The sequence below is a fragment of the Urocitellus parryii genome, chromosome 2 (assembly GCF_045843805.1).
Source record: "Urocitellus parryii isolate mUroPar1 chromosome 2, mUroPar1.hap1, whole genome shotgun sequence".
Taxonomy (NCBI): Eukaryota; Metazoa; Chordata; class Mammalia; order Rodentia; family Sciuridae; genus Urocitellus; species Urocitellus parryii.
In genome coordinates, this window is record NC_135532.1 from 225,061,772 (window position 1) to 225,183,667 (window position 121,896).

The window sequence follows — 121,896 nt, forward strand, 5'->3', positions numbered from 1 at the left end:
CCGGGCAGGTATAAAAGCCAGAGCCCAGAGCTCCCCACACACACCCACACTCACCCACAACCCACCCACACCTCCTCCAGCACACCCACCATGGCCGCCTCCACCATGTCCGTCTGCTCCAGCTCTTGCCCAGAGTCCTCCTGGCAGGTGGACGACTGCCCAGAGAGCTGCTGCGAGCCCCCCTGCTGCGCCCCCAGCTGCTGCCAGCCCAGCTGCTGCGCCCCAGCCCCCTGCCTGACCCTCCTCTGCACCCCAGTGAGCTGTGTGTCCAGACCCTGCTGCCAATCAGTCTGCACCAGCTCCTGCAGCCCCTCCTGCTGCCAGCAGTCTAGCTGCCAGTCTGATTGCTGCAGCTGCTCCCCCTGCCAGCCATCCTGCTGTGTGTCCCTCTGCTGCAAGCCCGTGTGCTGCAAGCCTGTGTGCTGTGTGCCAGTCTGCTCTGAGGCTTCCTCCTCCTGCTGCCAGCAGTCTAGCTGTGAGCCCTCTTGCTGCTCCTCTTCCCCCTGCCAGCAGTCCTGCTGTGAGCCCTCTTGCTTCTCATCCTCCCCCTGCCAGCAGTCCTGCTGTGTGTCCCTCTGCTGCAAGCCTGTCTGCTGCAAGCCCGTCTGCTGTGTGCCTGTCTGCTCTGAGGCTTCCTCCTCCTGCTGCCAGCAGTCTAGCTGCCAGTCTGACTGCTGCAGCTCCTCCCCCTGCCAGCCGTCCTGCTGCGTGCCCGTCTGCTGCAAGCCCGTCTGCTGCTACAGACCCTCGTCCTGTGTGTCCCTGCTCTGCCGCCCCGTGTGCAGGCCCGCCTGCTGCGTGCCCGTCTCCTCCTGCTGTGCTTCCTCCTGCCAGCCCAGCTGCTGCCGCCCGGCCTCCTGCGTGTCCCTGCTCTGCCGCCCCACCTGCTCCCGCCCGGCCTGCTGTGGTGTCTCCTTGGGCCAGAAGTCCTGCTGCTGACCGGCTCAACATCCTGCTTCTGCAGGCCCCTTCTGTTGTCCTAAGCAGGATTCTTCACTCAGGAATCCCTGATATGGGAGCCACCAAGGCCGCCCCTCTCCTGCTTGGTGGCCGTGCAGCTGCTGCCTGAAGGAGCTGCTCCCTCCCTCCCTGGGGAGAGAGGACCCTCAAGTCCCTCTACCCATAGATGGCACCCTGGAGCCTCTTGTCAGCATGGCTCTCTTGCATCCATGGTGACCAAGGTCAAAAGCGGGAAGCAATAAAGCCTTTCTCTAGGAAACACAGCCTCTGTGCCTTTCTGTCTCTCCTGAGCCCGGGGCCTGCTCCACGTCTGGGCTGTGGGTCCACTGTCCTCTATGAGCTGAGCAGCTCTCAAATTCAGACTCACAGCACTTTAGAGACAAAGATCTGGAAGCAGAAGTACCGTCCCCACTACCTTCCTCTGCCCTGGCGGCCACTAACAGGGTCACAGAGGAGCTGCGAGAAGCAGGAGGTCGGCAGGTGGGGACCTGGGAGCGTTGTGCAGTGCCCAGGGGCCTCCAGAGGTGACCAGGACAGCAGCCAGGGAGGGAGGCACCTGCCTAGGGAGAGCCTGCAGACTGCCCCCCTCAGGAGTGTGAAGACATTCCTGCTGGGAAACTTCCAGAGGGGCACAGGGGCCACCTGGACTCCAGTCTCCACTGGAGGTTCCAGGCCTGGCTGAGGAGGCATGAACCCTCCTGAAGGCAACAGGTGGGGTAGGAGGGATGGGGGCGGGCCGTGGTCTCAGTGGACCTCTAGCCTGGACAGCCAGGGGGGCAACAGTCAGACCAGCCAGGTCCGCAGGGGGACCCCGTTTGGCCCCTGTGACGCAGATGGGAAGAGTCCTGGGAACCGGGGAAGAGTGGAGTGGGGTGGATGGGACCAGGAACAGAGGCCCCCGGGACAGGGTTCTGCAAGGTGCTCCCCAGCCGAGCTCACCCCCAGGAAGAGGGGCAGCAAACCCTAAGAGGTCCTCCACAACGTGGCTGAATTGGAGCTGCTCGGCTGCTTTCCAGGGCCCACTGCTATGTGAACTCACACTGGGTCCTGCACACCTGAGTTAATGTATTTTTCTCATCAATCTTATTTAGTCTAACTATAGAGGTTTTACACTCTGTTCAGAGGCCAAGTTTTCAAGGGTTAGCTCTCAAATACATTGGAAAATCTCCTTTTACAAAATCCTAAAAAGGACATAGTCGTGGTGATGCTGGGAATAAATCTGATGGCCATCGAGGGCAAGTGGCCAGCCAAACCTCGGATTTCAGCGCCCACCACGATCGTCAGACCTACACCTGACATTTCCAGGGGTACAGCCTCGGTGTTCAAGTCACAAAGCAAAAGTCTGGGGGACTCTACTTCAGACTCACAGGTTAGAGCCATAGAGGCTTCATAACCATCTGTAGTGTCGCCTCCCACCTGGGGAGGTCACCTGCCAACAGCCACAGAGCCTGTGGCTCTGTGGACCCCTGGGGGTGGCGCTGAGTCTGCGTGTGCTGCACCCACAGGTCAGCTGCATGGCGTCAAAACTGCAGGTAGATAAAGGAACTCTCATAAATCAAAGTTTAAATGAAAAATGTATCCAAATACCTTTTAGTTCATGTGACTTTAAAAAAAAGTTCAATTTAAGTTAGGTTTTCAGATGAGAGTAAAGTTGTCTTTAAAATTACTAACTCACAAGGTTTTCTAGGGGTTAGACAATTAACAGAGTGTTGCTTTCTATAAAACGTCTAGAAGGTAATCCCCAGAGTTTCTAGGATTTTTCTTCAACAGGAACGAGATGCTAGTACTGTTAATTACACTTGTCTGAGATCCTGGTTTGTTTGGTTGGGGTTTTTTTATATTTATTTTTTTAGTTGTAGTTGGATGCAATACTTTTATTTTATTTATTTATTTATTTTTATGTGAAGCTGAGGATCGAACCCTGAGCCTCACACATGCCAGGTGAGTGTTCTACCACTGAGCCACAGCCCAGCCCAACATCCTGGTTTTTACAGTTTAAAAAAATTATTAAATTAGATTTGATATGAATGGTATCAAACAGATTTTAAATGTTGTAGTCAATCAATCACAGTTCTATAGCTGTGTTAACAAGCAAACCTCAGAATGTTTTTTTAAGATAGATAGATAGAGAGAGAGAGAGAGAGAGAGAGAGAGAGAGAATTTTATTTATTTATTTATTAGTTATCAGCAGGCACAACATCTTTGTTTGTATGTGGTGCTGAGGATCGAACCCAGGCTGCATGCATGCCAGGCGAATGCGCTACCGCTTGAGCCACATCCCCAGCCCCAGATGTAATTCTATATACAAAGAATACAAAAAATTTCAGTTGAGTTTCCATTAAAGTACTACTAAAACAAAATATTTTATCTTATGAAAGTAGAGTAATTTGTCTAAATTCAACATTTCATGAGGATTTTTTCAGAATATAAATTTGAATAGGAGTGAAAGGCTAGGAAAGAGATATAAGAAGGTTCAAGGTATGAAAATATATTTAAATATGGAAAGTAAAAGAAAAAAGTTTTCTGGATTAAAAAGAAAAAGTCTTTTGTGTAGTAAGGTAAAGATTTGTAGAATTAGTAACTTGAAGAAGGTTTGTAGCAGGGAAATCCCAAAAGCCTTTATGTGCAACTCTATTGGCTACCTGTAATTAGCACAATCAGTTAAAGTCACTTAAGGCCTTTTCCTAAGGTCAAATATACACATACTGATATGAACCAAAGTTTAATCCTCTATGGGTTGAAGTAACAAGAATTTCTTAAAACATGAATCTGCTCTTATCTATAAAGATAATTTCTTATGTCTGTTATGTTTTATTATGTAGAGGAACTAGTCTGAAAGGAATCAGGGTTTCTACAACTCTGGTTAAATAACAACTGTAATTTTAAAGTATTATGCTACATTCCAGATTCCAAAGTTTTCTTTAAAGGCTAAACTTGATTAATATAAAAACATCAGTATCATTGTGGTGCTGTTACCGGCTTCTTTGTACACTAGATGTATTCATATCTTCCAAGCAGAGAAGTCTTTAAAATATAAGGTTTAGAAGAACATTTTACCAACCTGGTGTTCTTCAAACTAAAATTTAAAGTCAAAATTGGGGATCATAAACATTATGTTTCTTGGTTCATACCTATTATAAAAAAACTCAATATGTTTTTACTCTTGTTAATTTCATTTTATATTTTTCTTGTAAACTTTATAACTATTGTCAGATCATGCCTTACAAAAGTACAACTTTCAGTAGAAGAGCCTGAGTTAATTAGAGATAACAGGCATCAGCTACAGGACAGATAGGATGTAAGGCTAACTTCCAGTACTAATGCTGACCCCAATTAAATAGAAGGGGTAAATGACTTAAAATTACAGACATTAAGACTGGTGAAACTGCTTGCTGGATGTTTAAGACCAAAACTTGGAGACTAAATTTAAGGAAGTAAAAGGTCCAAGAAAGAAAATAGCCAATACTTGGCTCTTGCCCCCTGAGGTCAGCTCAGACCCAGGAATAAGGGGACTTCTCCAAGGGCTTTGCGACTCTGGGCCACATGACCTCCCAAACAGGGGGATCAATGAGACCCTGGAGGACAGAAAGTTGACCAGTGCCCATGCTGCAAAAGAAGGAGCATTGGGGAAGGAGATGTCCCTGCTACTTCCAAGGAAATCCACGTGGTCAACGAGACCCAGACCCATCCTGGAAGCTGGCATTAAAGGAACAAAGAGGCTTCTCTCAAGTTCCCAAGAGTGACCCCTGAGGAAACTCAGCTGACTCATAATAGATGGGAACAATGTCAATTTGAGCAACTTGATCTTAAACACCTAGCAAAGCAGTTATAACCAAAACAGAGCCATGCCTGAGCATTTAAAAGAAAACACAACAGTTCTCTTAATGAAACTTAAGATGTACACTTGTGTCAGCCACAGCAAGAGTAAGTAAGATGGAGGCTATAAAAGAGGGCGTCTTAGGACTGCCCCTACTGGCAATGTAAAAGATTTACATTCCCAAATAGAGGCCATGTCCTCACTGGCCCTATTATGGGACCAACTTCTCTGGTGAAAGATTAGTGGTTTCCATCGTCTTCCTGATATTCACTGTCCAGATGCTGCAACATTTATTTTGTATTAATCTTGTTCCAGTACTCATGTATTTTTGTTTCTCTCATAGAAGCACCCACCCCCAGATCACTTTACAACCTATTCTTTCCAAACCACAGACCCCTCAACTAACCCAAAACATTCCTAAAGGGAAACCCAAACTGCTTGGCCACATTGCTCCCTCTCAGTCTGAAGCAGCCAGAGCGGTCTTTGCCCATTTCCCCTAGGAGCAGCAAAGGTTCCCTTAATTAGAGGGGAGAATGAGACAGGGCAAAGGACCAGTAGCTGGTTATCAAAAGAAAAGGAAATGGGCAATAGCACTCCCCATCACCAACGCTGTGGCTCAAAATACTTTAAGAGCCCTCTGAGATCAGGAGGCTATTAATAATAAACTTGAAGCTAAGCTGAATGCCTTAGAGGCTATTGTAGTGGGCCTAGGTGATCAGATGCAAAGTTTTAAGGTCAGGCAACACTTACTATGCCATGTCACTCTCGTTTGTTTGTGTAACACCTGTTCCACACAATAGCTGCCAATGGGATTGGGGGAAGAGGCATCTATTAGGAATTCGGAATTATAACAATGTGAGTTGAGATCTCTGCCACTGCATCATCCCATCCAAGCCAAGCAGGAAAGCCAGACCCATGTTATCTCCTTCCAGTTTTGCAGAAAAGCTCTGGGATGACCTAAATGGTTTTAGTCCTTGGAAAATGTTAAAGAATACTGTATAGTATCTCTTAAGACTTATTTCCTTGCTCTCAGTTCCATGCTTTTTTCTCACATTGAACTGCCAGCTTGTCCAATTCCAGTTCCAACACCTCCAAGTAGACATACATCGTTACAATAATAATTAAAAGTGGGGTGATGTGGGGAGTGGATGAGCTGCAGTCATCAGCTGATCTGTGGTGTTCGCAAAGCCACCCCTGGGAAACCCTCCTTGCCAAAGGCAGGATGTGTGAAAAGCCTCGACCCTCGGCTCTGAAGCCAACAGTTATCAGATGCTCCAGTTCAATGGGTTTCTGGGTACAGCAGAACTGCCACAGACGTCCCAACACCACAACTTCTTAGTGCGCAAAGACACCTCTGGATAACTCACAGGCTCTGAACCCTTAGCAGATCATCTGTAGTTTTACCTCCTGATAATGTGACCCCATATAATAAACTTGTGAAGCTAGTTCTGGGTCCCTGTTCCTCTGTCAGAGTGCAGTGTCCCTCCTGTCCTCAGCTTCACTTAAAAACATCTCGTGTTTTTCTTCATCAGTGTCTTTCCTCACTTCCTGTCACCCTCCCTGAGACCTTCTGTTGCTGCTGCACAGGTCGCAACAAGACTCCAGTGACACGAAACTTGCAGGGAGTTGGAGACACAGTCCAGCTGATGGACAGAGTGCCACTGCTGTGACCTCCCATCCCAGGGGCACCTGATGGGACACCAGTGACAGCTATGGGTGGGTACAGCCCCTCAACAATGGCACGTGTCCAGCAGCCCTGTGCTGACCACCAGCTGACCGTGCTTGCATGTCCTCAGGACCACACCAGCCCACTTGGAAGGGGAGGTGAGGGTTGGAGAGGATGGCAGGCTTTCTTGCACTCCACCATGCAAGGCAGTGTGTTCAGAGGCCACAGTTCTCAGTGCTGGGACCCCCAGACCCAGTGATGGAGATGCATGTCCCCACCACCCTCGTCACAGAACAGGGACAGTCTCCACCTTCAAAGTCTTCCTCCAAACAGGAGGCAATGACAGAGCCACACATTGCTGCCTGGGGGCCAGAGCCAAGGGCCCTGGGTTGTCTGGGGGACAGCCAGGATGTGACAGGAGGTCTCCCCACTGGGGCACACCTGGCAGAAGCTGTCACACATCCCCTACCTGGAGGCTGCCCAGGTACACACAGGTGAGCTGTTCTGATGGGTAAGAAGTCACATGAGCAGGGTGCCCTAGGGATCCCTCCTGCACGTCACATCCTCGTCACACGGGGCATCACAACAGTAGAACTGGCCAGTGGGAGTCTGCAGAGGGACGCGCTGGCGGCCACCCTCCTGCGGACTCCTTGGTTCCCAAGCAACTCCCTGGGGGACCGTGTCTTGGGTGTGTGACCACATGGGCCTCAAAATGTCACTGCTGGACCAGTGGCCTCCCACAGCCCGGAGGGGAGCCCAGGAGGAGCAGGCCTGGAGGGGCTGTGCCAGACCCCCTCACATCCCAAGGTGCCCTCATCCTCACCCTTCAGTGGAAGCCGGGGCAGAGCCAAGAGCTGACATGGCTCTGGGCACTGTCCCTGTGGCCACAGGAGCCACGGCGGTGGGCTCCCTGCCTCACGGCCCCAGGACTCCTCCTCCACATGCTCCAGCCACAGCTGTGTCCTGTGCTGTTCTCCTGCTGGGCTGCACCAGGGAGCCTTCTGTCCTTGTGGGCAGCTGGTAGTGGACATGGGGGACTTTGACCAGCCAGACCCCACAGTCATGAAAACCCATGGGGCTGGAGACCACCCTGTCTCTGGAAGGCCAAAGCTGTGGCCAGGACTCAAAGCCAGTGCACCAGAGCCAGTCTGTGTCCACGGGGAGGGAATGACCCTGGAAGCCGGAGGAGAAGCCACAGTGGCCACGGGTCCTGCCCTTCCACAGGCTCTTCTGTGGAACCCAGTGTGGCCACGGAGACCGACTCGTACTGAGCATGAGAAGGTCCCTCAGTGGGCCACCTGTAGAGGACGGGAACCGTGTCTGTGCCACCTGAGCCACCAGAGCCACTGCCTTGGCACCTTCCTCCCTCCGGCTCCTGCGTCCCCCTCTCGTCGGTCTGGAGCGCAACCCCCTGCATGTCCCCCTGCAGCTCTGTGTAGAGGGTCACCTGCTTCTGTTGTTGGAGCCATGCTCCTGGGTCTCGGGTGCTGGGTTTCAGACTCCCACGGCCCTTCCCGTCCCCTGCATTGAAGATGCCGGCCTGCGCCCTCCTCTCTGCAGGGGCCAGTGGTCTTCGCGTCCTGCTGCCCCCGGCCTTCACCTTCTCTGAATCCGCGCTCCAGGGCGCGCTTTGCTGGGGCTTTCTCTGCCTGCTGGGGTCCCTTGAGACTCTGGAGCTGGCTTTGTCCACTTGGGAATCTTGTGTCATCTCCACACCTGTTTACGGCTGGTCGGTCCCCCCTCCCCTCTGCCTGGTGGGACAGTGTGAGTCATCGCCAGGGGCTTCCCACAGCTCCTACCTCTTCCTCCCTCTTCTCAGGGTCGATGACCTGCCCAAGGACCTCGGCCTTGCTGACGCTGTCCCACCAGGCGTCTCCCGGCTCCCACCCAGTCCCCAGCGTGGGGCTGTCCTGCCTGGTCCTAGGTCTACACAGGTGAACCCTCCACCTGCCCCACACTCGCCACCCGGGAGCCCCACCTCCCTGCAGCTTGGCCCCAGGCCACCTCCACCTGCTCTTTAGAACAACCTCCCTGCCCCAGAGCTCCAGGAAGGGGCCATTAGTCACCGGGCCAAGCAGAGCAGCCACAGCGACAGCAGCCATGTGAGCGTGGCCCAGGCCGAGGAAGCAAGCCAGGAAGACCCAGCTGAGCTTCCGTGTTGCCCGGACACCCGGCCAGCATATAAGGGCTGCCAGGGGAGGAGGCGCCAGACCTCACCACCTCCTCCCCAGCACCAGCCAGCCTCAGCCACCATGTGCCACACCAGCTGCTCCTCAGGCTGCCAGCCGGCCTGTTGCCTGCCCAGCCCCTGCCAGGCGACCTGCTGCGTGCCCGTGAGCTGCAGGCCCACTGTGTGTGTGCCCGTGAGGTGCCAGGTGGCCTGCTGTGCGCCCGTGAGCTGCAGGCCCATCGTGTGTGTGGCCCCCTCCTGCCAGTCCTCCGTGTGCCTTCCCGTGAGCTGCCGTCCTTCCGTGTGTGTGGCCCCCTGCTGCCAGTCCTCGGGGTGCTGCCAGCCCCCCTGCCCCCCGCTCCTCTGCAGACCCGTCTCCTGTAGCACCCCCGCCTGCTGCTGACCACACGGCCACAGACCAGCTGCTCCCAGGGCAGGCGGCCACCCCTGCACCCTGCCAGCACTGGGGACGGTGGAAAGCACGGCCAGGGGCCCCTCTGCACTGGGGGCGAGAGCGGGAGGACGGTGCTGATGCCCCTGCCCTGCGTGTCCCCCGGGCAGTCCTGGCCCCAGGGGCCTGCTCCCACGTGAGCTAATAAACCAGCCTCCCTGCTGCTCCCTGTCTCCGTGTATTTCCAAGTCCTTTCCTCAAAGAGCAAGGGTAAGGGCAGTGGCCACTCCTCAGAGCCTTGGTCCCATTGGCTGAGCTGTCGAGGAGGGTCCCTGGTGGGGGAGAGACCTGAATCTGTGTCCCGCCCCTTCCTGAGGCTCCCTGAGGGTGGGGGACGGTGGAAAAACACCCTCTCCCCTGAGGGGTGGGTGGGAACAGGCCTAAAGGGCCCTCCAACAGAGGGCAAGCCGCCTCCTCTGCCCACCAACGCCCAGCAGGGCTGCTCTCTGGAGGGGGTCAGGAAGTCTGAGGAGGCTCCTCCCTGGGGATCCGGCCACCCTGCCGTCCCCAGTTGGTTTGTGAAATCAATCATTCAAAGTTGCCCTGGGCCTGCCCAGACCCAAGGCAGTGGGCGTTGGGCAACCCAGCAGTTAGGCGAGTGGGGTGGCCCCTCCTCGGGGAGACAGATGGTCCTGGCCGGACGCTGGCACAAAGTCTGTAAAAACAAGCTCCAGGTAGAACCTGCCGCAGAGCCAGGACCACCCCCAAAAGCTGCCTTTGGGTCCTTCCCAGGGTCTCACTGGCACTGTGACCTGTCACCCCACAGTCCGGGTCAGGAACCTAAGAATGAAACATGACATACTAGGGAGTTTGCAGACCGCTGCGATACAAGCGCCAACAAGAACTTGGATGTGGAGCTCAGGGCGAGACCCTCTGGGAAATTCCCCTAAAATTCCCAATAAAAGCTGGGACATGGGACAGGGGCTGTCGCTCTCTTCTGAGACCAGCCACACCCTCCCTGAGGGTGCCCACATCTCACGTCTTGCCTGAAATCTTCTCTTGTGAGAACACAACGGCCCAGGGACACGCGCACCCCAGGAACAGTGCTGGGGTCTGACACCCACAAATCATAAGACAGAGGTCAGCAAGGGGAAGACCCTCCGAGGTCTAAGACAGAGCAACCAGCAGACGCGGATCACAAACAGCCAGGAAGGCGGCCACCCACAGGCACCGGACACTGCGACTGGAGCACTAAGGGGTGTCCAGCAGCGAGGGGGATTAGAGAGTCAGATGGACACAGCACACGGAGAATCCCTTCAACGGCCCCCACACTCGATGCAGCCAAATGCGGCTTCGTTGGATTGAAGACAGGTAAATATAGACTAAAACACAGAAAGACGGAGGAGGGAGGAAACAAGGACAAGAGTCAAGGACCTCGGGGACAACGGTGAGCCACACCGCCCTGTGCATCATGGCCCCAGAAAGAGGACAGACCTGGGCAGAAGCAGCAGGTGAGGAGCTGACAGCTAGGAACATTCTAGAAACAATGGAGCACAAAACCCCACGTCCCAAAGCCCACAGAGCCCGGGTGACGCCCTCCCAGAGGAGGAGCAGACGCTGTCCAGCCCCAACTGCCAAACCCAGAGAGGAGACAGAGGCGGGAGTCACACGGCTTCTGAGAACACTGCCGCCCTGTGGAGCTGAGGGTGGGGAGACGCAGAGGGCAGGCAGCCTGGCCAGGGCGAGGGAGGGGTCGGGCAGGGCAGGACCAGGGAGCCGGGAGGGAGGTTGCTTCTGCTTGACAGAAGAGCTCCAGGACACGGGCCCAATCAGCAGGCACCGCGCACCCATGCCCTACGCCGCCTTCCAACAGAGACTAACGCAGACGCGGGGACACAGGGAGCACCCTCAGTAAGAGTGAGGGGCGCGTGGACAGGGAGGAGAGAAGGGGGGAGGAAAGTCCAGGGACCAAAAAGCCCGGGCCAACCCCACGCCTGCTGCTCCAGGCCCTTCTCCTAGGAGACGGCTATGGCTGCGAGTCGGAAGGAGCTTGCTGCCGCGTGCGGTCTCTGCGACCCATGGTAGTTTTTGCTGAGAAGAGACAATGAACCTAACACCCTGGGCAGGCACCAAACCGCATTTCCAAAGTGAAAGTGGAAACCTGAGACTCCGCTCACAGGAGGCATGTGCGGGGTGTTCGAGAGCCCCTCCAGGCCAAGGGCCGGACAGCAAAGAAAAAGACAGCCCCCGAGAGCGCCTTAAAGGGAAGATGGAGCGCTGGCCTGGCCCGCGGGAGGCCTGGGTGCATCCTCAGCCCCACAGAAAAACAAAGACATCATGTCACCTACAACTAAAAAGCCAATATTAAAAAAGAGAAAGTGGATGTACAAGGTGACAAGACAACCCGCCACCCAGAGCAAAAACAGTGACGTGTGGCGGGATTTTATCACGTTTAGACCACAATGGTCACCCTCCGACAGCAGGAGGCAAGAGGAGGTGACCTCGTGAGGTCCCCAAGCTCAGTGCTGTTGAAGTGTGTTGTAGACTCGAGGCCAAAGGCCAACCAGCCCCACAGAGACGGAACTGGGCACTGGAGAAACGGAGCCCCAAAGAGGCACGGAGGGAAAGAGAGAAAGGGGGCGTGTGGAGTGTCACCCCTGAAGTACCCAAGCGGCCTGTCCGTGTAAACCCACAACAAGCACCTCCAAAGCCAAAGGTCTGAGACCAAAATCAAGAGACAGTTCTCCTATGGGATAAAAACCAGAGTCCAACACTATGCTGTCCACCTCCCAGAAACCCAGCTCAAATGGACTCAGAGGAGAGGACACAGTGGAAAGTACACCCACAGAACACGGAGGAGGTATCACAGGGCTAGAGGGGAGACTGCAAGACAATACAGGGTCCACTCAAGAACTGGACCCTGAACACATCAGCACCTCACAGCCAGCTCCACACCGACAGTCCCAACTGATGGACAGAGAGGAGAAACAGAAATCGCGTTGACCACTGGACTTCAGCTGCAGCAGGACAGACAGACAGCTCAGTACAGCTGGGAAGGCCTGAGCTCTACCCAGACAGACAGACAGACAGCTCAGTACAGCCGGGAAGGCCTGAGCTCTACCCAGACAGACAGACAGACAGCTCAGTACAGCCGGGAAGGCCTGAGCTCTACCCAGACAGACAGACAGACAGCTCAGTACAGCCGGGAAGGCCTGAGCTCTACCCAGACAGCTAGCTCAGTACAGCAGGGAAGGCCTGTGCTCTACCCAGACAGACAGACAGACAGCTCAGTACAGCAGGGAAGGCCTGTGCTCTACCCAGACAGACAGACAGACAGCTCAGTACAGCCAGGAAGGCCTGAGCTCTTCCCAGACAGACAGCTCAGTACAGCCGGGAAGGCCTGTGCTCTACCCAGACAGACAGACAGACAGCTCAGTACAGCCGGGAAGGCCTCAGCTCTACCCAGACAGACAGACAGACAGCTCAGTACAGCCGGGAAGGCCTGAGCTCTACCCAGACAGACAGACAGACAGCTCAGTACAGCCGGGAAGGCCTCAGCTCTACCCAGACAGACAGACAGACAGCTCAGTACAGCCGGGAAGGCCTGTGCTCAACCCAGACAGACAGACAGCTCAGTACAGCCAGGAAGGCCTGAGCTCTACCCAGACAGACAGACAGACAGCTCAGTACAGCCGGGAAGGCCTGAGCTCTACCCAGACAGACAGACAGACAGCTCAGTACAGCCAGGAAGACCTGTGCTCTACCCAGACAGACAGACAGCTCAGTACAGCAGGGAAGGCCTGTGCTCTACCCAGACAGACAGACAGACAGCTCAGTACAGCTGGGAAGGCCTGAGCTCCGCCCAGACAGACAGACAGCTCGGTACAGCTGGGAAGGCCTGAGCTCTTCCCAGACAGACAGACAGACAGCTCAGTACAGCCGGGAAGGCCTGAGCTCTTCCCAGACAGACAGACAGACAGCTCAGTACAGCCGGGAAGGCCTGAGCTCTACCCAGACAGACAGACAGCTCAGTACAGCCGGGAAGGCCTGAGCTCTTCCCAGACAGACAGACAGCTCAGTACAGTAGGGAAGGCCTGAGCTCTTCCCAGACAGACAGACAGACAGCTCAGTACAGCCGGGAAGGCCTGAGCTCTTCCCAGACAGACGACAGCTCAGTACAGCCGGGAAGGCCTGAGCTCTTCCCAGACAGACAGACAGCTCAGTACAGCCGGGAAGGCCTGAGCTCTACCCAGACAGACAGACAGACAGCTCAGTACAGCTGGGAAGGCCTGAGCTCTTCCCAGACAGACAGACAGACAGGTCAGTACAGCCGGGAAGGCCTGAGCTCTTCCCAGACAGACAGATAGACAGCTCAGTACAGCCAGGAAGGCCTGAGCTCTTCCCAGACAGACAGACAGACAGCTCAGTACAGCCGGGAAGGCCTGAGTTCCGCCCAGACAGACAGACAGCTCAATACAGCCAGGAAGGCCTGAGCTCTACCCAGACAGACAGACAGACAGCTCAGTACAGCCGGGAAGGCCTGTGCTCTACCCAGACAGACAGACAGACAGCTCAGTACAGTAGGGAAGGCCTGAGCTCTACCCAGACAGACAGACAGCTCAGTACAGCCGGGAAGGCCTGTGCTCTACCCAGACAGACAGACAGACAGCTCAGTACAGCCGGGAAGGCCTCAGCTCTACCCAGACAGACAGACAGACAGCTCAGTACAGCTGGGAAGGCCTCAGCTCTACCCAGACAGACAGACAGACAGCTCAATACAGCCAGGAAGGCCTGAGCTCTACCCAGACAGACAGACAGACAGCTCAGTACAGCCGGGAAGGCCTGTGCTCTACCCAGACAGACAGACAGACAGCTCAGTACAGTAGGGAAGGCCTGAGCTCTACCCAGACAAACAGACAGCTCAGTACAGCCGGGAAGGCCTCAGCTCTACCCAGACAGACAGACAGCTCAGTACAGCCGGGAAGGCCTGAGCTCTACCCAGACAGACAGACAGCTCAGTACAGCCGGAAAGGCCTGAGCTCTACCCAGACAGACAGACAGACAGCTCAGTACAGCCGGGAAGGCCTGACCTCTACCCAGACAGACAGACAGACAGACAGCTCAGTACAGCCGGGAAGGCCTGAGCTCTGCCCAGACAGACAGACAGACAGGTCAGTACAGCCGGGAAGGCCTGAGCTCTACCCAGACAGACAGACAGCTCAGTACAGCCGGGAAGGCCTGTGCTCTACCATCCGTGCACAGACCCCACAGTGATGGATGGCGGGCACCTGCCCCAGAAAGCCGTGACCTGCACCTGTGCTAAAGCTCCCTTTCTGAGAGTCCTCCCTACGCTCCCTGGGGACCGTGGAGCCATTGACACTGACAGCAGGAAGACTGCACACTGCTGCCGACACACATGCGTCCCTGTGACCCAGGGTCCTGGCCGCTTCCTCTCAGCTGTGGCAAGGCCCGACAGAGCAACTGCAGAGCAGGAAAGTCCACTTGGAGGCTTCGGATTCAGAGGTCTCAGCCCGTGGAAGGCCAGGTCCATACCCGGCTCAAGGTGACGTGAGCATCGTGGAGGCAGAGTGTGGCAGAGGGAAGGAGCTCACCTGGTGACCAGGAAGCAGAGACACAAACAGAGACCCCTAAGCCACACCTGCCTCCAGCCGCCACTCAGTAGCCCCTACCAGGGGACGATTCCCGGGCTGGGTTAAGGCGCTCCAACCCAGTTCTCTGTCCTCTGAACTTCTCGCATTATCTCACACCTGAGCTTCTGGGGGACCCCACATCCAAACCATGATATTCCCCGAGTCACTGTCATCTGCATTTTATGTGACGCTACAAGCCACACCAGCGCAGGAAGGTGTGCAATCCAAGTGAGAGAGACGCCCGCAGCAGTGTTCAGGACTTCACTAAGACGTGGCATGCACATGGAGAAGCCCACGGTGCCAGCTAGTCAGCTGGAGGGGACAGGGTGACAGAGTGTCGTCCAGCTCAAGGCCACGGGCTCCCGGCCAGCCCACCCACGCTGCAGGAGCTCCCGGGGTCTAGCTGGGAAGCGGGCTTGCCAGCCTCGGTCAAGTCTGTCCTCTGACGTTGGGGGCAGGCCTCCCGTGCCCTCGGAGCGCAGCCCACCGCCCGCTCGGGGATCCAGCGAGCCACTGTGCACCTGCCGCACCACCCCGCCCCTGGGCTGGGCTCCGCGGCCTCCTCACCGGCCTCCTCGCCAGCCTTCTCCCACAGCCGCTGTGCTGTGCAGCCCGGAGGGAGCTACAGTCGCGGGAGAGGCCCCTGCTCTGCGTGGCCAGACCTGGTGAGCATGTCCCCACAGAGGCTGCGGCCACGCTGCGCCAGGCCAGGCCTTCTCAGAAGCTCTCCGCCTCTCCCGCCCCTCCCCTGGTCCTGCCCGCTCCCCAACCTGGAGCCCGAGTGCCGCCCGTCTGCACACGCACACCCATGACGTGAAGGTTCCCGGCAGGTGTGGGCACAGGACAGTGACACCAAGCCCTGCTGCACCTCACTGTCCCCAGAGCCTAGAAGGGGACAGTGAGCATGTCCAGTAGGCGCTGTCCTGAAGACGGGCAGGTTGGTGCCCTCCTCGGACAGCTGCTCTCGGCCACGCTGCATGCCTGGCAGCTGGGCCAGCGACGTCTGCCTCGGCAGCCTGACCTGCAGGACCCCTCCCTGGTGCCCAGTGTGAGAGCACTGGCCGGGCTAGTCCTCGTCCAGCCGCCCACCACCAGACAGAGCGCTGGGGGAGGTCTTCTGGTGAGAAACCGCGTGGTCCAGCCATGCCCCTGGAGGGACGGTGGGCATTCCCTCTGAGCGGCTGCTGGGTCACCCGGCAACCTGGCCCACTGCACCACAGCCCTGGGCTGTGGACGCCGGGGTGCAGGACAGTGGGAAGCAGGTGTGTGCCAGGGTGGTGCATGACACTGCGTGTCACGCGTGCTCACACAGAGTGTTCTGTGCGTGTGCGATGCAGCCGTGTGGGCCCTCAGGCTGACCGTCGCCTCTGACTCAGGCTCATCCAAAGCCCCCATTTAGACCACACGACAGGACCCCGGCCACCGGGCAACCTCACCACAGGCCTCTAGGGCATAAATGAAAAGGTGGAGCCCAGGGCAGCCAGCGTGCAGGTCCCAGGCTGACCCCGGAGCAGCAGAACTTGGAACCAGCTCCTGAGGAAGCTGCCCATCTCCCGGGAAATGTAACCTAATGGTCACCTCAGAACCACGGGGGTGGGAAGCTCACCCACAAAGCAGAGGACTCTCTCCAACACCCTGCGGAGAAGAGCTTACTCCAGAGACCCACGTCCTCAAAGGCCACTCGACTCAAAAGCACACTCCAGGCCAACAGAGAAGCGTGAGACCACTGTAGGTTTTTGTTTGTTTTTTTAGTTTTAGGTGGACACGACATCTTTATTTTTACGTGGTGCTGAGGATCTAACCCAGCGCCCCGCACACACCAGGCGAGCACACCACCACTCGAGCCACCTCCCCAGCCCCCAACTGTAGTTTTAGGGGACAAATAACGAGTAAGAACTGCCGACCCCAGCGGCCCCGAGACGTTGCTGGTGAGCTGTTGGCGCGTCTGGTTTCTGCACTGGGACCTGGCGCACTCCTGCTTAGGCCGTGACAGTTGTTCGTCAATCAACCAAAACCGGATGTCTGTGGACAGCGGTGGGAGGATATATGGGGCTGGTCCAGCCCTGAGAGCCTGAGGCGCAGACAGACCGGGGCCGACCTGGGGAACCAGGACGTCCCTGAGGGGAGGCGCCAGGCCTCAGGCCTCCAGGCAGCGCCCAGCGGCGGGAAGGAACTCTGCTGGGAAGCAGGCCACAGGCCAGAGGCTCGTCCCCAACCCACGCCACCTGGACACTGGGCCTCAGGCCGTTTCCCCACCAGGGCTCCCCATCAACCATGTGAAGAAAGGTCACCAGGATAGATGGCCAGGCCAGCTCAGAGGAAGGACAGAGCTACAGCTGCGAATGGGAGGCTGGTTTATTAGCTCACGTGGGAGCAGGCCCCTGGGGCCAGGACTGCCCGGGGACACGCAGGGCAGGGGCATCAGCACCGTCCTCCCGCTCTCGCCCCCAGTGCAGAGGGGCCCCTGGCCGTGCTTTCCACCGTCCCCAGTGCTGGCAGGGTGCAGGGGTGGCCGCCTGCCCTGGGAGCAGCTGGTCTGTGGCCGTGTGGTCAGCAGCAGGCGGGGGTGCTACAGGAGACGGGTCTGCAGAGGAGCGGGGGGCAGGGGGGCTGGCAGCACCCCGAGGACTGGCAGCAGGGGGCCACACACACAGAAGGTCGGCAGCTCACGGGAAGGCACACGGAGGACTGGCAGGAGGGGGCCACACACACGATGGGCCTGCAGCTCACGGGCGCACAGCAGGCCACCTGGCACCTCACGGGCACACACACAGTGGGCCTGCAGCTCACGGGCACGCAGCAGGTCGCCTGGCAGGGGCTGGGCAGGCAACAGGCCGGCTGGCAGCCTGAGGAGCAGCTGGTGTGGCACATGGTGGCTGAGGCTGGCTGGTGCTGGGGAGGAGGTGGTGAGGTCTGGCGCCTCCTCCCCTGGCAGCCCTTATATGCTGGCCGGGTGTCCGGGCAACACGGAAGCTCAGCTGGGTCTTCCTGGCTTGCTTCCTCGGCCTGGGCCACGCTGCTCACATGGCTGCTGTCGCTGTGGCTGCTCTGCTTGGCCTCGTGACTAATGGCCCCTTCCTGGAGCTCTGCACACTGGGAACTGCCCGGGGCCTTCCCAGAGCGGGGGGGGGGGGGGGGGGGGGGGGGGCAGAGAGCAGCGGACAGGAAGAGAGGCTCGGAGACCATCCTGGGCCAGGAGGGGAAGGGTAGGTGGTGGACGTGGTGGTGCCCCTGTGCCCATCAGGGGGACGGGCCTCCCATCGGGTCACCTCCCCTGTCCTCCCGATGGCTCTGTCCTTGTAGAGCCGAGGGAAGGAGGGACACAGCAGGTGGACAGCTGTGCCCTGCCCAGGTCTCCCCCGGGCCATGCACACTGCACAGGCCGCCTCCTGCGTCCTCCTCCCTCCACTCCAGTCCCTGGGTCACCTTCTCCTCCCCCAACAGCGAGCAGGCCCTGGAACCTGGCGCAGAGCTGGCGCCTCCGAAGGGCTTGGGGGAGACCCTCGGGGGGATGCAGGGCGGCTCGCAGTGGCCCCCTGAGGCCGTTGTCCAGGCCTACAGGGCGCGGGGCCCGCAGCCCACACACAAGCAGACACGCGTGGGCCCGACAGGCGTGTGAGCAGGCTCACTCCCATCCCTGCGTGGTCCTCTGGCAGCTCTGCAGGCCCACTCTGCCCGCTCTGCCCGCTCTGCCCGCTCCTCCCGCAGCACCGGGAGCCCAGCACGAAGACCCTGCCCCATGGTGGAAGGCGTTCCAGGACAGCCGCCATGGCCAGGGGTCGCCTCAGCGGCTCTGAAGCCTCAGCCCTGGCCGACCGCGACCCCCGTCAGCGGGGAGCAGGGGCTCAGCCCCGGTGCCTGTCAGCCCCTCTCCACTGGGTCCACACCGAAGCCGAGTGAGGGTCTCCCAGCGCCTCCTCAGCATCTGCTGCCTGGACCAGGACCCGCTGGGACAGACAGGAGCTACTCTGGAAGGCCACTGGGCACCTAGATGGCCGGCGGCCAGCAGAGCGCTCCACTAACTGTGCCCCAGTGACCAGGCGGGAGACGGCCACCGCGGTGAGCAGCCACAGCAGCGCAGGCCGTGCTCCCAAGGCTGCAGCTACTGTCCCAGCTGCCGTGCCATCAGCAGCGAGCAAAACATGAAAGCCCTGGCCCTCTGCACAGGGCAGGCAGCAGGGGGACAGCAGAAGCCCAGGACCTGAGCAGCGGGGTCCAGCAGTAGAGCAGGCACACAGGGGCCCAGGAGACGCCTGGAACCTGTGGAGGGGTGGGCTGCAACTGCTGGGGAAGGCCACCAGGAGGAGGTCAGCAGGGTGGACAGTGGACGCCCACAGCATCCAGCTGTGGCCACACCCCGGCCCAGGGTCTGGGGAGATCAACCACCAGCCGAGCGAAGCCCAAGCCAACCCACATCAGGACTTCCTTGGAAGCAGGTGGACGTGGAGACCCTCGGGTCAGAGGGCTGAAGACCCCCTCCCACACGGCCCACCGCACGCTGTCTCCAAGGCCAGGACCAGCAGTCAGAACCCGGAGGCTGGAGTGCAGCTTGGGACCCCCACGATTCAGTCCCAATGACCAGACGGGAAAGGCGACCAGGAACGTAGTCCCCAGAGCACTCAGACGGGCAGGGAGCAGCAGCTGCCGCAGGGGAGCGGCCAGCGGAGAGCTGCTGCCGCGTGAGCAGGGACTCCAGGGAGAGTGACGCTTATGAAGTAGGAATCCCAGGAAAGTTCAGCAGCCGACGTGTAACTCCACCCGGACGGGCCTCACAGTAGCCACATCGTGGAGGGACCCTGAGCTCGAGGATGGCAGCAGCGGTCACCCAGCCAGAAGAACAGGGGACAAGAATTCAAACGAGCAGACAGACTGTGGGTCACTGTCCATCACAGGCCAGGATGACATGTCTGTGACATGGAGGATCTGAGCGGGGCCTGGGGCGAGGAGCGTGCTGTGCTGTGGGGACACCAGACAGGGCCTCTGCAGGGGGGGACCTTGGGAACCTATGAGGTGGCATCCCTTGGCCTCCACAGTCGGCCTCCAGATAACCAGCCTCCGAGTTCAGAAAGCACACAGCCAGCTGCGTCTCGGGTGCCTGCAGCTGAGAAAGGGCTTCCTGGACTGAGGGAGCAGAGGGAGGTCAGCAGAGTGGGCAGAGCAGGAAGCCATCCAGGGACAGGGCGTCGGCCTCATTCGGCCACACCAGCTGCTCCTTGGGCTGCCCCCAGCCTGTCCTGCCTCCCGGTGCTGGGCTCTGTCCTCCTGCTGGCCAGCCCCTGTGTGTGTGCCCAGCCCCTGCCAGGGGGCCTGCTGCGTGCCCTGAGCTGCCCACCCTCTGTGTGCTGCCAGCCCTCCTGCCCACCCTGGTCTGCAGGCCCGTCCCCTGCAGCACCCCCTCCTGCTGCTGATTATGTGAGGACCACCTCTGCCCTGTGACCACCGAAGACTTTCTCTTTGTCCTGACACCAGATTCCTCCACTTAGTCCCACATCTGTGACGGACTCACGTCCCCTGTGGCTATGGTGTCCTGGTCCCGATCCCTGAATCTTAGTAACCCATGAGCAGTGAGGCCATCTGCTCCTCAGCTCAGGTTGGTCTTCCTTCCCCTAGCACTTCCTCGTGGTCCTGTGCCGTCCTGTCCTGTGCCGTCCTGCCCTGTGCCGTCCTGCCCTGTGCCGTCCTGCCCTGTGCCGTCCTGCCCTGTGCCGGCCGCAGGTCCTACCCGCAGGTCTCTCCGACAGCCACTGCCAGGGCGAGGGGCTTGGGCTCAGGGCCCCTCTGGAGGGAGTGGGTGCAGGTTGTTGAGTCCAAGGGTACCTCCGTCCCCTGGGGTCACCCTGGGGCCTCTGTCCAGGGCTCTTGTGGAGCCTGGAAGCCAGGGGAGGCGGAGGAGGAGGAGCCTGGGAGGCTCGGTGGCCACTGTCCGTTGTGGGAAGAGCTTTCACACCAAAAAGAGGCCCCTGGCCCGTGGCCCCAGAGACTGGATTGGGGCCAGCAGGACGGGCAGGGGCCTCCTGCCCAGCGGAAGGGCATGTCCTAAGTCGGCCACAGCCAGCCCACAGCAGGCACCAGGTGTGGCTGCAGCCCTGGCCAGCAGGCTGTGAGGCCAGGAAACTGCCGGGTCAGGAGGGTCTGCAGAGAGGGTCGGGCCAGGTGTCCAGCGCGTCCACTGATCTCACACACAGAAACAGGAGGACTGGGCCCTGGCTCGCGCCCTGGCTGAAGGCCCGGGGAAGCTGCTGTGTTTGCACTGACCCTGAAATGCATCGATGTGCACTGGCCGAGGTGGCTGCTGGGGTCAGCTGGTGGAGAGCCCAGTGTGCAGTATGAAACCAGCGTTCCCGGGGCGGTACTCACCAGTTAAGTCTCCCAACTTTGCTGTGTTTAAAATATTTTATAACTAAACAAAAACAAAAATACAGGAAAATAAAAGTAGCTAAGTAGAAAAACAGTAAAATGCTTTACTGAAACTAGAAGGCACATGGAATGCTGCTCTTGACAGGTCACAACAGTGAGCCGGGCTGAGGCAGCCCACTGTTCAGAGAGAACTGGGCTGCGGTCAGGGGCTGGGGACATTCGGAGAGCCAGGTGTCCAGCCTGCAGGCAGACAAGGTGAGTCCACTGAACACCCAAAAGCAGCATTGGCCATGAGAAGCTACCGCTGAGACAGTCCGACGTCCCCCGCAGCCCGGGGGCTGAGCCCACTGTCCCTGCCACAGGCCCCAAGACCCGCTCCCAGGAGGGCACGTGGCCAGAAAAGAGGCCTGCGGCAGGAAGCAGTGGGGAGCACAAGAGCTGGGCGCTGCCCCGGCCAGAGCTCCAGCCGCCCTGCCCCCTCAGCAGGCCCAGCAACATGAGGGGGGGGCCATGTGGGAGGGGAACCGGCTCTGCACCTGGCACCACGTGGCCGGCCCCCACGACAGGGTGCCCGATAGCCCACGCCCACCAGGAGGCACAGCGCTCATCTCCAGGATGGAGCGGGCACCTCACCTGGGCCGCGGGCATCCTGGACACAGTGCCCAGTTCTGTTGTCCACCTCCTCTCACCTATTCCACAGGAAGCCCAACAGTGGACAAGCCACAGACCTCACAGAGCTCATGTCACCTGCCCCACCTGCCTGAGCCTATCAGAAAATGGATCACCACACACAGGGACCAGAGAGCCCAGGGCCACCGCACCCTCGCCCAGCGAGGGAAAGTCCACGGCATGAAAAGGCAAAGGTCAGGAGCCACACAACCCCCCGGGCCGGGAAGAGCGTCTGGGGAACAGAGGAACCATCTAGACCCAAACACGCTCGAGATTCAGGGAAAGAATTCTGCCATTCAAAAAAGACAAGACAAGATGCTTTAAAGGTGAGTGATTAGAAAGATCATCCCGGACGGAGGCGAGCGGGAGGCGGGACGGGGCAGGGAGAGCCGCGGGGCGGCCAGGCGGATGGACGCCGCAGGTCCCCTGCGCACCGCGATCCCCGCGCCCCAGCCGCCCGCGCCCGTGGCCGCCCCCCGCCGCCCGCTGCCCCGGCTCACCGCGCCATGCCCGCGCGTCCTTAGCGGGGCCACCAAGCGGTGCCCTCTGGGCGCCCGCGAAAGTTTGTCGGCTCCGCTGAAGGGCAGCGGCCGCGCCCCCGTGCCCCGCTCCGGCCAGGAGCCTTCACGTAAATGGGTCCAGTCATGCCTGCCAGTAAGAAGCCAGAAAGCTCAGGAATCAGTGTGTCCAGTGGACTGAGCCAGTGTTACCGGGCAGTGGTTTCTCCAAGGCCCTTCAGGAAGACGATGACCTCGACTTTTCCCTGCCTGACATCAGATGAGAAGAGGGGACCATGGAAGATGAAGAGCTGAACTGGCTGCATGAGAGCAAGAACTTGCTGAAGAGCTTTGGGGAGTCGGTCCTCAGGAGTGTCAGCCCCGTCCAGGACCTGGACGACGACACCCCTCCCTCCCCAGCCCACTCTGACATGCTCTCTGATGCCAGGCAGAACCCCAACTGCAAGCCCCCCTACTCCTTTAGCTGCCTCATATTCATGGCCATCGTGGACTCTCCAACGAAGCGCCTGCCAGTGAAGGATATCTACAACTGGATCTTGGAACATTTTCCGTATTTTGCGAATGCACCTACTGGGTGGAAAATCTCAGTGAGACATAATTTGTCATTGAATAAGTGTTTTAAGAAAGTGGACAAAGAGAGGAGTCAGAGTATTGGGAAAGGGTCGTTATGGTGCATAGACCGAGTATAGACAAAATCTAATTCAGGCTTTGAAAAAGACACCTTACCACCCACCTCCCACCTCTCCTCAGGCATATCAAAGCCCATCAGGTCCACCCATCTGGCCGGGCAGTACCTTCTTCAAGAGAAACGGAGCCCTGCTGCAAGATCCTGACATTGATGCTGCCAGGGCCATGATGCTTTTGAATACTCCCCCTGAGATACAAGCGGTTTCTCCAGGAGTGATACAAAATGGAGCGCGGGTTCTGAGCCGAGGGCTGTTTCCTGGCGTCCGGCCATTGCCAATCACTACCATTGGAATGACGGCAGCCATGAGGAATGGCATCACCAGTTGCCGGATGCGGACTGAGAGTGAGCCATCGTGCGGCTCCCCTGTGGTCAGCGGAGACCCCAAGGAGGATCACAACTATAGCAGTGCCAAGTCCTCCAACGCCCGGAGCACCTCGCCCACCAGCGACTCCGTCTCCTCCTCCTCCTCCTCCTCGGCCGACGACCACTACGAGTTTGCCACCAAGGGGAGCCAGGAGGGCAGCGAGGGCAGCTTCCAGAGCCACGAGAGCCACAGCGAAACGGAGGAGGATGACAGGAAGCCCAGCCAGAAGGAGGCCAAGGATGCCCTGGGGGACAGCGGGTACGCATCCCAGCACAAGAAGCGCCAGCACTTCGCCATATTGACATATTGACACTCAGCTGTTTTACAAAAGCTTTTCATTATCCGACAACAAAACCGAGAAAAAGCCAAAATTACCATTGCTTCCTGCAGCTTGTCAGAAACACGTGGCTTGAACCCACAGGATGTCAACGTTAACGCCACATTTGGAGTACACATTTGGCACCTAGAAGGCACGTGTGCAAAGTAATCGTCATTCAGGCCCAACCCTTAGGTTTAAAAAGAATGTCCTTCCATTCGGGTTCACTGAGTGGAGAGGCACATACAGTAATGGGGGAAAAGGAAGAACCCCGCGTCCCCTTAGGCACAGACCCAGGCCTGTGCACCCAGCTTCCCACTGGGCAAGGAATGCCCTGGGCATTGCCATACAGCAAGCACGGGCTCTGCCACCAGTCCTCTGTGCTCCGAACCTTGAGGCCTGGTGATGTCTTACAAGCTGAGCACCAGACTGTTGAGACACGTCAGGTGTCAGTGACCAAGAAGTGGGGTAAACGGTAGTCACATTGGTGATCACTCTGTTCTGTAGCTAAGAATATGTCCCAAAAGCCATAAGCCTGAAGGTTGGTCCTGCATGTGCATACACACACACACACACACACACACACACACACACCACACATATGATCGGGACTAAGAGAAAACTCATGAAAAAAAAAAAAACAAAAAACAGGCCGTATCTTCTAAACTGCCCAAGTGAAAAGCAATCAAGTCTGAAAATTGACATTAGCTGTTAAGGAAGGAAATAATGGTACAGATTCTTTTTCTATCAAAACTATTTGATCCAAGTGAAATTGTTTTTAAAAAGCTACCAAAAAAAAAAAAAAAAGAAAAGAAAGATCATCCCATGGACATTGAGCATCTTTGGATTCTTTAGGTTTTCTGGAGAGGGATGACCTGGGTGCTCTAGCACTGAGCTACATCCCGGCCCTTCTTTTCATTTTGTATTTTAAGACGGTCTCACTAAATGACCGAGGGCCTTGCTAGGTCCTCCTGCCTCAGCCTCCTGAGTCGCTGGGTCACAGGCGGGCAGGGCCACACCTGGGGTTCTTAGCACGAGTCCACGGGCGCATCACAGTCACTCACAACAGGCTCCCTGTGCCACGTCTGCACACCACACAGCTCAGCCCACCTCGTCCCCGGGACGCCCTCGCTGTCCTCGAGCTCTGTCGAGTGGCCTCTCTTCTCTTTTCCTCACCTCAGTGCATTATAAGGGCACACGAAAGCGGGGTTTGTTGCGTGGAGTCACATGTGGACTCTCAAAATAGAGACCTGGAGGATGAGGTGGAGAGATCCTTCCAAGTTCGAGCTAAGCATCAAGAAAATGCCGCCTAGAGTGGCCCACGCCTTGATCCCATCGGCTGGGGAGGCCGAGGCAGGGGGATCGCGAGGTCAAAGCCAGTCTCAGCAACTAGCAAGGCCCTGAGCAACTCGGTGAGACCCTGTCTCTAAATAAAATATAAAAAAGGACTGGGGATGTGGGCCAGTGGTTAAGGGACCCTGGGTTCAATCCAAAAAAAAAAAAAATACAGCATATGAGAGAACAGAAAATAGCATCAATGGTCAGTCCGAAGGCCGTACCTCTGAACTGCAGGGTCCCTAAGAGAGAGGTGCAGCAGATAAGGGGGATCCATGGGTGGTGGCAGCAGAAGAGCTGAAGGCACCGGGCGGGAAGGGCTCCCGAGCTGGGAAAGCCGAGGAAGGGCCTAGCTACGCCTTGTGCTGACCGCAGACGCCCAGGACGCAGGGCGCCAGACACCCCCAGAGAACAAACAAGTCACCTGCAGAGAACAAGTCCCAGGCCGCCCAGACTCGGCCGCACTGAAGGCCACACACTGCGGTAACTCCCAAGCCGAAGCCAACGGCTGAGCAGGACACGCAGGAGCAGCTGACGGGCAGCAGGCCGGGCAGCACTTCCTCAGTAGGGCAGGTGACCAGGACGTCCAGCTGACCCTGTCCTGGGTCGAGTACGAAGTGCACAGGCCTCTTCATCCACCTCCTCTCCTGGTGGCACCCAACAGACACAGTTCTAAAACCTGGTCTCTCTGAGCCCCTCTCCCTGAGCATCGAGACCCTGTGGACGCTGCTTGGACACCACTGGGACTGGGGGGGGACCTGGGGGGACCTGGGGGGGACCTGGGGGGCACCCCGGCCCAGCTGCTCCCTAAGCTGATGTGCTCTGAGGTAGACTCGCTTTTCAGAAAGCAAGACACACACCAAACCAAAGGACACACACCAAGGTCGTGCTCGCCCCGTTGGTGAGCTACACACACACACACACACACACACACACACACACACCAGAGGACGGTGCATGCAGAAGACTGGACCCTTGGGTGGAAGAGTCCTAAGCACACGAGCTCCGTTCAGCAAGCCCCAGGACAGACGGACCCAGCCCAGAATGGAGACAGCGCCCCAGGGCTGAGGGTCTGACTCTCCATCTTCAACGACCGTCAGAACTTGGGACAGAAGGCCAAGAAGCAAACAGGAACGTGCTCGCTCTCAGCCAAGGACTCAGAGGGGCTCGTGTCGGTCACTCCACCCACAGCGACCAAGCCGCATCCTGCTCAGTGTGCAAGGGACACGGGACAGAGCACACACAGGCCACCACCCAAGCCTGGGAGGATCACATCTGGCAGAGGAGCTTGTCAACCGCTGGGCACGGGCCCCAGGAGGGCTGGAAAGGCAGCGCCGAGAGCGCTCGGGGGGACAGCGCTTGGGGGACAGGACTGGAAACGCCGTCTCAGATCTGAGCCCAGCTTCACCTCCAGGAAGCAGGAGAGGAGCAGGGCGGACCCAGAGGCAGATAAAGGAAGCACTTTCTAGAAAGTGAACGAGACAAGGCGCAAAGAGAGCAGCATCAAGAGGGTTGTGAAGCCGCAGTCGGATCTCAAGAGACCAGCACACAGCTGGGTCAGAACCAATGTAGGACTTGCTCAGAGAAATAACAAGGTACAAGAGAACGGCAAGAACAAGTCACACCAACAGACTAGAGGACCCACATGAAATGGAAGTCCACAAACACACAGATCCTCAAACTGACCAAAAAGAAGCAGAGTCTCAGCAGAGCTACGACAAGTAAGATGAAAATAGCCACCAAAACCCAGATGCATTGCGGGGAATCGACCAGAGTTTAAAGAACCACAGGAAAGCCTCTCAGACTCTCCCTAACTCGCCCCGGCAGGACAGCAGTCCCCTGATACCGAAGCCAAACCAGACAGAGAGAATCACGGCCATGTGCCTTATGAACACAGATGCTCAGGTCCCAGCCAATACCAGCAGGCCGAAGCCAACCCGCCTTCAGAATATCCTACGCCATGATTAAGTGGGGTTTGTCCGAGGAGGCCGACGGTCAGCCCAAAAAGATCAGCCCAGGCCACGCACCAAGTCACCAGACTGAAGGGGAAAACAGGTGGCCCTCTCAGCCCACGTGGAAAGGCTTTGAGGAAACCTAACACATGGCGGAAAAGAAAAAGAAAACACTGAGAAGATCAGGGAGACGGAGGAGCTTCCTGAATGTATGGAGGGCATTTAGGAACTGCCACTAGCCTCACACCGACTGGGAAGAACTGGACCCCCCAGACCAGGAGCACACAGGAAGTAGAACAAGCCAGAATCAGAGGAAGAAAGCCCTCTACTGCAGAGACACGGGCAGCACCGAGAGACTCCCAGAGACGCCCCAGAGAGCCACTGACCCTTTACTAAAGAATGGAGCAACGTCTCAGGACGTAACATGGACGTGTTTCTGTACACGAGCACTGAACGACCCAAAAAGGAAATTAAGCAAAAAACGCTCCATTTGCAATGGCGTTGAAAAGGAGAGAGCACCCAGGGACCCACCTGACCAACAGACAAGATCTGCACGTGGATAGCTACAGAATGATGCCAAAGAATCAAAGAACAGGCTGGGGCTGGGCCTTGGTGGCAGAGCGCTGGCCTCACGTGGGTGAGGCCCTGGGTCGGGTCCTCAGCACCTCATAAAATCGATTGATTAATGGTATTGCATCCTTCTAAAGAAATATCCATCTAAACAACCAGAACAAATATCTTTAAAAGAATTAAAGAAGACCTGATAAATGGAAAGACATCCCACGTTCCTGGATTAAAAGACCCTCTCAGCCCACGTAGAAAGCTCTGGTAAATCTAACACATGACCGAATCTAACACTGGACTAAAGCAGGCAGAGCACAAGTGGACGTCTCCCCCACAGACACACAAATGTCCACAAGCACACAAGCACACTCCTTGCTGGTGGTCCCTGGGGAAGGCAAACCAAAACCTCTGTGAGAGGCTGCCACACCCCAGCTACAGCTGCCTTTTTAAGAAAACCAGCCAGGCCCAGTGGGTGCCTGTGCACACCTGCAATCCTAGCAGCTCAGGAGGCTGAGGCAGGAGGACGGAAAGTGCAAGCCCAGCAATGCATTGGGGCCCTAAGTAACTTAGTGAGAGCCCCCGTCTCAAAATAAAAAAATAGAAAGGGTTGGGGATGTGGCTCAGAGGTTGAGCACCCCTTAGTTCAATCCCCAGCACCCCAAAAAAGTGTAACCACAGCATTGCCAAACAAGCCAGCAGCTGTGCCCCCAGGAAGTGGGGGGTACCTTAAAGAAACTCTCTACAGAGTTTCAATCAGATCATTGGATGCCAGTGTCTTTTGCAGCACCATTCACCATCGCCAAAGGGTAGAAATGAGTGACAGCGTCGGCAGATGAATGGGTTGACACCCGAGGTACAGTGCGCGTTGGAAGACTATTCAGCCATGAACATGAAAGAAGCCCTGGCCCCTGCTGTGGCAGGCAGGGCCACCAAAGGACAGAGGTGGGAGTCCACCTGCATGAAAGAGCTGCGATGGCACCTGCAGAGGGGCAGGGCGCAGGCTGGGGGCCGGGCAGGCAGGGGACAGTGAGGAGGCAGGGTTTATGGGGGAGAAGGCCACATCACATCGCTGAACTACACCCTGAGACACGGATGCAGAGGTCACTCTGTTCACTGTGCCGCACCACGGTGTTTGCCAGGTGCTGGGGTCGAGGGGGACCCGCGCTCTGCGGCTGCGCGGTGTCACCAGCCCGCCCACAGTTCTCAGGGTATAAATGGTCCCACTGGCCATCGTCACAGAGAGTCAGTACAACAAAGACGCCAGACAGTGAGGACAAAGCAGTGACCTGTGACCTGCTCAAACAGCGGTCACCACGTGCGCACGGCTCCTGAGACCCTGCAGCCACGGCCCCCACCAGGAGGTGGCTTTGCCTACAGGCGAGGGGAGTGGTCTCGCTGGCTGGGCACCTCCCGTGCGCCGTGTCGAGGGGCACCGGGGAACGAGGGGCTCGGAGGCCACATCACGATCCTCACCCCACAGGGGAGACGAGGCCTGTCTCTGTGGGCTCCTCCGCGGACAGGCCACCCAGCTGCCCGCCTTCCCACTCGGTGACCCCTGAGCACCACCCGTGTCCCTGCTGTCGCACACGGAGAGACCAGAGCTGACCCCGTGGCCCCCGACAGCCAGGCTGTGTCCCAGGACCGGCCTCCTCCAGGACCTGGCCGTGCCCTTTGGGTGCCACCATCAGGAGGGTGGGGCCTGGCGTGGCCTCCGTGGGAGGCTGGGGCCTCACCTCACGAGGGCAGGAGGCGAGCCCCGGCAGCTCCTCGCCTGACCATGCCCTCGCCTCCTCTGCTGTCTGCTTCCCTGACCTCCTGGGCCCCAGGTCCTCCTCCTCCACCCGGAGCCGGCCGGGCCCTGCCTGTCCAGCCCGCTGCAGGCCGAGTGAGTCTCGCCACGCCCACGTCCAGCTTTGTCCTCCATACAGTGGCCTGCATGGTGGCTTCCCCACCCGGAGGACCGTGGGTCCTTTGGAGAGGCTGAGTCTGCCTCTGTCCTCTCAGCACAGGACAGTGGCCTCTCGGGGACCAGCACACCCTGTCCTCAGTGCTGGAACTGGCCGGCGGTCAGTTTGAATGCATCCTTTCCAAAGTGCACATGGAGGCCTGCCCCTCCGCCGGGTGTGACAGGGGAGTCTGACGGGGATGAAGTCCCCAGTTCTCTGCCTTTCATGTAGGAGCTGGGGGGCTTCTGCCTCCCACCCTCATCTTGTGGGGACACAGCAAGGGGCACCACTTTAGGACAGAACAGTCCCCAGACCCAAACCACCCGGGGCCAGTGCTCCCCAGACCCCAGAACGGTGGACATAAAGAGCCGTTCCTGGTGTCTTGTCACAGCAGCACAAATGGACCAGGTGGTCAACACTGCCCCCACACATGCACCCTGGCCCTGCCACCTGGCTAGCTGGGAGGCCCCCACCGTCCCCAGACGCCATCACCAAACACAAGGGCCCAGGCTGTCCTCACCCTCTCACCCTCTCCCTGCGCCTCTGCCTGATCCCCTGCGTGCTGACCCCGTCACGCTGCCACACTCCCTTCTCTCCCGCCCCCGAGTGCTGGTCCAAGTTCCAGGGCTGGGCCTCCCACTGACCCCTCCTGCCCGCCCTTGAGGAGTGTCTGACCTCATGGAACCCTCTGGCTGCCTCCCTAGGTGTCCCAAGTCCTCTGGCCTCTGCAGTCACCAGTACCCAAATAAAAGGGTGACAGGCCCCTCCATCCACCCACCAAGCCCCCGGGCACTCACACGCTTCTCCTGCCTGCACCCCTTCCTGCTGGACTGGACAGTGCTGCCCCTGGGGCAGCGCCCTGCAGACTGCCCCCCACCACGGCCTGCACAGCCTCTCTTCTGTTTCTCCCCGAGGGTGGAGGTAGGGCGGCACTGGGGTCCAGCAGGGCCTGTCCTCACCCCGGACCTGCCTCTGCTGTGCCCACCTGCCAGGCTCCCCAGGTGTCCAGCGGCCTGCGTCCTACAGCCCTGGCCCTGGAGCTGTGCCCGTGTGTGCAGCAGAGTCACTCTTCATGCAGACATCCAAACCCAAGTCAGGCTTTTCATCTGGAGAGCCGCTCACAGCCCGCCACTGACCGGACCTCTCACACCTCTGCCTGTGGACACGGGCTCCCCCAGTGCCACGCCCCCAGCTCCTCTCCACACCTCGAAGTTGGCTTCCAGGAAGTCCCGCAGCCTCCCGGGTGACTCCCTGGCTCTGAGCTCGGCCTGTCCAGCAAGGCCCTCCCCTGCCTACGGTCACTCAACCCCAGTTCTCTTGTGCAGAAGGAAGCAGCTCTGCCTTCCAAGCAGGCCTCCGCACCCAGGGACTGTCCACCCCAAGTCCTCTGCGTCCGGCCCAGCTGGCTGCTCCGGCAGAAGCTGCACTTCTCAGGCTGACCTCCTGTGTTCCTTCCCCCCACCTCACCCCAGGGACAGCGGAGCCTGACAGTTAAGGACAAGGCCCACAGGACTCCCCTGAGGCCCCTCTGCTGGCTCGTGTGGGCTTTGGGGCTCCCCATCTGGGATCAGGACAGCACCATCTCAAGCTCACAAGGTTGAGGATACTTATCAACCTGCCCAGAACAGCCCCCTCCCACAGCGAGACCTGTCAGCACCGGGTGTTGGCTGTGTGATCCGCTGCGTCCGGCAAACACCAGCCCTTCAAATTTCACCCCGACAAAATTAAAACAAGCGTAAAACACGCGCTGTCCCTGAGGCCGCCAACCTCCAGGGCACGGGTGCCCAGTCCCCGGCCCCCAGCTCCCGGGTGCAGCTGGCTTCCTGCCTTCCAGGACCTGGGATCTCCACCACCCACCTGTGCCCCTTCCCAGGCCCACGGAGCCTCCCTGACCGCCCAAGGTGGCCAGCTCTGCCCAGCCCAGGCCCAGGCAGCCTGACACAGCGACGTGAGTGCTCTCAGACCTGAAAGGGAGTCTCCCCAGCCGTAGCCAAACCTGAGGGCCAGAGCCTGCCCGCCCGCTGCCCAGGCCACCACCCCACACAGAGAAGCCCTCTTCACAGCGTCTCCCACAACGGCCCGTCCAGCCTGCACAGAGGGCACCTGGTCGCAGGGCCGGCAGCCAGGATCACCAAAGCTCCTCGCTGAGCCCTCTGAAGCCCCCACCCTGGCCCCCCTAAGCACACGGTCCACGGCAGTCGCTGCACTTGATCAGGAATGTCCCCAAAGGCTCCCGAGTGGAGGCCTGTCCCCCAACCCGGAGCCGCATTCAGAGAGCCACTGGAGCACGAGGGCCCTGGCAGCCGGGTGGACGACTGGGAGATCACCTTACAGGCTGGGGGCACGGGTGGAAGAGGCCCACCCACTCACTTCTTCCCTGTCCCTCCTCGCCCCTGCTTCCTGGTGCCCAGAGCGACCGGCCCCCCGCCCCACACCCCCTGGATGCTCTGCCTCACGGCAGGCCCACAGCAGCGGGGCCATGACCTCTGGACCCAGCCGTTGCTCATTTGGACAACACCTGCCCATCTCTCCAGCCCGAGGCGTCCTCCTGGAGAGTGGACACACTGACTCATTTAGCCACTGTTTCCTGGACCCCCACCCAGGCGTCCGCAGGCATGTGGACATGGCTCTTGGGCTCAGCCCCAGGACACAGGCAGTGGTCAGGAGGACAGAAGACGCAGGAGGGTCCCAAGGCTACCAGGAGCGGGGCCCCACCGCGACCTGCCCAGGCAGAGCCTCGTTGCGGCCACCAAAGCCAGAGCCCAGGTGCAACAAGAGCAGGGACTCACGGCACAGTGGCCACCGTCCAGCCAGACATGGCTCCCGCGTCCCTGCCACAAACGCAACTCGCCACCAAGGCCAAGATGTCCAGTTGCCCAAGGAAGAGTGCACAGGCCACCGGTCTCCCGGGCGGCGCGCTTCCGCCAGAGCCACAGTGGGGCAGGACAGCTCTGGAGCGCCACCCTCCGTCCCTGCAGGCCTGGGGGGGGGGGCAAAGAAAGGGGCACATGCCCAGGGAGGGGCTCTCACACAGTGCCCAGCCAGTCATCGGCCCAAGGCCAGCAGAGAGCCCACCCACTCGTCATGCCACGCTCCTGCCTGGTGCCCCTCCCCCCAGGGGCTCTGACCAGGGCCAGCCAGCCAGGTCCGTGTGCAGCCCTCACTTTTACGAGCTGGGTGGCATCTCCCAGGAAAGTAAGCCAGCCCTAATGAGGGCTGTCCCCAACCAGCCCCAACACCAACACGGAAACAGCAACACTGAGGAGCCTCCTTTGGGACAACACGCCATGCAGACGGGTATAAAAGCCCAGTAGTCCAGCTCCTCACTCACACACACTCACCCACACACCCACCCTCCTCCAGCACACCCACCCACACACCCACCCTCCTCCAGCACACCCACCATGGCCGCCTCCACCATGTCCGTCTGCTCCAGCGACCTGAGCTATGGCAGCCGCGTCTGCCAGCCCGGCTCCTTCGATTCCTGCCCCGACTCCTCCTGGCAGGTGGACGACTGCCCAGAGAGCTGCTGCGAGCCCCCCTGCTGCGCCCCCAGCTGCTGCCAGCCCAGCTGCTGCGCCCCAGCCCCCTGCCTGACCCTCCTCTGCACCCCAGTGAGCTGTGTGTCCAGACCCTGCTGCCAATCAGTCTGCACCAGCTCCTGCACCCCCTCCTGCTGCCAGCAGTCTAGCTGCCAGTCTGATTGCTGCAGCTGCTCCCCCTGCCAGCCGTCCTGCTGTGTGTCCCTCTGCTGCAAGCCCGTGTGCTGCAAGCCTGTCTGCTGCAAGCCCCGGTGCTGTGTGCCCGTCTGCTCTGAGGCTTCCTCCTCCTGCTGCCAGCAGTCTAGCTGTGAGCCCTCTTGCTGCTCCTCTTCCCCCTGCCAGCAGTCCTGCTGTGAGCCCTCTTGCTGCTCATCCTCCCCCTGCCAGCAGTCCTGCTGTGTGTCCCTCTGCTGCAAGCCCGTCTGCTGCAAGCCCGTGTGCTGTGTGCCCGTCTGCTCTGGAGCTACCTCCTCCTCCTGCCAGCAGTCTAGCTGCCAGTCTGACTGCTGCAGCTCCTCCCCCTGCCAGCCGTCCTGCTGCGTGCCCGTCTGCTGCAAGCCCGTCTGCTGCTACAGACCCTCGTCCTGTGTGTCCCTGCTCTGCCGCCCCGTGTGCAGGCCCGCCTGCTGCGTGCCCGTCTCCTCCTGCTGTGCCTCCTCCTGCCAGCCCAGCTGCTGCCGCCCGGCCTCCTGCGTGTCCCTGCTCTGCCGCCCCACCTGCTCCCGCCCGGCCTGCTGTGGTGTCTCCTTGGGCCAGAAGTCCTGCTGCTGACCAGCCATGTCCCCAGGCCAGTGGGCTCAGGCCCCACCCTGGCCTCTCCTCGGCCTTTGAGATTCAACCCAGGACCACCCTGGTGCCCACCTCAGCGTGACAGTCCCATGACTTCAGGTCAGCCTTGGCTGTCGGGCTGCTGCCTCATGTCAGGTCCAGATGAGGGTGAGACGGCCGCCCGCTAAGTGGGAGGGGTTCAGGGAGCCCTGCGGCTGTGGGAGTCCCTCCTGGGCACGCAGCCCCCCTCCCCTCCTAGCAGCTCGTCCTCCCTCCTCCTGAGCATCTTGCTCTGAAATTAATAAAGGACCTTGGCAGCCTCCACGTGTCCCTCTCCCTGTGTGACGGTCCACTCTTTCTCCGGCTAACACCACCTTGGCTCTAGCATCCTCCAGGGGAGCCAGGCCTGGACGCCAGGTGCCAGGTCCCAGGGCCCAGCCGACCCTCCGCTCCCAGGGCTGAGCTCAGGGTATGCGCAGCCATTTCTCTGGTAGCCGTCCAGCCAGTGGCCGCCTCCGGTCTGCATAACCATGGTCAGTTCAAGGACACTGAAGGGCAGGGGGAGGCTGAGCAGGGTTTCCTGGGGTACGGCTGAAGCCCACACACTGCCTTCAGCCACTTGCAAGGAGGCCCTCCGTCCCTCTTCACCCAGCATCTCTCATGGTCACCATCTGTGCCCATAAAGAGCAAGGGATCCCACCCTGCAGGGTCCAGGTCCAGCCCAGGGTGTCAGAGGGCAGGAGGCCTCTGGGGTCTGAAGCAGGCTTGCTTCCCTTGGAGAGTCCCCTCGGGGCCAGTGTAGTGGGGCCTGCCCGGGTCCAGAGTCCTAAGGCCCATGCCTGCCCCTCCCCCAATCCTCAGGAGCTCCTGGGGCTCCACTCCTGCTCCCACCCACAGGGCACCCTCTAGCTCTTACCCCCACCCTGCGGTGGTGGGAGGGAGTGGGCTGGCCTGGGTTAACACCTAGGAGGTCCAGAAGTCCAGACAGATGTCCCCCAAGTCCCTGTGAGCAGGTTTAAGAGATCACCTGACCCTGAACAGTTTGACCCGAGGGGGAGGCGGAGGGGGGGACACGAGGCAGCTTTTCCAATGGCACCCGATCAAAACCTGGGGTCCCCAGGAAGCCGCTCTGAAAGGGAGGACCCCCAAAGACTAGACTTGTGCAGACAAACCAGGACCCTCCTCCCACACTCTGAGCTGTGGCCTCAGAACGCTGCTGCCCTGGGGACCTCGTCCTCCCTACCACTCTCCTGGAGGACCCCACATATCAGACTGGTCTGGACAGGGGCCTTAGCACCTCCACTCAGGCCCCCACTGGCCTGGTGACCCTGAGCCTGCCGCCTGGGACACGCAGGGACCTTCTCAGAAACACGTTCCTGAAACGCAGGGAACCGGGTGGCTGTGATGCAAGCAGTTCCCCAAAGCTTCTCCATCCAGGTGCTGACCACCCGAGGGGCGCAGGCTCAAGCTGAGTCAGGTCTGCGGAGTGAGCAGCAGCCTGCCAGCTTTGGTACAGTCGCCTCTTGTCCGACCCTAGAGCTGTTAGGACCACAAAGACACAGGGTTCCCATCCAAGATCTGGGCCCCCGAGTTCCACTTCCGTCCTGGACCGAGCCCAGCGAGGGCGCGGAGGCCCCAGTACGGACACCCCGGGTGGACCACAGGCCAGCCCGCAGCTGCGTCCTGTTCTTCTAGGTACAAGCGCAGGTTGTCCCCCGTCTCTGGGACCCTTCCCTGGCTTGTCCCCAGGAGCAGAGGGAGGCCTCGGGAGGTGGGGAGGGGCACAGGGACGCCCCCGCACACACAGCTCCGAAAGAACGCAGCCCCAGAGGAGAGCCCAGGACTCCCGCTGCGCGCCTGGCTGCGCTGGGCTTTCCTGGGCGTGCGCGCGCGCGGGCGCATCCACACGCACTGGCACGACGCGGGCTGGCACAGACCGCTCTGCTGCGCCCGGCAGCGCACACCCCGCGCCTGGCGGCTCCGCACGCGGTCCTCCAGCGGACTCCACCCGCTGCACAGAGAAGGAGCCCGCGGTCAGGCGGGACCAGGGGCCTTGGACTGCAGACCCACGCGGAGGTGGGGCTGGCCGTTCTCCTCCTCCTCCTCGTCCACCTCCAGGGGCAGAACCCCAGACACAGCTGAGACGCCCCGAGACCAGATTCACCAGAGCCCTGACCAAGTCCCGCCTGGGGCCAAAGCGAGGAGTGGGACGCAAGGCGAGTGGTGAGCATAGGCCCCCGCCCGCCCCTCAAAGGACTGGACGCACGACTCCGGAAAGGAGCAGGGAGAGGACCCGTGGGGTACGGGCTGGGGCGCCCGCTGCGGGCCCGGACAGGAGTCCTCAGGCGGAGTGCGAGGCGCGGGCGGGAGGGTCACAGCGGAAGGCCACGTCCCCAGTCGTCCCCAGACTCCGCAGGCCGAGCTCCTCGCAGCAGAGGAAGGGCGGGTTCAGCCGCGCTGTGACGGTCGGGGCCTTTTCCGTGCTTGGAGCAGCGGTGAGGGCCAGCCCGGCTCCTGGGGCCCAGGGCCGAGTCTCTGAGCCGGCAGAAGTGCCGGGTAGATTGGACAGCCTGCCTCAGATCGCCAAGGACTCTCGGGAGCTCTAAGTGACCGCGACTGAGGGCCAGCCCTCCACCGGCTGGGGGAAACCTGGAGAGGACCCCAGGTCCCTCCTGCACTGCCTAGCCTCCCCCTGTGGGCACTGAGTGTCCCTCTGTGTGTGTCCTTCCAGGGCCAACCCAAAGCCACAGGGCGCGGTGGGGCTGGTCCCAAACCCCACCTCACTGGCTCCCAGCAGAGGGAACTGTGTGGACAGGCCACCAGCTGGTGAGGACTCACAGGCTGCCCAACCGCAAATCCTTTGAAGTACTCCAATGGCCTAAGGTATGCTTGGCCGAAAGAGGGCGTCCTTGGCTCGGGGTCTTCCTGGCACCTCCCTGGTGACCTGCCCAGGGACCAGGACTCTCAGGACTTACTCCTCCAGCACCCACCTTCCTGCCGGGCAGCCCCAAGGACTGGTCAGTGGAAGAATGGCGGGGAGGAGCTACAGAGGTGGGCCCTGGCAGAGGAGGCTGGAGCAGCGCCTGGGGAATGCAGGCCCAGTCTGACCGCCACCGCCTGCCCCTGCACTCAGCCGCCGAGGCCCCACACAAGCCCTTGCCCCGCTCTACCCTGCCTGCATGTGGCTCCTCAAGGCCCCCAGAGCCACCGCCTGCAGGATACGGGGTCTCAGAGCTGCAGCTTCACTGTGACACGGCCTCCCTGCAGGCAGGCCAGCGTCTCCTTGAGTGGACACCACTAGAATGACAAAGGAAGGGACATGAAGAGAGGGATGCCCCAGAGACCAGGTGCTGGCCGCCCCACGGCCGGGCCCTAGTGAGGGCATCTCTGACTGTCCCTGTGGTAACACTCATTTACTGCAGGACACCACAGGGAGATGCAGGGGAAAGGCCTCCTGCAACCTGTACGGGCTGAGCCTCCACCCTCTCACAGTCCCACGCCCCCTCATTGTCCCCACAGCTGGACAATGACCCCTGGATGGTCCTCTCAGAATTCCCTCACCTCCACATGGGCAGGAGGCCACATCACACTAAGCTCTAACACTGCTGTCAGGGCTCTGTCAGCCCCTCCCAGACCCTGGCCCCTGTGGCTCATCAGCTCACTCACATGGAACCACTCTCCAACCTAAGGTTGGTCCAACAGCCACAGGATGAACCCATCCTTCCCCCTTCATCTGACTGCCCACCTGGGCCATCTCTCCCTGAGATGAGACTACACGCGTCTCCCCATGCACCTGAGCAGAAGGGACCCAGGGCCCACCCCTTGGAGAGCCAGGCACCAGACACTCAGCCTCGGAGCCCCCATTGCAAATGGCCACACCCCTGCTGCATGGGGCCCTGGAGTGCTGAGCTGGCTAGCATCGACATGCTGGCCGTGGTGGCCTGCAAGGTCCTGATTAGACCTTGTCCCAAGCCCCTGCCTGTGGCTCCCTTTCCAGGCCCCTGGCCCAAAACTGGGCAGAGGAGGCTGCCCATGTCCAGCAAGGGGCCTTTCAGTGCCAGGCCTCCTGGATAACTGGCACACCCTCTTTCCACCCCAACACTCAAAGGGAACTCCTGGAGCCGCGGGCTTCAGTCCCTCCCATCTGGGGCCTCTGAGGCCCCCCAACAGCACCAATCTGACCATTGAGGCTCCCTGAGGTGCAGGAGTGGACGCATCTTCCCTCTGCTGCCCACTGGGTTGGGGACACCTGGAAACCCCAGCCTGCAGGTTCCCACAGCCTGACAGTCACCTTATTTGCAAACCAAACACTAAGAAGCTCGGCCATCAAGAGGAAAGAGAGAGGAGGGAAGGGGTGGCAGCTGCAGCCCCTTCCCCAGCTCCAGAGAGGGGCGTGGGCACCAGAGGACGCACACCCCGGAGCTCCATGGCGACCGGCGACCTGCACATCTGCCACCGGCTCCACAGCACACATGGTCACAGACTTGGGCCACCACCTTGGAACCCGGGCCGCAGAGCACACGCAGGGTCCCGGCATAAGCTCAGTGCTTTTCAAGATTGAACGTGGCAAAGTGACCTTTAAAATCTATTTGAAACCCTCACAGGCCATGATGACGGTCTCCTGGGAGCGTTCCCAAGTAGCTCCATGTCATTGGCTTGGCGTTTGTCTTTTCTCCCTGGTCCACAGTACTTATAACTGGGTCATCTTTTAACTCTCTGAAGCAAACCTCCCGGGGAGCGGGGGCGGGCTTTATAAATAACCTTTATTATTATTATGCAGTTGATTCTGTTCCCAGCACAGAGGGAACGTGAAAAGACAAGTTTGTGACTCATCCCCACCAGGGAGACGGCCGTGCACCATGGCTACAGCTGGGCACTGCACAGGGTCCCTCCGAGGCTGGGCCTGGACGCGTTGGTCCCTGCATGGGGCAGGGAGAGAGGCTGGCGCTCGGCCTTCGATGACTGGCAGCCCGGGGACTCTGCGTGATGGAGAGCCGATGGGACCCAGGGGCCCTGTTTGAGGCAGCCACTGTGGGCAGGTGCAGATACTTGAAGCCTGGAATGGGGGCTTCTGTCTGTCCCTGACACCACAGTGACACTCTGTCAGTGCCCCTGGGCCTGTTCATGCCCGGTCCACAACCTAGCAGCTGGCATGGTCACTTCCAGCTATTCCTGAGAGCTGGGGCCCTTTCTGGACCCTGTGCCCACTACCCATGCAGGTCAGTGTTCCAGACTTGGGTCACAGGGGTCAAACCCTGGTCCTGCCACAGGGAAGCAAGTGCCCTTAGAGCAGAGGCCACAACCTGCGTGAGGAGGAGATGAGACTCTTCCAGGCCACCAAGGGTGAACGACTCACAGGCACACACGGCCACCCTGGCCTAGCCCCTGGCCTCCCTGGGCTCCACCACAGCCTGCTTGTGTCACCAATGCACTGCCCCTAGCAGGATTCGCACACCAGGCCCTGTCCCCTGTCCTACACCTCTGGCCTGACAGCACTCCCTTGGTGAGGATCCTGGAATGGCCCCTGGATGCTGTGGTCATCAGAGAGCCCAGACAGCTGTCCACGGGGATGGAGCTGTCCTCAGGCCTGGCAGGGCCGCCCGGGTGCTCTTGGCTCTGCACACAGGGAAGCTGAACCCCCAGGAGGGAGCTCTTGGCTCAGGCGTGGGTGTTTGGGACGGTGCCTGCATTTCACGTTTCTTTTTCAGGTGGGGACAGAACCAGGCCCAGTGGCAGCGCTGGGCTCTGCCAAGTGCAGGCTGCGGTGTCCCCGTCCCGAGGCCTGCCAGGGCTGCTGCCACTTCATTCCTAAAGCAGGTGTACGGCCTTCCCCAGGAGGCCAAGCAGGCAGGCACATGCGAGAGGCTGGTGCTGCTGCTGCCTCTTTGAAATGCGTCCTGCCCTGCAGCAGTGAGGAGCTCCCTCCTCCCGCTGCCTTTCATCTTCCCTGGGCTCCTCCCGCCAGCCCTGTCTCCAGGGTGTCAGCGTCCTCGGACATCCGGTGACCTTGTCTCGGGTTAGAAGGTGAGGTACTACCAGACATCCCTCCAGCTCCACGGAGGTGCCCACCCCACATCCACTCCTGTCTTACCTGTGCAGGGCTCCCGACGCTGGGCGCCACGGCCGGGGGTGGCCAGGGGCAGGAGCACCACACACAGTGTCAGCAAGGCAGACATGAGGGGCTCAGGTCCCGTGCTCCATCCAGGGCTCCAGCCAGCCTGCAGGGAGGCAGCTCCGCAGACGCCCCAGTGGGCTTCCAGGCAGCCGTGGGCTCTTGGGGTGGTCACTGCAATGGCCACATGCCAGCAAGCTGCAGGGAGCCAGAGGTGGCCCTGGAAGCGGTGGAGAAACTTAGTTGCTCTGCAGCAGGCAGGCGGCCCGGCAGGTCGGGGCTGCAGCCAGGTTTATCTCTTCATTTCCCTGATGGGTTTGGGTCGTGCTGTGCAGGTGACAGCTGATAACATCTCAGCAGGGTTGTGATTAGTCATTGGCAAATCTGCATTTCCCCAAAGGAAAGACAGAAATAGATCCTTCAGCAGGGAGCTGAGCACAAACCAGAAAAACGTAGAAAACCAGTTTTCCCCGGCTGCAGTCTCCCAGCCTTCAGGACTTGCGTGCGTGCCGGCGACCTGGGCAGGCTCCTGCTCTGCGGAATCCCAGCAGGTCCCTGAACTCTGCCAGCAACTCAGACCAGGTCCCAGGCTCTGCTGGGGATCTCCAAGACAGGTCCCCACTCTGCTGGGCTCCGGGATGCTGTGGCTGGTCCTGGCGCTCTGCTGGGTCCCGCACAGTCCCCAGGAGGGGCTGGGCTCCGCAGAGGGCTTTTATCTGGTGCCCAGCCCTCCGGAGGGTGTGTGGGTTTGTCAACTGTCGGTTTCAGGAATTTCCCTGTGGAGGGAAGTCGGTCCTTAAAGGGAACTGCTCCTGAGGAAAGGGGGCAAGAGGCCCTCGGAGCAGGCACAGCGCGGTCGTGGCCTCAAAGTCAGTCTGCCCTCTCAGAGCTGCCCTGACCTCTCAGCTCACTGCCCTGCTGCTCTGGGTGGGCAGCTACTAAATAGGATATGCTTTAAAAGGAAACTGGCCCCTGCCCGGTCCACACCACAGTACCTGAGAGCACGCACCTCTAACACGCAGGATGGCCTGGGAGGCCCCCAGCCAGTCCATGTGGATGGTGACAGCTTCCCCTGGTTCAGCAGGGACCTCGCTCAGCCCCTAAAACCACACTCTCCTCCCAGGGTAGCAGAAGGAAAGCCCCGGGCCACAGGCTTTGGCAGACTTCGTCCTTAGGTGTTTATAAAGAGCAGGACCCTGTGATTAGGGCTTTCAGAGAGAGCCAGAGACAGAGAGGGAGGGAGGGACAGAGTGAGGGCATCACAGAGGAGGGAGGGCGACTGAGGAACAGACACTGAGAGTCCTGAGGCTCCCTCCCAGGGCACAGGACAGCCCTGGGCTTGGAGTCCGTCAGCCTCCTGCCTCCCCTTTCTCGCCTGCTCCACTGATACTCACCCACGTGCACACCCTTGGTCTAAGGGCCACTGGGTTCAGTAACTCAGACAAAAGCTGAAAGGCTCCCACCACACAAGGCTCCCCTCCCTGGGCCCAGGTGAGCCTTGGGCGGCCTCTCCCACCCTGGGCCCCAGCCGGTGAGGTACAGGGCACCTGCACAGGTGCGACTGCACACAGATGCCTTCCTCTGGCCCTCATTCACTGAGGATGGCCTGCCCTGTGGCCGAGAGGCTCTCACATAGAACCAGCCATTCTCTTCTGAAGTCGAGAGCACTTTGTTCTGGGCCAGGGCCCCTCCCAGGCCTCTGACCTCGCCCAGGTGGGGTGGGGAGGTGACTCCTCCTGCCAGACCAGCAGGCGGCACCTGTGCTGGCCAGAGACCCAGGCCACCCCTGACCTCTGAACCCCTGAACTGTTGATAAAATAAAATTGTGTTCCTTTTAAACATCCTGATTGAAGAGTTGAGGATCTTCCGGTTCCTCAGGGAGATTTTCCTTCTATCACATTGATCTGGCAACACCAGCAACACTGTTAACAGACTGGCAGGAGCTGCCTGGTGGGACCAGGGCTCATGGCAAAACTGCAGAACGATGCCCGCACACGGGGCAGCTGCCTGTGCACACGTCACTGAGCCCTCTGCACCAGCCTCTCCCTGCCATTGGAGTCTCCAGGGACCTACACGGAGTCCATCCCCATCGTCAGGTGACAGGTGGGAGGCACACGCAGCAGCGTTTCTTCAAGCAGGTCCCAGGGCATGCCAGCTCCGAATGTGCAGCCAGAGTAAAGACTCCACCTCCCTCCCTGGGACACCAGGCTCAGCTCACGAGTGTGGGGCGCAGAGCATGGGCAACAAGGAGAGCCCCTCTATGCTTCGTGACCCCAATTTTCTCCCTCTTGGTTGGCCACGGAAGCCGTTTCCCCACACAGTACACACGAAAGACTTGCAGAGGTGTCCCAAGAGGCTACCAAGAGCAACGTGGCACAGAGAACTGGCTGTCCCTGCTGGGTGTCTGTGCCAGAGCTGTTTGTGAGGTGCTGAGCTTCACCCACAGTGGCTGCAGGCGCTCCAAGACGGGACTCCCAGGTCTCACAGGAGGGACTGGCAACCCATCCCAGTTCTGCCACTCCGCCTCCAATGGACCAACAGGACCTCCCGAGTATCCCCAGACACACCCTGCTGACCAGCCGCCCCTGCGGGCCTCCCTGCCTGGTCTGCTTCAAGGAAACCAGATGAGTGAAGGAAGGAGGGTGTCTGACACTGGGAACAGGCATTACTCAGGAATGGTCCCTAAGACAGCTCTGAAGGTCACTCGACCCCACAGGGAATGGCGCTTTCTCCAAGAACCAGGAAGAGATGGGGGAGGAGAATTTGGAAATGGTAGTTCTAGGTTACAGAACAAGACCCTGGTATCCAATTAGCTATTCAACTAACACATCACTCAGTGGGCCACGGCCTGTGGTTTCAGTGACTTAAACACAAATGCTCCTCCTGCCTAGACCACAATCTGACATTTACAGTCACCCCCCCACTATCCTGTGGGGTGCATTCCAAGAACCCCAACAGGTGCCTGAAACCACAGATAATGGTGAGCCCTGCAGTTCACATGATTTTTCCTACCTATTCACACGTACAGTAACATTTAATTTGTAAATTAGGCACAGTAAGAGATCAATGACTAATATAATAAAACAGAACAATCATAGCAATATACTGAAAGAAAAGTTACGTGAACGAGCTCTTTCTCTCTTTTGAATCAAGATAGATATCAATATCTTTGCCAAGGTTGACTGAGGACAGCTGGATCATGTCGTGGGTCTGGTTAGAGGTGTCCTGAAAGCTCACGGCCAGGTGCTGGGAGCTGTGACCTAGTCAGTGGATCCATCCATTTGGTGGGTGTGGCGGGGGGGGGGGGATCTCACGCTGGGGGGGGGGCCCGGGAATCTCGCCGGGGCGTGGTCTCACCCAGACATGGTCTCATCGGGGGCGTGGTCTCATCAGGGGTGGGGCCTCGCTGGGGCGGGGCCTCGCTGGGGGCGTGCCTGCGGCCTGTGTGCTCGCCAAGGTGCTCCAGCTCACCTTGCGCCCAGAGCGATGGAGTCCGCTGACCGTGGACTGCTCCTCTGACCCAGGAGCCACATAACCCTTTCCTCCCCTCAGCTGTTCTTGTCGGGTATTTTTGTCACCATGATGAGAAGCTGACACCCAGTGGAAAATAGAACTGCCAATAAGCGGCCTCCCCTGGCGGCCACTGAGGCAGAGGGACACCTGACAGTCATGGCCAATTGAGAGCAGCCCAGGAGGGCCTGGCCAGCCTGAGGTGTGGCCGGCCAGGCCGCAGTGGGACTCTCTGCTCAGGAGCAGTGGGCGAGTTCACGGGCACCAGGACTCAGGCGGGGGCGGGCGTCCAGGGACGCAGGTGGAGCTGCACTTTGAAAGTGACTGGAGGAGAGAACCCACGGGGCTGCTCACAGCAGGGACCAGGCTCCCCCTCACCCCTCGCGTCCTCCGGAAGGCCGCTGCAGGCCCTGCAGACCTCTCCCCGCGCTCGGCCAGTGCTCTGGCTTAGCTGGCCGTCTGGCCAGGTGCCTCACGGTTTTACCTGGTCAGGAACACTTCCTTCAAGACTCGCAGGTCTGGCATCTGCTTACGGGCCTCAGGCTTTCAGATTCCTTCACCGCTGCGGGGCAGGGTGTGTTCAGGACGACTGGGGCCCTGCCACCTACGCTCCTCCCTCCACGGGAAGCCAGATGGGGGACGGTCCCGCTGCCTGGATCCACACCCGCTGGGTCAGCGTTTCACCAAGTGCACCTGATAGACAAAGGGCTCGCACACGGCCGTCCAGCTCAGGTGTATCGGCGCTCCTCACCTGAGAATCCGCCACGTGAACTTCAAAACGGCTGATCGCAGGTACAGGCGCGGGTATAGCTCAGTGGTAGAGCACTTGCCTAGCACGTGGGAGTCCAGGGTTTGGTCCCCCATTGAGGAAGGAAGGAAGGAAGGAAGGAAGGAAGGAAGGAGGGAAGGAGGGAAGGAGGGAAGGAGGGAAGGAGGGAAGGAGGGAAGGAGGGAAGGAGGGAAGGAGGGAAGGAGGGAAGGAAGGGGTTCCTATCTGCATCTTCCAAGCCAAGGTCAAACAACAAGCAAAACCGTGGCAGGAATACCTAGTGGAGTGGCCACAGCTTTACAGACTAAGGAGGGTGGGCCTTTTATGGTATGAAGTGTTCCCACTCAGGGTCATGGTATTTCTCTTTGCTTATTCAAGTCTTAAATTAGGTTCATCAAAAAAATTTATAGTTTTGGCTATGATTTTTTTTATATTGTAATAGTTTTTCTGTAAAGTAGGTCCTGTGAGTATCCCATAAATTCACTTATAATCTTATCATTATTGGGAAAAAAATTCCCCCATTTCCACTTGTAACTGATGATTGCGAAGAAAATTGGCTCATTTTATGTAGTTATCTTGTATTTAGCAACCTTAAAGTTAGTGTAGAATCTTGTTTTTCTAGTTAAACATAATCTGCAAATAAAAACAAGCTTGACTCCTCTGTTTTAATATGTGTACCCATTTATTTGTTTTCTGATCTTGCAGTATGAACTTAGAGCATTCAAACAATCCTCAAGGCAGTGTGGTAGCAGACCTCATTCTGATCGCAGGGAGATGGGCGTGGGATGTGGTAGTCCTCACCATGTTAAGGAGTCTCTCTTCATTTTCTCTCAGAGTAGGAAAGCTGCTGAATTTTCTCAAGTGTTTTTTTCACATCAGTGGATGTGACTTGACATGTTTTCAAGCCTCATTTTCAACAAAACTGATGGTCATTCTCCATCCTCATGCCCAGCCATCCTTGGGTTCTTGCAGAATCACCAGGTCCACCAGGCTTTGCTTGCACTTGAGCTGGGGATGCCGAGCGGGCATCCTGACCCTCACACCTTACTTACTTCCCTGTGGGTGTCCAAGGCCCCATCCAGGGCTGAGGAACCCCAGAATCCATGCAGCCACCTGCACACTGTGGTGCCCTCCCACGGGCGCAGCCACCTTCCTTCCCCAGGACGGCACGGCTTCTCTAGAAGGAAGACCCCTTCAGGATGTGGCCCACAGAGCCCAGGGTCAGTCTTGCATGTGGCCTGCAGTTTTGCCTTCCCCCCACTCCCCCCATCCTCAGTACAGCTTCCTTGCACAGGCTGTCCTGAGGCGGGGTCCTTCCCCACACTGTCCTCCTTCCTTGTTCTGAAGCTCTCAACCTTAGCTCTTGCTTAACTTCTGGGGGGCCCCTCCTCGGTAGGCGCCTCCCTCTCCCTCATGGGTTCTGATCCCTTTCTCAGGTGGCCATTGCCCTCCTTGTCCCCAGACTGGAAGCTCCAGGTGGCCCAGACCACACCTCTTGGGGTTCAGCCTGTGTCAGTCAAGCATTTAAGAGTTAGGAGCTTATTATCTCCCTGTGGGTGGGCACCAGGGATGCAGCGGCCTCTGGGTTGGGGGCATGCTGATCGTGCTTTTCCAAGGTGGGCAGCACTTGGACTGTCCTAAGACTGTTTCCTGGAGGTGAACTAAACTCACTAGTGAAGAGATCTGAGTCTTCCCTTTGCAACGTTTTTAGAGCCTTTCAAGCCTACAGAAAATGTGGCCACGCACACGGAGGCCTCGTCCCATGGTCTGGCCCACTGTGTCCAGGTGCGCCTGCGGAGACGTCTGCCATGGTTCACTCACTGGGACATAAACTGCTAGGTGACCTTCACCCTTACATGTTTCCTCAGCTTCCTAAAAATAAGGTCACTCCGATTATCCTCCATGAGATCATCCTGTCCAGGAGAACTGCCGTGAGCCCCATGGGATTAGCCACCTTGGGCCAGCTCCAGCCCCATGGGGCTCGCCCGGCCTTCCCACTTCTCCCATTCCTGGCTTGTGCAGTTTCCTGCTCCTTCATCACTTGTGCTGACAACGGCCTGCTGCCTGGAAAGTCACACGCTGCTTGCAGATTGGCTACCCAAGAATCCAGGCTTCTCCTCCAGGAGATCTCGTCCTCCTCATCCAGGGCCACGCCCTCCTCACCCAGGGCCACGCCCTCCTCACCCAGGCCTAAATCCTCCTCACCCAGGGCCACGCCCTCCTCACCCAGGGCCACGCCCTCCTCACCCAGGCCTAAATCCTCCTCACCCAGGGCCACGCCCTCCTTACCACAGGGGGCAGCTTTGTTTTCTGGCCCACCCTTTAGGTTTGCCATGAGCTCATCTAATTTATTGTCTGTTTGTTTTGAATATCTAAGTTTTCTCCTAAATACATATTAAAATCTCCACCTCTTTCTCTTTTTCTGTGCACTGGGGACACCCAGGGTGCTGTGCTGCTGATCCCCACTCTGACCCTCTTCACTCTCTATTTCTTCTTGTTCTAGAGGACACTGCCTGTTGTGGCTGCGGAACGCTTGTGACCACACACACTCCCAGGCACCTCTCTGAGATTGGTGTGTGCCATCCTCGGGGTCTGGGAGCTCTCTGGGCAGCTGCAGCTGCACCTGTGGCCCTGCTCCCTGACCTCCTGGTGTTGGACACACATGTCCCTCCCCTCTGCTCTCACAGCCGGACACTACCATGCAGATGCCACCTGCCCTGTGAGCAGGAGGCGTTTCCCTCCTTCCCCTCCATGACAGGCTGTAGGCTTATTTCAGACGCCAGATTCTGTTTGCCTTCTCACTCAGGTCAGCTTTACTCCCTGGTTACCGAGAAAGCAGGCATGACCTGCACTAGGCTTTTATTCACTGCTTCTCTGTTCACAGGTGTGAGAGCCCCAGTCGGGCTTTCTGCTTTCTGCTGGACCAGACTACTTGCTCTGAAGGCCGAGCCCATCCGCTGCCTAGGGACAAATGACCTTCCGGGCCACAGCCCCAGGCTGCAGGCCTCCTCCCCTGCTCCACCCAGCGTGCCATTTCGGCTTCCAGGGCCACCGGTTCCCACCTCCAGGCAAAGCCTACCTTCGCACCCGAGCCTGTTCTTAAAATTCTTTGCAGATGAACCCACACGCCTCTGAGCCTGAGAAAAGCACAGGCTTTGCCTTCGCTCCGAGCCGCACTGTAATTTCCCCCAACAACCTGCTGACAAGACCAAGGGAAGCTGCCTGCCTGGGCCCTGGGGGATGGCAATTACGGGGTGCGAGGCCCAGGGGGGCAGCAGCACCCACTTCAAAGGCTCGGGCTGGGGCAGGAGGCTGGAGGAGGCTGTAATTAGCGGCAGCGGGCAGCCCTGGGCGTGCTCCCCAGCGCCCAGCAGCAGGGTGCGGGGAACAAAGGGCCTGCTGTGTGCCGGGGATCTCCTGGGACAGAGGAGCTGGGCACCTCTCAGGGCCACGCCAGCGCTGCCCTCCCTCCCGGCATGCCCAGCACGGCTGCCCCACCCACATTTCCTGGGTCAGGGGATGACAGGGCCCGGGCTGCCCACAGCTGGTCCCAGGCACAGGGCAGGCTGCGCAGACCCTGGACCTCTGCATGGGAAGGCCGGTAGGAGACCCACCCTCATGGCCCTCAGGACAGCCAGCTGGGAAAGGCGGTCAGTCGGGGAAGCTTCCAGAAGGACCCACCCAAGGACAGGAAGGGTTTCAATGTGACCCCCCAGCCAGAGGGCAGGGGACCCCAAATGGCCAAAGCAGAGTCTCTGGCCTCTTGTGTGTGTGCCCAGGCTGGGTCTGAAGATGTTCACCCAGGCTCAGGACAGGGCTGTGATCCCTGGGAGAGGTGAGGCTGAGGCTCAGCTCTGGGCTGTGGGTGTGCCTGTGCCTGGGAGCTGTCTGCAGAATGTCCCGGAACATCCAGGTGGGTGCCCTGCCCGAGGCCAGGGGAAGAGCTCCTGCGTGTCTGAGCGGCCCAGCCTTACTTAGTCAACATGGCTTTCTTTCTAGAAAGACCAAAGGGGTGGTTTGGGATTATGGGCTATTTATTTCCTTGTGGATTTCTAGTGTATTTTTTAAATCTAGTAAAGGCTAATTAAATAAAATAAAAGTCTAAACCATGGCCATGCTTTCCGAGCCTGTTCCAATGGTCTGGGGTACAGGGTAAGATGCAGGGACTGGCCCATTTGGAGAGGGGTCACTGAACCAGCTCTTCCTACTGTTCTTCCAGCCACTGTCAAGATGGAGGAGGGCACAAGTGGAGGCCATTACTGAGCACGGAAACAGAGTTCCAAAAAAGGACGTTAATTTTGCAAATGTTGTCACTGAGGGTCCCACGGGTTACTTGTGTTGTGTGGCAGGTAATAGTGAGGCTGTTTAGTTAGTGCGAGGACTTCCAGCTTCAGTACGATGGAGCCTGGGGCAGCTGAGTCAAACTCTTCTTTGTCGTCCTCTTGCCTTGTGGGCTCAGGGACAGTGTCCCTCCAGGTGGCGAGCTGGTCCCAAGGACTGCCCCTGGGGTTGGGGGCTAGGTGTCAGGTGGGTGTGTGTCCCCACCCAGCCAAGGGCCCATAGCACGTGACCCCACACCCGCTGTGCACCGCCTGGGGCTCCCCTGCAGGACTCATGCCCTGCCTGCCACAGACCCTCAGCCACTCGGGACCACAGATCCAGGGGACCCTGCTGGGTGGGTCCCTCCTACGGGGGACTGGCACCTACCAGGCCTGCCCGTCTGATCTCCCCACCCACGGCTACCTAGGAAGACACATCCCTCCCTCACCACCAAGGCCACCACGACCCTCATCGCCCCCTCCTCTCCAAAGCCCCCGTTCCTGGGGGTCCTCTCCCTTCTCCACTGCCACCTCTTCCCTGGAAGGGAATCTGCTAAGGACCATCTAGGATAACCATTCTCCAAGTCTCATGCACAGGAACCCCGAGGGCGAACTCAGCTGGACCTGAAGTGCCCACACCACATTGAGGAGCCCTCCAGATCTGCCACCCAGAGGAGACCCCCTCCCTCCTGCTTGCACCCATCTGGATCTGACCTTCCCTCATTAACAGAGCAAGCCCCTCCCCACTCTCCCCTTCTCCCACCACCTGCTGTTCCTTGATGCCCTAGAGCCTGATTCCTGCCCCTGCCCCTCAGAGCCTACCAGGAGAGCTCAGCCTGGGCCTGGGAGGTGCTGCTGACACTACCTGGCGCTCCCTGCCACAGGTCTAACTGCACACGCAGCTGTCAGTGTGCAGAGGCCCCAGCCCTCCCTGCCACAGGTCTCACTGTACACACAGCTGTCAGTGTGCAGAGGCCCCAGCCCTCCCTGCCACAGGTCTAACTGCACACACAGCTGTCAGTGTGCAGAGGCCACAGCCCTCCCTACCACAGGTCTCACTGTACACACAGCTGTCAGTGTGCAGAGGCCACAGCCCTCCCTGCCACGGGTCTCACTGCACACACAGCTGTCAGTGTGCATAGGCCCCAGCCCTCCCTGCCACAGGTCTCACTGCACACACACCTGTCAGTGTGCAGAGGCCCCAGCCCTCCCTACCACAGGTCTCACTGTACACACAGCTGTCAGTGTGCAGAGGCCCCAGCCCTCCCTGCCACAGGTCTCACTGTACACACAGCTGTCAGTGTGCAGAGGCCCCAGCCATCTCTGCCACAGGTCTCACTGCACACACAGCTGTCAGTGTGCACAGGCCCCAGCCCTCCCTGCCACAGGTCTCACTGCACACACAGCTGTCAGTGTGCAGAGGCCCCAGCCCTCCCTGCCACAGGTCTCACTGCACACACAGCTGTCAGTGTGCAGAGGCCCCAGCCCTCCCTGCCACAGGTCTCACTGCACACACAGCTGTCAGTGTGCAGAGGCCCCAGCCCTCCCTGCCACAGGTCTCACTGCACACACAGCTGTCAGTGTGCAGAGGCCCCAGCCCTCCCTGCCACAGGTCTCACTGCACACACAGCTGTCAGTGTGCAGAGGCCCCAGCCCTCCCTGCCACAGGTCTCACTGCACACACAGCTGTCAGTGTGCAGAGGCCCCAGCCCTCCCTACCACAGGTCTCACTGTACACGCAGCTGTCAGTGTGCAGAGGCCCCAGCCCTCCCTGCCACAGGTCTCACTGTACACACAGCTGTCAGTGGGCACAGGCCCTAACCCTCCCTGCCACGGGTCTCACTGCACACGCAGCTGTCAGTGTGCAGAGGCCCCAGCCCTCCCTGCCACATGTCTCACTGCACACGCAACTGTCAGTGTGCAGTGGCCCCAGCCCTCCCTGCCACAGGTCTCACTGCACACACAGCTGTCAGTGTGCAGAGGCCCCAGCCCTCCCTGCCACAGGTCTCACTGCACACACAGCTGTCAGTGTGCAGAGGCCCCAGCCCTCCCTGCCACAGGTCTCACTGCACACGCAGCTGTCAGTGTGCAGAGGCCCCAGCCCTCCCTGCCACGGGTCTCACTGCACACGCAGCTGTCAGTGTGCAGAGGCCCCAGCCCTCCCTGCCACAGGTCTCACTGTACACACAGCTGTCAGTGTGCAGTGGCCCCAGCCCTCCCTGCCACAGGTCTCACTGTACACACAGCTGTCAGTGTGCAGAGGCCCCAGCCATCTCTGCCACAGGTCTCACTGCACACACAGCTGTCAGTGTGCACAGGCCCCAGCCCTCCCTGCCACAGGTCTCACTGCACACACAGCTGTCAGTGTGCAGAGGCCCCAGCCCTCCCTGCCACAGGTCTCACTGCACACACAGCTGTCAGTGTGCAGAGGCCCCAGCCCTCCCTGCCACAGGTCTCACTGCACACGCAGCTGTCAGTGTGCAGAGGCCCCAGCCCTCCCTGCCACAGGTCTCACTGTACACACAGCTGTCAGTGGGCACAGGCCCTAACCCTCCCTGCCACGGGTCTCACTGCACACGCAGCTGTCAGTGTGCAGAGGCCCCAGCCCTCCCTGCCACATGTCTCACTGCACACGCAACTGTCAGTGTGCAGTGGCCCCAGCCCTCCCTGCCACAGGTCTCACTGTAAACGCAGCTGTCAGTGTGCAGAGGCCCCAGCCCTCCCTGCCACAGGTCTAACTGCACACGCAGCTGTCAGTGTGCACAGGCCCTAATCCTCCCTGCCACAGGTCTCACTGTACACACAGCTGTCAGTGTGCAGAGGCCCCAGCCCTCCCTGCCACAGGTCTAACTGTACACACAGCTGTCAGTGTGCAGAGGCCCCAGCCCTCCCTGCCACAGGTCTAACTGCACACGCAGCTGTCAGTGTGCAGAGGCCCCAGCCCTCCCTGCCACAGGTCTAACTGCACACGCAGCTGTCAGTGTGCAGAGGCCCCAGCCCTCCCTGCCACAGGTCTCACTGCACACACAGCTGTCAGTGTGCAGAGGCCCCAGCCCTCCCTGCCACAGGTCTCACTGCACACACAGCTGTCAGTGTGCAGAGGCCCCAGCCCTCCCTGCCACAGGTCTCACTGCACACACAGCTGTCAGTGTGCAGAGGCCCCAGCCCTCCCTGCCACAGGTCTCACTGTACACGCAGCTGTCAGTGTGCAGAGGTCCCAGCCCTCCCTGCCACAGGTCTAACTGTACACACAGCTGTCAGTGTGCAGTGGCCCCAGCCCTCCCTGCCACAGGTCTCACTGCACACACAGCTGTCAGTGTGCAGAGGCCCCAGCCCTCCCTGCCACAGGTCTCACTGTACACGCAGCTGTCAGTGTGCAGAGGTCCCAGCCCTCCCTGCCACAGGTCTAACTGCACACGCAGCTGTCAGTGTGCAGAGGTCCCAGCCCTCCCTGCCACAGGTCTCACTGTACACACAGCTGTCAGTGTGCAGTGGCCCCAGCCCTCCCTGCCACAGGTCTCACTGTACACGCAGCTGTCAGTGTGCAGAGGTCCCAGCCCTCCCTGCCACAGGTCTAACTGTACACACAGCTGTCAGTGTGCAGAGGCGCCAGCCCTCCCTGCCACAGGTCTCACTGCACACACAGCTGTCAGTGTGCAGAGACCCCAGCCCTCCCTGCCACAGGTCCAACTGCACACGCAGCTGTCAGTGTGCAGAGGCCCCAGCCCTCCTTGCCACAGGTCTCACTGCACACACAGCTGTTAGTGTGCAGAGGCCCCAGCCCTCCCTGCCACAGGTCTCACTGTACACGCAGCTGTCAGTGTGCAGAGGCCCCAGCCCTCCCTGCCACAGGTCTCACTGCACACACAGCTGTCAGTGTGCAGAGGCCCCAGCCCTCCCTGCCACAGGTCTCACTGCACACACAGCTGTCAGTGTGCAGAGGCGCCAGCCCTCCCTGCCACAGGTCTCACTGCACACACAGCTGTCAGTGTGCAGAGACCCCAGCCCTCCCTGCCACAGGTCTCCTTGGTGCTTCTGGAGAGAACCTGTCACCTGTCACCTCGTCCCTAATGGGCTCTAATGGCCAGTTTCTGGGCCTTCCCTCGAGCTGGTAACAGAACCCATTCTGAGGTCCCCTGCAGCCCCACTGAGCGCCCACTGTGCCACCACGGTGGTGCGAGGGCTGAGGGGAGCCAGGGAGGCCCGTCCGCTCTCAGGGAACAGCAGTGGTGAGGGCGGGGCTGGGAGGGGGAGGCCAGGCCAGGAGGGAGACCGGCTGCGAGGACACTGCTGTGGAGAGCGGTCAGGCAGCTTCTCCGGGGGGCCCTTGGCGCTCAGGCCGGTGTGCAGAAGCCCTATGTGCCTCCAGTCAGGGGACACGTGCCAGCTCAGGTGAGGAGCTTGGGGGGTCCCAGCCAGAGCTGAGCTGGCCTGGGGGGGGGGGAGTGGGGCTGGAGCCGAGGAGGCAGGAGATCCCGGAGGCCAAGGAGGAGCCACGGCCACGGAGGCTCGGGAGGAGCCACCAGTGAGCACATGCTCGGGAGCTCGGCTGCTGCAGACCGCCCGGGAGAGCCAGGCGGCTGCCAGAGAAGCACCTCGCCGGCCTGGAGAGGACTGGGGGACAGTCGGGGGACGTCACAGGACACAGGGGGTGGGGAGGCAGGACCAGGGGAAGAGAACACCCCCAGGGCACCACCCTCAGGGCCGGCGGCCGCCACACCAGCCCCTCAGGAGTGCCCAGGGTGGCCCTGACCACCAAAAGCAGAGGCCAAGCGGGGCAGAGGAGGCTGGGAGACGGGCCGGTCACCAGGGGCCCTCCCAACTTTGGGCGGCCGCGAGTCACCCGCCTTCCTGCTCACTCACCAGGGCAGGTGAGGCCAGGTGACTCAGCCGGTGGCTTCCACGCTGGGAACGACTGCTTGGTCCTGGGGCTAGAGGTCACAGGTCAAGGTGCCTCAGGGCCGGTCCCCTCGGAGGCCTGTCCTTGGCTGTGGACAGCATCTTCCTGTGACCTACAGCGCCATCCTGTGTCTATGCCCAAGTTTCTTCTTATAAAGGCACCGTCATGTTGGATCAAGCTCACCCCCATGGCCCCGTTTGACCTGGTCACCTCCTTCCAGCTCCTGTCCCCCAACATGGTCATATTCTGAGGAACTACTGCCAGGACTTCAAGCTATGAATTTGGGGACATAAAGAACATCATCATGGCAGAGAAGTCAGTACTCTTTACAGGGTGAGCCCGGGCACATAAAGGCACCCTTTGTTGTTTCCTGTGGTGCTGGGATGCCATTTGTCCTCCTCTCCATGTGTCCGTCAGATCTGCACCGCTCTGACCACAACACCCAACAAACAACGTGGAGGAGGAAAGACTCACCGTGGCTCACGGTCTCAGGAATTTCAGCCCAAGGTTGGCCGGCTCCAGAGGGTTCAGCCGCCGGGAAGGGGAGAAGAGAGAGAGGGGAAGGGGCCGGGAGAAGACAGACCCTTTCAGAGCCTGCCCAGTGCCCACTTCCTCCAACTAGGTCCCACTCTCCATCAGCCCCGCCACCAAGGGGCTATTCCACTGAGCGGATCGACCCAGCGCTGAGGGCAGAGCCCCTGTGACCACCGTTGCCGAGTGCCCACTCTGAACCCTGTCGCGTTGTGGACGGTGCTTTCGACACACCAGCTTTTGGGGTACACTCCAGATGCAACCACGACCCTCAGCACTAGGAATGGAACTGGCAACATGAAAACGAATCCTGGGACCTCACCGTGACACTGGTGGGACAGTGAGGAGTGCAGAGGACTGCAGACGTCAAACACACCCATGCCCATCGAAGAAGGGCAGCTCAAGTCCAGCGTAAGAGAAACGCTGGTCCAACTGTCACCTGAACAGCTGTATTGTCCTTGGGTGGGATTCTGAAGTCACGGGGAGTTGTAGCGTGGATCATCCCCCCGTCACGAGGACCCACTTCCGTGTTGCTGGATGAGAATGTGCTTGTGTCTTATTTGTGTAGTTTGTCAAGATAACAATGACAGTAAAGCCATGAGTCTCACAGTTTTATTCCTGCTGACAGATTTGGGGATGGCTGTCAGCCACGAAGCTTCTGCACAGTCCAGGACAGCCCCCTCTCTCATACCCAGCAAACACATGACATCACCTAGACATACACTTGCTTTTTAAAATAACTTTATTTTTCTTATTACACAAGTAATAATAGGCTCATTGTTGAAACCCCATCTCATACCCATGAGAAAAAGAAGGAAATGAAAATGAACCCTAACCCACAGTCAGAGATGTCCACTGAGCCAGCCTCTCTGCATGGGCAGCAAGAATCTAGGCACACACTCCCACGCTACATACCACGCACCTGCAGTTCTACACGCAAACCCGGACGGCTCTCTTCCCTCCTGTGGCCTTTCCATAGCCACCAGAGCAGCTGGCGTGGGCAGCAAGGCATCGAAGCTCAGCTATGAATGGCTCTTGACGGGGACCACCTGCCACACCCCCCTACAGAGATGGGGAGGGCAGGAGCCAGTCCGGATGCCGGGCGGACCCCTCTACCCTCCTCCACGGGGCAGAGTGGGTGGGCGTGAGCTCACCAGACGGCTCCCCACTGAGGTCAGGGGAGGGACCACAAGCCGGAGGAGGGCGGGCACCCAGCCCAGGCTGGGGCTCTGAGGGTGGGAAGGGGCAGGTGGAGATGACTCCGCTCCCCGTCCCCACCACCGCCCGAGCCCAGCCGCAGCACCAGCAACAGGCCTTGGCATGCCCGGCAAAGACGGATGTGGCCAACCCGCACGGTCCCCGGGCTGAAGGCACGGCCACACAGAGGCAGTGCAGAGGACCGGCAAGAGACACAGCCAAGGGACCTGACCCCAGGGAGCAGAGGAGCAGAGAGTCAGTGTCTTCTGAGTTCCAGGGAGTCAGGCAGCATGTCCACAAGCACTGTCCACAACCCCCAAGTCCCTCATGTCCCCGCAGCCCTTTGTGGCCGTGCAGCCCTGTAGGCCTCTGGCCGAGGCCAGTCCACTGACCTTCATCATGGAATGAAAGGGGTGAGCCCACTATGAGCCAGACCCTCATGACTCGGTCATCCTAGAAGTCCCACCTTGGAACCTCACTTCCCTCGGGCCAGGCCTTCAACACGTAGAGGGACCCGCAGGTCCGAGTCACAGCCTTCTACGCTGGTGCCCACGGCTCCTGTCTGCCCCACAATGTACTCAGCCCATCTCCAGGAGTCCCCAGATTCTCAACAGTTCCAGCACTGCCCCAAGCACAAGTCCTGCGTCCCCTCTGAGACAAACTCTTGCTGTGAGTCCTGTAAAACTCCAAGCAGGTTCCATGCTTCCAATACACAGTGGTGGCACAGTGACAAGGTACAGCACACAGTGGTGGCACAGGCACAAGGTGCACACCATCACCCCGAGGGAGAAACAGAATACCCACCAAAGACCAGACAAAAGCCAGCCTGAAGCCCCACGTGGGAAACCTCAAACCCTGCAGCTCCACCTCCATCACAGGACGGTGGGAGGGTGCCCAGGGCCTGGCACCCCGCCCCACAGCCCTGCTGGTCACCTCAGGGCCTCTCTCCTGGGCTGGCTCTGCTCCTGCCTGCAGCTGCCTCAGCGTCTGCCCACTCCTGGCACCGCCGACCTCTGGAGTCTCCCTGCAGCTGCAGCCTCAGTCTTTCCCTGTCACTTGGTGCCTGCCACACACCGCCTGACCCTCTAGTTCCTCCTCTCAAATTGGGTGGACGCCTCCAAGACCCCGTAAGGCCTGCATTCCGCAGGACACCAAGGTGGAGGACACCAAGGCCTGCACCAGATGGAATGGTGTCTGGGCCACTTCATGGAATGAGTCTTGGGAAACGCTTCCAGGAGTCCTGAGCAGGAGGAGACCCACTGCCCCCTTCTAGAGCCAAGATTCCAAGTGAGTCTTCACGTTGACACCAGCCTGTGACGGGAGGAGAACTCAGCAGGCATCTTTCCCATGGTCTTGGTGCAAATTACTGGGTTTCTCTTTAATAGTGTTAATCTCTTCAACAGCTATGGTTTTGGGGCCCCAATTTTACATGCATTTTTCTGGTCAAACTGTATTTTTTTCCTATTTTTTCTGCTCTTCTTGCCTACAGTTGTTACGGTCAACCTGGCCAAAAGCCACCCGTGATCCCTAGACCACTGCCTGAATGCTGTGCCACCTTGACATTTCCTCAACTAGACTAACCAGTCCACCACACAGTCTCACAGAGTCTTGAGGCACAGGCAAAATACAGGCAAGTTAGAATAAGAATACAGACTGCCACTTTTATATCATGATACTGATCTGGGTCTAGTACATAATGCACAGTGTACCACTGTGTGATGTGTACTCTGAGGATGTAACACTGACGGCCTCTAGCCCCTCGCCCATTACAGTCCACCGGAGCCTCATGAGCACAGTCCTACTGTCCACCTTCCTACCAGCATTCCGCTCTTCTCAGCTCCCACCAGGAACGCCCGCTGAGCTCCACTGAGTTTTCTGGGGCTTCTCTAACCTGCATTTGCAGACCTTTCCAAACTTCCCCCAGAAACCACTTTCAAAATCTCCCAGACTTCATGGTCAGGTAGAGTCACAGCAGTGACCTCACCCTGGTACCCTTTTCTGTGATGACAAATACCTGAGAATTCAACTCAGAGGAGGAAAGATCTATTTTTCATGGTTCATGGTTTCAAAGATTTTCATGGAAAGTCGGCCAGTGCCATTTCATCTGTCCCGAGGAGAATCATGGTAGAAGGGTGTGGCTGCTCAGCTCCTGCAGTCAGAACATGGGGCAGGGTGACAGTGAGGCTGGGGCAAGACACACCTTCCAATGCACACCCCAGTGACCTACTTCCTCCTACGAGCCTCCACCTCCCAACACTCCCGTGGCCTCCCCATAACACTGGGTCAGTCCCCTGCTGAGGTCAGAGCCCTTCCCCCAAGCCCCTCCTCTGCACACTGCTGTCCTGGGGACCAGCCTTCCACATGGACTTCCACATGGACTTCCCAGACCCAGACCATCACACCTCCCAAACCCCCACCCAGGGTACCCCCTGAGGGCAGGGTGTCAACTACTAATTGGGGGCACAGATATCAGTCCACAACAAGAGCCACGACCCCAGGTTTTCTTTCTTTTTTCCACCATACGATTTATTTTTGTTTTTTTAGTCACACACGACAGCAGAGTGTATGTTGACATATAATACATACATGGACTGTATATACATCAATCATATTGTCCATTCTATTCTGCTGCCCTTCCTATCCCCCCACTCCTCCCCTCCTCTCCCATCCTTTCTCTCTAATCTAATGTGACACACTTTTCTTTTTCTCATCACAACATCAAACATGTATTCTGTATAACAATGAGGGTCTCCTTCCATCTTCCGTGCATCTCCCCTTCTCCCTCTTTTTCCCTCCCACCTCTCTTCCCTGTTTAGTGGTAGTCTTCTTCTGATGCTCTTCCTCCGTATCCCATTTTGAGTCACCCCCTTTATATCAGAGAAGACATTCGACATTTGTTTTTTAGGGACTGGCTTACTTCACTTAGCATAATCTGCTCTAATGCCATCCATTTCCATGAAAATGCCATGATCTTGTTATTTTTTAGAGCTGAGTAATATTCCATTGTGTATAAGCTACATTTTTAAAATCCATTCATCTATTGAAAGGCATCCAGGTTGGTTCCACAGTCTAGCTATTGTAAATTGTGCTGCTATAAACATTGATGTGGCTGTGTCCCTATAGTATGCTCTTTTTAGGTCTTTTGGGTATAGTCTGAGAAGGGGAATAGCTGGGTCAAATGGTGGTTCCATTCCCAGCTTTCCAAGGAATCTCCATACTGCTTTCCAAATTGGCTGCACCAGGGCTGGGGATGTGGCTCAAGCGGTAGCGCGCTCGCCTGGCATGCGTGCGGCCCGGGTTCAATCCTCAGCACCACATACCAACAAAGATGTTGTGTCCGCCGAGAACTAAAAAATAAATATTAAAAAAATTCTCTCTCTCTCTCTCTCTCTCTCTCTCTCTCTCTCTCTCTCTCTCCTCTCTCACTCTCTCTTTAAAAAAAAAAATTGGCTGCACCAATTTGCAGTCCCACCAGCAATGTATGAGTGTACCCTTTTCCCCACATCCTCGCCAGCACTTATTGTTGTTTGACTTCATAATGGCTGTCATTCTTATTGGAGTAAGATGGTATCTTAGGGTGGTTTTGATTTGCATTTCTCTGACTGCTAGAGATGGTGAGCATTTTTTCATGCATTTGTTTTTTTTTTTTTTTTTAAAGGTATGCCCTTTCCTTAGCCACTTCTTCTTTTTTTTTTTTTTTTAAGAGAGGAGAGAGAGAGAGAGAGAGAATTTTTTTAATATTTATTTTTTAGTTCTCGGCGGACACAACATCTTTGTTGGTATGTGGTGCTGAGGATCGAACCCGGGCCGCACGCATGCCAGGCGAGCACGCTACCGCTGAGCCACATCCCCAGCCCCTCATGCATTTGTTGATTGACTGTATGTCTTCCTCTGAGAAGTTTCTGTTCAGGTCCTTAGCCCATTTGTTGATTGGGTTATTTGCTTTTTTGTTGTTTAACTTTTTGAGTTCTTTGTATACTCTAGAGATTAGAGCTCTATCTGATGTCTGAGGGGTAAAACTTTGTTCCCAGGATGTAGGCTCCCTAGTCACCTCACATATTATTTCTCTTGCTGAGAAAAAACTTTTCAGTTTGAATTCGTCCCATTTGTTGATTCTCAGTTTTAACTCTTGTGCTATAGGTGTCTTTTAAGGAACTTGGGGCCTGCCCCCACGAGATGAAGATTAGGGCCAACTTTATCTTCTATTAGATGCAGTCTCTGGTCTGATTCCTAGCTCCTTGATCCATTTTGAGTTGACTTTTGTGCATGGTGAGAGAAAGGGATTCAATTTCATTTTGTTGCATATGGATTTCCAGTTCTCCCAGCACCATTGTTGAAGATACTATCCTTTCTCCATGGCATGCTTTTAGTACCTTTGTCTAATACAAGGTAGATGTAGTTTTGTGATTCGTCTCTGTGTCCTTTATTCTGTATCATTGACGACCCCAGATTTTCAATAAGGAAACTTCAGAGCGGCAAGACTTCTCCACTCAAGATGCTGGGGCTCAGTGTGACATTTGTATCTGTTCATGGCTGCCGCAGACAGGGCATGTATGCAGAATGCCGAAAGCCTGGTGGCAGAGGGACCGTGAGAAAATGAGAGAGGTAGCAGAGCCAAGGGCAGGGAAAGGGTACAGCAAACAGAAGGCAGGTGAGGAAAGAGCCCAGGGCTGCCCTCAGGGGGGCAGAACCAGTATGGTGCTGCAGGAAGCCCCAGCTGGCCACCTGCTGTCAAAGAACAGTGACAAACAGAGACAGGAGGACCGCAGTGCAGGGTTGCCCTGGGCCAGGACGGGAGCCAGGGAGCCACAGAGCCACAGGAGCTCCCGGCCATGGAGAGAGAGAGAGAGAGAGAAAGAGAGTGAGTGAGTCTCAGTCTCTCAAAGGAGCTGCCACCTCACCAGGAGAAGGTCAGAAACTCCCCCAGAGCGGTAGGGAAGGCAGGCCAGAACCCAGGTGTCCTGCGGTGGGCAGGTGGCTCTCGCTCAGCTCAGGGAGCCTGGCGCATGCGCCCTGTTTCGGGTTGTCCCTCAGTATTGAACACAGTAGCCTTGGGCTGGGGTTGCAGCTCAGGGGTAAGTGCTCAACTCGCATTGTGAAGCACTGGGCTGGATCTTGAGCACCACGTAAAATAAATAAATAAAATAAAAATTATTTAAAAAGAAAGAAAACAGTAGTCTCTTTACCCGGCGACTCCTGCTCAGAGCTCCCCTGCCTGAAGGCGTGTGCCAGGGAGACTATGAAGCCCACGTGAGGCCACAGGCAGGGGACGGTGCCTGTTCCTGGAGAGCCCGGTCCGGCCGTCAGCACAGGGACGGAAGGTAGTGAGTGTGGATACGCTGCGGACATGGGAGCCCGGGCAACCAGGAGGACTGTACAACGACCCTCACAAACTGGCCAAGGCGCACACCTGTCCCTCCCAGTGAAGCCAGATTTAAAGTTAGGTAGTCAGTGTAGTTAGGTAAATCGGGTCTAATATCGAGTGAAATCTAAAATGGAGGCCATGCTGGGAATGACTCAGGGAAAACAGGACAACTCATGGAGTGTTAATAAAGTTCCGAAAAGGCCCTAGGCCAAAGTCCACCTGGAAGAAATGTTAATGAACATCCCCCAACAGACTTGAAGACAGCCCATCCCAAAGAAATGTTAATGAAGCCCAGGATACAGCCCCCAACAGATTTGGAGGTAGCTCATCCCAAAGAAATGTTAATGAACAGCAAACTTGACTCGGAAATGACCAGATTACTCCTTTGTCCCAAACCCTTCCCACCTACATTCCTTCACCAAACCTATAAAAAGGGGAACACATTGCCCGCTAACTGGATTCCACCTTTTGGGTCCCCTTCTTCCTCCGGGAGAAGTCTTTTCTTCTGTCCTTTAATAAATTTCTAATTTCTACTCTGACCTTGCCTCGGCGTGCTTCTTTGGTGTTATTCTTCAACATCGGGGAGCAAGAACTCGTCACCGGTCAACAGCGGTAACACCAGGGCCCAGGAGCCTTGCAGCTGGCAGGAAGGCGGAGGGAGCCCAGCCTGCTCTGTGCAGCTCCATCAGCGACCAGGAAAGACCACTCCAGCTGGCCTGTCCACCCGCGGAAGGCAGGGCCCTGGCCTGGCACAGCGCGGAGCCAGCTCCTCTGAATAGGCACCCTCCCACTCCAGGCACAGCACACCAGGGCGGCAGGAACAGTCCTGGTGATGAGGGGACACCCTGCCAGACTTAAAAGGCCAGTGGGAGCTGGAGTGAGGCCTGGCCGCAGAGACCCTGGAGCGGGGGCGTGGCCGCAGAGACCCTGGAGCGGGGGCGTGGCCACAGAGATCCTGGAGCGGGGGCGTGGCCACAGAGGGGGGGGTATGGTCACAAAGACAACCTGGGACAGGGGGCGTGGCCACAGAGACCCTGGAGCAGGGGGCGTGGCCACAGAGGCCCTAAAGCAAAGCCCCAAGGGCTGCCTCCACTCCTGGGGAAGGGGTCTTTCCTTGGCTGTGCTGAAGGGTGATATGAGAAGAGGGTGCTGGGATACGACGGGGTCCCCAGGGCAGGGAGGGGAGGGGCAGTGGCAGTGGCAGTACGTGTACCAGACTCGGGGGCCCAGGAAGCTGCCGTGTGGGTGGTGATGCCAGGAGGAAGGCGAAGGTGGGATGGGACCCTGCGTCCCCTGAGACCGGAGGACCAGCCCCGTCCCCTCCTCTACAGACCACCTGCCCATCAGTCCACCAACACCTGTCTCTTACAACGACTCTGGGTGTGCACACAGCACACTGACACACCTCTGCATCCTGTGCTCTGGGCCATGGGAAGGGACCGGTTCTCTTACCCCTTCCTCGGCCTCAGTGTCCCAGGGAGGAGGCCAGCATTTCCTTCTCGAGGGTCAGTGAGGGGCTTCCGCTGGAAAGGACTCCCGTGAGGACTGCTGCCCGCCTTCTTTCGGAGCCAGCTGCTGCGTGAAAGAGCTCTCCTACGGGAGAGGCCACATGATGCTGGACGACCACCACTCCCAGAGGGAGCCTTCTGAGAGTGACCTCCAGCCCCACGGAGCCTCAGAGACCATTCTGGGCCAGCATCACCTGCAACCCCACAGGTGCCCTGTGTCAAGCACCCAGCTTAGGGGTGAGGTGACTCTGCTGTCTGTCTTAAGCAGCTGGGCAGGGCCACATCTCTGCAGCAGAAGGACACAAGCCTTCTGGCTGGCGGGCATCCATGGGCCCATTCGGGGCGAGGCATCCTGAGCTGACTCAGGTCACACTAGCAGCAGCACAATGTCCCTCGCTGAGGCCGTCAGACCCAGAGCTAACGTGGCCTGTGGTTTTGCTTCTTTCCCCAGCTGCCCCGTGGCCAGCGAGCAACAGAGGGGCTACTTAACAGAAGCAGCATCAGAAACCCTACCCCTACCCCAAGAACTGTTGTGCTTCAAAGTTCTTTCAGACAGTAGGGTAGCAAGTATGATGGTGGACACTTCTATACAGTTTGCCTTAATATTAATTAAGAGATATCCAGAAAAAAATCTGAAAGAAATCATCCAACGTCTAGTGCCTGCGTTAACTCTCATTTCCACGCCACGGCCAGGAGGGAGCGGTCCAGGTCATCGCTGCACGAGCCGCTGGGTCTCCCTGTCCTGCTCTCCCTGGCCAGTAGAGAAGGCTGGGCTCAGGGGCCAGCCACACCTGAGCCAGGCTGGCCCTGGCGTCAACTCCCCTGGGGACCAGCCCCAGGGGCATCAGCTGGGACCCACTACTGAGGCAGCCCTTTCCTGCCCAGCCTGTGGGTGAGCCTCTGGGGCCAGTCGGGCACGAGCAGGAGGGCTCCCACTGGGGGTGGGAACTCTGAGGGCCCAGGAAGCGGGAGATGGCGGGAGATGGCGGGGGGATGGCAGAGGGCGGAACTGGAATGAAACTCAAGGAAGTGCCACAGAAAGGCAGCAGACCCCACTGTCTTGAGTGTGACCACGACCCCAGGCACAGGCAGGTGAGGGTCAGCAGGCACGGCCATCTGCTGGGACATCTGGCACTCAGAAGTGTCGGGCCAGGACCCTGGGGAAAAGGCCAAGGAACGGGGCAGAGTAGAGCCCCTCCCCAGCCCAAGGTGCCCGAAGCCCCACCTGAGGGCAGTGGTCAGTCACCCCGGGGCCACTGGACTGAAGGGACTCTGTGAACAGCCAGCGCCACAGGACGAGCCCAGAAACACTGCTCAGTGTGTGGGTGCAGCCTGGCCCAGGACTTGCCTGGACCCAGCTGGCTGGATGAAATAGACACTGGTGGGAAGTGACCTTCACGCGGTTTGGTCCAGCTGCGGAGAGGCAGCCAGCCTGCCCCCTCCCAGGTCCCGGGGCCCACGCAGGTGGAGCATGGACCTGGCCAATGGTCTTCTCCTCTCTTAGCCCGTCTCGGTCAGGCCGTGGGCACCCCAGCTTCCACTCTCAGCCTGAGGAGGCCACTCTCAACTTTAGAGGGGTCCCCAAATTCAGTCTGTTTCAAGTGCAAGAAGCCAGCCACAGAAGAGCAGAGGGACCGCCTCCCAGAGACAAGACGCGCCCAGGACAGACGCAGAGCCAGGCAGAAAGGGGTGCAGGCTTCCTCCCGGGTGACGAGTCCTGGTAGACAGGCAGAGCCGCACCACAGCTGGCTGCTCACCGCCACAGGAGCCCACAGGTGAAAATGGCGAGTTTTAGCTCAATTTAAGGAAGCAAGCCTGGTGCGCAGTGGGCCACACCTCCATTGTTAGTAAGTCACGAGTGTTAATGGTCCTTCACGATGGACACCATGACGGAAGAGCTGATCACTGTCCTCTCAGCAAAGACTCCCACAGAGCCGTGAGCTGACCCCACAAGCCTGGCCTAGTCGGGGCTGAAGTGACCCCTGAAAGTTTTGCTCAGGAGTGGTCAGTGGGCTCAAAGACAGTGCCTTGTCCACAGGGGGAGAATACGGTGGCTCCCAGGACAGTGCCCAGCACAGGTCAATGCTGTGGGTAAGAGCCAGAGAGATGGACCTGCATACACACTGACAGACGGAGCCCTTTCTGAAGGAGCCAAGCAGGCCTCCCGTGAGCCTTTAGTGCCTCTGACTGGGCTGCTGGGCAGGCTGGGCAGGCTCACTCTGACAGCAGCCTCGGGCTTGAAGGTGGGCATTCAGTTCCTCTTCTCCGGGCTTCTGCAGGGTCTGGGTGTCAGCACCGGCCACACAGAGCCACAGGGCTGGTGCCCGCTCAGGCAGGGAAGTGCCCTGAGGCTTTGAGTTCTCGGATGGGTGCCCACAGCATCCAGAGGCTACAGGGGAGGGACGGGGCTTTGGGAGACATCCATGGACACTATCCACAGAGAGTGCAGCCGGGGCAGGGAAGGAAAGGGAACACGGCCCATGTGGACTTGTCGTGGGACTGGGCAGGGCTGCAGTGGCCTGTGGTCAACATTCCTGGGCTACTTTTAGGACCACCCAGCAATTTATAGACATGGCCACAGGAGGTGAAAGCCTGGCTTGGGAAATCCTGGCCACCGTTCCAAATACACCATGTTGATTTCTCAGAGACTCCAGGACCATCACTCGGACAAGCCTCCCGAGGGGTGTTGTCCATCTGGCCAGCAGTGTGAAGGAGGGGGACTGAGAGGCTGGGTGGACCAAGATCTGGCGGGGCTCCACGGGTGAGCCCTGTGGCTGCTTGGGAAAGCCTGGGTCTGTGGACCTAGGGCTCCAGGCCTCCTCCCAGACCACTGCCTGTGCCCCCATCTGGCTGAGCTTCAGGCTCAGACATCTGCCAGGTCTGGGGCAAGGAAGCTGCGGAGGGAGGACAGGGGAACGGGGGTCCAGACAACAGATACTGGCCACTGACCCCACCTCTTCCCAAGCTGATCCCAGGAAACTCCCAGGCACAAGAAGGGCTTCTGGCACCTTGGGGAGGCCCTACGTGCCGGCCCCACCCAGAGCTGCAACCCTACCTGCCAGCCACGCTGCCTGACAGCTCATGCCGTCACACAACCGTGCCCAGAGCAGCCGTCCTCGGGCGGGCAGCCGAGCCTGGGAGGCATGTCTAGGGGCAAGGCAGACACCAGCCTGCCCGAGGCCCGGGGCCTCTTACCACATCTTCCCCAAAGCATCTGTCTTTGTCTCGTGGCTGCTCCATCTGTCCCCCAGGTTGAGTGCAATGCAGCCTTGGGCCAGATGGACAGGTGGAGGAGAGAATGAAGGCCAGCCCGGCCCTGCTGAGGGCTGACGACCCTGCAGGGGGCCACACAAGGCCCCTCATGGCAGCTCTGCCATGTCCTTGCACCCCCGGGGCCTGGCCGGGGCCTGGGGCACAGGCCTGCTGCACTGGTTTCGGAGTGGGCGTGTCTCGAGAGAAGAGGTGTCCAGGGGTCCCCAGAGAGAAGGGGGGAGTCGGCCCTGGACCAGCAGGGTCCTGGCTTATGTGACGAAAAGACTTTCAGCAGACGTAGCCAGAGCGCGGAGGGGACTATCTGGGAAGCGACCCACATTCAAGGCAGAATATGGGCTCTCGAGACGCCTGGCGGGTAAAGCAAGGGCCGTGCACCAAGGACAGTGCCACCAGGGAGAGGCAGGCTGGTTCCCGGCTCTTCCTCTATGAGGAACTGGGTGAAGGTGGGCATGGAAGGTGTGTGGGAGTGGCATTGTCAGGTGGCCTCAAGACAGGTCTGGAGGTCCTGGTCAGTCTCCGGATCCTCAGGTGGACGTGGTCTTCATGATCTGATCAATAGAGAGTACCGGAAAGTCCCCTAAATTATAGGTTCCTCAAGATCTCTCTCCAGGCGGAATCTGATTATTGGGAGTTAATTAACACTGCACAGGTAGATTTACAGATTTCTCAAGAATTCAAGAGTAACAGGCCTGAGGGAGAGAGAGGTCCAGGGGTGACAGGCATGGCACTTGGAATCAAATCCTTTTTATTGGTGGTCCTTCTTCTGTGCCTCCTTTCCCCTATTTCTTCTCTCTGGCCTCAGGCAGAGCAGCTGGAGGCAGCCAGGCCTCCTGACTGTGCAATCCGGTGGCCCTCCTGGTGACAGCCTAGCTGAGCATCTGCTGCTCTTAGCTCTGGCCACTGCACTCCCACGAGTGGCCTTTCCCAGGCTCTGCCCTCGCTCTGTACCCACGCAGCTCTCCCTGGCCTCCTGTCCCAGCTCTGCAGACCTGAGCTCCAGGTGTGTGTGCAGACAGGTGAGCTGAGCTCACCAGCGCAGGTGGGGCGAGGGGGCAGCATGACAGCTGTCAGCCCGCAGGGATGACCGAACTGCTGGAGCCACACCAACCCGTGCTGGGCTGTTCCTCCTGGCTCACACCGGGTGCTGGCACGAACACTCCCCAGGGGAGCAGAGCCTGGCAGGAAGCCTCCCTTGGAATTCACCGGAAACTGAAGGTGCCAATTATAGGTCAGCATCAAAACCAGGAATGCCCCGTCTCACCCAGGCTGCCTCAGCCGCAGCTCGACCTCAGGGCTCTGGTCACTGGGATCTGCTCCCCAGGCCACGGTCGTCCTCTGGCCTCTGGGTGCACGCCCTGCCCTGGTGGGGTGAATGTTCAGAGGCACCAGTGTCGGCTCCTCAGACCGCAGAGGACAGACCTGCCCTCAGGCCGAAGCCCACCAGGGTCCCCAAGACGACACTCCCAGGGTTCAGGCTTCTCACCCGACCTGGGCCTCAGAGAGCAAGGCACTGTGGGGTGCTTCTGTCCCTGGGGCCCTCAGCTCGGGGCTCCGTCCCCAGGAGGAAAGCCCCAGGGGCCGAGTCTGTGTCCTGTCCAGTGGCACACCGTGTGGAGACCAATGCCCTAAGGAAACCAGGGCACCACAGTCGGGGCACGTCACTACAGCCCTCACAGGCCTGGCGTCCAGAGCAGACCCCTGTGGCCCTCCCCGGCCAGCCCCCTGCCGCTCCAGCACAGACCGACGCCCCTCTGACCCAGCACAAGCCCTCCACTTCCACTCTGAAGCCATGTCCAGTGACCTGCTGTTGCCACCTGTCCCACATCTCCACCGCCACCTCCCGGCCTCTGCTGCTGGCCTCTCTGCCACCCCCACCCCCATGCATTCACCAGACAGAGGGACCATGGAGGACGAGAGTCCAAACACATGGCTCCTTTCAACCTCCCAAGGATGTCCTGATGCTCAAGCGTAGCCCCAACCTGCAGGACTTCTGGGCTGGGTCCCAGCCCAGCTTTACCTGGGGACCCTCTGCTCAGGGACTCTGTCCTGCACCTTCCTGTTCAGCCTGTTCCCCTGCCTTCTGTGCACCCCTCCATCCCAGGGCCCCCGAGACACCAGGACTGCCAGGGCACCCTGCTTCCCTGGGGCTACCTCTCGGCTGCCCCTCACCCCCTTCTACTTGCCGTGTCCTGAGTCCACCAGGGACTCGGCGGTGGCCACCTCTGCTCTCCACCCTCATCCCCAGGCACCTGGGGAGTGCTGAGTGGACAAAAGGAAATGAATGAATGCATGACTGCGGCACTTTTAAACCTGCTGCTCAGAGTTACTACACACAGATGGGAAGAACGCGGCATTGGGAATGCCCCCTCACAATGACAGGCCCTGCTTTCCCACGTGGCTCTCTGGTGTGTGTGCACTTGCTTGTGTGTGTGAGCGTGCATGCATGTCAGCATGTGTGTGTGGTATGTGTACATGCATGCGTGTGTCTGTGGCGTGTGCGCATTCACACGTGTACAGGGCATGTGTGACTTGTGGGTGTGTCTATCATGTGTACATTCTGTGTGCATGTGTATGGGTATGTGCCTATGTATGTGTGCAGCTATCCGAGGGGAAGGCACTTCTCCGTTTCTCGGCTCCGGGCTCCATTCCCAGAAGGCAGAGCCCCAGTGGCTGAGTCTGTGTCAGGCACGCTGCATGCACACGCATGAGCACTGTCTGCATGTGTGTAGTAGGTATGTGCATCTCTGCTTATACGTAGGTGTACATGTGTGTGTCCGTGTGGTGGGAGTGTGCGTGTCTGCACGTCTATAGGTGCGTGTGTGTGTCTGCTTGTGTGTGGCATGTGCGTCCTGTCTAACCAGCAAGGGCAGCAGCCTCGTTAGAGCCTGAGGCTGAGTCACCTCCGCCACAGGTAATTACCTAGGGAGCCCATGCTTTGAACGGAGCAGATGGGTCCAGATAGGAGCCAGATCAGCCGCTGATTGCATCTGCAGGTGGCTGAAGGGGAGGAAGCTGGACATGTTCCGAGTGTGACTCCGGGGGTTTCAAGTGTGAGACACGGAGCAGCGGAGCCACCGCTAATGAGGCAGCCCACGACGGGTCTCGACCTGTGTCTACACCCGTAAAAGATGAAAGAGCTCCCCTGAGAGGATCCTGCACTTTTACTGCCAGTGGCTCCCAGCGGCCCTGGTCCCCTCCCTGCCCTGGGCATCTGTGGCTGGCTCTATGTGTTCACTGTGGTGGTCCCCTTAGGAGGGGACACTGGTCAAGGAACCCAACCTCAGGACCCCCAGGGGCCTGCTCACCCCCTGCCTGGGACGGTGACGGTGCTGACAAGCACGCTGGAAAGAGTGAGTGTGCCAGTGGGCGGTGGCACACCTCGTCCAGCCACGCAGGAGGAAGAGGCTAGAGGGTCCCCAGCCCCAGGCCAACCCCAGCAACCAAGCCAGCCCCTCTCAAAATAGAAAGGGCTGGGGGCGTGGCTCAGGGGCAGAGCCTGGCCTCGCAGCAGGCCCTGGGCTGATCTGGCACCCAGAGGAGGAAGGAGGATGGAGCGTGCCTGCCAGACAGCTTGGGCCAGGCTCTGTCAAGCCACATGGTTGTCCTGTCACAGAGCCCGGGTCCAGACCCAGGTCAGACCCAGGCCACCTGACCCCAGAGTTCTAGTGCTCAGCCTAGGTCCAGGCACCTGCCAGGCGTTGGGGACAAGATGCCCATGGCTTCAGAAAGAGGGCAGCCCACACTTTGATTTTTAAAAACCACTAGAGCTTCTCAGAGAAGTCTGTCTGCAGTCAGCAGAGTGATTAGGGAATCCTCAGTGCAGAAAATCACCATGAAAAAATGGGTATGCGTTCAGTTCAGAGAGGAAGACCACCCTGGACTTACAAAACCAGGAGGTGGGGTGAAGGTCACCTCTGTGGAGGAGGGCAGACTACTGACAGAGCGGGGACGCCTCCAGAATCCCATCAGTGTACCCCATGGGCAAGCCCAGGAGAAGACAGGACCCGACTTGAGCCCAGAACGTCCGCTGCTCGGGGGCCTCACGATGGCAGGAGGCTGCTCAGAGGCCGAGTCTCCCCAAAGGCAGAGAACAGGAGCCTGCAGTGGCCGAAAGGGGCGGGCTCCCTGAGAGCACTCCTGCCCCAGTCCAAGGGGGAGGCCAGCCCACCCTGCACAGCCACAGCGTGGCCAACAGTCACCCCATGGCCCCCAAATACCAAGCCCAGAAATTACTTCAAGGCAATCTCCATATACTAGTGGCTGCAAGCACCTAGCAGGGCAATGTTTAAAATCTAATCTGGAAGAAAATAACATCTTCAGCCTCAAGTTATTTTCTAGGAGTGTATTTTAACACAGTGCCCAGGATTCAAAGGAGCCAGGCACACAAGCCAAGGACCCATGAACAAAAACCAGCACAAATAACCAGAAACGGTCTCCAAAGACTTCAGACGGGGAATGACCACGTACAGATGTAAGAATCTAGAAAAGCTTGATGATTCTGGAAGTTGGAAATTAGTAAAAAAAAGTGAAGTTTACATGCTTCTAAACACCACAAAGAAACAACAACTGAAAGTGACTGTAACTGTCGGTTTGCTACTGCTGCCACTACGGACTCACGACAGAGGCTCAGAACAGGCAGCCACCCCGGCAGCTCGGAGGTCAGGGGCCAGCTTGTGGCACTGACGTCAAGTGTCCACGGAGCTGCTCCTTCTGGGGTGTCCAAGGGAGATCTGTTTTCCTACTTTCCCAGCTTCGAGGGCTGCGCTCCTCCCTGGCTGTCACTAGCCATTCTTCTCTTTGCTCGTCAGGGTGGGCGCACCTGGATGGCACAGGAAAATTTTCCATCTCTGGATTTTTTTTGGGGGCCGGGGACAGGGGGTACCAGGGATTGAACCAGGGGCACTTGACCACTGAGTCACATCCCCAGCCCTATTTTGTATTTTATTTAGAGACAGGGTCTCGCTGACTGGCTTAGTGCCTCGCCATTACTGAGGCTGGCTTTGAACTCAGGATCCTCCTGCCTCAGCCTCCCGAGCTGCTGTGATTACAGGCTCTAGATTCTTAACTGAACTTGCAAAGTCCCTTTTGCCACATCAGGTAACATAGGCACAGATGTCTAATTTAGGACACAGACATCTTTGGGGTCCATCATCTGTCTAGCACAATAACCGTGATCAACTACTCAACAGATGGAGTTAACAGTGCAGAAAATCTTAAGTAAACTTAAGTCACAGCACAAGAGAATAGATACAATGAAAACAGAACCACCTGTACCCAGGAAGAGGCAAGGAAGGAGGAAAGAGCGAGGATCCTAGAGGACGCGGTGGGGAGGTCCAACAGACTCAGAGTCCAGAAAGACAGGGAAAGGAAACCGAAAGGACATCTGGACATAGCAGCTGGTAATGTCCCCAAACTGACCAAATCTGATCTACAGATTCCATCCAGCAAAACTGAGTAATCCACAGTCACCCTCGAGACTACAGAGAACAGAGGTCAGAGAGGAATCCCTGAAGCAGCTGAAGACAAGCAGCGCCTCTCCAGGAGCGGCAGGAAGCCTGACCACTGCCCGTCCACAGCCGCGGGACCCTCACTCAGCAGCTGCTGGTAAGCAGGGGCCTTCCAGAAATGTTCATGGGACGTGCTTTGTGCCAGGGCAAACGCTGCCTCTGTGCAGTGGGTGGAGTCAGGAGGAACTAGACAGAGGCGGGTCACGGGGCTGGGCGGTGTGGAGCCCTCCCCAGAGTGTGAGGCCCTGGGTCTACCCCAACACTGAAAGGAAAGGAAACCTGGAGAAGATGAGGGCGGCCAGGCAGAGGGACCGGCCAGTGTGGAGACCTGGGGCAGCAAGGCTCCCAGGCTGGGTCCTGTGGAACCGGGAGGACACTTCTATAGGATCTTTTTTATGAATTAGGAACACCACCATGCCAGGCACAGTGGCACACACCTGTCATCCCAGCTACTCAGGTGGTGGAGGCGGGAGGATCCCAAGTTCAAGGCCAGCCTGGGTAACTTAGTGAGACTCTGTCTTAAAATAAAAAATAAAAAAGGCTGGGGATAGAGCTCAGTGGAAGAGTGTCCCTGGATTCCATCCCCAGCACTGCAAGAAAAAACAGAATACCATGGGCTGGGCTGGGCTCAGGGGTGGAGCGCTTGCCTGGATGTGTGAGGCACTGGGTTCAACTCCCAGCACCATATAGAAATAAATAAAATAAAGGCCCATCAACAACCAAAAAAAAAAAAAAAAAAATCTTGGTCTTCTTTATAATTTCCTGAAGACCCCTCAATCAAACTTCAAATTACTTTTTTTTTAATCTATTGAAAAACAGACAGGATTGGAGTGATAGGAAAGAGGGGGAGGATGTTGCTACCAGGTTCTGGGAAGGTTCTGAAAAATCCAAGGCAAGGAGGGTTAGGTCATACTGGAGGAGGAGGCACGTCCCAGTGCGGAGAGGCCCCGAGCACCCAGGACCTGCCTTGCAGAGCACCAGACCCCACGGAGGCTGGCCAGCCTCACGCCAGCTGACACATTTCTCAGGAGGTGCGTCTGCGGGCCTGCGACGGGCCCTCTGCCTCCTTTGCCCCTGCTGACTGTCCAGCCAGCTGTGGGAGCAACCAAGAACACGCCCAGGAAGCTGTTGGCCATGGTGTCTGTGGGAGCAGTCCCGTGTTCCCCGGGGGAGCCGACAGCTCTGCAGTGGGAGAAGATCCCAGTCTGTGTGGTGCCTTAGAACCAGTGCCCATGCTGAGGAGCCCTGCCGTCTGGGCTCAGGGACCTGGCAGCTCTTGGGGCGAGGGACCCTGGGCAGCTGGTCACAGGCATCCCTCACTGTGGGAAGCCTCAGCTGCCTGGGGCAATGGCAGGTAGTGCCGTGCCTTGTACCGGACACAACATGTGCACAGACCAGGCTCAGGCACCAGGCATTAGGCACTGCCCCTGCTGACCCTCACAGGTCTGCCTCAGCCCCTGCTCTGGCTGATCCTATCCAACTTTCCCAGAATGACCACAACGTACTTTCAGGAGGGGTCAGTTTCCTCAGTTTGGTCATCTGTTGTCACCAGAGGCCACTGCCATGATGCAGGTAGGGGAGCAGACAGGAAGGTTGGGCAGTGAGAGGGACCCCAGGAGGGGACAGTACCAGCTGGGCCAACACTGAGAGGTTCAGGACAGGGAGCAGAAGCACCTGGAGAGAGGCTCCAGGAGAACCAGGGGAGACGGCTTGGCAGGACTCGCAGTGGGCAGGCGGCAGAGAGCCAGCTGAGAACCGACAAGGACAGGCTACGGCAGACTCTGGGGACCAGGAGTCAGGCTGGTGTAGTCCTGGAAGGGAACCTGACCACCCCCCTCTCCCAGGCCCCCAAAATGCCCTCTGCAGGTCGGCAGAATCTGACTGCAGCACTGGCCCCGTGGCCTGGAAGCCACCAGGCCCTTCCAGAGGCTGGCAGTCCTGCAGCCTGATGGTGGAGCTCGCCCACCACCTCCTGAGCTCAGGGGCTGGAGGGCGCCAATGCTTGAGGTCCAGGCGGCTCTGCTCCCGGGCAGTGTGCAGCCAGGGCACAGGGGGCTCCAGAGTGCAGCCAGCACAGTGCCCCCCTCTCGGCCTTGACGCGACTGTGGCAGGCCTGTGCAAGGGCATCATCCTCAGCCCCGCGGTGGGGGCCGCAGTGGTGACGCTCACCTGGGAGCCAAGCATGTGTAGGCTGGCAGATCACAGATGACTCATGTGCTAATTATTTATGACAATCATGCTAAATTTAGGTTAATTACTTTTTAATCATTGTCTCGAGGGTACATGAAAATACTTGAAGCTGGCCCACAAATGTGGCGCGCTGCTGGGTAAGCACAACGCTATCTGATAGACCGGATGCCAGCCTGCGGGTGTGGCACAGAGGTGGCAGGGGCTGGAGGCCTCTGCCCCACTGGGGGCTTCTGTGAGCAGCCGGGGACCTGGTCACAAGGGGCCTCAGATGCCGCTACTCTGGGTCCACAGACTGCAGTGTGCCCACCGGCCCGGCACCCTGGCCCTCCCCAGGTGCATGATGTGGGCAGCGCTCACCAGATGAGTGGCCCTGAGAACCCTCCCGTGAGGCAGCTTGCTCCCGCTCAGCCCCTTCTCCGGATCTCCTGCCCACAATCCCTTTCTCCAACAGCCAACGGTGGGTGAACCTCTCAGAAGGCAAATCTGGACCCTGGGCTGCAGGGCCGGCCTCACCCCACCAGGCTGGGTTCAGAAGACCCTGCCTCCCTGAACCCCACCCTCACTCCCGAACCTGCTCCGCTCCTGCCCAGTAATTCGCCTGGCCCGGTCCACTGAGGCCTCGGTCCTCCCCGCTGTGCCCCCAGCCTGGGGCCTCCTCCAACGTGTCCCAGACCCAAAGGGCTGAGGAACACCCTGCACCTGTCTGTGTTCCCTTGCGGTTACCTGACCACACAGAGTGACTCCCTGCACAGCATCTACCTGTGCTAACACGGTGGTCAGCCATCGGAAGGGATTCACAGTCACTTACAGAGGCAGATCACCTACACGGACACTGGCTCACACACCTGGGGAGGTAAGGAGACCCCAACCTCCTGCTGCAAGTTGTAGGTCCAGGAAGGCCAAGGCAGGAGCTGGCAGCAGCCCCTGCTCCTCAGGTGCGCCCTCCACCCCTCCTCCGCCTTTCTGTCCCAGCCAGGCCCCTAGCGCACTGCATGCTGCCAGCTAAGTCTACATGTCTGGCTGCAGGAGTCGGTTCTTGCCACAGTCTAACTCAGCGGCCCGTGGGAGCAGACAGCAATGTGTCCCACACTGGGGTCCACCTGCCAGGGTACCTGCCAGCTCTGCTCTCTGTAGGCCAAGCCCAGGAGCTGCAGCTGCCATTACAGTGGATACTCCACCTCCCCAGCCATCAGGACGGACAGCCAGCCACAGGCAGCCCAAGTGTGGGAGGGGAGACAGAGGTGGAGACAGCAGGTGCACCAATGAGCAGGCTAAACGCTTCCCTGGGACATGACCAAGTCACCCCACACTCGTGCTCGGTGACACCCGGCCCAGAGTACCGTGTTGGGAGGGCCCAGAGCAGGCGTCGGGGTGTGCTGCAGCCTCCACCCCTGCCTGGCTGCTCCAGCAGATGGGAAGCGGTCCAGGAGGGAAACCCGTGAGCACCCGAGTCGGCTCTGCCCATAAGCTGCAGCTGTTTCATGTGGTTCCAACTACCTGGTGCATTACCCAGGATTCCAGAGACCCATCAGCAAAGGACAACTCTCCTGTCTCCACCTGAATCGGTTCCAACGTCAGGTCCTCTGCCAGAGAGCTAAAGGCACACACGCACAAGCACGCATGCACACGCACACGCACCTTCAAAGGAACTGCCCCTCCCCAGCTCCCAGCAAGCAGCATCCTGGGTCAGTGCTGTCGGCGAGCTGCACAGGCACAGGCACGGGTGAACTGAACCTGCCAGGAGGCCCAGGTGCCCCCAGGGCAGAGGCTCTACCACCCCACACAGGGCAGCTCCCCTTTGGACAGGCTTGGGTGGAGCAGCACTAGGGACTCATTGCTGACTGCTGCTGACAAGCCTCAGGGACGCTGGTGCCGTCCATCAGTCACAACGCTCCTGACTCCTACCCAAACACTCATGCCCACTGCCCCCTGGGTGGCCAACAGGAGGGCTCTGAGAAAAGAGCCAGCTGTCCCCTCCCAGCTGACCAGGGCAGAAAGGGCACAGGTTCTCTGACCCTGGTGATCACTATGCAGGACCGGATGTTTCTGCCTTCAGACCCGTTTCTCAGGTTAGACACCAAAGGCCCAGAGAGCCAACAGCCCAGGGGCACCAGCAAGAGGCTACATCAGGCCTCTGCCCACTGCAGCAGGACCAGGAAGTGCACCTGTCCTTCCTTCTGTCTTGACACCCCAAGCAGGTCCACCTCACGCCCATCTCTGTAGCCCTGCAGGACAGACCTGAAGTGTTCTGTGCGGCTTCCAGGGCCGCAGGGCACTCACTGGGCCAGGTCACAAGCCACGTGCTCCTCAGGCACCAGGCTCGGCTAAAGGCAGACCTGGGGCTCCCCAGCTCTGGATGCAACCCTTAGTTGAAGCCCTGCCTCACCCAGACCAATGCCAGCTGGGCAGCGGCAAGTGGGGCCACTCAGTGCAGGGCCTGTGCCAGCCAGCACTTGTAGCACACTAGCTTGCCAGGCACAGGTCAGTGGCTGGCGCAGCAGCACCCTCAGAAGTGTAGCAGCAGGTGCCATGCCCCGATGCTGACCAGTCCGCTCCACTTGCCCAGGTGGACCCTGTGGTTTACAGCCCACCTTTCCAGGTACCCAACCCCCAGGACAGCCCACCCTCCCATTCACTGCCTCCACCCTGCATGGATCCCCCAGGGAGAGGGGAATACAGCCCAGAGACAAAGCTCAGCACTGGCCTGGCCAAGGGGAACGTGCGACGCTTGCCCTCATCTCCATCCTGAATCTGAGGCTCAAGGAAAAGAGCTTTAAAGAGAACCACCTGGTAGAATCGAATGTTCTGAGTCCCCAGACTGCACACAGGAGACATCCACTTCTGGGGCTGGTGAAGGGTGCCCACAGCACAGAGCAGCCCATGTTCTGTGCTCAGTCCTGTCCTTCAGCCATCACAGGACAGAGGATGCCACATGGGAGCCCACATGAAGCCCAGCCTGTGTCTCGTGACTCTGTGTGCACCCTGCCTCTGCCTCTGGAAAGCCAGCTCCCGCAGGAGCAGTAGCAAAGCTACTCACAGGAAGAGACAGCCCAGGCCACAGGGCTGCCGCTGGCAGGCGGCTCAGTCCCCATCCCCAAGCACCAGCCCTGCTCCTGCCTCAGCACAGGGCTGGTATGGCTACTCTGTGGCCCAGACAAGAGGTTTGTGGAGCTGAGTAAGTGCTGGCAGCAGGGCCCAAGGGGGAGACACCAGACTCGGGTGATCAGAACCCCTCGTGAGGCAAGCTTTCTCCAGCAGTGGTAGAAGGGCCCAGGAGCTGAGGTGAGCACTGGGTGTGGAGTTCTCAGCCAGCAGGTGGCTGGTGGCAGGAGCTAGTCTCCGAGGATGGATCTGGTCTGGACTGCACAAGGGGTGCAGAGCTGGGTGAGTAAGTCCATACAGAAGCAGGTGAGGCGGAAATGCCCACATTCCCTTGGCCCTGGGGGCCTTCTGACTCCAGAGGGCCCTGGATGTAGGCTGGCAAGTGTGGGAAGGGAGGCATATGGCCTTCCGAGGGGGTATGACTTCCTGTGGCTCAGGGAAGAGGCCTGTGACGCCAGGGGAGGGGCAGCAAGGAACATGGACCCCCACAGGGTCATCTCTTGTCCTGGACACAGGTTAGCCAGCATGACAGAACCACATGGCCATGGGCACAGGGTCCTGGGACAGAGGTGGGGTCATGAGATCCTGGCAGGAGGGGCACAGGCTGCAGGCAGCTGAGTGGCTCAGCAGCAGAGGGACCTTACCTCTGCAGGACGGTGCACACTGGTCCCCTTGGTACAGCCCTGCCTGTTATGGGGGACACAACCCATGTCCAACACCACTCACCTCTGACAGGATCACCACCCCGCAGGTGAGGGTCCCGGAGGCGGACCAGGGATGCCCCCACTCTCCAGGCCACTAGGGCCAGCCCCAGCTACACCTCACACCTGGGCTGCTCTTGTCTCTCCATTCCCTCCAGGCAGGCATCCTGAACCAACCCCACCCTGTGGCGTGCCAGCCAGGCCCCTCCCAGCAGTCTACCCGGCTTCCCCAGCTGCACATGGGCTTGGGCAGCTGCGGGGCCCCATGCACCCACGGCAGGGCAGCTGTGAGCCACAGCCAGGGGAGCAGGAGCCGCCGCTGCCCAGGGCCAGACTGGGGCTCAAGTGGTGAGTGCGAGCTACCCATCCCCAGAAAGGTGCAAAGCCCCCCACACCCAGAAGCTGCAACCCTGGCACTCCCACTGCCACCCAGCAGCACTCTCCCAGGAACCAGACGGGCATAACCGAGAGTGACACAGGACCAAGACATACCAGGCCACTGCAGAAAACCAGAGCAGCACATTAAACATGGTTTAGACACACTCCACTGCAGTGCTGGGCCATCCACACACCCTGCTGCAGTCTGCTAGAGACCATACCCTTGTACAACTGCTGCCTACACCCACTATTCGGAAATGCAAAATCCAGTTCCGACTCCTGTATCCTGTCACAGACCCCAAGCAAGAACTCTGGGGGCTCCAGAGGGACAACACAGAGAATGGAGGAGTGGACACCAGACATAAGATGTAAAGCAAATGCAATTTCCCAGGGCTGAGCCAAGTCGGCAGCAGAGCACCCCTGCACTGGGCGACGCCTGCAGTCGGGCTGTGCACTGCCCTGGGGAACCGCAGCTGCCAGGGGTCCAGCCAGCTCCGCGGTAAGCAACCCGGGCCTGGGCTCCCATCCAAGTAGACAGAATGACACGAAGAAAACCACACTGTGGAAGAAGGGGAAATATAGAACTTTATTTTTTAACATAGTAGTTCAATCCCACCACAAAAAAAAGGGACACCGTTTTGTTTTTCATTTTTCACTTTTTTCATTCAATAAATACAAATTAATAAAAATACTATGTTTTGTAAAGAGACTGCCACTCCTCCCCACCTCCCATGGACACCTACAGGTGACTGTGTCCCCGTGGTCTTGAAGCAGGCCAGCAGCCTCCCACAAGGCCACCACTTCCTACTCCAGGAGCTGCATCTTGCTCATGCCTGCAAACACTATGCAGCACCCTGCCTCCACCCTTCCGAACTCAAGTCCTCCTACAGAATTTCAGACATTTAATGTTTAATCATTAATTAATCATTAAACGTTTCTGAGAAGGAACAAAACTGGCCTCCACAGAAGCTCAACAAGGAGGCGCTGCACTGGGAATTGTTAACACCATGAAAAGTGAGTTTTGGTGAGAGACGGGCACACTCGCGAAGGGAAGTAAAGAGGCTAGTGTGAAGGGAGATCTGTTGCATGTCACACCGGCCATCTCCTACTTTAAAAAACAGACTCCTGGGGAAACGCAACCTGTTTGGAGCAGGCCAGACACCGGCGTCCCCACACAACAGATCTGTGTGTTATTGCTTGTGGTGTCCCCTCCAGGTACTGTGCTGCTCAGCTCTCTGCTGTCAGAGACACCTAGGCAGCATCAAAGTCACAGACTGCCAAGCTGTGCTCCCTCCACCTGGGGCTGGAGCTGCAGCCCAGGTCCATTTTTCGGGGGAAAGGCACACCTCTGCACTCTGTGCCAACTAATAGTAGAGTCCCATCTGACCTCAAGGGCAAAGAATAGTCCTGGCACAACCACACCATGGTGCAGAGCCCTGGAGTGACCCAGCTTTTAGTCTAGAAAAGAAAAACTCCTGCAGGACTCAGGAGAAAACGTCAGTAAAACTTCGAAGACCTCCCCTTGCCTGCTCTGGCAGTGCATAAGCAATGGCGACAGAATGCTAGTCTCCTAAAACTGCAAGCAGGAAAGCCTCTGGTCTTCATGGCCAGCAATAATCTTCTGTTCTGTGTCCCCATTTCTCACTGACTGTTTGCAAAGCATCCCCAGAAATCTTTCTAAGTGTGATTGTAATGCACAACAAATGAAGAGGCTCTACCTAGGCTGTTACAACCTCTGCTTGTAGAACACAGATGAGACGTCATGGACGCCTCACAAGGCATGTGGAACTGGGGGTGGGGTACAAAGTGTGCCAGCCCCTTCCCCACGGTTGCCACAGGCCCCATGCCTTTGCACAAGGCAGGTGATCTGCCCGGACCCTCAGTGCCGGGGCAGGTGCGGGAGAGAATGTAGACTGAGGGCGGCTGGGAGGTACGACAGCCTGGTGCCCTTCCTGAACCCCCCATGGGGAGGAGCACTTGGAAAACGCAAAGCTGTCCTTACACTATGCAGGTCATGCTCCAGAAGAGCAGCCTGTTTGGGGTGGAAAGGTTAAGAAACAAGAAGTGCTGTGGTTCTGCAAGCTTGCCTGTTTTGGTGGCAGCACTGTCACTGAGTGTCCTGAGGGCAGCACTGGAACTACGCTGTGCCGTCCTGCTGTCCTGCCATCCGCAAAAGCACAGCCTCAGAGCCCCAGAGACTTCTGCACGATCTGCCTGGCAATCCTGTAAAACTGCTCCCGGTCGTCCCGCCACATCTTGGAAGCATCCACATTAGCTCCACTTTCATCGTTGGGCTCTGAAAGAAAAAGGAGACCGTCACTGCGCACAGGAGCAGAAGCCACGATGTCACCTGAAAACGCGGGGCCCCTGAGAGAAGGTCTATGGCTTCAGCAAGGGCCCTGGCACCTGAAGGAGGCTGAGAACTGCTCAGGAGCAACCTGCCTGGCCTGGAGGCACATGACTCCCACACCAGCCCCTGGGATCGACAGCTCCCACCACCAGTGTCTGGGAGGTCCCTTTAGAGGGACAGGGGCCCTTATCCCACACACCCCAAATTCTCCTCCTGCCAGAATCCTACCCCCTCTCTATTCCTGACTGAGATGGTACAATACCCACGTTCACACTGGAAACAAGTCTGTGCACGCCCCTGAGACCAAGCCCAAAGCCCGCACAGCCAGGCCCTCTTGAGGCCACCTGCCCTCCGGAGACCACTGAGGGCTGCGAAGACCCCCAACCCACTCGGCTCTGCTCCTGATCCAGCACATCATCTGCCAGCCGCTGTAGGCATATCTTTTTAAGGCACCTCTCTAGGACATGGCACCCACTGCCATTCCCAGAGCTGCTAGCCACCCTGCTCACTTCTGCAGGGCCCCTCCCTCCCCAGCCTTGGCTCCCACCACCGGCTGATAGTGTCCCACCACCTCCAGCCTCAGCCCGGCTGCTTCCTCGGCCCCAAACACTTTCCCTCCCTCCTTCCTCATCTTGGGAAGTGGTCCAAAAGCCCCAGCGTGCATCTGCTTATCAGGATTTGCCACGTTAGCCCGTAACTGTGGGTTGAAGAAGTTGCCCTAGGATATGGGACCTTGAAGCTGGGTCTCTGACACACTGAGCTCCGCAGACCCAGTGCAGCGTGACACACACGAGAACCCCAGTAAATGCACACTGAGAACAAGACACCCCAGGTGTAGAGGATGGCTAGTCATGGTCAACACATGCTAAGACACCAGACTGCTTTTAAGACTCACGACGTGGAAAATATGCCCTCAGCTTGAAAAGTGCAGACGAGCTACACTAAGTGTAAAACGCAGGTGCAAACCAACTACCCAGAGCAGGGCAGATTGCTGAGTGTGTGTGAGTGGGCTCCCAGGAAGACGGCGCCCGCACAGGCCCATGGCACGGTGTCTTACCTGCCAGCATGCTCACCACTGACAACAGGATCTTCTCCACACTCTGCACGGGGCTCCACCTCTCAGCACTGCTCTCGTAGCCCATGGGGTCATCGCCTGGCGCGTGAAGGATGGAGATACAGACTCTGCCATCTGGGTAGACTGCAAGGGGCAGGATGGCAGGTGAGCGCAGGGAGCAGCGACTGAGGGGGCGCTGAATGAGGCGGGCTCGTGGGTACAGAGGGCAGGGCTGCGGACACACACAGCACCACATGTACAGCTAGAGGGCACAGGGCCTGAGAGCCAGGGGCTGGGCCTCCCAAGGCCCTGTTGTTTGCTGACGGAGCTCCGGGCCAGCCAGCCTGCCTAACCAGCCACAGCAGGAGCCTACTTTCTTAGGATGTCCTTAGGAATGCTCTTCAAGAGGAGTGAGCGAGAGGCAATCTGCTATGTATTTCACCAACATATCGAACATGATTACTCACAATACTCTTGAGAGCCAGTTTCATGGACATTCCTAATTTTACCAGGAAATCCCTGGATGTGACCATAAAATACACACTCATGTGGCTAGGATAAAGGAACTGGGATTACTTAAGTACCCAGAAAAAGAACAGCACTGCAGTAACTCCTTCTAATATTAAGGAACTACATCGCTGACTTTTGTTCAAGAAGGGTCTGAAAAACACGGTGCACACTGGTTCTGGACCCCAGGATGACCACCTGTAGTCCACAAACATAGTATCTGGATACAGAACCTCTCTCGCCACAGTAGAAGGACCACAGACATCAGAAGTTTTCAACCCCGACGTCAACTCCTCATGTCACGTGGCAACACTGCACCCCAGAAAGACCAAAACTCAAGTGTCCCCCACCAGTGCTCGCTCACTCAGTCCTATCAGGCACAGTCTTCAAGTCTCTTGTGAATCTGCCAAGTCTCTACAGCTTCAATGCCAAGCTGCTGGCTACCCTCCCCCTCCCCTGCAGGGACAAGGCCCGGGCTCCTCCCAGGCGCCATCTACACTACCAGAGTAGCCCTCTGGGTGTCACTACATAGGTCACGCTCCCTCCCTCCAATGGCCCTAGGATAAGCCTCTACTTTCACACCACAGGCAGGCCCTGGCTCAGCCTGCCTTCCTGCCCTTGCTCGGGTCTACCTTTGACCCTGTGCCCCCACATCAGACCCACCCGGGTGGCTGGCAACTTCTGCTTCACGCCCACAGGTGGTCAGCTCACACCTGCACGGTGCCAGGCCCTTCCTTTGTGGCTCAGTGCTCAACAGTGACTCCCCCACATCAGGGCTGACTCCACTTGGGCTGTCACTCACCATGACACCCAGCAACTCTACAAATGTGCAGCATTATTATTTTGGGGGAGAGCAGTGAGAGGCAACTGGGGATTTAACCTAGGGGCATTTTACCACTGAGCCTTTTTTTTATCAGTCTTTTTATTTTTTGAGACAGGGTCTCACTAAGTTGCTGAGGCTGGCCTTAAACTTGCAATTTTCCTGACTCAGCCTCCTAAACTGCTAAAGTTATAGGCATGCGCCACCATGTTGAGCTTGAATTATTTCTTACAGTTTTTACTAAATGACCAGTCTTAATATATATATGGACCTATAGAAAAGTTCTCAAAAATTACTTTTGCAAAATAAAAATGTCCATTTTATGGTAAGTCAAAATTTAAAAGATGTTTATTGTGGCAGAGTACCTGACTAGCATGCCCAAGGCCCTGGGGTCAGTCCCCAGCACTGCGAACAGCAGCGATGTAATGCTAGGAACTCCTCCTGGGGAGTTCTTTCAGAGTGGCATGGACCAAAACTACTTCCAGCAGTACTCACTGTTGGGATGGAACATCTCGCAGGTGAACCTCATCTTGGGAGGACTCAGTGGGTAGTCAAGTGGGAAACTCAAGATGGCAGGAAAAACACCAAACTCAAAACAGGTATCTTCGGGGCCCCTGGAAGAAAGGAACCATAAACAGAACCTCAAAGTATACTTCACAATGGCTACCACACTTGAGAAGTGAGAGAAGGACGGGTTTCCATCCACAAGTGCCTAGGAAGAGAAGATGGAGGAACTGCTCTTTTCTTTGGGTAGCCAGTGTGTCCCAGGATCCCATTCAGCTGACGGAACCTGAGGGTGAGTACCCAGACAGAGTGCAGCCTCCTTTATATGAGGAAGGCAGCCGCCAGGCAGCACAGCCTCACCACGGGCCCGGAAGAGAACCAACACCAGCGCTGCAGGGCCTAGGGACCCTGCTCCTGAGCAGGAGGCACAAGGTTACTGAAGGACCAAGTGCAGTCACAGCAGATGCCAAGCAGGCATCCACAGCACTCCCACGAGGGTGAAGAGTCATGTTTTAAAAGCTATTTCTATTTTTAAAAGTTTAAACAAGCCTAAGGAGTGGTTTTTTTCTAACAGAGCAGGTGTGTGATCCCATGTGTACCCAGGGCAACAGGCCAGGCCTTGGGTGCACAGCAAGACCACCTGACCTTTAGCCCCGGCCCCCACCAACACACCCCGCCAACACACCCCACCCCCATGGGGCCGGGCTCCTCACACGTCATGGCAGAAACACACCAAGCCATTTCAGAAGTCTGTTCACATCCTGACGTCCTCTCACCTTGGTGGAGGTCTGGAGGCAGCAGGAGAGGGAGTGGCAGGAGCCAGCCTGCAGCTGATGTCCATCTTATGGACTGATCAAGCCTGCCAAGAGCAGTTTCAGGAGGCCTTGGACCGGCTGGGTCATGTGATCCAACCCACCGCCACCAACATGGAAATCCAAGGAATTGCCTCATGAGCACCCAGCACGTGGACAACTAAGGATGAGGCCCTCGCCCACAGCCTGCTTCCTGGTCGCAGGTGCGAGGCAGAAAAAACCCCAGCAGGGTCCAAGACCTGGATTCCAGGGAGGGGTCACCCCCAGACCTGCCTTCTCCCAGCTGAATCCAGGCACGGAACAGGGGAGAGGAGCTCTAAATTAGCATTCCTCCAACAGAACTCTCAGCAGTACAAACCTGTTCAAAACCAACAGAATTATTTTGCTCCAGGTCTTCGAGACATGAGAGGCAATATTACTTCTACAATTAAGGAAAAAAGACAGAAAGAACTGTAATTTCATCTGATGGTGACACTCAGGGCCTTAGGAGAACAATGCACTGCTTTGTGGAGCCATTTTTTTCAAGCTAAGAGACAAACCTTGCCTCTGAAAATTGTCCTGCTACTTTTTCAGGAAAAAAAAAAAGAGCTCCTTTGTTTGGAGGAGTGACTGCACGACAGCCTTCGGGAGCCTTGGCACGAGGCCAGGGCATGGCCACCACACCAAGAGGGGCAGGCCTGAGTCTGGCTACTGGCACAGCAGCAGCGTGTCACAGGGCTGGGCACAGCCACTCCCAGCGGGCCTGACAGGCCAGAAGCAGCCAAGAGCGGCCAGGAGCTGCTGGGAGCCACCACCAGCGAGGGTCATGCTGCTCTTCCTACCAGGCCTCAAGAGACACCTGCAGGGCACCCCCCTCCTGAGGTAGGGACAGACATGCTCAGGAGCATGCAGCCATCCCCAGCACCTCATCCAGCACCAGGGCACGCAGCACACACACGACGGCTGGAAGAAAGGGGCACGACTGCTGCTTTCGTCTGACTGCCAAGCAATGGGGAACCCAAGGACTGCAGGACTGAGTCCAGGTCCCAAGTCACCTCGGCACTGGCCTCAGGGACAGACCCAGCTCAAAATGCAAGTCAGAAGGTGAGGCAAAGATACAATCTTTAATAGCAACATTGTAACCCATGTCAGGAAGGCCAGCCTGCCTGTGCCTCCTACTTTTGGCACCAGAATCCAGAACAGAAAAATGAATGGGTAGTGCCTTTGGAATGAGCCACGTGGGGTTTGCCCAACACTCTGATAACAGTTCTTTGTTTCTCATAATGGGGCTTTCTTAAAAAAAAAAAAAAAAAAAATTGGGTCACTCCCAGCCTCAGAAGCATGACCAAACATTTCCTGAAGTGCGCCCACACCTTGACTCTCAAAGCTACTTGAAGAACCACAGCTCACAGCTGGTCTGCCCAGGACTTGTCTCGTTCCTAGAATGCCCGGCCTTGGACAAGCACGCAGGTGGGCAGTGTGCGGGCATCCTGCTGACTGGGAGTGCCGAGGACACGACTGGCCAGTCAGGAGACAGAACCAACAGCCTGTGGACAAGTTTTTTTTTTTTTTTTTTTTTTTAGTTCTCGGCGGACACAACATCCTTGTTGGTATGTGGTGCTGAGGATCGAACCCGGGCCGCACGCATGCCAGGGGAGCGCGCCACCACTTGAGCCACATCCCCAGCCCCCTGTGGACAAGTTTTACTACCGTACTCTGGACACCTTATTTCTGTCACTGAAGACGACCTCAGGGCTGGGGCTGTAGCCAGTGGCAGAGCCCTTGACTCGCACATGTGAGGCACTGGGTTAGATCTTCAGCACCACATAAAAGTAAACAAAATAAAGGCATGCTGTCCACCTACAACTACAAAACAAAACAAAACAAAACAAAAAAGACAGCCTCGGCTCGAGACCCTTAAGAGAAAAAGAGAATAGGAAGAAAGGAAACAAAACATTTATCCAAAGCAAATGAGTCTACCAATGACTTTTCATCTCCCTGATTAAAAAGACGGTTTAACAAGAGCATTGTAATGTTTTGAACAACCAATTAAAAAAAAAAAAAAAAAGACAGTCTAAGTGACCTCAAAGGCCTGCAACAGGGAATTCAGTCACATCAGAGTGAGGTGTCGTAACAGTACTGCATGGCAGAACCCACCTTTCAGGTGAACCAGCCTGAGAAAAGGCAAGGCTGACCGACTGCAGCTCCCACTCCTGCAAGCCAGAGCCTAACTCCCCAGACCCCACCCCAGGCCAGCCCACAGGCGTGGCTCACCTGCCCCGTGAGAATCAAACTCCATGACAAATGTGCTGGGCTTTCACCTCTTGCACAGGGCGGGGTGGGGGGGGGCAGCATGCCTGGGTGGGCATCTGCTTCGAGCACCTTCCCCATCAGTCTGCGTGTGACAGGAGGTTAGGCAGGTATTGGAGGCTGCTGTCTCTCACTCTCACAAAGTGTGTCACAGCGCAGGACAGAACACCTCAGTCACACATACAACATGGTGCTAACATATCAGAGACGGTACCCAGTTGTCACTACTCGGAACCTGAACTGCACCAGTAAGGGACAGACTATGCTCTGCAAGTGGGAACCCTGAGCAACAGAACCACCCCACCCCACCCCTCCCCCCCCCCCGCCCCAAGTGCCCAAGTGGCACCCAGCAGAAGGCCCGCCTCCCTTCAGCCCTGGCTCTGTGGTTCACAAAGACTGTCACCAGGCATCCCCTTTGCCAGTGCCACGGACCGAGGAGGCCACACACAAGTGCACTGGGCCTGCCTGCTGACCCAGCCAGGGCTAAGGGGTGCTGACTACATGTGGGTGGGAGCCCAGTTGGGAGGCGCCTGCTCCAGATCTTCCCACTGCTGGCTATAGGAAGCTGTGACCTGGGGAAAGGGCCCTCCCACACCTCTGCTGGAGCAGTGCCCTGCATGGATTTGGTCACCCCAGGTGACTTTAGAAAGGAACCAAGCCAAGAACTGTGGGGAGACGAGGAGGGAGCTTTCCCTTTGGAAAACAGTGGTGGTAACGAAGATCGTATCATCCCATACCCTTGTTTTCATGACTAAACCTGTCCAAAAGGAAACACAGCTACACCCTGATTATTTTTTCAGGAATAGAAATTCCTGAAAAACTTTAAAAATATTTAAACTACATTCAAAAGTGCATCAATCTATTACAAGAACTTTATGGTGAATTATAACATAATCACTTTCTAACATAAACCTTATTTATCTAGGAAAAATATGTAAGTCTTGGAAAATATTCAAATACAGAAGTATATAGACCAAAAAAGGCAAACCCTCTCTCCCCTCCCTGCCCTCCCCCACCTGTACCAAGGAAATGAGGTGACCTGCCCATTCTTCTTTCAGGCTTTCCTTATGTGTAGCTCACTGCCCTTAGCACCAAAACTGGCCCTCTTAAAGGTAAAAAAGGTATCATGGTGTTGCTGAGAATTTAAATGGAAAGACATTCCACCTTCATGTACTGAAGAGCTCAATGTTAAGGTGGCAATATTCCTCAAAGTGATCTAAAGATTCAAGGAAAACACTTATCAAAATGATCACCTGCGGGTTGGCAGAAACTGACAAGCTGATCCTAGAGCGTGTATGGAAACGCACAACGCCATGAACAGCCTAAATGAACCCGAACAAGAACCCAGCTGGAGGACTTGCATTTCCCAGTTTTAAGACATACTAGTAATCAAGACACTGTGGCACTGGCACAATGAGGGAGCACAGATCAGTGCAACAGAACTCAGAGTCCAAACATAAACCTTGCATTCAAGGCCTGATGACTTTTGATAAGAGGGCCTGATTTGCTCAACAGGAGAGGGCTATCTTTTTAACAAAGGGTGCTAAGAAAACGGACTCCAGGTGCAAAAGAAAAGGCCCCTACCTAACACACACAAAACCAACTCTGAATGGCTCTAACTAAACATCAAGAGCTACAAATCATTAAACTTGTTTAAAAAAAAAAGAAAAAAAACTCTGTGACCTTAGTTATGTATAACAACAAAAGCATGACCCATTAAAAAAAAAACTGCTAAATTGCATGTCATCAAAAGAAACAATTTACTTGTACCCAAAATACATACTCTAATGACTTAATATGAAAAAAATAAAAAAAGCCAGGCATGGTGGCACACACCTGTGATCCTAGTGGCTTGGGAGGATGAGGCAGGAGGATCACAAGTTTGAGGCCAGCCTCATAAACTTAGTGAGGCCCTAGGCAACTTGGTGAGACCCTGTCTCAAATTAAAAAAATAAATAAATAAAAAGGGCTGGGGACATAGTTCAGTGGTTTAGTGCATCTGGGTTTAATCCCTAGAACCAAAAATAAGTAGATAAATATAAGAAAACCAGCTAATTAAAAAATGGGCAGAACTTTTTTTTTTTTTAAAGAGAGAGTGAGAGCGAGGAGAGAGAGAGAGAGAGAGAGAGAGAGAGAGAGAGAGAGAGAGAATATTTTAATATTTATTTTTTAGTTCTCGGCGGACACAACATCTTTGTTTGTATGTGGTGCTGAGGATCGAACCCGGGCCGCACGCATGCCAGGTGAGTGCGCTTCCGCTTGAGCCATATCCCCAGCCAAAAAAAATGGGCAGAACTTCTGAAGTCCATCAAAGGCAACGTATGAGTGGCTACCGAGTCCATGAGAAGACAATGGACCTCCGCAAACACTAGGGAAGGTATGTCAAGTCCACAGGGAAGCAGCGCTCCACATGGCCACACCAGCTCTGGTGAGATCACGCAGTGCTGGGAAGGGGACAGTGGAGGCCCAGGTCCACAGCGTGAGCCATGGTGAGCTGCTCCTGGAACCCCTCGGTGGCTTCTGGAAATCAACCTCCACTGCACATCCCAACAACTGGACACCTACACAGTGAGCGAGAAGAAATGAAACCTCTGGACAAACCAACATACAGTGTCCAGTGAGTGAACAAAACAGAGGTGGAGACAGGAGCCACTGACCGCCATGACCCTGGTGGCCAGTTACACTGTGAGTGAAGCCCCACGGGACATCAGACACCGTATGGCCCCACTCACAGAAGTATCCAGAAAGGTACCACAGTCAGAAGGCAGGCGTGTACATGCCTGAGGCTGCCAGCAGGTAAGAGGGTCTCTCTGGAAAGGCTACAGAACCATCCTGGCGATGGCCGCAAGATTCTAGAAATCTACCCAACTCTGGACGAACACATTTAGTTCAGGTAGAACTTATGGCACAAGAAAGACATCCCCTGAGGCTGCTAGAGAAGATACCAGGACACCAGGGCTTCCGGCCTTGGCACTGCCAGACTTTGGGCCAGACGGCTCTGCTCCAGAGCTGTCCTGGCCCTGTGGGCTGTCTTGATCCACCATTAGATGCTGCAGCAGCGGTCCCCCACCCTAGTGGTGATGGCCAAAAACATCTCTAGACATTGCCAAATGTCCCTCAAGGAATAAAAAAATCAAATAACTGGCGGAGACCCACAAATCTGCGGTCTGCTCTACACACACAAACACACACGCAAACGCACTGCAGGACCCTGCACAGTGCTCAGGGGCATCCCACTGTGGAGAGGTGCCACAGGTTATGCTGGACAGAAATGCTTCCTTTTTGTAATGTCTGCCATGAAGACTGCAAGAAGCCGACTCCTGGGTCTTCTCACACGGACACCAGATGCTCTGCAGTCCAAGTACAAGAAGTGCTAATATAAAAGACAGCCACGGGAATCATGATGTGAGTACCAGAGCAGACCAGGCCCCCTGGCAAGAGAAACAACAGGCTAGGAACATGAGCTCACTGTGCAAGGCAGCTGGAGAACCTGGGCAAAAGCGCCTCCCCACCTGGGCCCCAAATGCAGTGTCAGGAACACAAAGGTAGAGTCAACAGGGACCTCCACCTTTCAGGAAAGGGAAGGTCCTTCCCAAGAGCCTGCTGGCCTAGAGAGGTTGCAGTTGTAAGCCACTGTCGGGAGCTGCCCTGGATGCAGATCTTCAAGTCCTGATGCCGAGGCACTGACTAATTATTGCTTTTAGCCTGGCATGAGAGTGCCAGGTCACAATAAGTTGGGCATTATCCCAGCCTGGACAGCAAGGCGTGGCTCCAGGTGTAGGCGTCACCTGTGAAGGTTGAGCTACACTCACCTGTTCCTTGGTAATCCTACCCCTCTGCCCTTTCTGGGACAGAATTTTCCATGGAACCTCCCCTCGTGCGTTCTCTATATAAGAATAAAAAATTCCGGCAGCTCTCTCTCTCTCTCTCTCTCCACAGACCCTTAGGGTCGCAGAGCTGTCTCCGGAATATTGGAAAGGTATTTCTGTGTCTGCGTGCTTTCTTTGTTGTCTTCTTGAGTAACTGGAGTACTTAGATTTTGTGAACCCAGCATTAGGTTGCTACCTAGGAGAGACGGCGATAAGCCATGGCAGGGAGGTCCCCAAAGCTAGCAGCCTCTGGAACACAGAGCAGGATACAACGGGATATGAGAGTCCATGACTTCCACCTTGCCAATCAGGCTCTCTGTTCTACAGAGGTGCTGCACCCCAACAGCTAGGCTTACTGGCAACAGGGTGGCACCAGCCACAGACCCAGTGGCTGAAGAGACCTCAAGCCATGCAAAGAATCCTGGGCCCATCTTGACCCCAGACAGGGCTGGAGAGGTCAAGTGCCCAGTCCCGAGCACAGCTGCAGGGTGCACACTCAGCAGGGCATCGGCCAGCTCTGTGCTCAGCCACCTTCCACTTTTAACTGCAGACACTGCCAGGAACTTTATGACTTGGCCCTCTCTTATCCCTTTAGTTGGTGCTCCCTGCCCATGCCATCAGCCTATGTGCTGAGGTGAAGATCTGGGTCCATGCTGCATGTACACACAAGGGCCCTGCTGTAAAAGCCCTCAGTCGCATCGCCTGGCCAGCTGAAGAGTGTGGAGGAGCTGCAGGCCTGAAGGCAGGCGTGGGCACAAGCCAGAGGCCTCAGAGCACTAGGTACACAGGAGGCCCTAGAAGCCAGCAAAAAAGAGGGTGAAACGGACCTATCACCCATAGGAAGAGCACAGCCAGTGTCTGCCAAAACAGCAGGTGAGACGAATCACGGAGGACAGTTAACTCCCTTAAGAGATGTTTTAAGTACATCTGTAAACGGCCTCTTGTTTGTGAAGGGTCTGGAACAGGACCAAAACCCACAAACTTAACCAGATCTTCAAGCAGGGGAATTCCACACGAATGCAAAAGCCTTATTCAAACACAAAAACACTCTCCCTAAAAATGGCTCTAATTACTTTTTAAGGCAGGTTTTCAAAATATTAGTTTAATTTTACGTTGTTTATCTAAAATTAGTGGTAGTTACCCTAACAGATTTTAACAATGAACACTTTAAAATCCACACTGGAGGCTCAACTGTTCCCTCACGAGCTTCTGAACATGCCTACCATGGATGCACATAAGCCAGCACCTCCTGAGTGCCACAGAACCTTCAGGTGCCTCTGACCTCTGCACTCCAGCAGGTCTCCCAACAACACACGCACCCTGCGGCAGGCTGGGGGGGGGGTCTGGGGGGTGGGGAGGGTGGCGGAAGCTTGTGAATGCTGTGCAGGTGCGTCTGTGTTGACACAGCACATGGCAGATGAAACAAGCAAGTCACACATGGGTTCACACATACACGATCTACGGCTTCTTGAAATGTAAACAGAGCTGACCTGACACGGGCCAGCACCACAGCCCACCAACTGCAGAACAGCACCTGCATGGGCTTGCCACCACCCGTGACTGCCTGGGCAACAGACATGAGAGCAGTTCTCCTTATCTGCAGCCTGTTACCCAAAGTCTGAAAACTTGAAATGGAAAATCCCAGAAACAAACAATTTCTAAGTTTTAAATAATTTTACTACAGACCAGTGTTATAACTGTTCTGTTTACTATTATTATTTTGCCTCACTTATAAACTTAATATGGACATGTACAGGAAAAGGCAGTGTCCATACAGGGTTTGGTACTGTCCACTGGGGTCTTGGCTAGACCCAAGGATGAAGGAAGATGATGCACCACACATCAGTCCCAAACACTTTAACCCATAACCCAAGCAACCAGGGCCTTGCACTACCAGGAAACGTCCGGTCTGCTGCACTGCAGTTTCTAGAGTGTGTTCAGTGACGATCCTTTAAGCCCTCACTTTCACATCGATGCTCCTATCACCTAACCCTCCCGACCACAGCAGCCATCTGCTTCTCAGACGAACACACAGATCCTCAGAAGCAAAGGGACACAGGCAGAAGCTTAACACCCTACCCTACCCACAGCAAGGCTGGTCCAGTAGCTGGCGCTTCCTCCCGCTGGGGCCCAAGTGCTCAACCTATGGGACATGACACAGCCCCAGGCAGATGGTGTTGAAATGAATAAAATTAGAGGGTATCCAGCTATACCCTCAAGAACTGAATGCTCACTGGAGGGGAGAAATACCCATCCTGTCTGGGGTCACTAGAGCCTTCTGTGTTGACTGTAACATGAGAGCAGAGGGAAAAACAAGGCCCGTTGTTTTTCCTGACAGAACCATACTAATATCTCCCAACAACAAACAGGAAGCACTCAGACAACTAAGGTTTCCACCAGTTCCAAGGAAACACCTGGTGCCTTCTGCACGATGCCTGCTGTCTTTGGCCTTCAGGTCAGAGCTGGAGAGGAGCTGACCGTGTGAAACCCACTGGGCCTTCTTGCCTGCCCACTGCTTCAGAGTCGGCGCTCTACAGATTGTAGCACTGAGGTCCAGCTCCCAGGAAGCACCAGACACCAGCAAGACATGGTCAACTTACATGATCAACGCCTCCCATTCAAAAAAATTCTCTTCATTCATGGGACCTGCAGCAGAAGAAAAAAAAGTCCACCACATCTTAATTTTGAAGACAACTCTGGCAATTAGAAGAAAACTATATGAGGAAGTTACTTAAGTACCTTACCTGCCACAATTCCTTCTGGAGGATTCAGGGTTAATTCTATAAAATGAAAAAGCAAAACATTATGAAACATTCTAAAAACCTTTTTTTACAAAGTGTAGGACTGTGAGTTATAGAGAACACATTTAGAAAGAGAACAGTTCTATCTGCCCCAAGTGAATACCAGTGCGGTCACCGTATCGACAGGAACTGAGGACAGTCCTCCACATAAACACAACAATTTCCGAGCCACCAACCTTTACATGTTATGAACAAAGGCAGTAAACTGTCTTTCCAGGATACTCCTCCTCGCTACCTGGACTTGAGCTCACGAGTCTAATACAGCACATTACTCTTCTCCAACCACATGGGTTTCTGTCCCCTAAGTCATCACAGACTCCTCTGAAGCAGACAAGCCTGACAACACCAGGTAGAGCAAAGGCTCTGCAGGGGGACAGCCAGACACCAGCACTGACAGAGAGCAAGCACATAAGACGGTGCCCTGCCCGCGCCCCACAACTCGGGTCTGGGGACTGCTGAAGACAGGCCCGTGCAGCCACTGTGAAGCCACCACGGGTTGTTTCAACCTCGGCCTCACTTTCATTTGTGCTGTTGTTTGAAGCTGGTGAGTGCCCAAGGGCCCAGGTGCTGAAGTCTGGTCCCAGGGGTGGCACTGCAGGGGGACCCATGGGGGGATCTAGCACACTGCCCCTCCACTCTGGCTTCCTGCTAGAGCCATACCAGCCATCAGGCACATGCTCCAGCCAGTGCCATCCACCATGTGACGCCATCCCAGAGTCAGTGCTGCAGATCCTGCTGGGGTGGTGGCTCAGAAGTAGAGCACTCGCCTAGCACATGAGAGGAACTGGGCTCGATCCTCTGCCCCAGATTAAAAGAGAAATAATTTTTTAAAAAATGATCCTGGGGCTGGGGAAAAATATTAAAAATTAAAAAAAAAAAAGATCCTGTATCTTTAAATCTCCAAGTGTGAGCTGAATAACCCCCCCCCTTTTTTTGTAAAGTTCTCTCTCTTGTTGTGGTAATGAAAAACAGACTGACACAGTGTGGCAGAGTTGTCAGATGTAAGGTCAACACTGAATAACTAGACAGTCTTTCTATTTATTTGCAGGTTTAAAAAATGAGTTATGTAATGGAAATTATAACGGAAAACACATAAGTTTTTGAAAGATATACAAGATGGCTACCAAAGCAGGAAACATGAACAAAGAGTTCTAGGAGAGCTTAATAAACGGGGATTGTATTCCATTCATAAGATTGAAAACATCAATCTCCTCAAACTGAATCTGTAGATTCAATGCAACCTCAGTCAAGATCCCAGCAAGTTTTCCCATTTAAATCTGACAAGATGATTCTAAAAGATACAAGAAAATGCAAATGACCAAGAGCAGCCAGGGCACTTTTTTTTTTTTTTAAGAGAGAGTGAGAGAGGAGAGAGAGAGAATTTTTTTTTAAATATTTATTTATTTTTTTTTAGTTCTCGGCGGACACAACATCTTTGTTGGTATGTGGTGCTGAGGATCGAACCCGGGCCGCACGCATGCCAGGCGAGCGCGCTACCGCTTGAGCCACATCCCCAGGCCCCAGCCAGGGCACTTTAAAGAGAAGGAAACACTGCCTGCCTGCCCACCACCGACCCCCTGCCCACCCCACCCCACCACAACCCCCACCCTGCCCAGGCTTCCTCTAAAGCTCAAGTCTCAATAGGTGGTGGTACCCGCAGGAGTTAAAGTGCCCGAGGGAACAGAAGCAGACCCTTCCCAACAGCCCCTTGACTCAATCCCAAAGCAGCCTAGGGTCGTGCCTGGACCTCAGTGTCCCAGCCTCCAGAAGTATGAAGACCAATGTTCCTGAGTAAGCTCTCTGACCCAGCAGACTGAGTGACCATAGCAAACAGGCACAGAAAAAGATATTAACACTGTGGGCCATGAGGCAAAGCAGATTAAAACCACAATGGGGTACAGCACAGTCTCTTTAGTGTGATAAATATCTCCATTTTGCCAAAACAGCTAAAATTGAAAAAAACCAACAATACTAAGTACTGGCAAGTTTAGTAGCTGGATGTCATGTGCAGGGAATGTGAAGAGCTGGCGTAGCTCTGGGGAACAGTCTGCTTCTGGTGAAGCTCAGTTAAGACCCCCAATTCTCCTGTGCCACGTGTCCCCATAAGCTTATGTGAAAGTTCACAGCAGCTCTATTCCCACCAGCCCCCAAATGATACTCCTCAAATATCCACTGGCTGGTAAATGAGCAAAAGAATGGCACATCCAAATGACAAAACATCACACAGCAAGGACGACAAACAGGCCACCAACACAAAAAACACAGACACCTCGCAAAAGCACTAAGTAAAAGAAGTGGGACACAAAAGACTGTATTCTATTTATATGAAATTCTAGCAAAAGCAAAGTACAGCAGCACAGGGCGAGCACCCCTATCAAACATGCCTGGGCTCAGCCAACACCTGCTCAGCTCTGGATTCTGGAGCATCTAGGACTCCAGATTTCTGAATTATGGGTGCTCTACCTGTTGTAAAAACCAAAGCCAATGTTGCCAGAGAACAGAGAGAAGGGAAGGGATGGCAAAAGAGCACAAAGGGGCATTAGGGGGCAACAGAGTATTCTACAGTGTGACTGTAATGATGACTATATATTGAATTATGTATTCAAACCCAACATTTTATTATGCATCAATTTTATCTCAATAAAGCTGCCCACAAAATTAATTTGTTGTTTTGTGAAATTTAAAACAACAAATCTCAGGATGATAATGCAGAGCTTCTTCATGCTCTTTGCACAGACTTCTTCACAGGACCAACAGTAAAGTTGACACCAGGAACAGCAGCCATAAGAGGAAGAATGAGCACAACAAACACCCCTGCCCAGGACGGTGGGGGGGGTTGTGGCTCAGCCGTGGAGCGCTCCCTAACGTGTGAGTTCCACCCTCAACACCACATATAAATAAAACAAAGGTACTGTGCCCATCTACAACTAAAAATATATTTTGAAAAAAGTCCCTGCCAAGCACTTCTGACATCAGAAGACACCTTAAGGAAAACGAAAAGGCAAGTCCCAGAGAGGAAGAGATTTGTAACAGATATGACCAACAAAAGGCAGTGTCCAGAATGTTTCAAGAATGCCTTACAAACACTTACAGATATGAACAACCCAAACCCAACACAGTGGCACACGCCTAAAATCCCAGTGATTTGGAAGGCTAAGGCAGGAGGATCGCAAGTTTGAGGCCAATCTCAGCAATTAGGGAGGCCCTAAGTTGCTTAAATTTAGCGAGATTTTGTCTCAAAATAAAATGAAAAGGAAAAGGACTGGAGATGTGGCTCAGTGGTAAAGCACTCCAAGTTCAAAAACAACCCAAAAGAAAAAAGAAGCAAGACTTGAACTAGCACTTCACCAAAAAAAGAAAGAAAAAAAAAAGTGTGTGGCCTGGACACACAGCAAGGAGCATGGCACATTAACCTGGAGAAATGCCAACTGAAACCACAGGACAGCCATGGCACCACCAGAAGCACCAACTGCCAAAGCGAAGACTGAGCGAACGCCGTGGGCAGGGGTGAAGAGTGCCCCGCCAGCCTCGGCCTTCAGCAGCAGTGAGAGCACGCTCCAGCCACAGCTCCAAGAGGCCCCACAGCAGGTTACTCCAAGGCAGAAGACGGAAACAGCACCCAGACACCTATCATGAGGGATCGGCACACTGTGGTCTTCATACCATGGGACAAGGATGAAAATAAACGACCCACAACTGCCCACAGTGTTGTTGCCAAGTGAAGCCAGACCCCTGGTACACAACACACAAGTACAGACATTCCAAAACACAAGCAAAAAGCCACACTGTCCAAGAATGCAAAGGGACAGGAGGAGGCGACAGCTGCCCTGGGATGGCACAACACTTCCTATCTGCAGCAGGCCCCTTCTCTTCTGTGCAGGGGCTGAGGCTGGCAGTGGCTCCTGAGCAGGGACTCTTCCCTGAACTCCTCTCCTTCACACTAATGCAGCTGTAAAAGCTGTACCCGAACCAGCCAGGAAGAGAGGAGAGAGGCGACAGGCAGGGGGGCAGGGTTGCTGATGAGGTGGGCACAGCCTCTGAAAAGACAGCCTAGTCCCAGGTGGGAGGACCGGGGGAAGTGGGGAAGGCAAGGGCAGGGAGCCAGGTGCTCCCCTTTAAAAGCTTCATGCTAGCATGTCCAGTAACAGCAAGGGAGACAGTGGGCAGCTGCCTGGGGAAAGACGGGTAGAGACGTCAATTGGGCTATTTCACACAGGACATGCGTGACCCCAGGGCACAGCAGGGGACCCTCGGAGCAGTGTTTCCCAGGAAGCATCTGGAAATAGGTGACATTACAGATTTCACAAGAACAGAGAAATGATCTTGCAGCATAGTACAAAGGGGCCAGCAGTGCTCAACACCTGGCACAGCAAGGCCTGCAGCAGAGAAAACTGACACAAAATGCCAGCAACAGCGCTGATCCAGGGAACAAGTAGAGGGCAGAGGATAGCCCAGAGCTATACTGAGCCCGAGAAGGAGAAAGACAGCTGGAGACATCAAGCAGAGGCCAGCCAAGTAAAGCAAAGAGCAATATCCTGAAGTCCAGTGCCTTGAAGACGTCAAGGAGGGAGAAGCAAATGTAGGAGGGTCTAGCACCAAGAAAGCAGGACACACTTCCACCATGGCTGCACCTTCTCGCAGGGAGCAAAATGGCAGAGAACATCGCACCCCACACTCAGCTTCCCACGCCCAGTCACCAGAATTCTAGCCCAGTTTGTGTCTACAACCAAGTCACCTGATAAGAACAAGTAATGAATTAAGGCATGTGCATTTTGAATTGCTGAGGTGGTGGAGGTGGGGAAGCAGGGCACCTCAGAGCACAGCCGTTGGGACCACGCAGACAGACAGGAGCCACACCCACACCAGTGGCAGACCCGCTGGTGCCAGGAAAAAACGCGGCAGAGCTCTTCCAGTTGTGGTGGTGTAACCACGAGGGGGTACCTACACCAAGAGGCCTTGCTTCGTTTTGGGGTGGAGCTCTCCTTTGGCACTTCCCTGTGACAGACAGCTCCTTGGAGAGGGAGCATCGGCCGACAGCGCCACCTGCCGGTCACTGGAGAACTGCAGTCAAGGGTTCCCCAGAGAAGGAGAGGATCACTTCAGACTATCGCGGTTGGTTGTTTTGTTTTTGCTACGCACGCACGCACAGCTATATACAGCTTCATGTTTCCTAACAAAAACAAATTACAAACGAGAAGCAACTCTTAACAAGAAATTTTCAATGAGCACATTCTGATTTGCTTAAACATTGCTTTTCTTAAAATAGTGGCTTAAAACATAACTGCCACACAAAATGAAATATATTTGACATCTGACCCAGACATCTCATTCCCAAGAGCCTGTCCCACAATCACACTGGTAAAAATACTGCAGAACTACCCCTAATAGCAAGAAGGCCTGGAAATCCCCCACTGTCGCCAGCAGGGGCCAGTGGAATCACAGCATGCAGGGGAGCACTGTGCACCTGCAAATACCTCCACAGACCGCTACAGAATGAACTGCAGGGTGGAGAAGTGTTGACTAGGGCCTGCAAATGAGAGCACCGGGTTGGGTCCTAATCCTGTCTAACCATGTCCTTATGACAAGACTGCAGGACACACAGAAGCACAGAGAGGCCTCAGGAGAAACCAGCCCTGCCCACACCTGCATCTCGGACTTCCCACCTCCAGGACTGTGAGAAAAGACCTACATTTGTTAAGTTAGCAGCTCTAGGAAACTACCACAGAGTGGAACACTTGCAACTAATACATAAACAAACCTCAACCTTGATCGCACACCATATATAAAGCTGTACTTGACATGAATCAGATTTAAAATGTAGAAGCTACAACTATCAACCCCTGGAAGAAATCATAACACCTTAGGGACCTTACATTTAGTAGTCTTAAATATAGAACAGCAGCAAGAAATCATTTCAAGTCAACCTACTGGACTTCTCTGAAATTTTTAAAAGTCTATTTTTTTAAAGGCACAACTGTGAAAGGAGAAGACCAGCCATAGGAGGTGTTATCAAAGGTAGAGTTTTAGCCAGGAGAAGTGAGGAAGTTCCAGATACCCAGCTAAAACAGTGAACACCAGTAGCAAAACTACAATATGTATCTAAAGAGGCAGAAATACGCATTTGTAACCACAATAAACACAAGAGTGGGGGAAACACAGAATAAGGAAAACATTCCCAAGATGAATACCCAACGAAAGACTTGCATTACAAAGCATAAATCTTCCAACCCAAGAAAACACTCGACACAACTTAAAAATGAACAAACTCCAGACATTTTATCTCAACAGTCATATAGATGGCAAGTATACATGAAGTGATGCTCAACACCACTAGTCACTAGAGAGATTCCAATTAAAACTACAGTTAAGATACTCATATACACCCAATAAAAGGCTAATGGTGCTAGGGGCTGAACCCTGGGGTGCTCTGCCACTGAACTATATCCCCAGCCTCACTAAGTTGCTGAGGCTGGTCTTGAACTTGCAACCTTCCTGCCCCAGCCTCCTAAGTAGCTGCGTTCATAGCCCTGCATCACTGCAGCCAGGAAATGTCTGAAATTTTTAAAGTTAACCATACCATGCTGGGTGTACACACCTGAATACAAATCCAAAGGTTCTGGAGGCTGAAGCAGGAGGATCGCAGGTTCAAAGCTAGCCTCAGCAACTTAGCGAGGCCCTAAGAAACTTAGAGAGACCCTGTCTCAAAATAAAAAATAAAAGGCCTGGTGATGTGACTCAGTGGTTAAGCACCCTGGGTTCATCACCTGTACCCCTCCCCCCCCCCCCCCCACACAAAGCCAACCATACCAAGCATCAGCAAGGAGGTACAGCAACTGAACTCTTGACACACTGCAGTGAGAAGGAAACGTTACGACTGCTTGGGAGATTGCCTTTAAAACTAAGACATGGAGCCAACACACACAGGTCTGTTTGTGACAACCAAGAACTAGAAACAACCCAAATGCCCATCAACATACAAATACAGTCTATCACACAAGGACTTACTACCATGCAATAAAAAGGAACAACTGGGGCTGGGGTTGTGGCTCAGTGGTAGAGCACCTGCTTAGCATGCATGAGGCACTCACTGGGTTCGATCCCCAGCACCACATAAAAAAGTTAAAAATACAAAATAAAGGTTTTGTGTCCATATACAACTAAAAATATTAAAAAAAAAAAAAAGGAACTGACGACTACAGTGGCTCCCTGTTATCTATATCTGGCTTTACTTTCTGCAGTACCAATCACTTCTGGCCCAGCAAGGTTTGAAAATATGAATGAAAAATTCCAGAAATAAACGATTTATAAATTTAAAATTCAGAGACTATAATGAAACTTCATGCCATCCTGCTTGAGCCACCAGAATGTGATGTGAACCATTCCAGGCACAAGCTGGACACACCACATGCGCCCTGGAGTAGAGAGATCATGCTCACCTCACTTTGGTAACAGTATACTAATTATTCCATGTATTGTTGTCATGGTTCCCAAGACAGCAGGGGATACTGCATGGAGTTGAAAGAGTCAGACAGAAGGAGCCCAAAACAATGTTCAGGAAGGGAAGGAAAGCAGGTCAGTAGGCCTGGGAAGTGGGCAGAGGAGGGCAGAGACAGCAGACCAGGGCAGGGGAAGATGAGGACAATGGCTGTGCTCATGGCCTCGACCACATAAAGGCTTGGTCGCCTCGCTGCACAGCGATGATACCCCCACAGGCTGTAAAGGTGCCGGAAAAAGAGATACCACAGGGCAGAAAAGACAAAGCCCCAGAGTAACTGCAGCACAGGTGACCACATAGGACTGGGGCAGAGAAAGGACCCCTAGCAATCCCCAAGAGAGAAAAACTGCCCTGCGCAAAATTAGCAAAGACATAAACACTTCAGAGAAAAAAAGACCACAAACTTGTTTTTTTCTGTCTTGTATGTAGAGAAAAAAAATCCTACATATGAGAAAAGATGCTCAACCTCATTCATGACCACAGTACACAGATGCCACACACTCCCAAACTAGTGAGAACCAGGTACTGCACACCAAGGACTGACTCAACTGCCACTGGAGGGACACAGGCCGTGAGGGACACACCAAGTGGTCTGCCCATCTAGAACAACTCCATGGCCTCATTTCCTCCAAATGTACACCATGAACACACATACCAAGGGTGTTCAAAATGCTCAACGATGTCTATAAAATCTGAAAACTGGGGCTGGGGATGTAGCTCAGTTGGTAGAGTGCTTGCCTCACATGCACAAGGCCCTGGGTTCTATCCCCAGCACCACACACATACACACACACACACACAAAAATGGCTGAAAATAGGGCTCTCTTTCACCTGTTGAGGCACAGCAGACAGAGTAGGTACAGATGAGGAAGACCCCAAGTTAAGAGCCCAGCCGTGGCCACTCCCTGGAGAATGGCTCCCTGAAAGAGGGCCCTACTGATGCTTCTGGACTCTTAGGCAGTGGCCCTAGTCAAGTGGCTCCCCTGTATGAGGTTCAGCGCCAGGCTGGAGCCAGAAACTACCGCTCCCTGAGGCTGAGCCATGAGGGGGAACTGTAGAGCCTCCAAGGGGATGGAGACCTGGATGTGTCGGACAGAACCCTCCAGCCAGCTTCAACAACCACAAGCTGCCCTCAGTCACCTGTGGTCAGGACTGGTCTTCATCTAGCACAGTGCCAGCACCCCAGGAGGATAGCGACCTGTGGAAACCACCTCACCATGAAAAGGCATCGCAAGAAGAGGAGTCCGTTCTCTGGACAAATTAATTAGCATTTTGAAACTGGTACTAGAAACTCTATTCTGACTCCCTGAAAATACTCTGGGGTACCACACCTGGAGTCTGTGACTGCAGTTTGCTGGGAACCACAATATTTTCACCTGGCTATAATTTTGGTTACTTTTTTTAGACAAGGGATAGAAAAATAGTCAATACAGTTTTGTTACCTCACTTATCCCCCAAACAGAAAAAACAGGAAGCACAATATTTTCTTTTGAAACTCAAAATTTCCATAAAACAAATATGCCCAATAAAATGTTTAAATTCCACTTTGATTAGTTTGTCAGGAAAAGGTTATTGCAGCAACTCAGGTTTATATCAAAGATATCAAAATAGAGCAACCAACCCTTCATGCAGCTTCAGGTCAGATTAGAAGGCTGACAACTTTACAACCATACCCTAGACATCAAATGAAATTCAGCATGTTTTCAGGAGTCCTTACTGAAATCGAGTCAGAAGTGTAATGACTTATTTACATTTCCCTGAGCATGGACTGAAGTCCCGAGTACGCCCTGAACACGGATATGCCATCTCCTATCTAAACAGAATTTCCTGGCAGGCAGATATTTGCAAATTTTTTGTTCCCATGTATGATCCTGCCCTCACCTGGATTTTGGACTTGTACCTCCAGAGAGAGTGAATTCCGTTAAGCCGCCCAGTTGGCAGTACTTTGTTATAGCACCCCTAAGACACTCCTCCCTCAGTTTCTCTCCCACAGTCCCAGGAAAGGCTGAAGTGTGAAGTTACAACATCAAAACAGCTGTTTAAAACATTTGGGTTCAGCAGCTTGGCAGGCTTAGAAAGGAGGATCATGAGTTCAATGACAGCCTCAGCAAAAGTGAGGCGCTAAGCAACTCAGTGAGAGCCTGTCTCTAAATAAAATACAAATAGGGCTGGGGATGTGGCTCAGTGATTGAGTGCCCTGATTTCAATTCCTGATGGGGGAAAAAAAATGGGTTCTTCTCCAGGTTCTTTTTTTTTTTTTTTTTGTATGAATGAGGCAAATTATTTTGCCTCTTATTAGATTTCCTGTAAAATTAGGGGGCCTGAACAGACCACATCCAGAGTCCTACCCCTCTAAACGCCCACAGACTCTGACTAGTCCAAATACAACCAAGTATGCCTGCACACCTATCCCAATCTCCCTACACTCCATTCCACACAGAGGGTTTCTGTTAAGTCTCCCTGTACATTGGAACATGCTACCTTAAAGACATAGAGGACAAGATGCTAAGACAAGAAACACAGAAAGGAATTCTATCACATTACTAGGAGGCAGGAAAAAAATACCCTAAATACTGCACTGATTTTCTGTACTGCTGTATTCATTTCCCATCACTGCTATGCAACTCAACATAAACTTCTAAGTGCCTTGGAACAATACCATTGATGACCTCACAGTTTCCAAGCAACAGAAGTCTGGGCACAGCATGGGCCAACTGGTTCTCTGCTTACTGGATCACAGGGCCAAAATCAAGGTGCTGGTAGGGCCATGGTCCAGGTTTAGACTATTGACTTAACTCAGTCCCACATGGCTGCAGCACTGAGGTTCCAGGCCCCAGATGGGCTGCGGCAGGGTCGCTCTCAACTTCTCCCCCTGCCCCCCATCAGCCCATGGGGCCCCTTCCTTCCATTCACAGCCATTCAGCAGACACAGTCCTTCTCTATTCCTCCTCTGACCTTCTCACTTTTGAGCCCATGAAAACAAGCCAGGATAATCTTCCTCTCTTTGGGTGCTCATTAGTAACCTCAACTACATTCTCCCAAGTCCCACTTCAGTAGCCCTAGACAGTGCTTAAAATAATCAGGGCACTGAGGTTCAAAGGAGACATTTTTAGAGTGCTGCCTTCCAAATGTAATCCAAAATTTCATTTATTAACACACCAAAATAATAATAATAATACACTTCTGTGACAGTTTTAGGAATCAAGTTTTCTTACTGCAATTTAATTGGTATGACTGAAATAATGGATGAGGCTTTTATTAAGGGCAGTAAAGGGGGAAAATAAATCTTTCTTAATGCACATATCCTTAGGAAATACAAGTTCAACAATGCAAAGACTGGACAGATGCAGCAGCAGCTTCTTGATTCCCTATAAAGGGGCTTAATGGTTTTCTTCTCTATAAAAATGAGAAAATAATATCTGCTCACAGTCCAGACACAGAGTTAAAAAATGTAAGAGACAGAAACAAACCCAGATGCCAAGAAATGCTGTTCACACGTGACCACTTTCCTGACAGCCCCCACAGCCAACCCTACTCAGAGTGAACCTTCTGTCCCTACTGCCCTCTAAAAGTCTCTCTTAAATGGGCAAACACAAGATCCTTCTTTAGAGGACCCTGTATGTTAACGAGCTTGTGTTTGCAACACGTAAGCTTGCTCAGGTAAACATGAACTCCAGGCGCAGGGTCACCAGGCTGCAATCAGATTCATTATATCAGCTTATTTTCAATGCTCTCCCAACCTGCCTCAAGGCAACAACAGTAACAAGCTAACCTTTGGAGGGCCAGGTGTCAAGCTCCCAAAGAACTCGCGCTGCAGGACCAGCTTTAAGCTCTCGGGGCTGAGAGCTGCACGCAGCGGCAGGCGGACCACCCGATCCCGCGCCCAGGGTCGGCGGCAGCCCCAGCCAGACCGGCTCCGGTCTGCACCGGCCAATCCCGCGGCCGCACGCTCCACCTAGAGGCACCCCGAAACTCCGGCGCAACTCGGGCGGGCCGCCAGGAGCTGGGGCACGAGGGCAGTCCATCCGCCGCGGGGGCCCCGGTCCCCGGTCCTCCGCGGCTCCCCGGCCCCGTGCTCCCTCCCGCCCTCCGTGGCTTCCCGGGTCCCTGGGCCCGGCCCTGGACCCCGGTCCTCAGCGGCTCCCCCGGCCCTGTCCTCCCTCCCGCCCTCCGCGGGGCGAACGCCCCGGCAGCCGCGAAGCTTCGACGGCGATATCTACCCGGAGGCCCGGCACCGGTGCGGCGGGGACCCCAACTTACGCTTGTACTCGGCCATCAGCCTCTTGAGCGCCGTACCCGCCATGTCCCCAGCAGCTGAGCTGGCCGCCTCACCTCGCCCGCGCCCCGACGCCGGGGTCGCTTCCGGGTCACCACCTCGCCAGGAGCGCTTCCGGGGCGCGGAGCGGCGTGCGCAGCGTCTACGGCGGCGAGCAGGGGCGCGCACCGGGCGCCCCGCCCACTCGCACGCCGCGCCTGCGCAGAGCACGTGCCCGCCTCACAGCGCGCCGCGGTGCTGCAGCCTCTGCCCGGTGCTGGGGGTTACCCTACTGTCTTCCTGCCGCTGCGAGCTCGGCGTCCCGCAGTCGCGGCTTCGCTAGCGGCCACCCTCGAGGGGCCGGACCCCCAAGCCGCGGCGGGGAGGCCGGACGGAAGGCGCCCCCTCGGCGGGCCGTAAGGGAGCAGGCTCGCCCCGTCTCCCCGCCACCGCGCAGCTCCTAGCGGTCCGGCCGGGCGCCCCGTGGGCGTCATGTGCTCCCCCAGCGAGGGTCCGGCCCAGCCGGTGTGTACCGGAGTGGCTTTCCTAAGCAGCAAGGGGAGCAAGCGCCTGGCTCCTGGGCCCCTGCCCGCGGTCTGCAGCGGAAAAGGCCCTGGCTACTGGGCGCGGGGTGGGGGCTCCTGGGACCAGGCCCTTCGGCCAGCACGGAGTTGCACGGGGGCCTAAGATGGAATAGTTAATGGGGCCCAATTGAAGTTTTTTTTTTTTTTCAGAATGTAGAAACTACTCATTTATAGTAATCGATAGAAACATTCCAGCCAAGCTTTTTCCCTGAACCTCAGAAAAACCGAAGTGGAGGCAGACCCAAATGGAAGTTACAAGAATGTTCGGGCTCCAGGGCTAACCAAGTACTTTTCCGGGGGCTGATTATCAGCGTACATTTTGACCAATAGCATTGGTATTTTCCTAAGACCCCATTAGCAAACATTGAGCAGTGCCCCACTAATACCTTTAGACCGCAACCCCTGCTGGGTCTCCTCTGGCCCCTGCAGGAGCTGTCTATAGTCGCTTGAATAAATCCTATTCCTTTCATTCTTGCCTTTGGTTATTGTCCGTGAATGTCATTTATGAGACAAGAATCCCAACAGAAATTGGCGATGAGCTGCTGGAGGGCACAGCCCGACATTAAGAGCTGCACCACACCACTGGAGAGTGAAGAATCCAGCCGCCCAGGGAGCTGTCCGCGGTCCCCTGCAGTGATTAGGTGCTAACACTATAATGGGCTTTCTTGGCTGCTAAGGCCCCTGGCTTACCCAGATACCACCACTACCCAAGGCAGAAGTGGAGCGTCAAGCTTCATCTCAAACTCTGGTTGCAGTAGGCCCTATCCCCTAAGGCTTCCATCGAACCCCAGGCTACTTAATGCCAAAAGATATTACTCCAAATTCACAATTTACATAAATTCCTAAAAATGAAGGACAACCTCAAGGTTGTTGAGGTGAAAAAAGCTCAAGTGACTTTGTTCTACATACAAGGGACCTCTTGGCCTCCTTTATCAAACCAAAGGCACCCCAGACCACCTCCCGCCATGTGCCATGAAGGTGATTTGGCAAATGGTCCCATCTCTGCACTGTGCTTCAATCTGTGTGCTTCTGCTGATCGCTGGACCTGCAGCTCCACTGTCCCGGCTGCCTTCCATCTTTGTCCTAGTGCTCACACAGGCAATGGACCAAATCAGCTCAGCCACTCAACTCTGGTCTTGTCTCACCATCATATACTGAGACTTTTTAAATTTTAATTTAATATTTTTTAGTTGTAGTTGGACACAATATCTTTATTTCATTTACTTATATGTGGTGCTGAGGATCGAACTCAGGGCCTTGTATCTGCTAGGCAAGTGCTCTACCGCTGAGCCACAATCCCAGCCCCTATACTGAGACTTTTCAAAGCAAATTGGTAGTAGTTCATTTTCAAAATGGGTAAGTGGTATTGGGATTGTGGCTCAGTGGTACAGCACTTGCCCAGCAAGTGTGAGGCACTGGTTCAACTCTCAGCACCACATATAAAAAAATAAAGTCCACTGAGAACTAAGAAAACACTTATATTAAAAAAGGGGGGAGATAAGTTATCATCAACCGCACATCTTAAGCAAAGACCGAAACATCCCAAGCTAACATCCAGACTCACCTGCCTCCAAAATCATCCTCCTCTTTACACAGGAGTCCAGAAAAGGAAGGTGAGGCTGGAGGAAAGGTGGGCTCTGTGAGGGCAGAGGATGAACTCTGGGTAAAAGGAAGGTGGACCACATGGATGATGTGCCAGTGGGAGGAGCAGGTGTCGGGGCATTCCGCTGCCCAGCAGCTAGCTTCCAAAGCAGGTGCCCCAGAGGCCTTGCTGAGTTATGACATGTGCCCCAACCTTCAAATGCAGTGTTTAATAAAAGCCAAAAGACAGAATACCAAACTATCTTTACTGTTTACAGTAGTAAAGGGTAACATAATGTACAAATTGGTGAACAAACAACAGAGCCAACAACATCCCACCAGAGCCCATACAGCAAAACAGGAAATGAGGACATTTCTGCAAGATCTCAAGCAAGCGAGGTGATGGGTCACCGTCAGGGGACTATAAAAGGCAGAGAATGGCCATCAAGCAGCAATGGATCCTTACAGGACGATAGGCAGAACTATGAACATTTTAATTGGTAAAGATTCCCAAATATCTCACAGAACTGGAGTCACTGTTCTAATGCATAATTTCGATACTTATTTGGACAGTGGCAAAGTAAAAATCCATAAGAACACTAAGTCACCTTTCTGTGGGTTTCTTTTGTAACCACACTTTGAAGCAGCTCTTTTGTACAACATAACTGCAAATTCAGTGATATTTCATCTTACTTTATATAAAGACCATAATTATCTGTTAGAAGTAAATCTGAGGCCACAATACAATTACCAAATGAGAAACATGGTAATTATTTCCTGGTTTTGAAAAGATAAAAGCTGGTTTTGGTTGTGCCCATCATTGCCCACATACCCACACCCAAGCACCAAGTGCAGAGGTGGCATCCTGGGCCCCAGACCCAGAGGGGACACACTCAGGAGCAGAAAGCACTTGGGCCTTATTACTGAAGGACTTATTTTGTTTTTTACCTTTGAAGAAGTGTTCCAGTATTTTGCCTTCAACTATACCATATGCTTGATGAAGTCTGTCATTTGCAGCTTTTAGAATTTTAATAATGCGCCTGGTGGAATTCCACCCCCCATACTCTCCCACAGATGCACAGTGTGAACATGAGCTCTCCACGTGATTCGGACAAGTAGCTCCAGCAGTGACCACTTCTCCAGGGGTGAGAGCCTGGCCACAGACTGAAAGCCAACATTTGGCCACAAGTTTGAAGGAAAACATGTTTTGAGAGGGGCAATGAACAAAACCGAGAACAAAAACAAACCCAAAACCTTAAAACTCATTTCACAAAGAGAACAATGTGATTGGCCCAATGTAAGCTGTAGACTCATCCCTGCAGAGTTTTGAGCTGCACTTGAAGTGCTTCGAGGATCGTTTCGGTGACTGTCCTTGTCTTTCTCGGACTCCTCTGTGATCAGCGTGGTCGCTCACCATTCAATAACAAATGCAAGGACGATGGCAGGGTGTGGGGTGGTCCCTCTGGAGGCCATGCCTCCCGTCTGCTGCTGGAACACGTCGATGGTGTCCTCATCCTCCATCTCCAGCTGTCACAGTCCCAGGCAGCCCAGCGAGAAGGGACAGGGAACATCAGAGGAAGGGAAGATGTCCGACTGCCCCCCCCCCACAGCCTAGTCACCCCCTGCTGTGCTGTGCCACCCCTCCTGTGCAGCACACAGGGAAATCACAGTGACTACTCCCCACCTCTGTGCTCCCACAAAGCTCAGAAGAATAGTCACAAGTAAGAATTCTGATAGAAAAACAGTGATTAAAAAACACACTGAGTGCTGGGAACACAGCACAGATGGTGAAGGGCTGGCCTCCATGCACCAGGCCCTGGGTTCAATCCCAGCACCACCAAAAAAATAAATGAATAACAAAATAAACTGGGGCTGGGCTGGGGCTCAGTGATAGAGCACTTGCCTAGCATGTGGAAGCACTGGGTTCGATCCTCAGCACCACATTTAAAAAGATAAAATAAAGGCATTGTGTCCATCTACAACTAAAAGGAATTTAAAACAATAATAATAAATAAAGTAAACTGAAATATCTAAAATTCCTGGGACAACTACACAAAATGAAATTCCAGTGAAGAGCTTCCAGTTAGCCATGCAAGTTCGATGGTCATGCCTACCCAAAGGCAACTGCATCTCCAAGGAAGGGTCCACAAAGTAAAAGCCCACTGCGGACAGGGATCCTGTCACTCAGAGACCAAGGCAGAGGTGGACAGGCTTCCTGCTCCTCTGACACAGGAGGGACGGAGACCCTCCGACCTCTCCCCCTTCTCTCAGCATGGGAGCTTCTGCAATTCCCAAGACTGACTGAGGCCAGGACAGGAGTGGGAGCTCCCAGGGGGCATCCCAGAAGTCCCTTCTAGGCCCGCTGCAGACACACCTGGGGAGGCTGGAGCCAGGAAGCGTCACTGCTCCTCCATGCCACCTGCTCCTGGCTCCCCACTCCAGCCCAATGCCCACCAGCCCTTTCTGCTCTCTGCCTCCCTGGGGAGTCCTGGCAGAGCCCACCCCTTTGGCTTAGTCATGTATGATTTCCAAAAGTGGCTAGAATATTTTTTGCAATAATATTTGCAATAATATTCCCAAAGGTGGCTAAATACTTATTGCAATTATATTTTCAATATTTATGCTATTAAATGTCTTGCAAAAATATTTTCACGTGAAACATTCCAATTTATTCTCACCACCTCTAAGGAAGAAAAAACAAGTACCATCTCCATTTCACAGGGAGACAAAACTGAGACTCGAAAGCAAGTGACTGAGACCACCAGGGTCAGGTGTTGGTGAAAGAGCTGGAGAACATCTGGCTCCAGGGACGAGCTCTCTGCACCGCAGCACCAGGCCCTTTGCCGTGAGGCATGCGGGTGCTCACCTGCACTTCCGATGGCACAGGACATGACAGGCACCCTGCCCACCCACAGCATTCACACAAGACTCCACAGGAGACAGGAATCAGGCCCATGTCTAGCCACTGACTGACTGCAGCCACAAGCTAGGAGTCCGCAGAGCCACGGCAGGAGTCCTGGCAGTCCCACCAACGGCCCTGGAAATCAACATGACTAAGCCAATGGCAGTCCCACCAATGGCCCTACAGCACAAGCCCCACGCTCAGATCCCACCTCAAAGACAGGGTGAGGTCTGACAGTGCCATGTTCTCATTTGAAAAACATCCCAAAATGCCAAAACTTAAAATCTAATAATTCAAATGATCAAGAAAACGTAAGGCATTCTCTATGTGCAGCCCTGGGTAATTCTCAATAAGCATTCCAAATGGCCACTGTGCAGACGCGGATGGGGAGGAGGTCCTGGACACACAGAGCTGGCTTCATACCTGGGCTGGAGTGTCTGTTTCATTAATTGGCTGCCCATCAAACCTGAATCTAATCTGTCTCATTGACAAGCCCTGGAAAGAAAAAGCAATCACCATTAAATATCCCAGATAACACAGCTTAATTCAAGAAACAAGAATGTCTGTCAAACCATCAGAATTCTGAATATGCACTGAATTATGACCCAGCTGAGTATGAATACAGTGGCCCTTATCGATGCCATCGACCACCCTGGAAACGGCTCTCTGACATCCTCCTCCTCCCTGATCCACCCTCTCCATTCCACCCAGAAGCCAAGCAGAGCTTCTGTGCAGCCAGCACCACTGCTTCCCCTTTACAAAGTCCCCATGGACACACAGGTCAGGTGGCCATGAAGGAAGTGGCAAGAAGGCCACATGGAGGGCAGCAGGAAGGAGGGCAATGACCCATCCACGTCCTGAGGGAGCAGGTGAAGGTGGCTGAGGACAGAAACACTCATGGGTCAAGCAGCTCTGCTTCCCTGCAACAGGACAAAGAGGGCTATAGTGCAACTTGGCTGCCTCCAGGAGCTGCAAGGAAGAACATGGAGAAATGAAAAGGCACAAACCCTAAGGACAAATGGAGAAGGGAGGAGCCAGCAGATAGGCTGTGCTGCGGGGCTGGTCACTGCTGGTCCAAGGACACGGACCTCGGGTCTCAGGGTGCAGAAACCAATGAGTTACAGGAGGGGTTAGCCAGTGAACCGGGGACAGAATCAGCATGCAGCTGATTCTGATGGCTGCTCAGCAGATCCCCATGTCATGGCACCAAGTGTCCCTCCCAAGGCAACCAACAAAATGTCCACTTCCTGGAGACGCGGACTCAGGAGCAGGCACCGTACTCCCATGGGCCTGAGCCCCTCAGTCCTCCACCTGTGTTCCAGGATGCAGGACAGAGCCATCCACTCCTGGGACTCTTAGTGACCCTCAGATGGCAGCATCTGGGTGCCCCAGTCAGCAGTCCCAGCAGGCCAGCACCTGTGGACATGTGGGCCCCTCAACACACCCCCAAGCACAGCTCTCGCCATCAGCATTTCTGTGTTTCCTCCTTCACCATGAACAGGGAACTAGGGGCAGAGGACATTTCAGGAAAGACAGAAGGTGAGCTCAGACAGAAGGGGAAAGGCACCGAGGAGAGGGGACACACACCAGAAGGGCCACATGCGTGCACACAGAGCCCTCCGCAAGGTGACAGCCACTGGCTGCTGCTGAGCAACAGGCACAAGCAAAGAACAGATGGAACAAAGAACTGTTGGAAATTACAATCCTGACAGAAATAAGAATGGCCGTGTAAAAAGACAGAGTCGGGGGAAATGCCCAGAAAGGGACCCACAGCAACAGCTACACCCAGAACAGGACAGAGGAAAACCAGCCAAAGGACACCGTGGAGGACGGTGACTGCAGCAGGGTCAAGAATCCAGGAGGGACTGCGACCAGGAAGGACAGAGCGCACCCCCTAGTCGAAGCCGACTTCAGACGGAAAGGAAGACTAGGAGGAAGGTGAAACTAAGGCCCAGGAAGAAGCTCAGGATACCGAAGACAGAGCTTCACAGAGAAGACACACACAGGACTGTATCAGGACGTCATCAGTGTCATGAAAACTGCGCTGCAGGCTGAAAGGAAGGGATGCAGTGGCTGCTGAGGAGGGGGAACTCACAAGGCCCTCAGCAGGACCAAGGAGAGGCAGGGGAGGCAGAGGACAGTACTGGAAGATGCAGGGGCTCCATCCACCAACACCCAGACACTACAGACCAGCAAAGCAAAGACAGCAGAGAGCAGCCCAGCACTGTGGACGTGTCCTGCCGCGGCAATGCACACGGGTGCCAACTCAGGGCCACGGGACAGTGTGCGAGGGCAACCTCGGGGGCTCCTTTCCCACCCTTCACAGCTGAGAATCACACAAGGTCACAGCCTAGGAAGAAGGAGGTGAGCGTGCAGCTGACCAGGGGCCAACAGCGGCTGCCCTAGGAGCAGGGTGTGAGAGTGGGGGCCAGAGGCCCAGGTCTACATTCCAGAGATTTTTGTTTAAAACATCTTGGAAGCAGGGACTGCCAAAGCCAGTGTGGAAAGCAGAGGTGACAGTGTGCTGAAGAAAGGCAGTTTCTCAAGCCACGCCACATCCAGGGGCCCACTCAGGACAGGCCCCTGCCGAGGGCCACCCAACCACAGGGCTGGGGCAGAATCCAGGAACAGCAAGCCTGGCCCACCACAGGCACACAGCAAAGAGCAGCAAGCCCAGGATCCAAAGACTGTAGGGGTTGCTGGACAGCACCTGCCTGCCCCAGGGACACCATGTGGGCCCTGGTGAGAGCAAGAGACAGGTGGTCCGAAGCAGAAGCTGTGGCCCTCAAGTTCACATGACACTAGCAGCAGCATCCAGAAGTGGCCGACCCCTCAGGATACTGAGGAGGCTGACTACTTTGAAACCTGGTCAACAAAGGGGGCAGCTCAAGACAGAGCACCTGCCTGTCGCACCTGAGGCCCCCAAATCCCAGGATCCCAGCACCACACACACCCACATCTAAACACTGGAAACCAAACTGTGATAAGGGCAGTCTGTCTGCAGGAGAACCTCAGCCACCCAGGGGAGGCACCAGGACACACCTGCTGCAGCTCCTGGGTCAGCTGTCAGCCCAGAAGGCACCACAGAGCCTCATGCCTGCCCATAATGCACACCACCCAAGAAGGTGTGGGCAGAAAGAGTCCCAACTGCAGGAACATGGGAGACACCCCTGCCCCAGCCAGAGGCAGCCTCAGAACCCTGTGCATCTGTGGAGGGAGGGCACCTGCGTCCCAGGCCGCCTGGGAACTGGGGCAGCAGCCTGTGGCCAGCCCGCACCTGCCTCTCGCAGTAGGCCTTCATCAGCTTGCTCAGTGGGGTGTGCCTCTTGATCTTGAACTGCACCACCGAGCCATCCTGCCCCGCCACCTTCAGGTTGATGTGGTCATTCTCCGTCTTCACACCCTCCTGCAAGAGACAGGACACAGCTTCAAAAGTTGGCTCAAGATAATTGTGAATTAGGAGGATCCCAATTTCAGTGCCAGCCTCAGCAAAAGCCAGGCACTAAGCAACTCAATGAGACCCTGTCTCTAAATAAATAAAATACAAAATAGGACTGGGGATGTAGCTTAGCGGTCAAGTGCTCCTGAGTTCAATCCCCAGTACCTCTCCAAAAAAAGAATATTCTGCCAATTACCGATGTGATATTAAATATTGAATGATAAATGAAAAGATCTGAACTTAATGACATTCTCCATTCCCCTTGTTCAGTCTGCCTCAGAATATTTTTAAATAATTTAGCCCATTTCTAATTCTTACAATACATACAAAATAAAAATAGTACAATAACAGGTGCACAGTACAAAAATGAATTAGGTATGTTTCTTCATGTAAGCTAAATGTTGTTCTCTCATCATATTAAAATAATGTGCATAGGGCTGGGGTTGTGGCTCAGCAGTAGAGCGCTCACCTAGCAAGTGCAAGGCGCTGGGTTCCATCCTCAACACCACATAGAAGTAAGTAAATAAATAAAGGTAGAAAAAAAAGATAACTGTGATTTTAAAAGGCAAGTCTTTAGGTAAGGGTTGGTTTTATTAAAAAGTCATTAAAACCAACCTAATTCTTAAAATTCTCCTGCAATTCAGAGTCACTCATGTGACTTTATTTTCACACAGAATTTATTTCTAACTTCCTCTCACTAAGCACCCACGCATAAGGAAATGCGGGGCAGAACTGGAGTCCCACAGAAAAAGCTGATTGAGTCAAAGAAAAAAAGTCATTTAATAACAATCTTGGAAAAAGTAAGAGAAAATCCTTCTTTGTCTTAAAATCGCTCTTATGAAGGTAATAAGAACACAGGTCCCCAGGTTACGTGACTGGTAAGACAAAATCAATATCCACAACCTTGAGGGACCCTGGCACCCTGAGGGGCTTGGTGGGGACCAGATTTCATCGGGGGCTCCCAGCTACGATGCCATCATTAGGACCAGAGGAGCCACCTCTGTGAAGTTTCCACTTCCGTGCAATCCTGTCCTGGGGCTGGGGAGCTCAGAGGTAGAGCAGGTGCCAGGCATGCACTAGGCCCTGGGCTCTATCCCCACCCAGCAGACCCATCAGCCTATCTGATGGCAGTCATCCTGGTGCTTTATTGCTATATAATTCAAGATACACACCAGCTACTGAACAATAGCATAATGAGGGTTCTTTGTTGCCTGGAAGCACATTTTGAATCAACTCCAAAGTTTATGTTAAGGGGCAGTGAGCCACCTATATAGGCTACTTTGTCCGAAAAGGAAGTGAGGTTCCAGAGCTATTTTCTGTTTTCCAAAGTACGTCTGGCCCACCAGATTGGCTACCTGGGAGTCCATAGGAATGACCTACTTCTTAACAACCCAGTGAGGCCCTCTGACCCAGCGGAAGGCCAAGTCCAGGGCAGTCTGCAGAGTCTGTCTTCACACACAGGCCTGGCTTTCACCGTGTGCTAGAGCCCAGACTCCATGGAAGCACCCTATCCCTCTGATGCCTGCCGCTCCCTTCGTTTCCTAGTGGGGAGAGTCAGGCGCCCTCACTCTCTCCCTGAACACCGGGCACACCTGGCCAGAAAAGGGGAGCAAGGTGCGGAAGGCTTGCACATTCCAGCTCCCTGTGCACAGCCCTGGAGATCTGGCAGGAGCAGAGCCTGTCCAGGGAGCTATGGTGGCCTGAAAAGTGGCACCTGGGGTGAGGGGCTCCAGCAAGGAGCTGGTAGACGCCTGTCCCTGCAGCACTTACCCACCCCTCTGGCGAGGGCCAGTGGCCAAGTGCCTTCCTCCTCTTGGGGAATGCCAGGGCTTGCCCTGCAAGCCACAGCCCTCTCCAGAGCACAGCTCCAGGCCTGGGCAAGGTGGCAATGCTGATCAAGGGACGTGAATGACCCAAGGCCCCTGCTCCGCCACAGGACCCCTTGAGCTTCCCCCTTCACTGCCCAGAGAGTAAGGATGCTCCGGCTTCTTCATCTAAACAGATGCAGGACTAGAACCCTGAAGCCAGCAGAAGCACAGCAGGTGCCAGCACAGGCCGGGGGCAGGCCTGAGACACTCTGGCCCCCTAACAGGGACACCAAGAGGGAACTGTCCCAGCCCTCAGTGAATCCAATAAGCAAGTGAACTTAGGAGTTAAGAAAGAAAGCTGAGGCCAACCTGGGCGACTTAGCACCTATCTCAAAATAAAAACTAAAAAGGGCCGGGGATGTAGCTCAGTGGTAAAGCACCCCTGGGTTCAATCCCCAGTACCTCAAAAAAGAAGAAAATGAAAAGACCACATAAATCTTATTATATTTACCTTCATTAAGAGAAGGTGAGGTAGAAAAGAGCTGGGCTGAGGTGGGAGGATCCCGAGTTCAAAGCCAGCCTCAGCAGAGGCGAGGCGCTAAGCAACTCAGTGAGACCCTGTCTCTAAATAAAATACAAAACAGGGCTGGGGATGTGGCTCAGTGGTCAAGTGCCCCTGAGTTCAATCCCTGGTACCTCCTCCCCAAAAAAAGAGCTGGGAGAAGCAAGTAGGAAAGTTGGCCCACCAAGGTCACATTCCCATGTAACAAGGCAGAAACCCAGAACCCATGCAAGCTCAAGAAACTGACAGTGAAGCATCTGTGACCCAGTGACCATATTCTCTCCAAAAAAAAGACAAACTGCAACACAGTAACCTAATTGGTCAGAGGCACACATGAACACCAGATTCCTGGTACCTGCACTCAAAGACCCACTGTTTTTTTAACCTCCAGCCAACAGCCTTCAAGGCCAACCTCTTCCCCTCTGATCTTACCATATAAAACCCCAGACAACAGACACCCATTGGCCACCCTCTCCTGGGACCCACCCTTTCCGGAGCTCTGCTTTCTATTACTCCAATAAATCCTGTTACTTTGCTCTTGCCCTTTGTGTCCCTGGATTTCATTCAAATTCATAAGACAAAGAACCCACCCAACCCCAAGCTCTGCTACAAAGTCACCTACAAAGCACAGGGGCATCTGTGCCTGGCCTAGGATCAACAGGTGCTCACCCAAACGGTCTGGGTGGACAGTGGTGTAATAAGGCCCAGGGCTGCAGTTGGACCTTTCTTCAAAACTATCACTCATAGGGCCAGCCTAGGCTTTCGGGTGGGTTCCCCCAGTCCTGACAGCCAGGAGCCCTCAACTGAAAGAGAGGGTGATCTATTTCAGGACCAGGCAGGTGATGGAGAGGCAAAATGCATTCGGCTCAACACTTTGTTATCTACTGATTTAATAAAACAGACCCCAACAGGTCAGAACACGGGACCAAAACTTTCCGTTTAATTAGGAGTCAGCAACCTTGGCCTTCCCAGGGACTACAGTGGGGCCTGCCCGAGTACTGCGATAGCCAGCAATGCCCCACAGGACTGCGATCAAGGTGAGCACATGCAACCAGGACAGCGATGGGGGGTGGGCACCCACCTCAGTACCCAGATGGAGGGCGAGCACCCCAGGACTCTCATAGGTGTCTGCCCTCCAGGATTGCTATGGGGGTGTCCCAGCACCAAGGAGCTATGGGACTGCTCAGAAGGGACGACTTGATGCTCGCACAGTCACGCGCTGCCTGGGAGGCTGGACTCGACCTACAGCCAGAGGTTATGCCGAGGAGAGGGGCGGTGGCACGGGATGAGGACTGTGGAGGACACGCCAGGTGCAGACGCGGGAGCTGCACTCGCCAGCAGGGTCTGCGCTCAGCGACTGCGGCAGCCAGAGACGGCAGGCTGAGCAGACCGGGTCCCAGGCCACCAGCCCAGCGGCTCCCCAGAGCTCCAGGCTGACGGGCCTAAGAGGTGGAGTCGAGAGCGGGCTCGTAGCCCGGGGGCGGAGCCAGGGCGGGTCCGGGAGGCGGGGCGTATTCCGGGGCGGAGCCATAGGGGAGCGAGGCACCATCTGGGCGGGGCCGGGCAAGTCGGGCCCCCAGGGCGGAGCCGGGCGAGGCAGGGCGTGGCGAGGCGCGCTGGGGGCGGAGCCTGGCGAGGCGGGGGCGTGGCGAGGCGCGCTGGGGGGGCCGCGGGCGCCGGCGGGGGGAGGGGCGGCGGCGCGGTCCGCGAGCCGAGCTCGCGGCAGGTTGGCGGCCCGCGGCGGCGGCTCTGCGGGCAGCTGGCGGGGCCGGCGTCGCGCTTACCTTGGGCTTCTCCTCGGACATGGCTGCGCGGCGACGGCAGCGAGACGCGGAGGCGGAAGAGGCAGCGCGAAGCGGGCGAGTCACGCTCTGGGCCCCGCCGCTCTCCCGCCGCAACTGCTCGCGGGGCCGCGCTTTATCCCCAAATCCCGGCGTGCCGGTTGGCTGGGCGGCGTCACGTGGCTGCGCGCGTGCACGATGCGCGCTCCCCGTGCCTCGGGGGCGCGCCCGGCCGGTCGCGGTTCCAGGCGGTTGGAAATGCGTCACGGGGCGGGTCCCCGAGCGTCCCGTGCCCCGGGGGCGCGCAGGGCCGGGGGCGCGCAGAGCTCCAGGGTGAGGAGGGACCCAGGGCGCCCGGGGCGCGCCAGGCTCCTGGTTGGGGACGGCGCCGAGGTGCGCAGGGCCCGGGGTGGGGGCGGGGGCTCAGGGTAGTGGCTGCCTGCGCTCAGGCCTGGGAGGCTCTCGGGCGTGGCAGGCCCAGCGGTGTGCAAGGTCAGGGCCTGGACGGTGTCTTGCGGGGCCCGGGAACCACCTGCCCTGGTGGATCCGTTCCACCCACCTAGCCCTTACCATGTTTAGTTCCGTGGGCAGAGCCCAGGCCCCTTTCCTGTGTGCAGACTGCACTTCTAGGAGGTAAAGGAAAATTAGGGCAGCCTGGCCAACCCTCTTCAGGGGGCCAGGGAAAGGAGCAAGTGACCTGTCCTGGCTTTCTGAATAGGCTCTACGCCCTTCACTGACTTGAGGTGAAGGTCCAGTTGCAGGCCGGGAGTGTTCCAGGCCTGCAAGCCTCATCCACTGAAGATAACCCACATTTTGTTGGTTGAGTGAGCCTGCACAGATTCCTGGATCCTGAAGTTCTAGGTGGGGTGGCCAACCATCTACAAAGTCCCCTAGACAGGGGAGAGCTGCCAAGTTCTGTTCGCTGCACCTCCCACTCAACACTTACCCAGACTGCATTCTCCATTCTCCTTCGTACCAGTTTGGGGCCTTCTGAACCCCAAAAGTAGAAAAGCACCTGGGAGAAGAGAGGGGCAGGAGACACAGGAGGACACCCTTGTGACTCAGGGTTCTGCTGTTTCTAGAATGCTGTCCTAAGTCACCCACACCCAATCCTCCCAACTCATTTTACATAGGAGGAAACAGTCTGTTGGAGGTGAGTGACACACCCAAGGTCACACTCTAAGAAACACTACTGGAGTCTTGAGTTAAGGCAGCAGTCTTGACCTGTGTCCAATGCAACTCTGACTGCAAACCCAGGGATAGACCTCAAGGAAACAGAATATGTTCTCAGGTGGTCAGAGAAAATGGGCAGAGAACTTGAACCTGTGTAGTTAGGATGTCCTCCATGTGTCAGGGAGTATGAGTGCCACCTCACCCTGTCCTTCCTTCTTTATCCTGATGTCCTCAGAAGGGATGGACCAGTCAGGACTGATTCACCCACCCCCAGGCATGCCAAGCCACGTGCTGGCCAGCTGTGTTCCAGAGCTATATAGCAGAGTTACTGCTGTTGACCGGCTACCCAATGTTGAAGTATAACACCAGAGAAGCACGCCGAGGCAAGGTCAGAGTGGAAAGTAGAAGTTTGTTAAAGGACAGCAGAAAAGACTTCTGGAGGAAGAAGGGGACCCCAGAGGTGGAATCCACTGAAGGGCGAATGTATTCCCCCTTTTATAGTTCTTTCAGTGATGGAATGTAGGTGGAATGGCTCCAAGGGTGGGGCACAGGTGGGCCAAAGAAGTAATCTTTTAGGACTTTTGGGTCAGCATCTTCAAGTTTGCTGGGAGCTGTTTTATTAACATTTCTTTGGGATGGGCTCTGGGCCTTGGGGACATTAACATTCCAAGAGTTGTCCTGCTTTTCCCGGAATTCATTCTCAACATGGCCTCCATTTTTTATTTTACTCGATATTAGACCCGATTTACCTAACTACACTGACTACCTAACTTTAAATCTGGCTTCAGCAGCCTCTGAAACCTGAAGCCAGGAGGCTGGATGCACGGGGTTAGCAGCCAGGAAACGGCAGGAAACGGATGTGTACGTAAGTGTGCATCCCATTTCCATCCTGTCCGAGGAAGGTCCACAGAGAGGGTGCTGTTCACCCCTGTTGACACTGCAGCCATGGAGTCCAGTGTGTGTACTTGACTTCACAGCCCTCCACTCTGAAGCATTTGCCTACTTGGGAAAAGGCAGGGCTCTTCATGAAGGACTTGGAGCCAACCTCCAACCAGTTCCACAGTTTGGTTCCTACATTCTGGAAGCTGGACCGTGGCTGGCCTCTGGCTAGAGGATGCCCAGGTAAAATAGCCAGCTCAGTTTCTAGAAGATGAGCACCTCCTCTAGGAGTCAGCCCCAGGGTGACTGGTGAGCCATGGAGTCCAGGATACCATGAGTTATAAAATATGACATTATTGCATACACCATGTACTTATTAAACTATGATGGGCTATGAGTGAAAGACTCCAGGTTAGAGTTGAGGATGTGAAAAATATACAGCTTAAAATTGATTTAAAAAAATAACTAAATGTGCTAGAACAGAAATTAACTGAACTATGATCTGTTCACACAGTGGAAGGCTATGTCACTATTAAAAGAGATATGTTAAAAAAAAAAAAAGACTGTGCAGCCAATTTGGAAAGCAGTATGGAGATTTCTCGGAAAGCTGGGAATGGAACCACCATTTGACCCAGCTATTCCCCTTCTCGGTCTATTCCCTAAAGCCCTAACAAGAGCATGCTACAGGGACACTGCTACATCGATGTTCATAGCAGCTCAATTCACGATAGCAAGACTGTGGAACCAGCCTAGATGCCCTTCAATAGATGAATGGATAAAAAAAATGTGGCATTTATATACAATGGAGTATTATTCTGCATTAAAAAATGACAAAATCATAGAATTTGGAGGGAAATGGATGGCATTAGAGCAGATTATGCTAAGTGAAGCTAGTCAATCTTTAAAAAACAAATACCAAATGACTCCTTTGATATAAGGGGAGTTAACAAGGACAGGGTAGGGACGAAGAGCTTGAGAAGAATATTTACATTAAACAGGGATGAGAGGTGGGAGGGAAAGGGAGTGAGAAGGGAAATTGCATGGAAATGGAAGGCGATCCTCAGGGTTATACAAAATGTCATATAAGAGGAAAGGAGGGGTAAGACAAGATAATACAAATGAAAGAAATGATTTACAGTAAAAGGGGTAGAGAGAGAAAAGGGGAGGGGAGGGGAGGGGGGATAGTAGAGAATAGGACAGACAGCAGAATACATCAGACACTAGAAAGGCAATATGTCAATCAATGGAAGGGTAACTGATGTGATACAGCAATTTGTATACGGGGTAAAAGCGGGAGTTCATAATCCACTTGAATCAAACCGTGTAATATGATGTATTAAGAACTATGTAATGTTATGAACGACCAATAAAAAAAAAAAAAAAAGACTGGTAAGTTTTACCAAGCAGATCATAAGCTATGGATTTGATTCATATTTCTGTGTGTATAAATAGTGGATGGAGCTGGTTGCAGCTCCCACACTTTCCCATCTGTTCCAGATCCTTTAAAATGACAGCAAAAAATGCAGTGTTCACAGCAACAGGAGAAAACACAGAAGAATGCTGATAGAGGGTTAAAGAGTCGCAAAAAACTTAGCAAAATGGGGTTAAATTGACAGACAAGAGCCCAGGAAAAACTGCCGCCCACAGGAAGCAAGGTGGAAAGAACCGAGCAGGGGACAGCTGCTCAGAACTGAGCTCCAGGAGGGGCCCTGGCCTGGGCTGGCCAAAGGCTGGCCCTGACCTGTCCCCACACCCAGAGCTGTAGCTGCAGGAGGATCTGGGCCATGACACCAGGCTGAGACCCCAGAGTTCACTCCAAAGAAGATCCTGTGCCTGAGGAGGCCCTGGAGGGCTGTGGGCTAGCAGGAGGCCCGAGCCAGTGGGGAACACCGAGGCACCAGGCTGTCCGCCACCACAGACCCCAACACCCACACCACATGCCCAGCACCCCCTTCTGGGACGTGGGGGTTGGCACAACCCCCTGGGAAGACATGGAGCTGGAAAGTCAGTGGGAGGACTGTGGCTTAAGACTTGGTATGTGCTGAACAGGAGAAAGGCCCTGGCCCAGGCAGGACTTGGGGAACTATAAGAAACATCACAGGACTCCCCAGGGACAGCGAGAAGGTGGGAGCACTGTGGATCAGTGCAAGGACCATGTCCACCAGACAGGAGCGTCAGAAGATAGAACAGAGTGGGAGAAGAACAAGTCAAAGCCCCGTGAAGGGCATTTCTCAGGACTAAAGAAAACTGTGACTCCACAAACGGAAAGGGCCCAGCAGCCAATGGCAGGAGAGGGGCCAGCCTAAGCCTGGGAATGAGGGTTCCCGCTGGGCCGCAGCAAGGACTCCTGGGGCAGTCAGAGCCCTCCTGCCAAAGTCAGCCAGAAAATCTACTTGAAATATGCCCCCATATGGGCAAAGACCCTAGAAAAGAGACAGCAATTCTTTTTTGTTTGTTTGTTTGTTTTTGTTTTTGTACCAGAAATTGAACTCAGAGGCACTCAACCCCTGAGCCAGGTCCCCAGTCCAATTTTGTATTTTATTTAGAGACAGGATCTCACTGAGTTGCTGTGCCTCACTTTTGCTGAGGCTGGCTTTGAACTCGGAATCCTCCTGCCTCAGCCTCCCAAGCTGCTGGGATTACAGGCCTGCACCTTGGCGCCCAGCCTCTATTTACTTTTTGAAACAGGGTCTCTCAAAGTTTATGAGGCTGGCCTGCAACTTGTGAGTCACAGGGGTTACAGACCTGGGCTTCTGCATCTCAGAGGAGGCCAGAAATCTGAAACCAAGGTGCTGTTGGGGCTGGTGTGCTAAGATCTCTTCCTGGCTGTGGGCAGTCCCTTCTCCCTGTCCCCTCACCAGCCTTCGCTCTGTGCCTGCAGACAGGGAGTGTTCCTTGGTGTCTCTACAGCCCGGATACTTTGGGCCTCACCCTATGACCTCAGTTAACCTTCACTACCTGCCCAGTGGCTCTGGATCCAAGCAGTCCCATTGGGAATTAGGCTTCCTACATGAATCTGGAGACAGGCTCAGTCCCTAAAGTGCAGTGACAAGAAGTGAGTCCCACAGCAGTTCTTGAACCTGTAGGGTGGGAGCACGTGGCAATGACCTGCCAGATAGGGGCTCTGAGAGGCTGCAGCTAAGGGCACCGTGGGCCACAGGGTAGGAGTGGGTTTTTACAAAGAAAACCAAATGATCCAAGAGATCCTTGGGAGAAGAAGATATTGACATAGACAAGAAAGCAACAGATTAATATGTGCAAGAAAATAGATGGAAATCTGCTGGTAGCAGGCTGCCCTGGCCTCTGGGGATTCAACCCCCAGTCTTTTGTTATGCATGTCAATGTGGCCAGCTCACAAGGCCGTGACTCGGGCTTGCAGTTTCCTGTTTATCTGC

The 121,896-nt window shown here is 55.9% G+C and overlaps 5 protein-coding genes and 1 pseudogene across 10 annotated transcripts in view; 3 read left to right on the forward strand and 3 right to left on the reverse strand.

Moving 5' to 3' along the window:
* The window catches only part of Tspear (thrombospondin type laminin G domain and EAR repeats), a 157,745-nt gene extending 117,895 nt beyond the window's left edge, over positions 1-39,850 (reverse strand). Inside the window, exon 1 of the mRNA XM_077795553.1 lies at positions 39,766-39,850. Coding sequence (XP_077651679.1) covers positions 39,766-39,850 — 85 coding nt within the window. The remainder of the gene's footprint in view (positions 1-39,765) is intronic.
* On the forward strand, positions 91-939 carry LOC144253278 (uncharacterized). Of its 4 annotated transcripts, none has more exons than XM_077795083.1 (2): positions 91-511; positions 572-939. In XM_077795083.1, exons 1-2 carry the CDS (start codon positions 91-93, stop codon positions 937-939), a joined length of 789 nt encoding a protein of 262 aa, XP_077651209.1. The 4 variants fall into 4 exon arrangements, with proteins under 4 accessions (XP_077651209.1, XP_077651211.1, XP_077651210.1 ...); XM_077795085.1 differs by having other exon boundaries at positions 91-432; positions 586-939; XM_077795084.1 differs by having other exon boundaries at positions 91-426; positions 526-939.
* On the forward strand, positions 22,314-23,561 carry LOC144253315 (forkhead box protein N3 pseudogene; annotated as a pseudogene).
* Krtap10-12 (keratin associated protein 10-12) lies at positions 32,769-33,677 on the forward strand. Of its 2 annotated transcripts, none has more exons than XM_077795087.1 (2): positions 32,769-33,164; positions 33,264-33,677. In XM_077795087.1, the coding sequence occupies exons 1-2, from the start codon at positions 32,769-32,771 to the stop codon at positions 33,675-33,677; spliced, it is 810 nt and encodes a 269-aa protein (XP_077651213.1). The 2 variants fall into 2 exon arrangements, with proteins under 2 accessions (XP_077651213.1, XP_077651214.1); XM_077795088.1 differs by having other exon boundaries at positions 32,769-33,140; positions 33,252-33,677.
* Positions 39,851-78,374: 38,524 nt separating the features above from the next.
* Positions 78,375-103,897, reverse strand: Ube2g2 (ubiquitin conjugating enzyme E2 G2). Of its 2 annotated transcripts, XM_026381793.2 has the most exons (6): positions 103,798-103,897; positions 91,986-92,021; positions 91,842-91,887; positions 82,263-82,381; positions 80,444-80,584; positions 78,375-79,332 (listed from the first exon to the last, which is right to left on the reverse strand). In XM_026381793.2, exons 1-6 carry the CDS (start codon positions 103,838-103,840, stop codon positions 79,220-79,222), a joined length of 498 nt encoding a protein of 165 aa, XP_026237578.1. In that variant the 5' UTR covers positions 103,841-103,897; the 3' UTR covers positions 78,375-79,219. The 2 variants fall into 2 exon arrangements, with proteins under 2 accessions (XP_026237578.1, XP_026237580.1); XM_026381795.2 differs by lacking the exons at positions 91,842-91,887; positions 91,986-92,021 and having other exon boundaries at positions 103,798-103,887.
* Positions 103,898-106,206: 2,309 nt separating this feature from the next.
* Sumo3 (small ubiquitin like modifier 3) lies at positions 106,207-116,577 on the reverse strand. Its single transcript, XM_026381796.2, has 4 exons — positions 116,453-116,577; positions 112,137-112,265; positions 109,283-109,354; positions 106,207-107,484 (listed from the first exon to the last, which is right to left on the reverse strand). Exons 1-4 carry the CDS (start codon positions 116,471-116,473, stop codon positions 107,368-107,370), a joined length of 339 nt encoding a protein of 112 aa, XP_026237581.1. The 5' UTR covers positions 116,474-116,577; the 3' UTR covers positions 106,207-107,367.
* Between the last annotated feature and the right edge of the window lie 5,319 nt (positions 116,578-121,896).

Bases quoted from the DNA above. Each gene is read 5' to 3' on its own strand.
- Krtap10-12 (XM_077795087.1), top strand. From the start codon at position 32,769: ATGGCCGCCTCCACCATGTCCGTCTGCTCCAGCGACCTGAGCTATGGC. The intron at 33,165-33,263 runs GTGCCCGTCTGC...TCCTGCTGTGAG, and splicing joins GCTGCAAGCCCCGGTGCTGT to CCCTCTTGCTGCTCATCCTC.
- Ube2g2 (XM_026381793.2), bottom strand. From the start codon at position 103,840: ATGGCGGGTACGGCGCTCAAGAGGCTGATGGCCGAGTACAAGC. The intron at 92,022-103,797 runs GTAAGTTGGGGT...TTCATTTTATAG, and splicing joins GCTGATGGCCGAGTACAAGC to AATTAACCCTGAATCCTCCA. The intron at 91,888-91,985 runs GTAAGGTACTTA...CTTCTGCTGCAG, and splicing joins TCCAGAAGGAATTGTGGCAG to GTCCCATGAATGAAGAGAAT.
- Sumo3 (XM_026381796.2), bottom strand. From the start codon at position 116,473: ATGTCCGAGGAGAAGCCCAAG. The intron at 112,266-116,452 runs GTAAGCGCGACG...TGTCTCTTGCAG, and splicing joins TGTCCGAGGAGAAGCCCAAG to GAGGGTGTGAAGACGGAGAA. The intron at 109,355-112,136 runs GTGCGGGCTGGC...TTTTCTTTCCAG, and splicing joins AGGCCTACTGCGAGAGGCAG to GGCTTGTCAATGAGACAGAT.
- LOC144253278 (XM_077795083.1), top strand. From the start codon at position 91: ATGGCCGCCTCCACCATGTCCGTCTGCTCCAGCTCTTGCCCAGAGTCC. The intron at 512-571 runs AGTCCTGCTGTG...CCTGCTGTGTGT, and splicing joins CTCCTCTTCCCCCTGCCAGC to CCCTCTGCTGCAAGCCTGTC.